This window comes from Salminus brasiliensis, chromosome 15 (assembly GCF_030463535.1).
Source record: "Salminus brasiliensis chromosome 15, fSalBra1.hap2, whole genome shotgun sequence".
Classification (NCBI taxonomy): Eukaryota; Metazoa; Chordata; class Actinopteri; order Characiformes; family Bryconidae; genus Salminus; species Salminus brasiliensis.
The window spans coordinates 20501246-20645424 of record NC_132892.1 but is presented as its reverse complement, the minus strand read 5'-3'; the positions used below and the strand labels follow the sequence as shown (position 1 = coordinate 20645424).

Sequence of the window (144179 nt, the reverse complement as noted above, 5' to 3'; positions counted from 1 at the left end):
TCTTGTATAGTGTTATACCTATAGTGTTGTAGAGTTGACCATGGTTGCCAGTTCACTGGGCCTTTCTTGGACCATGTTTGGTTGGTAATGATCACTGCATTCCAGGAACACCCCACAAGACCTGCCTGATGGTTTGGAGATGTTTTGTGTAGTTACTGAATAATACACCTTGGAGCATTATGGGCTTAAATAAGACCTATCCAGCTGCTTTTTAAAACATGCTTTATTTTATGAAATTTAGATTCGGGAGATGTTTTTATGTAGATGAGATTGGTGACAGTCTAAGTCCAGTGTTTTTTAGCAGTTAGCCTAATATCTCCCGTTGTAAACTAAAGAAGTACACTTTAGGTACAAAACATGTCTTGGCTGATTGACTGCATCTTAGGTCAAGGATAAATAAATTCTCTAATAAATTTTCTCCCAAACTACTCCTTTAATGTGATGTATTTCTGAGTGAAAAAGGACATAATTGTACACCAGTGTTTTTTTCACAGGCACTGTACTGTCACCATTATTTTTATCTATTTTACTGATCAATGATTAGTTACTTCAAAAACAGCTGTCTGTTATGGTCAAGGTGGTTGAAGAGCTACTCATCCAAGCGAAAACACACCATATGCTGGTAAGCTAGCTGGTTAACCAGCTCTTGACCAGTATAGTGTGTGTTGCATTTGATTTTAGTCATGCTTGGTCTTGCTGGTCATGCTGATCAACTGGTTTAGTCATGCTGATCAACTGGTTTAGTAGTGCTGGTTGACCATGCTGGCCATGGTGGTCAACCAGCTTGGTGATTCTGGGTCATACTGATGGTCTAGCTTGGTAAGGCTGATCATACTCGTAGGCCAGCTAAACCATTAACCAGCTAAGCTTAAATGAAAACATACCCTATGCTGAGCAAGAGCTAAGATGCATTCTGACCAAATTTTAGTCAGTTGAAGTTAATGAAAAATTTTAATGAATAAAAAAAATATAAAAAATATTTTTAAAATTAAATATGAATTTAAAAAATGATTTAACTTTAACTAAAATTATGTTGGCATGCACATCCCTGACCTCTACATTGTGTGGAGGCCATGCACTGTAGTCAAGCAGAAGTGGTTGTAAGAGTTTAACAAGGCCAGCGGACGGAGTCCAAAGAGTGTGAGGGTGCAGCAGTATGAGGTATCAACCGCCGTCCCATTCTCAATCCCAACCCCAATCCCATGCATGCCGTAATCCTACGTTTGGCTTCGCGTGCTTGACCTTCTTTTAGTCCGGAATGTCCTAATCTACGCACAGACTGTAAACTTTCGGATTCTGAGAAAGGTTTACAACTGCGGATTCAAAACACACACTGGATTGGCTTTGCTTGCTGTGCGTGAAGCTAGCATCAGCAGGAGTAACTTCCCGTTTACTTTCCTTCTAAAGCTCTGTTGATCCCTGACCTCCTGGCAGGGGGCAGAGACGCCTGTCACAGTGCCACACTGGCACGAGCCTCAATCTCATTACTGACTGAGGCACAGGGCCAGGCTAGAGCATCCTGCTCAACTGTAAACAAACAGGCAGAGAGAGAGAGAGAGAGAGAGAGAGAGAGAGCGAGAGAGAGAGAGAGAGAGAGAGAGAGAAGTGAATGAGGGATGCATAGAAAGAGTAGAGCAAGAGAGAAATACAGGCACTAGCGAGTGAGAGAGGAAGAGAGAAAGATGCATCGAGAGAGAGAGAGAGAGAGAGAGAGAGAGAGAGATACAGTCAATTGATCAAGGGTTGGAGGGATAGAGAGACACAAAGAGAGAGTAGAGAAATAAAGAGAGAATAATACAAATACAGACAGAAGTGTGTGTGTGAGAGAGTGTGTGTGTGCGAGAGAGAGAGAGAGAGAGAGAGACATACAGACATAAGTGAGAGAGAGAGAGAGGGAGAGAAAGAGAGAGAAATACAGACAGTAGTGTGAGAGAGATAGAGAGAGAGAGAGTGTGTGTGTGAGAGAGAGAAATACAGACAGTAGTGTGAGAGAGATAGAGAGAGAGAGAGAGAAAGAGAGTGTGTGTGTGAGAGAGAGAGAGAGAGGGAGAAAGAGAGAGATTGAGAGAGAGAGAGAGAAATACAGACAGTAGTGTGTGTGTGTGTGTGAGAGAGAGAGAGAGAGAGAGAGAGAAATACAGACAGTAGTGAGAGGTAGAGAGAGAAAGAGAGAGAGTGTGTGAGAGATAAATACAGACAGTAGTGAGAGAGAGAAAAAGAGAGAGATTCAGTCAGAAGTGTGTGTGTTTGTGTATGTGTGTGTGTGTGTGTGTGTGTGTGAGAGAGAGAGAGAGAGAGAGAGAGAGAGGGGGAGAGAGAGAGAGAGAGAGATAGTCAGACACGTGAGGGGACAGAGAGAGAGAGAAAACTAGAGAGAGAGAGAATGGGAGAGATGAAAAGTGAGAAGACAGAGCAAAAAGAGGTATAGAAACAGGAAGAGAGAGAGAGAGAGAGAGTCTGCTTGGCTGAGAGAGCCCTAGCGTGTGCACTGTCTGCTTGGCAGAGGTTGGTAATACAGTAAGCAGGGCATTAAAGTGACCGAGGCTTAATGAATCTCACTGAACTGACTGAGATGGACATATCTGCAGGGGCTTAGAGCCGAGCAGCACGCAAGCCTCAGCCCCGCCAATCGCCCCACTGAGAGACAGACAGACAGACAGAGGGAGAATATAATACATAACACAACATCATAATTGTACGTTGCTGATTTTCTGTGTTTATCTGTTTATTGACGTATTTCTGTATCCATTTATTCTGTGTCTGACATATGTTCTGAATTTCAGCTAAAGCAGCTTGTCTCAGGAGATCTGATCTGGAAATCATGTAACCAAATAAAATGTTGATCCTATCCACGAGTGCACGAATATACTCTTCTGTATTGTGGGGTTTGTGAATGCATTGTATCTTAAACTGCAGGAAAGAGCATCTTCCCTGCACTGTTTGCTACTGTAGAGGAACCTCTTCAAGAAAAGGTTTTAAGAAGAAAAAGGTTCCTTGAAGGTTCTTCAAAACCTCCAAAAGTTCCTCAAGGATCGTATTCTTTAATTACGTTTGACTTTTATTACAGAGTAGGGGGTCTCTAGATCCAGGAGAGCTCAAACACACATTTTATTACCAGGCTTAATGAGTGTAATCAGGGCAATCCCCAAACTGCGCTGGACTGTGGTCCTTCAGGATCAGTTCTGAAGAACCCTGGTCTAAGCTTTGGCCCTTAGCAATAACACAGCTACTCATGACTGGACGTCCAAGAGACCATAAATGGCAGCACTCACTCTGGAAGAGGATGGTCTTTCGCCTCCCTCACGTCTGTTAGCTAAAGTAAGATTATTGGTGGTAAGTGTTCCCCTTCCAGTGAGTTGAGCTGTCCAACGAGCAGCAATTTTTAAAGTATGTGCTTGGCTGCATTCTCGTAACTTGGGGGAAGCATATGCTAGCCTTCACGCTCCCATCTTGGCAGCATTACGTGATCAAGGGAGGCAAAGCAAGTGGAATTTATACATACAAATACTCTAAGGAGAACACTTAAGCTCCCCTTGATAAAACTGAGAGTGCTGGTGTCCTATTTGCACTTTACCATCAAAACACATCTATAATAATATTAACTCACGCTACTGGTTTATTCATCATGGTAATGAAGCAGAAAAAGTTTTTGGACAGCAATATTCTGCTTTAATGTACATTATCAACCAGTGTAACTGATTGGATCGCTTTGTCTAACCATGCAGCCTGAGTTCTAACTGTGGTTGAACTCTAATAGCCTATAGCTGACATGCTATAGCTAACTGACCTGACCTGCAAAAAGAGGCCTCCATGTTCCGAGGCCGTTATGTGTTTCAGCAAAGCCTTAAACCACAAGTTCCTGTTCCATTTCCCCTTTTTGAATTAGGCCACCTCGAAGAAGAAAAGGACTTTTCAGAACGCCCTCGTGAGTAGAGGTTAAAAAGAGGGGGATCTCTGAATTCTGCTTTCAACGGTAGTAGACTGAGTAGATATTATCAATGTGTCAGGCTGGTCTTTTCTTAAAAAAAGACTATAAAAGAAGATAATATTACATTATGAGTTTTGGATCATTCTCCGAAACCTCAGCTCCAGCAGTGTAGCTACGGTGGGTCCTCGATCCCACCGTAATTGAAATTAAGAGAAAATCAGTGCTACAAAATGTAGGGCAATGGGTAATTAGCTTTTACCTAGTTTATGGAAGTCACATTGAAGTAGGTTAGTTGGCTAGATGGTGGTTATTAATGTAACTATAGAGTTGTCTCATATTGGGACATAATGCTTCTTAGCTGCTCTGACCCCAATAGACATTCAGGCTATGCCTAAGCACAAGGCTTATTATTAAGTTATTAATCTTCTTACTTAGTGTTAGCTTAATAATAACGCCTCTGGTCCTTATAGGTCTTTTTCTTTTTTTTATGTTATTGCTCATGGCAACCAGGCCTCCCAACATCTACCATCTTATCTTATACTATTTACGTAGGTTTACACTCATGACTCATGGGTAGCTACGATAACTTCACCCATTAGCCTACATTGAAGCAAACTTGGATGAGTTGCTATAGAGAGTAAACAAGCCAGTCACATGGTCATTTTTTCACTCATCGATTCACTGAGGGTAATTTTTGTACAAAGCCATTAATTTTGTTTGTACTGGAGCCCATAAGAGCCATTACACCACTATCATTATGTATTATTATATTGTCTGAACAAGCCGTTCTCCAAACGAAAGCTGTAAGCTTTCTAGTAACGCTGTTTACCAGCCTGTGTGTATGTGTGTATGTGAGTGTAGGTCTGTTGAGGACGCACAGCATGATACCTGTATTCGAAGAACTGCAGGCTAATTTCCAGGGAGAGAGGAGAGAGATGCTCAGAAACATCTCTGCATCCCTCTGCTATGCACTGGATGAACCATGTCATCCATAATTCACACCCCCCACCCTTCTCTCTCTCTCTCTCTCTCTCTCTCTCTCTCTCTTCCTCTATCTCTGTCTATTCTGAGCTTAGAGAGAGAGGACAGGAACAAGGCTGGGGAACACAGTGTACCAAACCCCGGCACAGCATAATCAGCATCACAGACACACACGTACACACGTACACACATAAGCGTCTCTCCTTCATTCACCCACACACTCACATTCATACTCTCTCACAGACAAACCTGTAAACCAACAACACATTTATTTCCTGCATAAGTTGTTGTTCATTTCTATACGAGGCACAATGTTCTCATTTGTTCTCCAGAACATTCTAGATCTGACACCATCACACAGCGTATAGTCTGTACATATCTCAGTTCCGTTTGTGCTCTGGAACTTTGTGGATTTAGCCACTTAGCCCCATCAGATTTGCAAACATCTGACCCCCACTACATTTGTTTCACAGAACCTTCTGGATTTAGCACTTTTACATTAGCACATATCCTTGCACACATCTGAGCCCCACTACATTTGTTGTCTAGAACCTGTTGGATTTGGCACCATTAGCTTATAGGTTTGTGCACATCTCAGCTGCATCACATTTGTTGTCTAGAACCTTCTGGATTTAGCATTGTTATCTTATAGGCTTGTGCACATCTCAGCCCCATCACATTTGTTATCCAGAACCGTCTGGATTTAGGATTATTAGCTTATAGGTTTGTGCACATCTCAGCTGCATCACATTTGTTGTTAAAAACCTTCTGGATTTAGCATTGTTAGCTTATAGGCTTGTATGCATATCAGCACCATCACATTTGTTGTCTAGAACCTTCTGGATTAAGCATTGTTAGCTTATAGGCTTGTACGCATATCAGCATCATCACATTTGTTGTCTAGAACCTTCTGGATTTAGCATTGTTAGCTTATAGGCTTGTACGCATATCAGCACCATCACATTTGTTGTCTAGAACCTTTTGGATTTAGCATTGTTAGCTTATAGGCTTGTACGCATATCAGCACCATCACATTTGTTGTCTAGAACCTTCTGGATTTAGCATTGTTAGCTTATAGGGTTGTACGCATATTAGCACCATTACATTTGTTGTCTAGAACCTTCTGGATTTATGATTATTATTTTATAGGCTTGTGCACATCTCAGCTGCATCACATTTGTTGTCCAGAACCTTCTAGATTTAGCATTATTAGTTTATAGACTTGTGCACGTCTCAGCTGCATCACAATTGTTGTCTAGAACCGTCTGTATTTAGGAATATTATCTTATAGGCTTGTGCACATCTGAACCCCATCACATTTGTTGTCTAGCACCTGTTGGATATAGGATTATTAGTTTATAGACTTGTACACATCTCATGCCCATCATATTTGTTGTCTAAAACCTTCTTGATTTAGTATTGTTATCTTATAGGCTTGTGCACATCTCAGCCGTATCACATTAGTTGTCTAGAACCTTCTGAATTTAGGATTATTATCTTAAAGGCTTGTGCACATCTCAGCCCCATCACATTTGTTGTCTAGAACCTTCTGGATTTAGCATTGTTATCTTATAGGCTTGTACGCATCTCAGCCCCATCACATTTGTTATCCAGAACCGTCTGGATTTAGGATTGTTAGCTTATAGGCTTGTGCACATCTCAGCCCCATCACATTTGTTGTCTAGAACCTTCTGGATTTAGCATTGTGATCTTATAGGCTTGTACGCATCTCAGCCCCATCACATTTGTTATCCAGAACCGTCTGGATTTAGGATTATTAGCTTATAGGCTTGTGCACATCTCAGCCGCGTCACATTTGTTGTCTAGAACCTTCTTGATTTAGGATAATAAGCGTATATGCTTATATAGTTTACATGCTGGCACATTCCCTCAACTGAGCATGAAATGATTAAATCACTGGATGTGGAGTATTTTATTGGGTCAGGTTCTAGGTAATGTAGTCATCTACACTATGTCTGTTGCTCTATAAATGTAAAGCAAATGTTTAAGAGTCAGGATTTGGCCCCATTAGCTCATAGGTTTGCGGACATTTCAGACTAATCAAATGTAAGACTGCCTCCTGGAACTTTCTGGAGCAGTTGAACACACTTATTTTTTTATATAATGGCTATTTCTTAATTTGCAGTATTGTCCGGTCTTGTGTTTCCACGGACACACCATGACATCATCCCCCTAATTTTCCCACTCATTTTCAACAGCAATCAAGTATGCTTCAAGAATCTTGCTCTAACCAAAATACCGGGATGGATGTGTTGGTAACTCACAAATGATTGTTTTTTTATTTTTTGCTAATCACTGTTCCCTAAACTGCCAAACCATAAGCACTGTATGGAATATGATATAGGACACCAGACATTACATAGAGAAATACATTTATGATTCCTCCATTTACAAATATTTGCCCAAAGCATTGGTTCTATAAACAATGACAACAAATACAGGGAACAAATACAAGGAAAACCTCTTGTAGATGGTTCTTTATAAAATTATGGTTCTATAAAAGCTGGTTCTATGTAGCAAACACATCAAAAAGAGCTCCTTTTTGTTATCAAAGAAGAGTCAAAGAACCATTTTTCAATACTACAATACTACTCTTTTTAGGGCAGTGTAGGTCAGTAGGTCTTGAACTGGTCCTCAGAAACCCCATGGTGGTCCACATTTTCCTTCCATATCTATGTGTTGCAAGTTGTTTAGAAGGGGAAATCTCAACCATCAGGGAGTCCCTGAGGAGCCACTGCACTGCACTGTACATTCGAGGTACTCAACGGCTATGTCACCTTCAATCAAGTCCTTCAATCATCCACAATCCTGCAGAACAAAGCTATCTGTGAAATGGTGGAAACAGCTGTCAGTGGCAAGATGCTGTGGTATTAGAGTTTGTAATGAAATGTCAGTTTGACCGAAAGTAAATGTAAGACTAAATGTGTCATATTGCCCATGGCCTGTTCCTGGGGTATTCCTTCCTTGTGACCAAAGATTCCAGGTAGGCTCCAGACCCACCATGACCCTGACCTAGAAGAGAGCGGATAAGGAGATGGATGGACGGATACTGCCTATGTCAATAAATTGTGATGTGTTGGTAGAGCCTGCTCAGGCTATCTCGACTGAACCTGACTGTACACTTAAGACTGAAGAGGTGTCTTTGGCTGTGACCAAAACAGATCCCTACGCCCTCATAAGTAATGCACTACATAGGGAAGTAGCGGTAGAAACACAAGTTAATTTGGACACTTCCTCATCATTAACATTCTGCATTCGTTCTGCTGTCTGTTGCTTAGTAACAAAGAAACTTACGCTTCGCTGCTCACTAACAATCATAAGTGCATTGTGGGAGATTATAGTGCTGATTGGGACATACGCAATAGTACCCTAAAATGTAAATAGGGACCCATTTAGGTCACAGTCTTTGTGTACCAGTGCTAGCCAGGTCTCTCAAGGAGTGTTTTTTTAATCTCCAGGCATAAAAAGGCACCATCTAGGACCTCCATAAGCCAGGGGCTATTGCCACTGTAATGATTGCTTGCAGAAATGTCAATGCAACCTCATCCTCTGCCATAGTATTTTATTATTATTGTTGTGTGATGACATGACAACCATGTCAGAGCACACCTGTAAAAACAAGGCAATTAAGCAGTAAACATCTTCTGAGTGATTTACTGACCAATGTTGTTTGTGTAGACGGCTTTGCATGCCGTACATCTATAATAATAATAATATTTCTTATGATAGCACCACTTCTGAAACTCCAAAAGATGGTTGTGATGTTGATTAATGAAATTCTGCCACTGAATCCATCTAGACACTGGATGTGGAGTATTTGATTGGGTCAAGTTTTTGACTGAATCCATCTAGACACTGGATGTGGAGTGTTTGATTGGGTCAAGTTCTAGGTAATGTAGTCATCTACACTAAGTCTGTTGCTCTATAAATATAAAGCAAATGTTTAAGAGTCAGGTTAATGACAGGATATGAAAGGACCTAAATTATTCAATCTAAGGGTGCCACAGAAATCATTTATTGAGTATTATAGTTGATCTTTGATGTGCAAATAACCCAAAATGCTGGTTTATGTCACTGCAACACAGTTTAGCATACAGTCATGTGATAAAGTTAGGACATCCCCTGGAAATCTTTGTATTTGTTTTTAATATATCTAAACGAATGGACATTTGATCTGCATTTAAACAATATTACAAGATGAAGGTGATATAACTAAACCAATAAAACTGAAGAAATGTCTTTAAACATTAGTAATTGTCTAGAATATTAGGGCACCCTAATAGCTTCAGTTAGACATTTCCTACAAGGATCTGTCAGTCAATGACATCAACTGGGAGAAAGCGTTTCCCAATCCTCCATGCAGAATTCTTTCAGCTGATTGATTGTTAAGATTTAGATTTTAGACAGATGGTCTCACATTTTCCTCAAGCTCCCTCTGAGATAATAAAGAGGTCTCCTAATGTTGGAGAGGTCTCCAGACTCTACTGCAGACTGCATCTAATTTCAGATCACAGTTGATATGGATTCTTGTGCTCAAATGCTGTGCCTGGTTTACGTCAAACACACCCTCTGTTACTATGCCCATATAATTCAACATTGGATTCATTCTCTGAAAAACTTTAGTCTTGCTCTAATATTTTTTGACAGTAAGGGGTTTTCTCCTTGCATGTCTTGTGGTCGATGCTGTACTTTGACTTCAGCTGTAGCAAGTGCTAGCTGTAGATCCTGTGATGACATTTTAGAATTGCTGGGGACTTCTTTATGCTTTTTGACCTGCTGTTGCACTGAACTTGCTAGGACACTGTGACCTGGCCATGTTGGCAGTTGCAGCACCTCTATGTTATTTTGCAGACCGTGAAACGGCTGATTTCTAATTGTTCTGAGATCTTTTTAAATCCCTTCCCATCTGCATCTACAACCTTCTTTCTGAAGGCCTCTGAAAGATCTTAGGAACACACCAAGGAAATAACACCCACTTTGCCAATAAAGAACCAACCAAACTTCCATATTCTTCCATAGTCTTCCAAAGTAGTCATTGTGTAGCTTTAAATTGAGCCATGACTGTAACATAACAGGTTTGGGGTTTTGGAATTAGCCCATTTTACAGCTCTGTGAAACTTTGTGGAATCTTTTTTAAGAAGAGACAACAGTGTTTGAGGTTCAGGGTGTGTCAATTTAATGCATTAACTTTTAAAGCAACATTTATCATGGATACTCATTCTTGTTTTTTGCAACAATCACTACATTTTCCCTCTTTCTTACATTTTTTGGACACATTTACATGCAGCCTGACTGAAAGAGGTCAGTAATTCTTTAAATAAATTGTTTACTAGAAGAAAAATAGCCATGTAAACACCTGTATCCTATTACTTTCCCAATCGGAAAACATCTGTACATTCTGCACCTATACATCAGCTTGTGCAAGGCAACAGCAACACACAGTATACCTGGAATTACAGCATGTTCTGCAGGGGCGAGATCAAATCGCATAAATTTATCAATGACTACGGTATCATAGGGAAATTTAGCTTCCATTTTGAATATATGAATTCCTTTAGTACAACTCCTCCAGAGATTTTGCATCATAGGCCATGGGACTGGCATCCAGCTCACCGGTCTCAGAATGCTGCAGGACATGACCTCTTCCTCTTGACCCTTCCTTAATAAGGGAACGCGAAGATTTGTCCGCCAATATTTTGAAGCAATTAAAAAAACAAAACAAAACACAGCTGCTGAAAATTTAGGTGACGTACTGCTGCTCCCAAACTCTAACAGGACTCATATGATGCTTGTTGCCATAGTAACGTGTACACTAAGTGGTGCTCTACACATCTGTGTCATTCTGGATTTGCTCACTTGTAGCGTACATGTAAATTGAGGTTTTTGGATTGTCGAGCAGAGTGTACGTATAAACACCTCAGTCTTAATGTATAATCGGAGTGAAGTCACTAGGACTGGAGGAAATCTTTGCATGTATAGCCACTGTTATAGCAACATAAGAATGCACTGAACGGTCTCCACTGTTTTTAGACACCATTACAGAATGGCAGATCCAGCAAAATGTGATGGAAAACCGGAAGTGATTCAGACCCTTAATTGTGATTTGAGTTCTCTTATTTGACTTAAAAGTGCACCTTAGTCCATTTCTGAAAACCAAAACCGGGCATGCAGCTGTGCCCATTTGATACGAGCTTGGCCTACACATGAAAAGTTGTTCTGACTTAGGGTTGTAGCCGGCTCTTAGCAATAACATCTCAGACTTATATGGGTGGGTTCTTGTTGTTGTATTTTTGCGAGTCGGTTCTTGCAAGGAAACTTGGCAAGAATTGTCTTCCCATTAATGCAAGTCCATTCGTCATGTTTTTGGTATTAAGAAACGCCCGTACCTCCCATGACCCGTGACCCAAGAAGACACAAACAGCAGCCGGTCCTCTTTGTTTACAGACTGGTGGCCCTCCCAAAAGCCGTTCGCTTCAAATTGGATTCCGCTGCTGCGTGCCAACAGCATGAGAGCGAGGTGCGAGAGGAGATGTTAACGGCTTAGTAGGAAAAGAAGCTCAGGCTTCGTTTCCTTTAGTGTTTCCTAAACTTTGGGATTGGTGCTAATTTAGGAAGTTTTCTTAATTACCAGCAACGATTAGCTACAACCTCACAAGCTTCTTTTATTTTGGTGGAGATGTGATTCTTCACAGCAGCCGAAGCCTGAATGCTGTTTGAAGAGAAACAAACCTGTTGACCCTGCTGTTGGGATGGTGAGATTTTCTTTGAAGGCGCAGATGGCTAGGGAAGAAAGGATTTAGAGGTTGTGTGTGTGTGTTTGTTTGTTGGTGTTTGCAATGGTTGGGGGGGGAATTCCTAGATAGCTGATCCCTTTCATGGTTGGTCTTGAACTGTATTGTGGGAGGAGGAACATGCCTGAGGCCCCTCCTCCTCCTCCAAGTCTGAAGTCTTATAAATTCCATCTCTACCTTGTTTACATGTTCACAATAAAGTCCTCACAACCCAACTCTACTTAACTCTGCCATATCGCTCTTTCTTAGCTGACCTTCCACCACAAATCAGGAGCCACCCAAACGTCAGCCCAAAGTTTGCTGAGTTCTCCCCCATCTCTTACAGTCTCCTCCTCCAATAGTATCATATGCTGATGGCCTGGTCCGAACAAGAGCGATAGCAGTGCCACAAATAAGTAAAATGTTACATTACTTCTACAATCCTCAAGTCTGGCTGAGAGTTAAAAAGCTATAGCATTTATAAGGGAATAAAGGAGTCACTCCAAAGTGATTCAGTAACTGCAATAAATGATTCTGTTTCTGCTGTAAGTGATTCAGTAACTGCTGTAAATGATTCGGTTTCTACTGTAAGTGATTCAGTAACTGCTGTAAATGATTCGGTTTCTACTGTAAGTGATTCAGTAACTGCTATAAATGATTCCCTTTCTGCTGTAAGTGATTCAGTAACTGCAATAAATGATTCCGTTTCTGCTGTAAGTGATTCAGTAACTGCTGTAAATGATCCGGTTTCTACTGTAAGTGATTCAGTAACTGCTATAAATGATTTTGTTTCTGCTGTAAGTGATTCAGTAACTGCTATAAATGATTCAGTTTCTGCTGTAAGTGATTCAGTAACTGCTGTAAATGATTCGGTTACTATTGTAAGTGATTCAGTAACTGCTGTAAATGATTCGGTTACTATTGTAAGTGATTCAGTAACTGCTGTAAATGTTTCTGTTTTCTTCCATAAGTGATTCAGTAACTGTTGTACATTTTTCAGTAACTGCTATAAATGATTCATTAACTACTATAAATCTTATACAATACAATTATTGGCATTTAGGGCTAAAGGGGTTCATTGAGATCTCCTAAAGATCTTCAAATATCTGCTTCCACAGATTCTCCTCCAACATGGCCTTTATACAGACTAGAACCGGTGATCCAGAACTAAGTTTAACATTTTAGTTCAATCATTTCTGATGTGTTGAATTTTTTGTTGTAGTGTTTTTGTTTTTTAATAAAAAAAAGGATGTGCTCTTAAACTGAAGCAAACCAATCACAGAGCACCACAAGTCACTTTTCACTAAACTCTGCCCCCCTCCTAGGTCCTCCGACCCTATTTGTAAGTCTCCAGTGATGCCCCTGGTGTTTAAAGTTACTTGTTTATAATATTTCGATCTCCATTATGGCTATATGTTATTGTTTTTTTATTGTATTAGGCAGTAAGTAAGGTTTGGAAGAGCATAACTGCAAGAACCTGATTCTAAATGGATGCAGAATTGGATTTCATTTGTTATGTCACATCTCTCAAGTTTCCAGTTTCCATTTGATTTATTCGAACAGACTACTGCAGCACCCCCTACCAGAGGCACTACATGCAGACCACATACACACTCATTCACGTGTGCACACACACAAGCCCAAGGTCTTTTTAGAAGCTCTCTCTGAGGAGCCTTGTAGTCCTTTCACAGATTTTTCCTTCCTTTAATCACAGGCATTTCAAACTCTCTAACTATGTCTGGAAAGTTTCCATAGCTATCTGACACAGCTTACCCAAATGCTGTCAAACAACCAAGACAGGTTTGGTGTCTCATGTTTTTTTTGGACAATTTTAGGATTTCTATTTTCATATTTTACTATTTCTAAATAAAAAAAGGCCCCACAGCAAATGCTTCACCAAGTATCAAGTAGCAAAAACCAGAGCGTGTAAATGCTTTCAGTTCTTGTTTAGGGGAATTTGGCCTGTCCTTTTTTTTTTTTAAAAGATCTGTGTGATTCTTTGGCCTCTTGGGAATTCAACCAAGGTCAACTAATTGTATGGGCCATGGCAGAACATTCAGCTTGAGGTAGTTTTTCATTTTGTGGATTTTGAGGTGTGTTTAGGATCATTATCCTGCTGTAGAAGCCATTCCCTTTCCAGCTTCAGCTACAGATGATCTGATGTTGGATGATCTGATGGGATCCAAGGACCCTTTTCCTCCAAATATACCTTTCCCCATTGTAGCCAAATATTATAACTTCATCAGTCCTCTAGATTTGTTTCCAGTGCACATCAGGCTTGTTCAGATGCTCCTTTGAAAACCTCTTATCCTGAATTTTGAGGTGAGGACGCAGGATATTCTGTCAAATTTGTGGTGTCACTGCACAGTAGAACAGCGCCCACCACTCCAAAGTCTAGAATCTTCCTGAATGTCTTTGCAGTCAAACGGGGGTGTTGATTTGCAGTCCTACCAGAAACTCTCTCAGTAATCCACAACTCAGAAATTCCAGACCTCTAGAACAGCACTGTTGCTGTTAAATGGCATTTCTTAATCACGTTACAAACTAATAAGATGGTCTTCTCCTGCTTTGTGGGCATACTTTATCAAATTTTTCACAGTGCTAGGCAGCTTCTAAGGTGAGCCACTGGCTCATAACCTGGCCTTTCCTAACAATGACTGTGAACAAGCCATATCTCTACCTATCTTTTATGGGGTGCCCAAGTGTTTGCATGGTGCGTCTTTACATTTTGTCACTTTAAAACTGTAAAAAAACAAACTAATACGCTAATCTTTCTTAAAAATAATGTTTCAACTGTTTTTTTTTTATTCATTCATTCATTCAATCATTCTATAAAGCTTGCTCAACTTAGCATGGACAACGTTTATCTAATCAGAGGCCATTTGCCTTTGCTTTTGTTAGCAGCAGTAGCATTTCTGAGTAAACCATTCCTCCCAGTTTGACCATGATGAGGGAAACCTTCACCAACACCCACAGTCAACACAAGCTGGTCGTTAGTCTGGAGCTCCAACCGTACACCATATTTGGGGGCGAGTGTTTATCTGTGGAAATATCCAGGGCTAGAGCAGACTGTCATCGGGAAGCTCTGTGTGGAGTACAACATTCTGTCTTCTCGTCTGTGCTGTCATTGCATCTATAGGTGGTGTGTATGAGAGAGAGAATACAATCTTGTGGTCAAATCGCTTTCATAAAAACTCAGATGCAAAAAACATTTTCGTCTGTTTGACATTGTGCCCCTCATTAAATAAAAATCTATGGGATTACTGTAAAAGGATATCACTGTCTGAAAGCTGAGGAAAAAAGGTGTATTAGAGTGGTGCAGCTCTTTGTGGCACGGCTCTTCAGACATTTATTTCAAGCTAATATATGAAAAGTTAAAATGATCAAAATTTTTTTTCCTACTCCCAGAGGTGTCTGTGTTACCCTGAAAAGCACATGTGACTGCTCAGTTGCCCAGTTAGGATAAACAGAATTGAATAGATTAATAATAATGCCAATTTCCTTGCTACACTTGAGTATGTGTTTTACCTTCAGGTTGGCATGTCTATAAATACATTTACTCTGTACATAATAAGATATCAGGTAGTAGTAATCATTAGTTCTGCAATAGCCATTATAGTAGAGCTGGAGGAAGAAACCTTGGGAGGAACCAAGACTCACAAGAGGGACCCATCCTCCTCTGGTCAAAACTATTTAAACATTAACGATAAAAGTTACCATCTATACTGTTGAACTGCTCTGATCATAATCATAATATATTAATCATGGTGTAGATTAATAGTGGTGATATTAATAGTGGCAGATAGTTAAGAGTCCATTTAGGTTTTAACATGGTCATTAAACAGGTAGCAGTGTTAGGAGGGTGTGCCACTGGTCTGGTATGAGTGGTGGTGGGTGGGGGTCCTGCTGCTCGGACTGGTAGGTGGCAGCTGGTCTGACGCAGGTAGAGGGGACTTCAACGGGCAATCTTCCAGCAGGTCAGGCTGGGTGGCCATTTACTCGGAGAAGGTAAAAAGAGAAAGTTAGTTCTGAGAGAATTTTATAGAGAGCAGAGAATGTTGAGCAATATCAGAATGTGTCTGACGACTCCGGCAGGTCTGACTGTAACAGTCTCATTAAAAGGAGAGAGCCAGAAGGTAACACAGACATGGGAGCGCCCTGAAACGCTAGTGTCCATCTGCTCCACCGTCCACAAACCTGAGTGATCGTGTACTTGATGTTACTTTGTTGTCTTAAGGATCCAAAATGACCCACCACTACGTTTAAGCAGAGAAAATTTCAGCTTGAAATTGAAGACTTTTCCAACATTAGAGAAAGTAAAACATCACCATTCACACTTCCATGAAAGTTGGACACCATCAGGATATTTAGACCCTTTGGACAAAAATTGGAATATACTAAACTACTGGAAGTTGTTTGAGGCAGATGTGTGAGGACTGAAGGCTGACTTAGATCCAGTGTAAAACCAAAGATAAGTCTTGGCTCAATCACTGCATTTGAGATTGGGTGACTTTGTTTTTCTGCTCCATGATTTTCTATTTAAAGTTCATCTGGTCCATGGACTTGTTTGACAGCCGTACAACGTGGTTTATTAGGGTAGAGATGTTTAGGGTGGACCAGCATGTTCCCTCCGAGATGAACGATACATATTGCACCAGGTGTCTTGGTCTTTTTTGATCGTTTTTCTGTTTAGACAGCATTCAAAATAGGGTGCGACTGCAGTGATACAGCTCAAACTGTTCCCTCGAAACATTTGATGCCATAAATGATAGTATCCGATGTATGTCGATCTTGATGCGAGAGCTCATGACAGGATGTCTCCAATGTCATTTTAACACCTCATAACTCATACCAACCTGACTTGCCATGTTGTAGTAAGCATCCTCGTAAGTAAATCACGGGACTTAGCATGCTGTAGATAGTATTCCATAATGGCATGCCACCACATGAGCGGCATACAGTAGATGGTATTCCACAATGGTATGAGAATTGGAGATGGGCAGATGAGAACAGTGATCTGTGCCAAAGCCAGACTGCTTCGAATTGCTTGTGCCTTCTCTTCATGCTAGCCTCTTGACCCTACACCCTCTAACTCCCTCAGGAGGTCTGAGCTTTGTAGGTGCTGATGGAGTTAAGCTTGTGTGTTCACACGCCTGGCTCTATAATTACCGCTAACCTTACTTCACCTCAACCATTCTGCAGCGTTTACCTGCCTTTCTTTTTTGCAATTGAGAAAGGCTCTTAGCCTTGGTCGCCCCCGTCAGAACGGAGAATCCAGGACACCGGGTTAGAACAGCGGAAGCTGCTTAAGTCGGTCTGGGTAATTGTGCCAGAGAAGCACAGGCATTTTTTTTCCAGTTCAAAAATGACTAATATGCCGACAAAGACAACCACCCACGTTGGTGGTTATTTTAGCAGAGCAGGTCTAGTTTTGCATGATGTGATGTGTGTGTGTGTGTGTGTGTGTGTGTGTGTGTGTGTATGATTGGATTGTGAGGTGAGAGGCTAAATGAGGAGAATGTATCTGCATTAGGTTCTCACCACTCCATATTCCTGGTTCACAGAGACATAGAGCAGTTACTTATCTCTGCTCTTACCCTTATCACTCCACATTTAAAGAATTCATTTCTGAAGATATGACAATGAGGCTCAACCACTGGTCCAGGGGTGCAAAGGTTATGAGGAAACTGTACTACAGTATTGGTACTTTATCAAAATCCTACTCAAGTAAAAGTGGAAGCATGGACCTAAGGATATGCATCACAATGAAACATCCTCAAATATATAAGTGAAGTCAAATTAAGTGAAAGGTCTTTAGACTGTTTTAAAGTTTATTTTTTAGATCATTCACACTGACACATCATTCTTTATCAAGCCAAAAGTGGTTATTTTATGGCATTGCTCGAAGAACTCATTGTAGCATCTGTATTTGTAAGAGCAACTTACTGTGAACATGGTTCCTCCCCTGTTTCTACCAGTGCATCATACCCTGTCAAATATATGAAGAGATCCTTTAAAGCAGGCAGTGGTTCTTCAGCATGGGGACAATGAGTGAGAATGATTTCTGAATCATTAGTGAGAATCATTGGTGAATAATTTTTGCTTACGCACCTGTATGTGGATCTCAATGTTGCATTTCATTTACACTTGAGCTTTGACCTACCCTTATCTTGTTTGTATAGACTGGGATCCAGAAGATACCTATAAGCTTATATACTCCTAAACACAAAAGTCAGTGTGGAGACTACAGTACTCGACACTACACTTCACTCAAGTACTCTTGGAAGAGCAAGGTCTTCAGGCCGGGTTTGAAGACAGCAAGCGACTCTGCTGTTCGGACACCTAGGGGAAGTTCGCGCCACCACTTCGGTGCCAGGACAGAAAGAAGCCCTGGATTACCTATAAAAAACCTCAAGACATATATAGGTTCACTTATCACTCTAACAATGCAGGATCTGTGGTTTCTATTACCACCACTGGAAAAAATCAGTGTCTTCAATAAACCATTTTTTATCAGATGTTGAATTACACAGAAATGTAAAAAAATTATGTGGAATTTTCCTATAAGGATAGTAGTGAAGTACAGTTACTCAAGCTCGAGCTGTTCCAGGCTCTAACTTGAACCATTAAGCTTTCATAACATTTTATGCTAATATTTAGTTGTTACTTTTTGACATAATTTGATTCTGTATTACAAAATCCTGGTAAACATTACTATCTTACACTCTGTCAACAGTCTATTTTCACGCCTTCCGCCTGTGTCGTTTAAACAGCAACGGTGCTTGTGAATATATCTACGCTGACGGTCTCAAAATGGGGTGTGTTCAGGTACATTTCTGGCGTGTTGCTATCTTAGCAATGGAAAACACAGGTGCTCCACTAACTGAAAACAACCTAGGCAGACTTTAACAGTCAGAGGTTTATTGCTATCTTGGCAGTGACTTGTCAACACAGGCACGTGCAGCCCAACGCGCATACACCCCCGCTTTGTACCACTGAATTAGCAATCCGGCAAAGTCAGACCACACCTGGCTCTTAAAGGGAATGGCAAGTGACACACTGATAAGTTTATTGCACGTTACGCCCAAAACACAACCATGATTAATTAAGAGACTTAGTATATGCCTTTTGAACATTTCAAGCAGCAAAAGGCTCTAAATCAAGCTGCGTGCTGCACGTAAATAGAATGATCACCCCTTTCATCAGTACATGTCTTCAGGAAAGGCAGATCTAAATAGCTTCATAAAAATAGGCCCAAGCTCATAAACACTTCCTTTGTCTTAGGATTTATAGTAGGCACTGAACTAGAATTTTCCAATGCCCACTCAGAGCTGCATCTGCCCACTGCCTTCAATCCCTCCCTCCCCCCAGGTATCCTTCTCTCCATCCTACCATTTTTTTTTCAGAACAGCCTTGCACAACGTGCCATAACCTCGCGGCGGATTAGCGCTCCCGTGTTCATTAGTGTCTTACGTAAGGTTTTGTTTTCCAGCCACTGCTCTGTGTTTCTCTGAGGGCTCTGTGTGCTGGAGATAGAGACATAGAGATAAGAAAGAGCCGCCAGCAGAGCTGCCGCCGCTGCTGCTGTCACTCTGGCTGCTCGTAGCCTGAGTGGCTTGTGCGCTGACCTGGTTTCAGTGACAATGAAAGAGAAAGAGAGGGAGAGACAGAGAGAGAGAGGGCTTGTGATTTATAGGCCTACTTTCTGTACTGTAGTTATGCTGTTTTTAAGGTTTCTCCTCCGGCCATGCAGCACCCAGTAGCCGCAGGGCTCAGCACAGGCATGGCTTGGATTATTCAAATGAACCAAAGCAAGCACCAGCACGCACACTTGGCCCACTAACCCTTCCGAGTTTCCAGTGTGTTCCGGAGATCAAACTTCTCTGGTATTTCTCTTGTTTGAGGACAACATGACAACACTGTTTGGTCGTTAGTGCCATTTAAGCGGCCTTTACATTCAGTGTGAAAGCTAAGACTGAGCATTTTAGGCTAACCCAAGCTAATTCATTCAATCTACTTGACAGATGCCTTGATAATTAGACAGTGGCCATACCCCTGGTTACAGCATAACCTTTACAACCTTGACATGACTACAGTAATGTGTGATGACCAAAGTGTTGCTGAGAGCCTTGGTTGCTAAGAGGTACACTTTTCAAAGTAGCAATTATCATTTGTATAAGTAATAATCTGTGTAGCATGTTGTGATCAGCATGAAGTTCTTTTTCTGGCCAAAGGATGTAAAATTTAGGAAACACTAAATTACCTTTCCCTCTTTTCATTCTGCCCACCTGAATCCCAATTTTAGGTATGAGCTACATCTGCGCTACTTTTCTGAATCACTGCTAATACTGGCAAAGCACCTCAGTGAGCTAATGCACTATGGCCCGGGGGTCGTGAGTTCGAATCCCGAGCCATGCCGCTTTGCCATCAGCAGCCAGAGTCCAAGAGAGCACAATTGAACCCTGCACAGATGATGTTGGCCGGCACAGGCGTCTGTGATAATGGATCATACTTGCTTTGGGTTGGTAAGAAAGCTATTTCTCTCCAAGCCAGCTAGCCAGCTCCATTTGTTAGCTAATATGTAAAAATGATCAATTAGCATTCTCCTACAGGCATGTACCAGCGATCCAATGACGTTGTGTTAGCGGGTATTCAAAAAGATGAGGTGTCTAGGAGGAAACATGCTAGCTAGGCTAGTGTTTAGAGTTGGGAATTACGAATACTCTGGAACATTAACTGTGAGATGACTGCATAGTAATCTGTATGTGTTTGGATCACGCAATACTGAAGACTAGCTTTATCTTAGACCTCTCTGAGAAGATGCCTAGGTGTGCAGATCTAAGCATGCTTCCTCCACTGTGGAAACCAATGCCAATCACCCCATTGCCTTCACAGTAACATCAATATGGTGCCCCATGTGGCCCTAGCCAAGCCTGGTTATCTAGCAAATAGCAAAGTAATGGAGGAGGGTATTGGTTAAATCTGCCATTCTAAACTGACCCAAGGTCAGTTTCTCACTTTATAGTATAATGGCAAAGATTACGGCTTGAATGATGTGAGCTTGTAACAGATCTGAGTCAAAGGGCAACTGCATCTTGGAGTAGATGCCGGGCACTGGTAGTGCTGATATTAGAAGATGGATGGCTTCAGAGGAACGCATGGCTTCAACATGTGCCTGATGCTCTCTTGGTGGAGTCATTTCTATGGAAGATGGTTGAGGTGCTAAGGTGAGGCCATCTCCTTATTGAATTGCTAACGCTGTTCAAGGTTAATGCGTCTTTTTCCTTTTCATGCTTTGGTAAGCATGGTGAAGAGCAGAGTGGCCTGCAAGGTCATGCTGCTGGATTTTACACCTCTAAAGCTATGCTCTGTGTGCAGCAATATATAGATATAAATACATACATACATACACATCACTCAAACCACACTGCAGGTGGTCAGAGATGGATCTCGTCCACAGTTAATACACGTGTCAGTGGAAGGCCTTTTCTGTGATCAGATTCTGTCAGGCAAGCGGAAATACGTCTGTCCAAAAAAACATTTATATGAGTAATAATTACTGTGGATCTTGACTTCCCTCACTCTTTTAGTTGATGACTAATAGAGCTGTTACAGGAGTGTGAGAATCATCTATAGCTCCATGGCATTCCTCTAAAACTGATCACAGAATTGTTCAGATATTTTTACAGGATGTTTTGCAGTTGTTTACAGGAAGTACAACAGGACTGATCCAGGCGCCATACTATCTGGATATAAAAAGCCTTTTAATGCATTAGTGTGTTAAAATAACCCAAATTATAACATATAAAGCAACAGTGGGTGGCATCTGGCTTGAAATCCATACAGAAAAAGCTGGTCCTTCTAACGTCTTAAGCACAGAAGTGTTAATGTTAGAGCTGGGCAATATGCCGATATTTTATTGTATCGTGATCTTTTTTGTTATCGTGATACACAATATGCTTTTCCAAGTGCTTTCTATACTATAAGTGCTTAATAAACACTGATCAGCTGCAGGTTTCATTACTAACAGTGTAATTAGACTGGTTTAATTAGACAAAGAGCAGCAGATGTTGAATAAAAATCAGTGTACTCAGTACAGAGTCTCTGAAAAGTTTCTAAGAACTGATTCTTTTAGTCTGTGATTACATGTATTGTGATAAATATCAGGTATCATGAACAAAAATTCTTTACATATCGTGATATAGTATTATCACCCAGCCCAAGTTAAAGTTCTATTTCTAAGCCAACATTGCTAGCCTGGGCCAGCAAGGTTTTCCAAAAGCATCTGAGTGTTAAGATGATCTTAACTAGTAAAGTGATTGTAGAGTGCTGGCTCTACCATGTAAGAATGAACTGCTAAGATGCTCTTGAAAAACCTGTTTATTTTTTATGAAAACCAAGTCTTGAAAGTGATAGTTCAGCAAAAGTTTGCACAGTTTTCATCCTACTTGCTTATATGGTTTCCCACTCTGTATGATGTACTGCTATCCAATAGTTATGGTAGACACCTATATGCTAGTTCAGTCTCTTGTGACTTCAAGACTTGACTACTGCAACTCACTTCTGGCTGGTCTTCCTTTGCGCACCATCAGGCCACTGCAACTTATCCAGAATGCAGCGGAACAGGTCGTCTTCAACGCTTCAGTTATGTAACTGTAAAATGTTAAAATGTAAAGGTCAAAAGCTGGTCAGTACCAAGAGCCCTTCAAGCTTCAAGGATGTCTCGGCTTGATGGAAGAAAAGCATCCAGTCTTTTTTCTGTTCTGGCACCAAAGAGAAGTGGTGGAACGAATGTCCTCTGGGTGTTCGAACGGCAGAGTCGCTCGCTGTCTTCAAACGCAGACTGAAGACCCACCTCTTCCGAGAATACTTAGGTGAAGCGTAGTGTTGAGTATTATGGTCTCCATACTGACTTTCATACTGAGCATCTAAACTTAGGGGATCCTTATCTCTCTGAGGGTAATTCTTCTGAGTAAACAGCAAAGCACAAAGGATAAGAGCGTCTGCTAAATGCCTTAAATATAAATGTAAGTATCCTATAGTACACTTGTAGCCTGGGTTTTGTCAGTACTTGTGTCCATTACAGTGTTTGATTACATTGTCAGAAACCACATAAGCAAGTTTATTTGAGATTACTTAACAACTCAATGTAGCATGTGCTGGTTTAGGCATGCAGCTAGCACAATGCTAATTGGTTGGGCATAAGCTGCTATTACTATGGACACTAATCGTGTCTTGGCTTTATGACTACATTTGGGATAAGGGGGAAAACTGAGCACTTGATTGTTTGCCAAACTCAAATAGGAATCCCAGACAGACAGCAGATCCACTGTCTCTCTTTGTTGTTTACCAGTCCCAGGAGGGCAGCTGAGAGACGGCAGGGGGACAGGCTAAATTTAGGAAGGTCACTGTATGAGCGCATGTGTGTGTGTGAGTGTGTGTGTATGTGTGTATGTGTGTGTGTGTGTGTGTGAACACACATGGGCTACGTGAGCACATAGACAGGTTGTATAGTGTTACGCTGTTTACTGGATTGAAGGAGGCAGCATTTGGGAAGCATTGCTGAGCGCTGGGCCACACTCACCCCAAACTACACATCAAGTACTTTAACAGCTGCCTCTACTGCTACAATCACTGGATGGAAGTTTTATGTCTTAACAGTTGTTTACTGTTTCCACTTTTTTTTTTTTTGGTTTCTGTCTACTGTCTGTAGACTAACGTAACCCTTTCAGGAGTACAGTCTATATCCAATAGTCTGGCTAACATTGACCCAGGCTGCACCTTTTAAATGGGCTTATCAGACTATCGACAGTAGAATCATGCTCTTTACATGATCAGTTTCAGGTGAGACATAACTAGCTTTAACCAGCTTTAATTCTACTGATTTATTAACTCCGTCCACCGACTAGTCGTCCCACAACATACAGTGCATCCTGAAAATGCAGCCATTTTCTGTTCCACCTTAAATGGTGCAGAAGTTACAGAACTGCAAACTCACTCTGGATGGGCTGTTACAGGTAGCCAGAACTTGCTTGCGAAATGCTTAAGCTGTGTGATTGGTTAGACTTGTATACAGCGTCCTCCAATGCATATGAAGCCTGCCACTGCCTAGGTGACTTCTCTGAGCAGCTCATCTGAAAGCGCTGACTGTCCAAAACATGCCTGTATCAGAAACAGCGCTACACAACACAACTTGGACTCAAGCTTGGGGGCCAGTGGTGGGACTCATCTTCGCATTGCAGAAGTGGTGCTTTAACCAGATGGACCTCTTAGAATCTAGAAGTTGCCATGTCTTATTTTGAACAGCTTGACACGATAGAGAGGTAAGGACAACGACATAGCCTTTCTAATGATGGAATATAAAGATGATAGAGAGTGTTCTCCGCCTTGCCTCAGCCTCGCCCGATTCTGGTCTTGGTTTAGTTTTACTTGAACTCAAAGTACTAAAACTCTTGTTCTGAACTCCAGCTCGATGTGTCCAGGTCTCAGCCTTGACCTGGCCTCAGCTCTGCTGGTCTTGACTACATCAATAGAAACAGGGATCATCACCTATCATGTATCAGTGAGTAAGCATTTCCCATACTTGCTTGTTTATCAGGTCCCTGAAGTGTGCTTTGCCTCTGTCTTATTACAGGACGCTGACTCCCATCAGTCACGCCACTCCTGGATGTTCTGCTGTGCTCGCAGTGACCTCACAGTCCTCTAATAAACAGGGCATGGGTGCTGGGAACTGCTGCAAGCCTTTTGGGTCAATAATAGTGATCTCATGTGCCGTATAAAAACAGTGAGTGATCCTGTGAAGGCTAAAACAGCCAGGGGAGTGTGTTTGTGTGTGTGTGTGTGGGAGGTGATTGTGTGTGCTTAAGGGACATTATTGTGACATGAGCCCCCACTGACCCCAAATTTCAGTAACATCAGAGCATTGTCATGCTTAAACCTCCCCTCCACACACACACACACACACAACACTGGGCTCTGGTTAGAAGCGGACTTCATCACTGACGTCACTGATGTCACTTGTTTACCATCTTCCAGGTCAGCTCTCATTCTTTTCCTCAGCTTAAATCAGCTTCACCCTGCACTCTGCACTGTATCCCTCTCTCTCACACATTCACACACACACACACCTTACACGGGGTGTTATGTAACCCTTTTCTAGTTCTGTGACCCGCCTTGTAGTCAGGCGTTCAACTGTTATGATGGGACTTTGATGTGAGGGGAGCTGATGCCATGTCACTGGAGGAGCTCTTTAGGCCAGGTCCAGAGAGATGGAGGGATGGAGGGAGTAGAAGAGGAGAGGGGACGAGTGTGCATCCAGAGGTTTCGTTTCTGCTGCTGCAGAGCTGGTGTAAACAAGTCAGGCTTGCGTGTGACACAGTTTCTACTGTGCAGCTCTCTCTCTCTCTCTCTCACTGTCTCTCTATCTGTGCATCATTACTGTGCAACAGGGCTCTCCCTAGTGGTCAGACATGGGATCTGTCTCTGTTTCTAATGCCATGTTTAAAGGAATCCTCTACTCAAGAGGTTGGTATGGGAATATTCCAGCAATGTTCAACCTGCTCTCAATCTGCAACATCTGTAGTATAGCATGATGACCATTGAGAACCATTTTAATGCATCCCCTGTACTTTAAGAAAGGACAAAAAATCTATTGACATGAAACAGGGACACAACAAGCTCCTTCCAGACAGTAACCAGACAGAGGATTGAACCAATAACCTCAGGCCCTTGGATTTGTACAACACACACATTTCACGCAGCACCACTGTGCCGTCATTGATCTTACAACCATATTATGAAATAAGATCACCCTGTGAACCTAATTTGATAAAAATTGAGAGACTAAGGGAAGCCAGCAAGTGCTTTCTTCCATCTTGGTTGGCACCCATGAGTGGAAGAAAGCACACCAACTAAACCAATAAACCTGAAGAAATGTCTTTACAAATCTTTAAAAAAAATTCCTATGCCCTAATAGCTGGTATTTCCCAATTTGGCTGAAAAAGCCTCTGACATTGACTGGGAGAAAGTTTTTCCCACTCCTCCATGCAGAATTCTTTCAGCTGTGTGATGTTTCAGCTTTAGTTTTTAGACGCCCTCCGATACAATAAAGAATTTCTAGTAGATTCTATGTGCCCTGTTACCATGTCCAAATAATTCAACTTTGGGCTCTTTTGTCCAAAGTACATTGTTCCAGATGTCCTGGCCTTGGTTTAGGTGTTCCCGGGAAAACTTTAGTCTTGCTGTGATGTTTTTTTTTTTTTTTACAGTAAGGGTTTCCTCCTTGCACACATCCCATGGAAATCGAATGTGTGTGGGCTCTTTCTGGCGATAGGTGCTGTACATTGACTTCAGATCCCACAGCTGTGGAAACTACCTGTAGATCCCGTGATGGTTTTTGTAGGATTGTTGGAGACGCCTTTATGCATCTTGTGGTCTGCTTTGGGCTGAGCTGGCTGGGACGGCCTGACCTGGCCATTTTGGCAGTTGTTTTACTTAAATCAATTTATAGACAGTGGAACGGCTGATTTCGAAATGTTGGTGATGGTGATATGACTTATTTCAACAGTCAAGAGCAAACTAAACTGAATGTCTGAGGTTTAAATCTTCTGCAGCTGACAGGGTGCATCTGATTCTAATTTGAGGCATTTTAGGTAGTAATACATTTGGGTCCTTACCTTACAATACAACTGCATTCCTATTAATTCAATATTACAAATTATTTTTAAAGACATTTCTTCAGTTTTATTGGTTAGTTATATTATCTCTGTCTCTTAATATTGTTTACAAGAAGATCAAATGTCCATTTGTATAAATATATTAAAAAGTCAAAGGTCGTTATACGCTGTTAAAAGTATAAGAACCTTGAGGAACTATTGAAGGTTCTTCGATTTAAAACTGTGGCGAAACCTCTTAAGGTGCTTTAGGAAAAGTTTTTTTAGAAGAAAAAGGTTCCTAAAGTTTCATCTAGCTGAAGAACCTCCAAAAGGTCCTTTAAAATGTTATACCTTTAACAGTGCAGGGTATCCTTTTTTTTTACAGGTAGCTAATCCAATTTCCTATTAATAACAAACGGAAGATACACAGCAAATGTGCCAGTAGTAAATGGTGCCTGTGTCAAAAGGAGTAAGGATCGAACCTACAACCCCAGCAATTACAATTTTTGCTTGTAACAGTGAACTGTAGGTATCAGCAATTGGTTTGTTTACTAGTAAAAATGTAATAAAAGATAAGAGAGAATGAAATTCCATGTACATCGATAGTAACTTATGACTGGTCTAAATTCCATACAAGGATATGTCATCCTGACAGTATGGCTAGCCAGAAAGGCTTTATAGATCTGTAGATCTTATTATTGCTAATAAAGATGCTATAAGTGATACCTGGAATGACAATTTCTACTAGCAAGAACCACATTGCAGAGTACTTGAATCTGAGGATGTGCTAGTAAAAATTGATTTACGACTTGCATGGCTGGTGGTATTTTAGGCTAAAACAGCTTGCTATAAATTCCTCGGCACACCTGAGTGAGATACTTCACATAGGTTGATTTGCATAATAACAAAAGTAGCATTAGCCCAGTGCAAGGCAAGCCAAGCCACACTGATGTATATCTTTATTGCTGTCAAAAACGTTAAGTTTCAGGACACATTTATTGCCATGACTTGTCCCCACACATGCCAAAGTCATGCAGATATATACCTAAGTCATGAGCTAATAGAGTCAGGATAAATTCCTGCCTTTATGAAGAGCCCTGTAATGCTTCCATGTATATGAAGAGGGTCATAAAAACATGTTGGAAATTGAGTGAAAGTTTTAGAGCTGCCCACAAGTGTCACACAGGTGTCCATTTTAAGGCTGCCTAATGGTGTCCTGGAGGCCTGGACGAAGTCCAGCACAGTGTGGTGAATGTCCTGCTGAAACACACTCTATTTGACTCATTTTACTATTACAGTCAGAAGGTGTGTTGGTGTTGGAACAGTGGACTCCAATCTGTGCTGAATTGATGACCCCTGCTCTAATAGGATAAAATGGTTTGACTATATAGGCTTAATATCCAAACCACAGCTGATCTTGAGGACAATTAAAGGGGGCACATCCAATTTAATACAACCATATATATCTTTCTTGTAATTTATTATTATTATTATTATTAATGACCAATTATAGCTTGTGACTACATTTACATTTCCAGTCTCTCTTCATCTCTTGTTTAAGAGACAATAAACATGGTCTCTATAGCTAATCAAGCATAAAACATAATATTCTTAGCCAATCAGAACACACAGTTACTCTGTCTTTCATAAAATAAAAATGATAAAAAATCAAAATCATCACTTTAGCCATTTGGGCATCCTAAACGTTGCAAAGGCACCAATTTTTTTCTTGAACCTTGATTAGAAAATAGTGCCTGAGGCATGCCATGAATTGCAATTAGGACCTGTCTGCTGAATCAAATATCCAAGATTTATGAATTCTCTGACTTTTGAAACCTTGTTCAAACCCTTAGCAACCATTTGGCTCCTCTAAGCAACTGTCTAAAGATCAGAAAGGCCAGTGAAAGCTATAAAAAACTGTTATTACTGTTACTGTTATTAAGAAATTAAGAGCCTAATCCAAGTCAAAGCCAAGGACGGGGGACATCGAGTCCAAGTCCAGACCAAGACCAGGTCATAAAGTCATATTGAGACAAAAGAAAGCCATAGTAGCCATGCACATACACAGCAAATGCTAATGTTCTGGTACCTCATCTAACTTTAGCAGCCTGGTCATCTGAAACAACTCATAAACTCATACCAAATGTGTGTGTCTGATTGAACCTGGCATTTATCGGCGCTCTCGTCTCAACATATTCTGTCTAGTATAGACCTGCTTTGTGCTATATCAGCTATGTTATGCTACGTGATGCCAAACGGCATTGTGCATCCTACATAGTGTATGACGACTCTAATGGAAATAGTACTGGAGCTGTTCAGCATGTTGATTTGTACACCGTTAAATGTGACTATTATTCAATAACAGCTTCTAATTAACGTTACCACAGACAGACGCACTGGACTCGGCTGGTCTCTACAACAATTTTTGAGTCCAGAAAGAGACAGAGACGAGACCTTTTGGAAACTGGGAGACAAAAACTGAAACTTTGGAAATTCAAATACCCACAAACTCCTCTGACCTGAATATCATAGACTGTGGTCCAAGAATATCTACTAGGGTCTTTCAGAAAAGCTACAAAAACTATGAAAACTGAAAATAACAGTGTGTTAGGGCTGGATTCCAGTGTTGTGGTTATGATGATTAGCCACAGAGGCTGTGTTCACAACCTTTTAATAAAAAATAAACATGTTGGGATGAGTTGAAGATGATGTGGGGTGGTGATCATCCAACATCCTGAACGTGGTAACACTCTACAACACTCCAAAATCTAGTAGAAGGCCTTCCCTGGACAGTGACTCCAACAAAAATAGGAGAAACTTTTTGGACAAAACAATGGACAAAAAAATGAGCAGGCGTCTCCATACTTTTGGTGTCCCCACATAATATATATGGATATATATATGGATATATATGGATATATATATAGATAGATAGATAGATAGATAGATAATCTACTACTCATAAAAAAACAATGGCCACCAAGAAATTATATTGGTGTTTTTTATACTCTATGTTTCAAAAAGAACCTACTCAGTGTTCGGAAAATATCAATCATCTACTTTTTTAGATGAAAACATGGAACACTGCAGTCCGTGTCTTGGTAAAATGCGCAAACAGCCTTGGTTAATCAGCTACCCATTAAAGGACTGTTTATGTGCTGTAGCCTAACACATATACACCTGGGATGAACACAGTGTACCTAGTTGTGTATCGTCATCAAAAGAGAGGGAAAGGAGTTAAAAACAGGCTTATTTATTTTCAGGTTTATGTTCCTCGCTGTTTTCTGCTGACAAATATGTCTGTTTTCAGTTCTTCTGTCTGTGTGTGGTGTGAGTGGACTCTGGATGAGTGTACCCTGTTTTAATATGTTTTGGGAATCAAACAATTTCACCATTTGTAAACATTAAATCCAGCTTTTATTTGGGATCTAGGACTATATGTGCAAAACTTTCTGGACATCCCTTCTAAAAAAATGCATTTGACTACTTTAAGTTGTGCCCAATGTTGGCACAGATGTGCAAGATTGAGCTGTGGAGCAGTGAAACTGTGCTCTCTGGAATAATGGTTGGTGCTCCATCCAATACTTTTGGGATAAGTTGGGGAGTTGGATATGAGGTGAGGTGGTGATCATTTAACATCCTGACCACACGAATGCTCTTGTTGCTGAATGCAATCAAATCCTCACAGCAATGCTTTAAAATCTAGTAGACAGACAGTGGAGACAGTTACTCCAATAAAAGCAGTATCCACTTTTTGTTTAAGTACTTTTGATTTGGATGAAAAACAATGAATGAGCAGGTGTCCCAATACTTTTGTCCATTTATGCATATGTATATCTACCACACATCAAAGGGTAATGGTCAATTACTGATAAAAGGGATTTTTGTTAATACTTACAAAGTCCCTGTTCCCTAACATAATAGCAAGTATGTACTAGATTAGGTACTAGACTGTTCTGGTCCTAAGAAGAACAATTGCAATGTACCCTTTGTGTAATTTTAAAACATTAAAACCAACATTAACACCACTGACAATTTAATTGTATACCACTGATTATCTCAGTGCAGTGGCTTGTCAAGGGGTGCGATCTACATATTAGGCAGCAACCGGTGGACCGGCGACAAGGTCATGGGCCCCCAAGACCCCTAGGTGGTAAAGTCTTGGTACCAGATACCACGAAACGCCTTCAGGGGTCTTGTGAAGTCCATGCCTCAACTGGTCAGAGAGCTATTTAGGCGCCATGAGGGGGACCTAGACAATGTCAGGCAGGTAGCATTTAGCTATTGTTAGCTTCAAATGAGAAACATGTTCATTGAACTATTTAAACTTATGCAAGCGTTGTCAGGCATGGCTGTTTAGGGGTGGTGGGGCTGCTGCAAAGAAACCTGTAGCAGTATGAAAAGGCAGTCTGACTATGTCACTGCACTTGAGTCATCAGTCATCTCTTTTAATGAAATGTAGACACTGAACAAACACTCATGCTTCAATCAATCAATCAATCAATCAATCAATCAAGTGGTTCAAGCCAACCAATGGCCAGCCCACCTAGCCCATACACTAACCCAGCCTTTATGTTGACAGCCTTTTCCTAACTGTAAGTAAAAGCCTAGGCAAATATCGCTTACTTTTAACAAAACATCACATGTTGCAGTCCAAGACTAGACTTAATCCATGTCTGAAAAACACTGTAACACCCCCCAAAACACTGTAACACCCCCCCCCCCCCCCCCCCGCTGCTATTTGCAATAACACAATGCAATAGGAAACAACTGCAGATGCAGTCTAAACCAGATTTGCAGATGTGGGTCATTGTAGTGTCTGTATCTGTATGGAAACCCATTAACACTTCTGTTTTGGGTATAGGATACACCCCTGCCTGCTTCTACAAGCTTCTGCTACTCCTGCAAACAAAATAGCAGCCTTGTGTCTTAGGGATGTCATGTGTAGGTTCTTCAGTATGGACACTGATCAGGAGCATATTATGAACTTCTTTATTATTGTCACTAAATTATTTATGCATAAAATTAAACAAAGCAAAACCGTTCAGAAGTGTTTTTCTTTAAAAAAAAAAACCTCATTAATAATTATAAAAAATATTACATTCTTGAAACGTTACAAAAATGTGTATATACTCCATATATATTGTATTGTTTTGTTATTGTTTAAGTATGTGCAGCATGTACTATTTTATCATTCATATAATAGTTCAAAATAAATACATTTTTAATTATAATTATAATTATGAATTGTAATACATCTTTTTAAAATAAATATTTAATAATAACATTAGTTATTGTTATTATTATTATATATTTTATGAATTATAATACAGTACATGCTGTTTAGACGAGTTCAGACAAACGGGTTCATTGCGCCACCATCTGGGCTTCTCAGCTCAGTGGTCTTAAGCCCACTCGCAGCGACCACACGGAACGCTCAACCCGGGAGGGCTGATGTGCGCAGCTGCCCGTTCAGATGAGAAGAAGTGCTGGTTTGGTGAAATCAGAGCCGTGATCAGAGTGCGGAGTTCAGGCTGCTTCTGGACTTTGAGTGAAAACCTTGTCTTGCATGCTGTTACCTGTAACTGATCGACCTTTTAAAAAAGTGTACATTTAACTAGCGCATTCTTGCGAGTGAGTCTAACACGTCCAAGTCTGTACCTTATTTTTGCATTACACGATAAAACGTAGGTAAATATGACAATTTTTTAGTTTTAAATTTTTAAATAAATAAATACTCAGTTAGGAGACCATGCTGGACATTAACCCAAATATTAGAACTTTTATTTTGAAATCAGAGGCGCAACACAAGCGCCGTCGCTTCCGCCATCGCTTCAGTTTCCATCAAAACACGGAAGAGGTTCAGAAGATATCGAAGCAGTGTCCTGCTGACAAGTTCACAGCTCCAGACCCTCAGCTCCTTCACTCCTGACCCCGTCTCATAGCCTCAGGTCTGCTGATTTCGCTGCTTTTTTAAAACGTGGGGTTTAGGTCGATGCACGTCAACCCTTTACTCTCCCTCCCTCCTGTCTGACAGTCATTAGACTGTGATCAAACCTCATCTCTATTCGCTTTAGGCCATTATTTAATGACTTTCATACACAACTTTTCATAGATATAGCGACAAAAGTCAGTAAAGACATCTGCTGTGTGCAATGAGCCTAAGTCTTGTTTTCTTGCTGGTGATTGTGTGAACTACTAGTGTAAATTCTTTCTAATCCTTAACCATTATTATAAATAATTATTTAAAGAAATTGCACGATTTTGTAACCCTTTCTGGTAATATTTGACTAAATTCTGAAATTAAATACAGAAATAAAAAAGGAGATCAGATACATGTTTTTTTTTGTTGCTCTTCTCTGGTGGATGCATGCACCAGAAAAATAAGTACAGGTTTATAGCTGTGAAATTACGTATCTAAGTAGATACATAAATCCATAATAAAAGTCATATGCAAATTGTTATTTAATTTCTTTTTTGTGACTGGTCAAAGGGTCAATTTGTTAAAAAAATACCGAATTATTTCATGGTTCACGCTTTAATAGGTTAACCAGCATGAAGTCCTTTCAGTTTAAAAACAATTACAGAACATTTGGACAAAAACAGCCTAAAAATGCATCATCATAATAATCAGCTGAAATACGTTTGGTCTTCTTGTGAGTTTTATCCTGTGCACATTTGTAAGCTCTTTTCTCAAACACATCTGATTCATCATATGAGAAGTTTGTTGACTTATTCAATGAATGAGTTGAATCAGATGTTCCAGATGTGTAAAAGCACAAGGCTATAAAAGCAAAAGGCAATATTTTTTTTAGCTCATAGTTCAAATAGTTCACTACCACAAATAATCAAACACAGCTAACAGTATCACATCATACCGTGTAAGTGTGAGCTGTTTCAGCCTAGGCTATTTGGTTGTATCCAAACCAGCATTTCAGTCTAAAATAATATCGACACGATTCAATAATGATATACTTAAAAAGCTTAATGATGATGAAAATAATAATAAATCTTGTTTTTAATTGTCTAGATAAGGTCAATAATTCCACCACTCTTTATTAAATGCCCATGCCACATTCAGATCACCTGTCTCTTCTAGATAGTCATGAATTTGGGCGCACCACAGTCATGAGCAGTTTGCATTTATGTAGTTTCTTATAATGGTAATATTTATGGCATGTTATTGTTCACTTATTCATCCAACTGGATGTATATTGGCTACTTTACCTTTGGACACCACAAGTTTTTTAAACATTTAGTGGAGGAGTCCTGTCTGTACCTGTTTCTCTGTATCAGAGTCTGGTCTATACCTGTTACTATTGTGTACTAACTGTGTTATGCTGCTGGATGCTATTTTTTTCCTCTGGATCAATAAAAGATCTATCTATCTATCAACTGCAGCAGGACTGTAAAAAACATATTATATTTATAGTTTATATTTTGTTTACTTTTCAGCATCAATGGAAGGAACATCCAAAAGTGGTGCTACATCTCAAACCACCCAAAATGACACAACGTCTGTTGCTGCCCAAGTGCCGTTTCTTCACCTCTGCACAGTCCTCGAGAAGATACAAAAAGCCAAAGTTAGACCAGATAAAGCCAAATTTTTAAAAGAGTTCATGGATTCGTGGAGAAAATTTCATGCCGCTCTTCACAAGGACAGTCCCAACACTACAGACTCATTCTATCCAGCCATGCGTCTGATTGTGCCTCCGTTTGAAAGGGAAAGAATGGCCTATGGTATCAAAGAAAACATGCTAGCCAAACTCTACATTGAGGTTTTGGGGCTCCCGAAAAATGGCCCAGAAGCCAATAAACTTCTCAACTACAGAGCCCCCACTACATCCCAAGGAGAAGCAGGAGACTTCGCTCTTACAGCTTACTTTGTTATTAAAAAGAGATGCACTAGCCAGGGGACCCTAAGCATTAAAGATGTCAATGACTTTTTGGACACCGTAGCAATAAATAATGATAGCAAGCAGAAGGACCTTGTGAAGAAAAGCCTTTTGCATCTGATAACTCAGAGCTCAGCACTGGAACAGAAGTGGCTCATTCGTATGATCCTGAAAGATATGAAGCTTGGAGTTAGCAAGGAAACAGTGCTCCAGGTTTTCCACCCTGATGCTCCAGAACTCTACAACGTCACCACAGACTTGGATAAGGTGTGCAGACAGCTTCATAATCCCTCCGTTTCCTTAAACGAGGTGTCCATTGGGCTCTTCTCTGCTTTCAAACCCATGCTAGCAGCCGTCGCCAACATCCGCCAGATAGAAAAACAGATGGGGAACAAGCCCTTTTATATCGAGACCAAGCTAGATGGTGAGCGCATCCAACTTCATAAAGATGGGGACGTCTACAAGTATTACACGCGCAATTCTTATGAGTATACGCAGCAGTTTGGAGCCTCACCACTAGAGGGCTCCCTCACGCCATACATCCACAATGTCTTTAAGCCTCATGTGGTAAACTGCATCTTAGATGGGGAGATGATGGCTTATAATCCCACCACAGAGACCTTCATGCAAAAAGGCAGCAAGTTTGACATCAAGAGGCTAGTGGACGACTCTGATTTACAGACATGCTTTTGTGTGTTTGACGTTCTGCTCGTAAACGACCAGAAGTTTGGAAACGAGCCTCTCAAAAAGCGTTACGACACCTTGCAGACGGTGTTCACACCCATCAAAGGCCGGATCCAGCTGGTGCCTAACACTGAAGCCAAAACCATGCAGGAAGTGGTAAACGCTCTCAACGAAGCCATCGACAGTCGAGAAGAAGGGATCATGGTCAAAGACCCCATGTCCATCTACAAGCCAGACAAGCGTGGCGAAGGGTGGCTGAAGATCAAACCCGAGTACGTGGATGGTCTCATGGACGAACTGGATCTGCTAATAGTGGGTGGCTACTGGGGGAAAGGTAGACGGAGTGGGATGCTGTCCCACTTCCTTTGCGCTGTTGCAGAATCACCAAGTCCCGGAGAAAAGCCCACAGTGTTCCATACGATCTGTCGAATTGGGTCAGGCTACACTATGAAGGAGCTGTATGACCTAGGCCTAAAACTGGCCAAGCACTGGAAAGTTTACCGCAAGAATGACCCTCCCGCAGCCATTTTGTGTGGAACAGAGAAGCCTGAGGTTTACATCGAGCCACGGAACTCCGTGATCATCCAAGTCAAAGCGGCGGAGATCGTAGTTAGTGACATGTATAAGACAAACTGCACATTGCGTTTCCCACGGATCGAGAGGATCAGAGAGGACAAAGAGTGGCATCAGTGCATGACCTTGGATGAGCTCAGTCAGTTCCGTACTAAGGCTTCGGGTAAACTGGCGTCCAGGCACCTGCAAATCCAGGAAGACCAGTCGGACAGGAAGAAGCGTAAGCTTGGTCCCAAGCCCAAGAAGACCATTGGCGTAATCAACCACTTTAAGGCTCAAGACCTTTCTGCAGTTGCCAAGGAGACGGACATGTTTGAAGATGTAGAGTTCTGTGTGATGAATGGAAGTGACAGCCATTCCAAAGCGGAGCTGGAGAAGGCCGTGGCCCGTTGCGGAGGCATCGTGGTGCAGAACCCCGGAAAGGACACATACTGCGTCATTGCTGGCGTGGAGAACATGAGGGTGAAGAACCTCATCCATTCCGACCAACATGATGTGGTATGGGCTTCCTGGCTGCTGGAATGTCTGGAATGGAAACAGGTGCTACCATGGCAACCACGGCACATGATCCATATGTCACCGTCCACCCGGGAGCACTTTGCTAAAGAGTATGATTGCTATGGAGACAGTTACTACATTGGCACTGATGAGCAGCAGCTGAGGGACGTCTTCAAGAGGATTGGTCCTACTAATGAGGTAGAGCCGACCTTCGTGGCTTCAGTAGAGGAGGAGTTTGGCTGGGATGACTTGCCGACCAGCATGTTTAGGCCATGCTGTGCCTACTTTGACCGCTGTACTGACATCAATGACCCAAAAAGTGTCATTCAGGGCACATGTTTGGACATTCGGGCACTGGAATTCCGCTTTCACGGAGGCACAGTGGAGGAACAACTGCAGGAAGGCATCTCACATGTAGTTGTGGCAGAGCAGACGAGGGTCTTGGCCCTGAGGACACTACGACGTCTCTTTACGAAGAAGTTCAAGATTGTTCAGGAAACATGGGTGACTGATTCGATCAAAGCAGGACACTTACTGAATGATAATGATTACCTGGTGTAACAGACGTAATTGTAACTACTCTTCATGTCAGCCATCATTAATTCTTGAAGTCAGTTTTTAATCCACAGATTTTTAGAGTGATTCACTGATGAGCTTTTTAACCAGATTTGTTGTAGCAGAACATGCATTTTTTTAGTGTCATTTTAGTTCTACAAAATGTTCTCATATTTCATCCGATCTTTACGGAGATCTAGGACAGAAAAAAGATTACTTTCATATTTTTTTAATCAAATAAGATGTATTAATTTATTTCGATCCTTGAAGATTTTACAGAAGGCCTTATATCATGTTGCAGAACAATGAAACAATTGCAGCTGTTTTTGCCATTTATTTTTCTATATTTTAGAGAAGTTGTGTATACTGTTGATGTGCATGAAGATTGGAGATGTAAAGTGCTGAACATGTTAATAAAATTGTTATTAATATTTTATTATCAGCCATAACATTAATTTCACCTCCTTGTTTTCACACTTTCCACTTCACTTACCACTCAGCGTCTTGTGACCACTAATGAAGAACTAGAGGACGACCAACACCAATGACCAAACTGTGCAGCAACAGATGAGCTTCTGCCTCTGCCTTTACATCTACAAGTTGGAGCGACCAGGTAGGAGTGTCTAATAAAGTGAACAGTCAGGAGACACAGCGTTTAAACACTCCAGCAGCACTGCTGTGAGGTCCTGATCTTTGAAGAACAGGGTGAAAGGAGGCGAACCAAGTAGAGGTGCAGAGAAACAGATGGACTACACAATGCTTCTACGTGGTTACTGACTCACTGTGGCTCATTGGTGTAGAACTGATGCAGGGTTCTCATTCATAGTCACTCAAGAATCATTTAGGCTTACAAATGGTTCTTGGAGTTGTCATAGTTCTACATAGAAGAATTAAAGAAACTACTCTTTGGGGTGTAAGCTGAAATGAGGTACAACCCAAGAAATGTAGGTCTTTTCTCAAGCTTGAAAAGTTTAATTTCGGCATCTTGTCAAGCATGCATGAATTATAGATCACATGCTTTGACTTGCTGCTGCTCGTTTGACACAGATGTTTGAGAAAGAATATACAGTAATCCAGAAGCTGCCAGAAACGTGCTCGGTATCAGCCGTGCTAACAGCTAGCCTCCTGAATATGGGTTCTGCTAGTTTACATCACATTCCCTAAGAGGATTATGTTCACATGAAGTTATATTGAGCTGCTTTTGTTCTATCAGGCTGCATTGAAAATGCTGATGACATTTTTCCCTCTAAAAGCATCATTTTAGTGAACCTGAAAATGCATCTCTCTCTCTCTCTCTGTCACACACACACACACATTCACCCACATTGCTCAGAGGGGATGAGAGCAGCTTAAGAGCCCTTTATAAAGGTAATCCAAGGGGAATGAGGAAATACTGCTGCTAGAGGGACAGGAAAGCGAGGGCATAGCTGCCAGGTAGAAGGACAACAGGAGTCTGAGCTGAAATCGCTCCCTGAGTGCTGGCAGCAGGGGTGCACCCATCTTTGAAAGGTTCCTGTTTGGAAAAGGTCAGGGAAGTACTGAAGGACTGTGACCACCTGCGTTGTTGTGTTGGGTTTTTGTTTGTCTGTAATGGTCGATATTGCCCATAGCTGCCGTTCTGCTCACTCTGTGACCTGATTTGTGGCCTGTCTTATTAGAGTCAGGGTTAGACTATGGGAAATGAATGCTCATCCAAGATCAATGCAAGTCTTCCCTTTACCTGTTATGATGTTTTATTAGCTGGGCTCACTGCTTATGATCTATAGAGGGAGCACAATCCTGGTTCTTTCCCAGAACGAGCCTATTGTGAAATGTGAATCTTTGCTTTCTCCTAGGAGGCAGAGACAGGAGTAACGTTTAAAGAGGAGGGACATTGATCGGTCGCTGTTGCTCGGAAACTGATGGCTGAGTCCTCTGAAAAGTTGAAGTCTTAATCAGTTAGCAGTGGTAATTGGACTTATCTTCTGAGCACGGCAGGAGAAGGGGTTCTGTTGCTCCCGGTCTTGCCAGGAATAAATCGTTTGGAAGAGGCTGTGTGCCTTTGACAGAAATGAGGCACCCCGTGTGGAGAGCCAGCAGACGTTTACTAATAAAGGCTGGATTTGCCTTGCAAATGAACGTTCCTGGGCCCAAGGGACGTATTACCTTAGAGCTATGAGTCCACGGACTCCTTTTGGATAACTAACCCCTCCAAACATTTTTCCCTTACAATTACACAAAACAGGATGGAGAACAAAGCAAACAGGTACTTTTTGGTGTCGGCTCACGTTCTGTAATGTTTTTCTAATGAAGAACTGTGTACTTTCCAAAGAGGGCATCAAGGGGGTCCTGATGTTTGAGGGTTTATTCTTCAGTCCACAGGTGGTATGGACAACCCTGCCGATTATGTTTTACAGTGAATACTGGAAAAGCATAGAGAGTTGTTTAATGGATAGATTTGCCCAAATATGTTCTTAACTCTTGAGGAGAAGACCTTAAAAATGAAGGTTCCTCAATAGTTCTTGGACATATATGGTTCCAGGAACAATCTTGATTTTGTATTGAACTTTGACATGTGGAGGCTTTCATAAATTTAAACAGGTTCTTCAGACCACCATGTCTCGTATTGCCTTCAGGAATCATGTTCTTCTATGACAGGGGATTAATGCAGCCAGGGAATCCTTCGTGTCGGAAGAGATCTCTTTCTTGTCTTGAATTAACCTCTTTCAAGACACGATCATTTTTCTTTTTGAATGAGAAGGAAATACTCTTAATTAATGAAAAAGCCCAAATCATTCAGAAGGTAAGGCCTAAAGCTTTGTAACCCTAATTAAACACCTTCAGTTTATTAACACTTAACACAACAACTGTCCAATCAGCGCTGACTTTTATTTATCTTAAACAGAAATAATCAGATGAATAGTGTTTCTCCAGAATATCCTGTCCTCTATTTGTATCTTCAGGTTTATTAAAAGCCCATTCACAGTTCCTCTGTTAATATCCTTGCATCTTGTAGCTGGCCATCTACTTCCTCTTTTATCTTCAACTGCTTCAATACAAAGAGTCTTTCCCAATGATCTGGTTCTTCTTATAAGCTGTTCTGAATATGAAAGCTTCAGCTTGGTTATCTGCAATTCCAGTGAGAGATAAGAAATTTAAATGATCAAGAATCAAGAACACTATAAAATAAAAGGTGGTTTTATGTATTTGGTATATGTTCAGCTACACCATATTGCTAAAAGTATTCACTCACCCATCCAAATCATTGAATTCAGGTGTTCCAATCAATTCCATGGCCACAGGTGAATAAAACCAAGCACCTAGGCATGCAGACTGTTTCTACAAACATTTGTGAAAGAATGGGTCGCTCTCAGGAGCTCAGTGAATTCCAGCTTGGTACAGTGATAGGATGCCACCTGTGCAACAAGTCCAGTTGTGAAATTTCCTCACTACTAAATATTCCACAGTCAACTGTCAGTGGTATTATTACAAAGTGGAAGCGATTGGGAACGACAGCAACTTAGTCACAAAGTGGTAGGCAACGTAAAAAAATTACAGAGCATGGTCAGCGGATGCTGAGGCGCATTGAACGCAGAGGTCGCCAACTTTCTGCAGAGTTAATCGCTACAGACCTCCCTCCAAACTTCATGTGGCCTTCAGATTAGCTCAAGAACAGTGCGTAGAGAACAGAGAATGTCCTGAATGAGGAATGGTAGTGTTGAATGGTTCATATTAGTAGTGTTAGTATTAGATCTGAGCACAATGTGATAGTCGATCAAGATCTGCACTAAAAGTCAAGAGGAGACACATGAGATTACTATGGTCTTCATCTTAGGAGACACATTTGAGGAGCAGGACACTTCTAGACATGCTGACTAGGAGAAACTACAGAGATATTAAGGAGATCTCCTAAAAACATCATTCAAGGCAAGCACTGTCTTGCATTTCTTTGGGCTTGTGTCAAAGTGTATATTGGCTCAGACATGAAAATTGTGAGCCACCTGATCATACCTCACAGACCTCCATCATGGACTACACCATTGTTGCATGACCCTTTCCTGTACTTCTTTAGAGCAGATAACCTGTGGTGTAGGTGCACACTCCCTAGTTGTGAGAGTAGGCTGTTGTTCCAGCATCTGCACACTGTCCGTCCCTCATTATGTTTCATTCCTAATCTCTTTTAAATGAAGCCAAGTAAAGCAGCATACACGGCTGCAGATTGGCATATGGAATCTATGACACAGCTTTGGTCCAACTGGCTCCTTTCACTTCTGCCTCCTGCCAAATGCTGCTTTTATTGCCATCATTGCATCCAGCAGTGTCAGGCCATTGGACTTCCATTCAGGGGCGGCTTTGTAATGGTTCCATTATTGTGTGTGGATGGGGTGAATCCCTGGTGGCAGACATGTGGCCTGTTCTCAAAAGAATCTCAAAGGATGCTGAATGCGTATCAGCATCTCCTCTTATACATTGCACAGCTATGTCTTAAATGGGACAGCTGGATATTGGTCACTTATGCTGAGTTTGAGGCCTGGCAGATTCGCCATGTTCCATGGTAATGTCATGTATGGCAGCATGCTCTTCTCCATTCTTGGAATTAATGATGATTATGATTATTCCTTTAGAGATTAAACAATATATTGTGATATTGGATGGTCTGTTGCGTGTTAGTCATTTCGGAGGCCAAAGAAAACTGTACAGATACATACACCCTTAAAGTATATAGGTTATAGTATATAGGGTTTTTTGTCATACACTTTTAAAAAATAAAGGGATGCCAAATGGTTCTTTAAGTGATGCCATAGAATAACCACTTCTTGTGTGAAGAACCTTGGAAAAATGTGAAGAACCTCCAAAACTGTGCTCTATTCACTATCCCCTATATAATCCAGATCACTATATAGGGCACTATTAGAGGGAACGTAATTCAACAAGGTACTGAATGATTTCGGACACCTCATTATGTGTGTGTGAGGTCATCAGTGTGCGACATGTTGGTCTTCCTCAGAGCAATCTTCAAACAAAGCAATGAATTATGGGTACTCCATAGGGACTGTTACAGTGCACTACAAATTTGGCCAAATCCAGTGCACTTTATAGTGAATAGGGCGCAGCTCTTCACTTGATCTTTACCAATTGAAAGGTTCTTCACACTTACACCTCTCTATTACAAACATGGCTCTTCTACAGCACCACTCAGAGAACCACATGAATCACCTTTATTGTTAAGAGTATAGAAGAACCACTCATGGTTCCCCACAGAGCCATGGATTCTATAAATTACATGTTTCTGTAAATGTTACTTGTGTGGCTGATAGGAAGCTTTTTTTAAGCTTAACCCCTTAACACTCCAAGGCTTATTACACTCAGTAACTACAGGGCTATTCTTTGGTAATATAGGTTTGTAATGACCCTTTCGGCCCATCAGCTGTCCTTAGGCTTGTTAAAAGGCTTGTTAGGCTTGTAAAAAGGTTAAAGATATTTAAAGAAGGTTAAATATCTAGAATGTAAATACAATACTGCAATTCCTAAATTGGCCATATAATGAATTTAATCTTCTGTAACCATTTGCACATAAGTGTTAACACACTGCAAAAGTACATTTTGGACATACAGATTTGTATATAAAGATTAACAGCTGACATATAATGGAAACACATTTTTGTTTCTCTAATAAAGTGATACTACTAATAATATAACATTGATATTATAATTAGTTTGTCCAATTAAAAACAGTTTATTCCATGTAATTTAGAGCATTTCTATTGGTCCACTTATGCTGGATTATTTACTCAGTGTACAGAAGCAGTGACAGGGTTCAAACCATGGAGAAAACTAAGAATAGAGAGACAGCAGCAATTTGTAGTTCAAACCACATTTTGTTTGTGAACATTTGAGGGAACATACTCCCTCGGGCCTCATTTTACTATTTTGTATATAAAAAAGTCTTTATGCTAAGCAACATTACACAATGCATAAAACAATTGCATTGCATAACAAAAGAAAGCAATAAACATGGAATATTGAAGTGCTAATATGGCAATATAAAGAAAAACATACCAAATAACATATAAATAAAAATATAATTAAATATAAATGATTAAATATAATATAATATAATGTTCTGTGTGTTTTTTTGGTTATTTTTTGGAGTCAAAACAAAATAACAGCTATGTATTAGTAGGGTTCTCTGTGTTCTATGCGCTCTAGGCAACTGCTTATACTTCTTCTAATAAGAATCAGCCATGTGAATCTTAGATCCCTTCTCAGATGCAGGAGGAGACTGGTTGATGTTAGTTTTCCAGCTCTGACAGTGCGCACCAATTCTCACTGGATTTGCTCTCTCTCTCTCTCTCTCTCTCTACCCGCTATGACCCATTTCCCGAGTGAGGATAAACCCATATGCTGAGTGATTAAGTGTCATCTCCGACCTTCTTGCAAACCTTCCCTTTGAAGTGATAAAGCTTTTCCGAAAGAGTTTGTGGAGGAGATTTTGGAATTGCTGCAGTAGATTGAGCGAATGAGGACATTTTTTCTGTGGTTTGGGCGACTGTGAATTAAAATGCTCTGTAGTTAACATCACTGGAATGTTAAAGGCTTCTCTACAGGATTTTCCATGCTAACCACTAACTGAATATGAATCTAATCACTTTTTTTGTAAAGGGTAATTCCCTTGGCACCTAGTTGCTGCTTTTGCCTGTGCTGACAGAGGCTTCTTGATCTCTTCAAAGTTCTTAATTTTTGCTCCAAGCAGAAACTCTCTCTCATTAAACACTCTTTTAATTATGTAAGACATTTTTAATGGAGATTTAGGTTTAGATATTATGCGGCACCGCCTTGCATTAAGCTTTACTGCCTCTATCTACTTAAGATGACAGTTTATGTGTGTATTATTTTGATAATACAACACATAAAAGTATATATAAAGGTCAATATAAAAGCCACAACAACAACAAAATTAATAATAGTTTATAAAATGCTATTAATATACATATAATTTTTTTGTGAGGACAAGGTAGGACATCCCCACATTTATTTCTACAGGTGCAGCACGTCAGCTGCAGATGATTAGTAAATGGTTAGAGAAGATTTTGGAGGAATCTGCGGTATCACCAAGTTCTCGGAGGCCTTCAGAAGCAATGTTGTTCACTGTTAGAAGTATAGAATCTTTCAGGTACCCTTTGGAGGTTCTTTAACTTGAAGCTGTGGAGGAACCTCTTAAGTTGCTTTGAGGAACCTTCAAGGAACCTTGAAAATAACATTTTCTTAAAGCACCTTGACATAAAATGTAATTGCAAATAATGCTGATATTGTTCCAGTTTGTAAGCAAAACAACCTCAGTTTATCGTGTGGATGAATGTATGTAAAAAGGTATTTTATTTCCAGACGCTGATTACAGCCTGCCTCCTCTCGGCTGATATTTTCATCTTCCTGTGGATAAAGCCCCTGGTGGGGTTTCCTAAAGAATGCTCATGTCAGAAACGTATTGATTTTCTGCTTTGTTTGCGGATTGAGTGCTCCGCATTCTCCGCTGAGGAATGGAGAGATGGTGTTATCAGTGTGAATGGTCAGTCCAAGTCCACATCTGCTCACACTACATCTCTATTGGATGCCTATGTGTTTTTTTTCATTCATTTTTATTTTATTTTTTAAGCAAAAGTACGAATATGGAGTATTCAGTTGCATGGTTTCCTTTCACAGATTTCTAAATGCTACTGTTCTTTAAAATATTGTAACCAATTATTATGTGTGTATCTCTGTACAGGCATATATCATCTGCACTGGACACTTTATCAATGCCTCCTTCAAAAAAATTGTCTCCATAACCAAAACAGAGCTGTAAAAATGGGCCAATTCCAAAACACCAAAAGTGTTACATTGTTACAATGGCCTTAGCTAATTATAACCACGCCTTCAAAATTTGCATCCACCCAGACCACTAGCAAAAGCCTTTCAGGGCTAAACGCAAGGGTTTCTTAATTGCCAAGGTACCCTGCTGCGGAGGAACTGTGTCAGTAGTCGGGGGAGAGGCTAAAAAGCTAAAAGCTAATGCTAGACTGACCAAAGAAAGGAATAGGGCCAACTGAGTGCAGTTTCTTTATCTAGCTTACCGTACACCAAGCCAAGGGGACACAAAGAAGACAGCAATACTGTCTGTAAGATATAATTCATTTCATTAAATCATTTGTTAGTGCTACAGTGCTAAGCTAAGGTAGGCTAGGCTATGCTATGCTATGCAGCTGCAGGCCGTCACAGTGACACAAACCAGCCAATAAAAGCAGAGATCTGTCTTTTTTTCACAAGCCCACCATAAAATACAAAACAGCATGAGGCAAAATAACAGGGTTGTAAACAGGCTTGTAAAAATTGCATCTTATCATTTTTACCCCATCACTTACTATTTACATCAAATAACAACTTAACATACTCAATGAAAGCAGTGTACATATATAATAGCTTTAGCTCTGTTCTGATTGGCTGTCTTGTTTTGTACCTTATTCACAAAGCACTTAGAGCTCTGCAGTGTAAACAGGCGGGGCTAAACTGTGGTAGGATGAATAATTAGAAAATTAGTTCATGTGTTTTTGCAGCTTATTTTCAGTAAATGAACTGGATGGGAGGGGGGTGTTCTTATAGAGCAAGGGAAAATATATTTTTTATGATAAAACTAGAGAATTAAAAAAATAAAAATAAAAGAACCACAGATTTTTATTGACATCTAATAATGCTAATTATGCTAACATGTTAAACCCAAGAAAAAAAATGTATTATATATTTTTCAATTCAACTCAATCAGTGTCCACTCAGGTCAGCAGCGCTGGTAATTGGCAGCTATTAAAACACATAAATCATCTCACCTTCAAACACAGTGATCTTCAAAATGTTGAAACACAATTCGCCATGTGGCCATGATGAAAGAGCCGTGCAATCACCGTGTCATTTCCCTGTCAAGAAGGTAGGGGTGGCCAGGCCCTCTATGGCAGTTCTGTTGCTGCAGTTCTTTCTCTCTCTCTCTTTCTCTCTCTTCACTTTACAGTGTCTAATAAAGGTGGGCAGGGTGGTCCTCTTTGATGCTGGAAAAACGGACACAGCGGACCCTCTGGCTGGGTTTCACAAATCTAGGCCAAATGCTTCATGCCGATCTCCAAGGCAATGTATCTTCTGGGTGAAAGCAAGCAGGTGGCATTTTTTTTTGCTCTCTCTCTCTATTTCTCACTCTCACAAGGTCATTACTACACCCATCTAAAATAACAGCGTGAAACATGTGAATGTACATATATTTCGAATAATAATCATGCTTCGTTGGAGGTTATTTGAAGGTGACACTGTAAAAGGACTGAATTTGGTTCCTGTCATAAATTAATCACTTCTATGTCCTACATTTCCCACAGAGGAACCACCAAGTTCTCCATTTATCCAGACTGAAAGGTTCTTTAGGAAGGCACACATGGTTCTTTGATGACATAACTCAAAAAACCCTTCTTGTTCCCATACCTAATATAATTATTAGGTTAATAGTAATATTAAAAAGTCCAAATATTGGTCATTGGTTTCTTGTCTACCTACCAGAACTAATGTTAAAGGACACATTTACCCTAGAATGTTTCCATGCCAACCGATCAGTGGGCCAGTGGTTGCTTAGCGGTTAGAGCCCTGGGCTATTGCTGACAGATTGTGGGTTCGATACCCAGGCTCTGCAAGCTGCCACTGTTGGGCCCTTGAGCAAGGCCCTTTACCCAATAGCTGCCCGCTCCGGGCACGTGTGCTTACTGTCCACTGTGTGTGTTTTACTGGTGTGTGTGTGTGTTCACTCAAATCATCTTTCTAACTTTTAATAACACTAACAACACCTCCACTATCACCACCACACCAACACTACAAACAATGCCAGCACTTCCATCACCACTCCTATCACCACCATGACCACCACCACCAACAACACTTCCATCGCCACCAACAACACCACCATGACCACCATCACCACCACCACAAACAATGCCAGCGCCACCATCATATACTTGATTGATCGATCGATTGATAGTACTGTATGTATACGAAGCTGATAAGGAAGTATGAATACACAGCATGATTGCTTGTCTCTCTTTATTTTTATAAGCCTGTAGGTCTTTATGAATTGAAAGATTCTAATATGATCACATAAACTCAATTCCATGTACCCGATGCAGCTTGATATCTGTTATATTATTGGTACAGATTTTGTCACCTGTAAGTTACACACCACACGCCACTGATATGAAGAGCAATTTGGCAGACGATCCACAAGCTAAGGACACATATGTTGTTGATTAGCCACCTCTCATGTGTCAGGCTTCAGGTCAAAACACACCGTGCATGTTTGCCTGTGTCTGTGTGTGTGTGTGTGTGTGTGTGAATGCGACAGGTTCACACTATACCATATGGCTGTCCACTGTGAGACAAAATAGAAAAACAGGGACCACTGCAGAGAACCTGACCAGTGCTTTGGCTTGTCCTTCCCTAGACTTCTATGCAGGGCATGTAACCAAAAAATTGGTTAATAGATATCGTAATCCTGGCCTTTACAGTAGTGACCAGCCTCTCTGTGTCTGATATCAATGGTCAAAGCCTGAACCATTTCAAGAGCTCCTTGAGCTTCGAATACAGCATGGCTTAACTCACCATCCCTCGAGATGTCTGTTATATGGAGGACAAGCGTCTAGGCTTTTCTCTGTCCTGGCACCAGGGTGGTGGAACAGCAGAATCGCTTACTCTCTTCAAACTCCAACTGAAGACCAGTCTCTTTACTTACTACTTAAAGCAAGAGCAAAAATATTAAAGGCTTGTGATTGTCACTAGTGTCTTACTTCGATTTTTTTACCTTCAGGTAAAGGGTAGATTACGTTGAGCTTTGTGTATCTAGGTATCCATGTTGACTTTGTCTTTGGCAGCCTCTAAGCTTGAGGTATCTTTGGACTCTAGCCTATTCAACAGAAGCTAGGAATATTTTCCAAGAGAACAACAAAGCTCTTTTGTAAGTCGCTCAAGGAAATAATGTCTGCTGAATTCCTTAAATGTAGCTGTAGTCAACAAAGAATTGACCAAACTTATAAGTAGAGATATTTTATATGCTGTAAATATAAAAGTATATATATAATATATAATACAATAATATATATATATATATATATATATATATATATATATATATATATATATATATATATATATATATATACTGTGCAGTGTATATGTATATGTATATACTGTACAGTGACAAATACATGCACCTTTACCTTATATAAAATAACATGTATGTCATATATTACACCTGTGCAATTACATATTACATATATAATATATATATATATATATTATATATATATAAATAGTACATATATTCTAATATATATACTATATATATATATATATATATATATATATATATATATATATATATATATATATATATATAGACTCTTTTTACAACATTGTAACTACTGCATATCCACACTGTGTGCAATCAGTTCCTGGAAGCATTGAGATTTTGCTGACACAGATTGAATTCATATGGGAGAGACGTCACTGTCTAAATAGTTGCTATAAATAATGTCTAAATAGTGTTCATGGGCTGTCTGTCAGTGTGGAGCACGTTACATTCATTTGAACAACAGAATTAGTTTGACATGCTTTGACTTACACAAATAAACACTGCCAAATGAGGCCTTCTACACGCAGGACGCCACTGTTGCTGATTTCCTTATATTCATGAGCTTAATCGTGTTGCTGTGCTACTGTGTTTTTAAACGGACTGCCTGTTGAAAGCGCTTATTAAAAGCTTTCTCACCACAAAACAGGTTATTGAATAGAGCTGATTTAGATTGATAGTTGATTGTTTTCAAAAGAAACACAATCAGTCAATATGTAAGTCTCGTCCAGCGCGAGTGTTGTTCTGTAAATATTGATGTGTAATTATGGTGCTCCATGCAATGTTTTGTATCAATAATAAAATATTGATATAACTGAGTATTGCACTGTAAATGTCGATCTACAGATATCGGTCTGTAATTACTGAAATGTAAATAGTCTGTTGTTCTGGTGCTTATATGTGTATTTTTTTCTTTTGATGTTAATAAATATGGGTTTTGACAAGTTGTCAGTCAATAGCATTAGTCTGTTTCTATCAATATAGAAATATATCATATTATACACAGAGAGCAATTTCACATTTCAAAATAAAGGTTCCTTCAGGTAATTTTGGAGGTTCTTCAATTTGAAGCTTTGAGGAACCTTTAAGAAAAGGGTTTTAGAAGGTTCCTTGAAGGTTTTTCAAAGCACCTTTAGAGGTTTCCAGAAGTTCCTCAAGGATCCTTTACTTTTAACAGTGCAGTGCTTTCCTATCGTGAGTATTTTTCTGTAAGAATTGATATGTGGTTTTAATAAAGTGTCAATATATATGACTTTGTGTACTCAAGCAGGATATTGAGAATTGATCTGGTATTATCAGCATGTAAATATTATCATAATATCGTTGTGGACTTTTCTGTAAGTATCTAAAAGATCAATCCATAACATGATTATCAATATGTAAATCAGTCTATAAAGAACTGCTATTATCTATAGTAAATAATAGATACTGGTTTGTAGTTCCATACTGAGAGTGTCACTGTCATAATAAACACCGGACAACATGATAAGTTAAAAGGGAAAAGAACATTGTAACTACTGACCTGCTGATCTATACTTTTCTGTTATTGCTGATATGCAAAAATCAGTTTGTAGAATATTGGATTGCATTGTTTTTTAAGTACACTGTACAAAATGGTTGTATGTAAAATATATTTAATTTAAAATATACTTAATTTAACTGTTGATTCAACTCAAATCCATTGTACAATTAATCATACAGTCCCTCACTTCACATAATTGAGTATTTGTTGTTTATTAACAGCAAGAAAAGTATATAAAAAATTTTTTTTTTACTGTACATCATATTTTTGTACCACTCAAGGGTCAGTTTGTTACAATTTGTAGACAAATTTGTGAATTTAATGAGGTAATTTTCCCAATTTTTCAAATGTTTTGACTCAGTTTTATTAGTGTTTGTATGTTTTTCTTTAAATATTAGCCATATTTGTAGTAGTAACCAATTTAACCAGTAGCAGTAATCACTGTAAAATGTAAATATTTAGATATTGTTGTGTTGTGTAAATGATAACTACAAAATTTTAAGTAGCGTTTACTCAAGTGATGAAGAAAATATAACATTTATTTGCTGATTTACTTTGAAAACAAATGAGGCAATAATTGTTTTTTTACATTTACATTTAAGGTATTTAACAGACTCTCTTATCCAGAGCGACTTACAAAATGCTTCGTTATTTACTCAAGAAAAACCTCAGCTAGTCTGAATAGACTAAAAATTCAAAGATACCTCCTAGTTTAGACACTACTAAACACAAGTCGATAAGGAGACCATAGTCCTCTACTCTTATGTGCTTCTCTTTACGTGTCAGTTTGTTGTTGTAATGAGTAAATTAAATAGGGCAGTGGTGGCTCAGCGGTTAGAGGGCCGGGATATTGATATCGACAGGGTTGTGGGTTCGATTCCCGGGCTTGGCAAGCTGCCACTGTTGGGCCCTTTACCCTCTCTGCTCCCTGGGCGCTGGAGTTGGCTGCCCACCGCTCTGGGTGAGTGTGTGTTCACTACCGGATGGGTTAAATGCGGAGGACACATTTCGCTGTACAGTCCACTGTGCACCTTTACCTTAAATGAGATTATTAGTTGAATTTATTAGTTTATTAGATGAACCATATAAACAAAATATAATCTGTTTTAACTTAAAAAAGTCAAAGTAAAAAGTAAGAAAGCTTTAAAAACAGGTTTTAAATGAATCTGGTCTGTCTGCAGGACCTGTTTACAAAATCCCTCAGGCTTGTTAAGATGAACCTTTGAACATTTCTGGTGTTTTTGTGTTTGTGGTAAGGATGCAGGAACAGTTTCTTCTGATGACTCTTCCATGAGGGTCATATTTGTGCTGGCGTCGCTGCACAGTAGAACAGTGCACAACCACTCCAGGCCTGCTAAATCTTCCTGAAGGTCTTTTTGAAGGGTTTTGTTTCTAGTTCTTTCAGAAAGTCTGTCTTTCAGATCTCAACTTGACCTCCACCGTCCCCCTTTTGTTACTCTATATTTGTACAAATCAGAATAACACACTAATCTTGCTTAAAATGTTTAGACAGAACGATACAGCTTTAACTTTATAGCGTTTGAAGATCAGGTGATTTTTCTTACACATGTTTAACTATTCACAGAAACCCAAATTTAGACCAGGTATGTCCAAACGTCCAAACCACTGTGTAGCCTTTATAGCATACTCTATAAAGCAGCATGCAGTATGTTTTCCTCAGGGCTTGTGTGGAGCAGACTATGACCTATGGCATTATGTTTAGAGTATCGTTCTGTCAGTATCGATATCTATCGGCTCCCCTCGCGTTGAATCGGGCGCGCCGGGGCAGATCCCTCAAAGCGCCTCGGATGACGCAAACGCTGCTGCTCTCAATAAAGCGCTTTCAAAGACGAACATGGCGGCAACCCAACAGTAGAGCAAGATGACTGTGGCTGCTGATGTCGAGAGAACAGAGCCCAGCACTTCGGTCCACGGACGCGGAAGCGTAAAGAATCGGCGCGCCGAAAGCAGTCCCTGCGCTCGTGAGCAGAAACCCCGGAAACGGCAGCAGGAGCGGCGGCGGCGGAGGCTCGAGCGTGTAGTGGCGGCGGGGGCAGCAGCAGGGGAAGCAGGGACAGCTTGTGCGCGCGAAGGGCGAGAGGAGCGGACGCCGCGCTAAAAGACAAGACGGACCGGGCTGGGACGGGACGGGGCGGTACGGGACGGGACGGGACGGGACGCCGGGGTGGCACGCGCGCGGAGGAGGAGGTGGGGGGGTAAGGGAAGGGAAGGGTAGGGAAGGGTGGGGGGTGGGAGAAAAGAAGAGCCAGCCATGTCGCCGCAGCCTCGCGCCTGCTTCTTTTTCTCGGTAGAGTCGCGGCTCGCGGGCACGGGGGGTCGACGATGCGCGCTGTAAAACCCACCGCCCGCCCGGAATCGCTCGAGCACCAGCAATACCAGCAGCACCACCAGCAGCACCAGCACCAGCAGCAGCAGCAGCAGCAGCAGCAGGACTCCTCGGCGGTGGGGGGGAAGACAACGCAGGGCAGCGGCAGCGGCGGACCAACACGTCGATGACCATAGCGGCGGCGGAAGAGCCCCCACGGTGGAGTCGGCCCGTGCTGCTGCTGCTGCTGGTGCCGCCGTGCGCGCCCGAAATATGACCAGCGGCGCTCGCAAGGCTCGACATCGGCAGAGAGACGACGGCTCCAACTCGTGGACGCGCTGCTGGCGCTGGTGCTGGTGGTGGTGGTGGTGGTGGTGGTGCGCGCGCGGCCGGAGCTCCATCGTTAACGTTAACGACGACGAAGACGACGACGACGACGCACAGCTGCTTTCCACCGACTCTGAGAAGGCCTGGCGATGGCGCCGGTCACTGGCCTCCCTCCTCTTCCTCACCGCGCTGCTCTCTGACCGCCTGGGGCCGGCGTGCGCGAGCATGGGAACGGACATGGACACAGGAACGGGCTCGGGAATGGGAACGGGAACGGGCCACGAGCCCTGCAGCCTCAGGAGTAACGAAGATGTTATTTTTGTAGGGAACTCCTCTGAGAACTGCCTCACTTTCCTGGACGCCGACCACCTGTGCAAGGGTCTTTGGGGAGCTGTAGTTGGAGCGGGAGCAGAAGCAGGAGAGGGCGAGTGGAGCGCGAGCGCGGCCCGCTTGCGCCTCTCTTTCTGCGACTCGTACTCGCTCATGGATCTGCTGGAAGGCAGGTCGAGGCCGGACCTCCTGAACTGCAGCGTGGACGCCATGCGCGCCGGCGATGTGGACCGCTGCAGCATGTGCGTGCAGGCGTACCAGAGCTACGACGTGCACGCGCAGGAGAAATATGAGGAGTTTGAGCTCCTGACGGAGCGATACGTGACGGATGCCTACTCAGTAAGGACGTGCATGGAGGAGTGCAAGGTAGGGCTTGAAACGGGCACGTCGGGTCTGTTAAGTTTTTTTTTTTTTTGCTGTCCGAGAGGGCTAGAGTTGGGTCTTCCACTCGTGTCGTCATGGTAACTGCTGGCAGTTTTATTGAAATGTGTTTTACGCACACACAAAAAAAGTGCATTTTCATATCAGAGCGCTCGCTTCCTTTGTTGTTCACTGATGCGACGCCGCTCGAGTCGATGCATCAAGCCTACAGTCAAAGTGAGGACGTGTGTGTCCTTGTGAAGAAACACCCTTATCCAAAAATCAAGGAGTAGTTGAGTGTGTTCAGCTGCAGCGCTTCGGGGGCACAGCAGCTCTGTTCTATTGGGGCGGTCTATTGAGCGGTCAGGTTCAGCACCATGGACAGAGCGCACTCTCACAAACACCTGTTAGTCCCCGTCTCAGATGATGAGAACTGCACACTGCTGGTTCAGTACAGCTTTAAAAATATATGGCTTAACTCAACATTGATCTGTATGACTGTACAATATATATTTGTCATGTGTCTGCCCTATATAGTACTGTACTGTCCTGTAGTGAACTACAGTAGTTGTCTATACTATCACCATAATCTTCAGGATATACATTTGTGTAGTATTACTATACTATACTCTGTACACTGTACTGTCAAGACTTTACTATGCTTCATTATACTTATACTATATATTTACTCTATAGTATATTATACTATGATGTACTATGATATTGGGTCTATACTGTACTATCCACCCTATACTTTACTATACTACACTATACTATACTGCACCTATGCTGTACTATATTATGCTATACTCTATTATACTATACTGTATTAGAGTATCAACTGTACTCTAATCCACTCTATATGATGCTATAGCATAGTATACTACATGATATTATACTGCTATGCAGATCTATCCACGCTATACTATACTATACTACACCGTACTATCCATCTTACGCTATACTATATTATGCTATACTCTATTATACTATACTATGTTACTGAGTCTCTACTGTACTCTAATCCACTCTATATGATACTATAGCATAGTATACTACATGATATTATACTGGTATGCAGATCTATCCACGCTATACTATATCATACTATACTATACTACACCATACTATCCACCCTATGCCATACTATATTATGCTATACTCTATTATACTATACTATGTTACTGATTCTCTACTGTACTCTAATCCACTCTATATGATACTATAGCATAGTATACTACATGATATTATACTGGTATGCAGATCTATCCACGCTATACTATATCATACTATACTATACTACACCATACTATCCACCCTATGCCATACTATATTATGCTATACACTATTATACTATACTATGTTATTGAGTCTCTACTGTATTCTAATCCACTCTATATGATATATATACTATAGCATAGTATACTACATGATATTATACTGCTATGCAGATCTATCCACCCTATACTATACTATACTATACTATACTACACCATACTATCCATCCTACGCTGTACTGTATTATGCTATACTCTAATATACTATACTATGTTATTGAGCCTATACTGTACTATCCACCCTATACTTTACTATACTATACTACTCTATACTGCACCCTACATCCACCCTATGCTATACTATATTATGCTATTCTCTATTATACTATACTGGTTTTAAACTTATACTATACTATCCACCCTATATGATACTGTACCATACTGTACTATACATTAGTAAATTACTGAGCATAAATATTCCTTTTCAAAGAAAACCTGCACTATACTATCCACCATATATGATACTATATAGCCTATACTATACTATCCACTATATGAAATAATATAATATACTAGCCAATACTATACTATTCAGGGTGCAATACTAGGTACTAAACGCAATACTATGAAAGGTTACAGTGTCCGAACAGCTGCAAATCCTTATCTTTTAGTGTGTGTGTGTGGCTCATTATATATGGTACAGGTGCTGTAAGGGAAAAAAGATAAGGGGAGGGGATCTTTACAGGGCCTTAGGCTTACAGCAGCTCCGCCAGGTGTTCCTACGCGTCCGCCCCACTCCACACTGAGTACATTTCAATAACACTAATAGGGCACTGGTGCTTTCCCCGGCTAATCTGTCAGAAGAGCTTTTTCCCCCCTTGCTCATTTGCCCTTGTTTGCACATCACTCTACGTGACGCCGGAGCAGCGCGCCCTCTTCACTGCTGTAAACTTGACATTAAGGTTAATTTCGATGCCTCTGTTGTCGTCTTGAATGGATCTCTCCGTGATCAGTGAGGGAAAGCTAAAAGGAAAGGGGGAGCCTCCAAAATGGCTTGGCGTGCAGCTAGTTTCTGTGCTGATATGATAAGGAACATGCTTCTGCTGTACTCATTACTCTTTTCTATTATTTGTGGCGGAGTGTAATCAATGGTCAAACATTTACAGAGAACGCATGGAGTCAGGCAGAGAGAGTGTTGGCGATAAGCTGCTGAAAGAGTGGCTGTTGTGTTGTGCAGCTTCATCATGGCTTCATGTCTTTAGAGGTGGGGGGAGGGGAGGGGCTGAACTCCATACAATCACCAAACAGCTTAAAAAAGGAGGGGTCGATCAGTGCTTAGAATAGCCTGAAACATGGTTAATGATTCCTTTACACATACAGGCTTGTGTTTTGATGGTTCATCAAACATAAACACTGAATATTTGATACACGTTTATGATGTAATACGCCATTAAAGGGGAATTCCAACATTTGTTCAAAGACTGATTGTGTGCCTGATTATACTATGTTTATTTTCAGTTCATTAATACTATTTAAATACTCAATATATCAGTTTTCTAGTGCAGAGCATTTCAAAGCAATCCACTCAATTAGACTTTCTCTAAATATTAACCGTTTAATTCTGGTTTGCAGAATTAGAAAACGTGACACACTCACTGCAACTTAGGAAGGACTCGTTAATGAGCTGACCAGATGTGTTGGGAGCAGGGAATATGCAGTGGTTTCCTAAAACAGTGGTTTCCAAGCCAGTCCTAAGAAATCCTCATACGGTTTACATTGTTGCTCAGTCTCAATAGGTACAGCAAACCTTTTTTTTTTTTTTTTTTTTTTTTTTACTTTAGTAGCATGAATGAAATGCTTCTGCAACAGGTTGTAGTTTGTACAATACAAATTTATAAAAAACTACTTTAAATACTTTGAATACAGAATTTTCTGATTTGATTTAATGGTTGTTGTTTGGACATACACTGTATGTCCAAATATTTATAGAAACGCACACTCACAGCTTGTCTAGTCCCCATAGAGAAGTCTTGCTAATAGAATAGGACTGTCTGGAGCAGATAAAATGAATGAACCTATTGACAAAATGCCCAATGGCAGGTGTGGGATATATATAAAGCTTAAGGAGAGAAGTGAAAGCTGAGGTGAAGAAGTTGGTAAACTAATTGGTAGGCTAGCTTAAACCCTCTAAAGTCTATAGTAGTGGACAGTTACCTTTAGAATCAGAGTCAGCTTTAGAATAACAAAGTTAAATGCTAAACTCTGTATGCAAGAATTTACTTATCATTTAACAACACTAAGCATGGTAACCCCTGAGCACTAGGCTAATTTGAAGTAAAATCAATAGGATATAAGATCTAAATATATTTACTGCCTGTCTCACTCTTCAGACAAATCTATATGGCAGCCCAATTTTTTATTAATAATATAAATCATTTCTGTATGTATTTTTCATTCAGTTTTGGCAACTTAACCATTTAAATCCCTTTAAACATTGTATATAGGAACATACATATGTATTATTATAATTTCAGAGGCCCTAAAAGAGAACCCTGTGGCACTGTGGCAGAATCACATCAACTAAATGGCAACACAGAATCATTAACTTAGAGTTTAAGGCAAAAAAAAGCCTAATCATAGATATGCAAATTATATTTATTGATTGTGTTTTTGTGATAGCGTTTTTCTTTCGGATGAATGGGATTTTTCTCAACCTTCTGCAGAGCTTGTCCAGTCTAAGATTTGCTGTGAAAGAAGGCATTTGTTGAGGATGGATTGGACAATTAAGCTGACCTCTAATCATAAAGTCGATATTGTTGAAATGCTTTTTCTTTCAAGCTTTGATGGAATTTGAAGCGATGTGTCTCTCCTTGAAGGCTAGATAGCTTCAAGTTTTTTTTTTGTTCCATGGGGAGAGTGGCATGAAGGCTGAGTCCCTCCTGCAGGTGAGTTATGCTAGCGGGCAGAGAGGCCAGCACACGCTGCCACCTGTTATTCCATTCGCAATGTCTTGCAGAGCAAACAGCGGCGCAGCGGACGTGACAGAGGCAGACTTATAGTTCCAAGACCATCAGAACAGATAGGCTAATCTCCGCCACCAGATGTGAACAGAATATCGATTTTCTTATAGAGGAAATATAAAAATATAAATACGCCTCCAGCACCTCATATGAAGAGAGACATCATGAAAGCATATTGACAAACAGTCATATTGTGGTCCTTTGCCTGTGGCAGAATTGACACCGGCACAATTTTTCTCTTCATGCGGACCTATACTGTAGCCTACACCAGGGTTTTGACAAGTCATTACTGCCTGTGCTCAAGTCTGCCGAGTTTTTAAAAGCTTTGTCATAATATAATGTCATTCAGCTGAGGATTTGTAAAGTAGCAAATGCCAGTTTTGGCATTGACTGACCACATTTTGAAAAGGACAACTTAGCATTAGCATTGTAAAAAAAAATTGTGAACATTGCAAGCATCCGGTTTTTGTTTGTCTCCATGGATTCAGTCTGGCATTGCCCCAAGTAGAAGCCATTTTTGAGTTGGACCAGTCGGCATGTTCTGATATCAGCTATGGGAGCATTTAGTTGTTGTCATTAATTCACAAAGTGTGAATTCAAATCCACACTAAATTCGCAAAGGCCATCAGGGAAGTCAAATCAAAGAAGAAGTGGACATTGTTGTGGCCTACATGCACAAGTGCTTTGCTACTGGGGGAGTGCCAGAGCGAATCCATAGAGAGGACTGTGCTAAAAGCTTCTGAAATTCAGTGCACTTTGTACCAGTCTAACTCAGCATTGCGACTAATGGCAACAATGAGAAGAAAACAGCTGTAGTCTTGGATGTACATCTGCTCTACCTGGTGAAATCCACTTGGTTCACAATTCAATCCACAATACTGGGTTCATGGTTTAGTATTCTTACCATGTTTTGGGAGTGTATACTGCTAAAAGTATACGGTCCTTGAGGAACTTTTGGAGGTCCTTCTGTTTGAATCTGTGGAGGTCTTTCTTAAGGTGCTTTTCCTTCTAAAAAACATTTCCCTGAAGACTCCTCAAAGCACTGTAAGAGGTCCCTCCACAGTTTCAAACTGAAGAATCTCCAAAAGTTCATCAAGGATTGTATACATTTAGCAGTGTAAGGTATGTAAATGTATGTGATGATGAGGAGGTCAAACTTAAACTGACCTACCCATGCTCTGTCTTTAAGTGTGTTCTTTTACAGCATTGCTTGTGAAAATGGGCGAACTTCACATTAACATCAGGTTTGTAGTGATAAAAAAAGATTGATAAGCTTCATCCAGCATCCAGTCGTGGACTATAGTGTTAATATTTCATTTAATCTGCACTGCTGTGTGGTTTGCTTTTCCAAAATGTCCTCAATTCTCTTTTAAATAACATGATTGAAATAAATCTGGTTTGCTTAAGTGTAACTTCCCATTAAACCTGGACATTCTAGTTATATATCCAGTGAGAATTATATTTAGCTGCTTTGTTTTGCTGCGCTGTCCAGGGGGGCTATTTCTAGTGGTGATATGGTAAATATATCAAATCACAATTTTTAAAGACATTTTCTGAAACACGGACATTGATTTTTATCCAGTTAAACAGGACTAATTACACTGTTTGTGATGAAGCGTGCAGTTGATTAGTTTTCCTTAAGCACTAAAAAATTCTTGAGATGCTTGGAAAGGTTAAATTGTGTATCACAATAGCAAAATGTATCACAATATGACAAAATATCGCCATATTGCGCATATTCTCTATGCTCAATAATTCTGAGTAGGCTTCAGATCTGCTGCAAACCTGACCAGAAAGAAATGTGAAAGAAGATGGATGAAGAAATGCTTTGCATTGCAAAACCCTTCTGTTCTTATTCTTTTTTGATTATTTGTTGCATGATGGTTTCCACTATTAATGTAAACCATGTAACTGAGTTTTATATTTATTATCACTGCTGCGCTCCTTCTTTCTGCAGCTACTAGATTTCATGCTATAGCCAACACTGTAATTTATCTTAATAATCATTAATAACCGATTATTTACTGTTATTCTTGAGGCCAGGGAGCATGATTTAGGGGGGTTAAGATAAATAACTTGATAATAAATATAATAAATAGCTAATTTCCATTGATAACTAGGCCTCACAGCAATGTGCTACAGGATGTTGGGATGAGGAGGTGGACGGGAGGAGGGGAGGTTGACTTGGAGAATGTTTAAACAGAATAGACTGTCCGCAGCCATGTTCAAAATCCCAATAAGCGCACACTCAGCTGATTAACACATATTTTTAAGTGTCTATATTCTGAAGGTACCTTGTGGGGTACCTACATCACACTTGGACAGCAAACATACTGTAAATAGGGCAGTGAGGTTGGCTGCCTTGCTCACGGGCACCTCAGCTGTGAATGTTAAGGGAGGAGAAAGCACTGTTCCTTCAGTCCTCCAACTTTCATTTCTTGCTGGTCTAGGGGATAAAAACAAGCTATGATTCGATATATTGCGACACTATAAGTAAGACGATATAGTGCAATTTATCTAAGGAAAATGTCGTAGTATAGAAACACACCATAATACCCATAAAAACACACTCTGCCCACCAGTGGTTCATAGACTTTTTAGGGGTTTAAACACAACATAAAAAGAACTATTAAACTATTAATTCAAAATCAACACAGTATTGCAAAACATAACATCGATACTTCAATATATTGCTATTTTCTTACACCCTTAGTCCCAAGCGACCCTCTCTGACCTTTAGGTCACATCAACAGGTTAGCACCATGCTATATTAAGCACTTTTAGCAGTGTAAGGTATGTAAATGTATGTGATGATGAGGAGGTCAAACTTAAACTGACCTACCCATGCTCTGTCTTTAAGTGTGTTCTTTAACAGCATTGCTTGTGAAAATGGGCGAACTTCACGTTAGCATCAGGTTTGTAGTGATAAATAAAGATTGGTAAGCTTCATCCAGCATCCAGTCGTGGACTATAGTGTTAATATTTCATTTAATCTGCACTGCTGTGTGGTTTGCTTTTCCAAAATGTCCTCATTTCTCTTTTAAATAACATGATTGATATAAACCTGGTTTCCTTAAGTGTATCTTCCCTTTGGACATTCTAGTTATATATCCAGTGAGAATTATATTTAGCTGCTTTGTTTTGCTGCTTTGTTTTGCTGTGCTGTCCAGGGGGGCTATTTCTAGTGGTGATATGGTAAATATATCAAATCACGATATTTAAAGACATTTTCTGATACACAGACATTGATTTTAATCCAGTTAAACATTAAAAGTTGAAGATCCTTGATAAACATTTGGAGGAACCTCTTAAGGTGCTTTGAATAAACTTTGAGAAATGTTTTTTAGAAGAAAAAGGTTCCTCAAAGCACCTTAAGAGGTTTCTCTACAGTTTTAAACTGAAGAACCTCCAAAGGTTCCTCTAGAATCTTATACTTTTAACAGTGTGTAGCTCCACTGTTAGCATGGTGCTAACCTGTTGCTGTGGCCCAAAGATTAGAGAAGGTTGCTTGGGACTAGGGATGTGGCTTTTAACAGTGTAGGAGCTGAGAACTGATATATGAAGCGTATACCTTCTGGTAACAGACGTTCAGGTGTGATCTTATGTTCCACTAATGTTGTGGTTCTGTTGTAAAAATAATGTGATTGTCCTGTTAGCTTGCTATAGCTGTTAGCCACACAGAACCATTCCAACACTTAAGAGCAACCTGTAGCAAGCTAGCTAGATCCCAGTTCACCTCCCAGTTTCATTGCTGTGAAATACTAGGACCGGCCATCACTGGTTTCTTCAGCTATTCAGAATTTAGAAGGTGAACAGCGATGGTGGTAGTTCTGGGAAACATCAGTGATGTGTTTTGATGTCCTTTCCAATAAGGAATGGTGGGGGGAAAAAGTGCCGAGTTCATTTTCCACACACTGGAGCGACAATTTTCCCGAACGGACCTGAATGGAGTCACTGATGTGGAGGAAAGAGGCAGGAGTCAATCTGAGCTTCTGGCAGGCAGCTGCAAGAAAGAGCCAGTCGCAGCTGTGATTAAGCAGAGGACAGCGAGCAAGCGAGCGCGAAAGAGAGAGAGAGAGAGAGAGAGAGAGAGAGAGAGAAAGAGAGAGAGAGAGAATAGGTAATCACTGTGACAGCCGGATCAGCCCTCAGGTTGATTTAATCTGCCACTGTCTCTGCGCCATGACTGGCTAAGTGTGGCAGGAACTGTCGCCTGTGTGTATATGTGTGTGTGTGTGTGTGTGTGTGTGTGTTGTGTGTTTATGCTTTCGGGGGTGGGCTGGGGCGGGGAGGGGAGGGGGCTAAAAATAGTGAACAGACATGTGAACGTGCACTTCAGCAGGGGGGACAGCTTACAGCGAAAAACACAGCGAGTGTGGTGAGGATACAGGAGGACATGTTTTCATTCAATAGGGGCCTATTCTTAGCTAACACATTGAGTTCAGCGCAACCGTGGCAACAGCACCGCTGCTACTTTTAGCATTGCTCCGACCGCGCTAATGCTTTCTCGCTGTCTCCAGCCATTCCTTGAAAAGCTCGCAATAGTGCAGGTAGCACAACTGAGGTGGAAAAGGGCGCAGTCGATCAAGACGTGTTGTATCTCGCTCCTGCGTGCTAGGGCTAGTGGCCTAGCACACTGTCATTTCTTGAAGCAGATGAAGCATGGAGGCATGTAACTGGATGTGCTGTTCCTGATCTACTGTTTCTAACCCAGTCGTTTCATTTCATTCGATATTCCAGAATTCTGCAGACATCATGGGACTCTTCCAAATTGTGATCCTGGCTGTATCTCTGATTCTCTACAAGATCATCTTACAAGAAATGATCATCTAGAAATACGGACAGAGACATTTGACAAGCCCTTTATTTGGTAGATACTATACTATATGGACAAAAGTATTGGGACTATTAGTATTGGGCTTATTCATTGTTTCTTCCGAAATCAAGAGTATTAAAAAAGTGTTTATCCTGCTTCTTTGTTGGAGGAACTGTCTCTTCTGTCCAGGGAAGAGTAGAGTTTCTACTGGATGGTGGGTGATCGCCAACCTACCTCATCCCCAACTCCCCAACTCATCCCAAAAGTATTGGATGGAGCACTGCCTATCATTCCAGATAACACAGTTCTTCCACTGCTCCACATGGCAATGCTGGGGGCTTCATACCCCTATAGCCCACGCCTTGCATTAGACATGGCGCCAATAGGTTCATGTTTATCTGCTCCAGAGAGTCCTATTCTATTGGCAGTACTTCTCTACAGGGACTAGACAAGCTGTGTGTGTGCATTTGCACATCTGATTTGCACATCGGTGTTTCCTTTTTTAGAATGGACAATCAAATGACACTGTGTGAAAAAGAGTGATAACTGGTTTCATTTGACTGATTGTTTGATGGCCAGGGTGGTTGAAGGTTGGCCATCAAGGCTAAAACGTACCCTGTATTGATAATCAACTGAAATATAAAATATAAAATTTAATATTATATTTATTTATATGAAAAATAAAAGTAAATAAACCAAGGATATTTATATCTTGCACACTTTTAAAAAATGTTAAGTCAATGGCTGGTTTTACATTTTACAGAATATGAGCTAGCAATTCAATGGGCCTTTTAGAAATACTTAGAGCCAGCTTTTCAGTTGGGAAATTCTGGAACCATTTCAAGAGAAACTGTAATACAGATCTGTGAAGGACAGCTGCTAACAGGTGAACCAGGTGAAAAACAGAAGAAACTTTACAACAGACAAATCGCACTGGTGTATTGTCTACTATCAGGGATAGTAATAAGCCGTTGCAACTCAGTACCACTTAAAATTATTTACATTTGTCAAAATAGCACTAAATTCCCAGTTATTAGTACAGAGGAGTGCACCTGATTGGTTGTAATGTACCCATGTTTAATCATTTTTGCCATTTTATCAGCAATTAAGCACCTTTTTCATTGATACCATGGGACTCTTCCAAATTCTAATGTTGGCTGTATCACTGAAGCGCTTAATTACCACTATATTGTTGTTAAATTGCTGCTGTTACACTTACTGCTCTCCAATGAAAGAATCACTTCATTAAACTCATACCATAAAACTGTACGAAGAGTTCTGGTTGGTAAATGGCCATACAGTGCTGCTAGTGTTAGTCTCAGAGTGAAGGTGGATGTCCAACTGAGCTTTGTAATCAGGTCCAAAAATGGCAATGGTGGAACGCCTGTTTAACCCTTATGTAGTCTTAACAGTCTATACTCCCCTTGGCCTAAGTGTCAAAATGGCCCGGAAACTATGTACTCGGGAGTTATATAGTTTTCATGAAAGCATGCATGGTGATGTTTTAACTTTCTCTAATGTTGGGGTCATTCTAGGAAAAGTAAAAAAAAAAAATCAGCTGAAAAAATAACAATTGGGGGGTGGGGGGGGGGGTATGTTTATGTCTGCTGATAAACATAGTGGTGTGTCATTTCTGACCCTTAAGACAAACACAAGCATTAAGGGTAAAAAAAAGAAAAAGAAAAGCTTTGCATTGGCAAGCTTAGCAATGCCAAAAGGCCTGGAAGACCTTGGAGGACAACCAAAGTAAATAAATGCAGAATTGAATCCACTTTACAGCATGTAGTCAAGTCAGAAACACTCTCAAGGAGGTAGACGTATCATGGCCAAAGTCTACAATAAAGAGATAAGCGTTAACTTCAAGATGCAAACCACTGGTAACACTCAAAAAGTCCTGACCTCTACCTAAAATCAGACTTTCCATCATCATTTTGTGGCCTAGTACACTGAAAAATGCATTGTTGGGAATCTGTGTTGATAGGATCGATTCCGTCAAGTAGCAATGATGTACACCTTTGAATCAAGTAAATGCAATGTTCCTTTACTATAAAAAAGAGGTAAAAGGGTTTTTTGCATCAGTGCAACAGCAAACAAACAAAGAGTGTGAAAGAACTTTAAAGCCCCTCCATCCAATGTTGATGGTCTAAACTAAGCCAAGAACCATTTAGGAACGTGCATTATTAGGAGTGTGCTGAGACTTTCCAACTCATTAGTTTAAGCAAGCAGCTCATAAACATAGGGAGATGAAGCTAGCATAACACTGACACTCTGTGTAATTCAGATAGACCCTGCAATGCCACACTAGACAAAACAAGATGTCTATTATTAGCTCTAGCTTGGAATTCAATTTGCCTTTCACACTTATTCAGTGCCAGCTTTCTCCGTTCTAACTATAAAAAAAAAACTGTAAAGCAGATCTCACAAGGCCACCTTCTGACAATAAGGTAAAAAGAGCAAGGAGAGCAAGTTTTAGCAAACTTGTGGCTTCTGAGACTTTTTCACGGCTTCAAAATGTATAAATCTTCGCAAGTGAAATCCTCCTGAAGGTAGTCTTAATGTCTAAAATTTCTCATTTTTGTAATGCTGTGATAAAATTATATATATATATATATATACTGAAGAACTTTTGCTGACTTTTTGTTTCAATTAATTAATTAATGCTAAAAGTATTTTATTCCATTGGCAGATCTGCCCCTTTTAGAACATAAAATCACTTAAAACTGGTAAAATTAGCTATTAATTATCGTGATATTACTATAATAATCTCTAAATAAAAAATATTGGATATTTTTGATTACATGTAAGAGGTTTTTATCTTTCTGAAATAAAATTAAAACCAAACAGTTTATATATGGAAGTTTTATTTTTTATTTTATTTTTTTATTAATTGACATGAAGGTTGGAAGGCCTGTTTATAATAATAATAATAATAATAATAATAACAATAATAATAATAATAATACTGAAACACAAGAACAGTGTTGGATAGGGTCCCTTTAATGTTCATTTAACAGAACTACTATCTTTCATCTTAGTGAAAACACATTAGCAGCTGAAGAAGACAGACTTTGCTGTTCTTAATCATCAGAAGACGGACGCTTAATCTCTTAAACCGCAGGTGGTTTAAAGTCACATTATGTCATTTTCAAAGCCATTTGTTTTCCATTAACTAACAGTTATTATTTCTTAGCGTTAGCATTTCTTCTGGAAGACCGTTTCGTTTATATGCCTCAAAAGCTCCGAGCAATATTTCATACTTCAAATGAGGCAGTGTATGAAGCTTTCTCATTTCATTGTTCACAGCCTATAACAGCATGACCAGAGCTGCCTTGGAATTTTCTTTTCAGGATATGAACTGTTTATTCTTTAATGAAAAATCACTCATTTCATATTGTATTTCAAATCAAATCACAAGATTACCATTTCATTCCTGTGAAAGCACGATACATATTTTTGTAATATCGGTTTGTCAGTGGCACAGACCAGACGGACGTCAATTATTTGTTGACTCCTTGAGAACATAGAAGGTTCTTTAATGTTTCTTGGCATGAAACACTTTTAAAAGGTAAAGGTGCACGTATTTGTCACTGTACACTGTACAGCGAAATGTGTCCTCCACATTTAACCCATCTGGTAGTGAACACACACTCACACACACACATGTGTTAGGGGCAGTGAGTACAGACACACACCCAGAGCGGTGGGCAGCCAACTCCAGTGCCCGGGGAGCAGAGAGGGTAAAGGGCCTTGCTCAAGGGCCCAACAGTGGCAGCTTGCCGAGCCCGGGAATCGAACCCACAACCCTGTTATCGATATCCCGGCGCTCTAACCGCTGAGCCACCACTGCCCCACAACACCCCTACGTCCCAAGTCTCTGTTTACAACATACTTCCACACAGCCATTTTACAATTGAATTACTTGTTGTTTATGAAACGCAGGAAATCCATGAGGTGTCAGGGGTGTAGAATGGGTGTAGAATGTGAACATTAAGTGGAGCTTCTTCAAAGTCACATGTCTTATTTAGAAAAACACTTCTTTACAGATCAGTCCATTGAAAGATTCTTTAAGGAAGCAAAAGTGGTTCTTCTTCAATGGCAGGCTCCAGAGAACCATTTTGGCAGAGAGAGAGAGAGAGAGAGAGAGACTATAGGGGTTTGCCTTGTGGTCAAATTCAACCACTGTATTGAATAACTGACAAGTGATGGTTTGTTAGCGGTGGAATAATCTGGAGGGTTTTAATCATTTTAATGGGAGGTGTCCAGCTTAGCATGTGGGAGGTGGGGGTGTATTTATCCCCTGACACCTCATGGATTTCCTGCGTTTCATAAACAACAAGTAATTCAATTGTAAAATGGCTGTGTGGAAGTATGTTGTAAACAGAGACTTGGGACGTAGGGGTGTTGTGGGGCTCAATCAATATTATCATGTATGATAATATAACGCAGCCATAGCTTTATAGAAATAAAGTAACATTATTTCTTTCAATGTTTTAACCCTTTAAACAGCCTATGGACCGCCGGCCGTCCGGAAGTGTTATTACAAACCTCTTTTCAACAAATAGCAAAAGGCTGGTAGGTGGGCCTACACTTCAGTTCCTCACTCTGATAAATGCTGAGTATGGGGCAATAAAAATTCGATATTCGGTTCTATAATACAGCCATGTATATATATTATTTTTTACAATAACCATTTTTATAGTGTTGAATATCTTATAATCCTGCTCAACTGACCTTTCTCATCATTAAGCTCCTGTTTACTTTGTGGTCTGATTTTAGGTACTTCAGTGGCTCAGCAAGAGGTTGTGGAAAGGTTGTTCGTAAATATCTCAAATTAACAACAGGATGCACTTTTATGCCCAGATGACTAAATTCGGAAAGCTGTATCCTAACTGGACTCTCAGATGAAGGCTAATATAAATTAGCTAGAGGATCTAACCAGAGCCAAACAGATTTAGACAGTTAATTTGACATGTAGAGCAAAATATCATCTGTATAAAGTGAGATATGACTGAAGGAGCCTTTAACAGATATAGGCTTAATCAGGGAACTCTATCTCACCTTGTGAGCGAGAGGTTCTGACAAGAGAGCAAAGACAGCTTTGTCTGATGTAAAGGAAACAGTGCAGATACTAAGTAACCTGTGCTGATGTATGCTGAAAAATGTGTTTAAAGGGTTGGAATCGTGCATAAAAGCCGGGCAGACACAAAATGCTTTAATACAGCTTACAGGAAGAGCTATTTCATGCAATCCAAGGCCTTTTCGGCATCTGCTGAAAGCGCTGCAGAAGTAAGAATTGCTAAAAGGTGCAAAATCTAAAAAATGAAAAAGACAATGTAAAAGATAAAAGACCAAGCATGAACATATAAAGCCAGTTTGATCATAATGACTCTCTCCAGTCTTTTATCCAGACATCAGAAATAAAATTTAGGCTTGCATTTAGAAATGACAGAGGCCTTTAACCCTGGAGTCTAATAGCATTTATTTTCTTGATTTTCGCATCTTCATAAATTCACCTTTAAAGGCACTTGGATGTAAGATAATATTCACATGTATTATATCAAAATGTTCAGAACAATCTCAGCTGCCTCTTTCATGAGACCCACTGTAACTTAGAGCACTGAGTGAACAGAAACTCTGACTCTTGTGTTGTCATGCAGAGATCTGGAGACGTTCCTCCAAGTTCTTCCCAAGTTACCCAAGTGTTGTGTCTCGGTACATACAGCTTTATCGTTGGTTTACAGATTTAAGGAGGGGCAACAGTGTGTATTCCTTAAGTAGGCTATTGTCAGCCCCATTGTATCGCGCCCTCCCACGGGGGGATTCCGAGCCGCTGCCCACAGGCTCACAGAAGGACTTTTGTTGTGTTTCCATTCTGGTTTTGATTCTTGGTCATTTGTGTTCATGCTTGTGTTCGGTTCAGTGTCTTGATTCATGTTCATGTGTTCAATTCAGGTTTATCTTGTCGTGTTTAGGTAATGTGCTGCACCTGAGGCTGGGGGTACTTAAGGAGCTCGGTTACAGAGCTCCTCGCCGAGAACTGGATAAATGGTTTGGAACCTTGAGGTAGCCCGAGAGGTTCCTGTCTCTGACCACGGTGTAGTTAGGTCAGCTTTGGCTCGACTTCCTTGTTGACGAGCAAGCCACCCGGCGGATCAAGCAGGTTTGCTCGCTATCTGCTAAGTTATACACATGACTCTCCAGCTCCAGCTAGGTGACCCTCTGCCACGCAGCAGTTCCAGGTTGGGTCTGCCTAGCCGCTCTTGCCAAGTAGCTGGTTCCCCAGCTAAACCCCCGGTCTCAGGTCTGTTTGTTTTCGCCCTTTTGTTTGCCATGTTCTGGTTTTGTTGATCACTGTGTTCACGTTTATGCCCTGTAGTTGCTGCCTTTTTTGTCTCACCTGCCCCCTTTTGTGTGTTTTGTTTTGTTTAATAAATGACTTGCATTGGACCTATCTCTGCGGGTGTCTGACCTAACCCGCCATGACAGCTATCTGCATCTCCAGGACGTCACCATCAGATCATACTACACTTTCTCACATGTCAACCAATGTAATATTCAACACCTATTCTAAACCTAAGAAAATCTAAAACCTAAAAAAAAAAACTAAAGAAATTCTTCATTTTCCTGTAAAAACATACCTTTACTCATGTGGGCGAATTGTTCTGGTGTTTGAAATGGGTCTTACCAGAGTCTTAGCTTCACAAAGTAGTAGAATGTCTGAGCAAGGGAATGTTTGAACTATATTCCTGCACTGTATTAATATTCATAGAAAATACATTAATAAAGACATTAAATTTCATGCACTGGCTCGTTCGTAGACTCCTAGAGAGTTAACTAGAACAATATGTTGGATCTGTCCTTGTTTTCTCCTGAGTCTCTATCTCGATGAAGTTCTCCCTCCTGAAATGAATGCTCAGCTGGTGTGAAAAGGAAAAGTGGACCAATTAAATCCTGTGCCGCGACTAGTAGTGGAGTTCCATCCAAGCCTTTGTGTTTCTGCAGAGATATGGCTGTCACTGATTTCTCTAATGAAAGAGGAGCATCTAACTGATCAGCCAGATCAGACGGGGAAATTTAATGAATCCATAAAATTGTCAGTTTCCTTTTCCTTTCGAGCTCCACAGATAATTCAGGTGTGTATAATGTGAAGTAAAAGTCCCTAAAAGCATTGTTAATGTTTAATGACAGAGTAAGCGATGAGTTGTTAGAAACCCTTATAGCAATTATTGAAGCACAGCTTTCAGACTTTTTTCAGCTTTAAAGCTAAGAGGTATTCCTTGATTAGGTCTTCCTTAACAATAAGCATTCATATAGATTGCATTACACAAAGTGGGTGCAGTTATGCTTTATTATGCTTTATTTTATGTGACTTTGGTGTTTAGTAGCATTTGAGCTTAGAGGTATGTTTGTATCCCAGTCGATACAAACTAGCTAAGGGTAACTCTTCTAAGTAAATAGCTAAGCACTTTTGTAAGTCACTCTGCAAAAGAGCTTCTGCTAAATGCCTTAAATGTACATTTAAAAAAGCCAAGCTGACGCATGCATAATGCCTCTACATAAGCGGCCAGCCAGCCAGCCAGTCATTACCCTCCCATATTTATCTTTTTTATTTGAACCCCTTAAAAAGTGTTGTTGTAGTTACTGAATAATACACATTAGTGTGTAATAAGCCTTGGAGTGTTAAGGGGTTAATTGAATATTATATTGCATAAATAAAAGTACATTAATTAATATTAATGGCAGATTTTATTTTTCTATGGGTAATATATAGTTGATATATAGTGTAAATGGTCCGCCGGCGAACCGAAAGTGTTATTATAAGCCTTTACCAGTTTGTACATATGTCCCTGTAGTAGGGCCGGGCGATATGGTAAAAATACTATCACAATATTCCTAGACATTTTTCACAATACACAATATTTATCACAGACTAAAAACATCAGTAACGACAGATTCTTGTAAACTACCATTCAAATATTCAAATGATTTTTATTTGACATCTGCTGCATTTCATCTAATTAAACCAGTCCAATCACACTGTTTGTAATATAACCTGCAGCTGATCATTGTTTATTAAGCACTAACAGTGTCCTCGATATGCTTAGAAAAGCATATTTTTGTCACAATAACAAAATTTATAACGGTACAATAAAATATTGCCATATTGCCCAGCTCTATCCTGTAGTTACTGAGTAATACTCCTTAGTGTGTAATAAGCCTTGCTGCAATAAGGGGTTAACTTTAAGTGTTGATAAAAAAGCTCACTTCTCAGTTCTTCAAACTATTTTTTATGTTTTTGAATTCAGCCTTTCACCTGTGTCAAGTTTGAATGAGCATGTTCTGAGATATTGGTGACACGTGAAATACAACAGCCTCTTTATAAAACATCTGATTATTGCACATAATATCTGGGGTGAGATCTTAGGCGTTTAGAAAGTCTTCATTCTGAAGAAGGAATACATTAAATCTTTTGTAACAAAAAATAAATAAGGCCAAAAGAGGGATGTGGTGTTAAATATGCTTTATATACCAGCTGTTGTAGCATATTTGATAGTGGTAGATGAAATATTTGGGTTGTTTAGGCACCAAGTAGGCCTGTTGTGATTTTGTGGATGATATTGTCACATAAATAATTGTGATAAATGTTATTGTTGGGATTTTAAGACCATTTTATGCCACTGAACCGTGTAGCTGCTCTGAGCACTGTGAACAAAATTCTAGATAAATAGACCAATAAAATGATCTTAATTACTTGGATAAACTCTTAATTTACATTGACTTCCATTCAAAGTTCAGAACATTTTTGCCTTCTCCTGTAAAGTCACCATTTTGGAGATTGTATTTTCCATTGGACAGCGACAATATTCAGACCCCAGCTCAAGCCCCCCCTCCCCTTCCGACTCATCCCAAATGAGTCCCATCCCAAATGTTTTGGATAGAGCATCATCATTTCAGAGCAAACTTGGTATGCCTCTAGCCCATGCTTGGCATTAGGCATTCATTAGTAGAGGTGTCCACAAACATTTGGACATGTAGTGTATCTGCCTATTCAGCTCCTCCCAGTTAACACAGTGATGTTATTAGAGTGTTTCAGCCCAGATTACTTTATTGAACGAGGCACAGTGCAGGGCAACCAATCAGAAAAGAGTACAAAATAAAAAAAACACCTGTTTAACTGCTTAATTATAAAAGATGAAAAAGAAAAGGTTAAAAAATGGTACATGTAAAAAAAGAGAACTTTGATGCATAAAACCACATAACCACAAAACCACATACATTTGATGCATAAAAAATGCCAAATAATGAATAAGCTACACACAGACGCTAACAGTTTAGTATTGCATAACACACAGTGGGTGCAGTTTCCTATACGGAAAGCCATGTTTACACACGTACACTGGCCTCTACATAAGCTGCCAGCCAGCCAGCCAGCCAACCAGCCAGCCAACCAGCCTTTCCCCTCACATATTCATTAAGATGCGGATTTTCCATTGGCTGGGGTTTGGGGGCGTGGCCTGTGCTCACATCGCATTCCCTCTCCCCCTTGATTAAGGCCACGTTTTTCCAGTGGTTAGCTCTTGTATGAGGAGGCGGGGCGGTTTGCTGAGGCTGAGGCTGAGGCTGGGGTCAGATCTCCATGGCAGCATTAGAATGCGGAGCATGTTTGCTCATTCATAAAAGCCTCTGCCACTGGCTGCCGCTGCTGCAGCCTCGCAATGTGGAACACAAGCACGCCAAGGTCAATGTCCCTGAGCGCAGCTACTGCTGCTGCTGCAGAGAGCATCTGCAACAGTGACACACACACACACATACATACACATGCACTCATATAACAGTGCAGGCAGGCATATGCAAACCCACACGCCGACGTCCGTATGCCCACTCACTCAATGTCATTTCATTGTGATCTCAACATTTTCAACACTAAAGGCCCTAAGTCCATGGTTCTCAGTCCTGGTACTGGAGTTGCACTGCCTTGCACGTTGCAAGTTTTCCCCTGTTGCCGACACTCCGACTAATGAACTAATTAAAAAGGCCTTACTGAGGTGAACTGGGTGTGTAAGAGCAGGAAATGGGAAACAGGAGCACTGTTTCAGACTGTTCCAAGAAGTGAGGAACTGAATGGAAATCTAAATGTCAGGAAACTTCAGCTTCAAGATTTTAAAGCAGCATTATGGGAAAATTGGTATTGTTTGCTCCTGGGCTCCCCCTACAGTTGTGGAGTGTGAATCACTTTTAAACCACTGCCGTAAATACAAAATAAGCTATGAGCGCCCTCTTTAGGACATCTATAAAAGGTAAACGAAGCATGTGGACTGACTTGGCAGATTAATGCGGTCTTGTGCTGCTCATCTTGTTTGGCTTGATGCCACATTTTACCATTTTTTCTTAATTCAGTTTTGTTGTCTTCATTCCTGTTTTGCTTATTATTATCATCCAGTGTCAACCTGAGGAGGATGGGTTCCCCTTTTGAGTCTTGGTTCCTTTCAAGGAACTCGAGGGAGTTTTTCCTTGCCACTGTTGCCACTAGCCTGCTCAAAAGAGGCTCAGACCTGGATCTCTGTAAAGCTGCTTTGTGACAACATTTGTTGTAAAAACACTCATCAATCAATACATTTACATTGAACTGAATTTAATTGCTCCACCAGAATGGCAGTTATAGAGATGCCACTCTCCCAAATCCCAAAGCTGTTATTTGAAGGTGCAAGTGCTACATAGTGTTGCTTTAAGGGTGGCATTTTCAGCTGGTATTCACATGACAGTGACATTATACCACAAAACAGCTAGCATGGATTTTACCACAACATAAAATGCAATTGCAAATTGTATTTTCTATCTTAAAAAGGGGCACATGTGCTAAAATATTATTAAATATTTATACCTTGATGTAACTTCCACTGTCCCACTGTGATCGTGCCATGTGATTGCACTGTAACCAGCCCTATGTAATGTCTAAATACATAAGCCATTTGATGCCACAACAAAAATGGCAGCCTACTAGCAGAGAGGCTCAGTTTATTATTATTATTATTATTATTATTATTATTATTATTAATAATAATAATAATAATAATAATAATAATTAAAGTGTTTTGCTTGGTTCATGCAAAATATTGTAAATTCTCATTTATACGTCCCTTACATATGCAAGATTTAAATGATGTAACCATCAGTGTACACATACTTCTATGTGTCTTTTACATTGGCATGGATTTTAACACCTTTTAAATACCTGCAGTTACTGAGTACGAAGGTATTAATATACCTGTAGTAATATACCTGTAGTTACTGAGTGTGATAAGCCTTTCTGCGTTAAGGGATTAAGAAATACATCCACGAGAGGGCAGTGCAGAGCCAACAGTTAGCAATAGTTAATTCAGTAGACTTCAGGGTCAATCAATAAAATTGCTAACTAAGGTCGTCTCTCTTCAAAAACTGGTCTTTTCCATAAGCTTTCACAGAACGTGCACAAATGAATGAAACGGATGAAATTAATGCAGAGTATGAACAAAAGGCTCTGTCTGTATCTGTATTTGACGTCAAGAATAAATGGGCCTTAAAAGCACTGTACACCATCTTCAGACTTATATGTACTAAAGACAGCATTGCTTCAGGCCAAGGCAAGTTCATTTAACAGAAAAAGGCAATTCAAAATAGAAATAAAAGGCAGAATAAAAAAAAACAGATAAAAATACAGTTATTGAGAAAATATATAGAGATTATTTAGACGCAAAGTGCAGTAATAGTGTGAAAGACCTGGTAAACAGCTGTGTTGAGAAAATGGCTACAGTCAGTGCACATCTGACAGATTCTTGGAGTTTATTACAGCTGACTGCAGCATGGTGGCTGAAGGCTGGTTCTGGGCACTGTTAATCTGCCAGACTGTTCTGGTCTGAAGTCTCTAGTAGGGCTGTATTTTTCCAGCAGCATGTCAGCTGTGGAATTAGGTCGTAGTGCATTCAGTTATTTGTAGGCGAGTCGTAGTATTTTCCAATCTGTCCTGTAGCTCACCAGGAGCTAGAGTAAGCAGTACAGGTTGAATGCTGTTTTTTAGTGGGTGTGCTGTTCCGTAAGGCATCCGTCAGGTGATCATGTACACGATTCATTGGAAACAGAACGCTGGAGTGATTCCCTGCGTAGGAAGACACAGCATCAGCGTGGGTTCATTGCGGTTACTCGAGTTTTGTGGATGAAGGTCACCATGCCACTGCAATGGGTCAACGTTGCCTTTGAATTGCCGTGTCGCCAAGGAGACAGTACAGCAAATTAATCAGCCACGGGGAGTCTGACGTCAATCTTCATTCACCTTCTCCCGCTGCCAACAAAGGAGTGCGAGACACCTTGGGTTAGCGGGGCTTAGCGAGCCATACCTAGAGTGAATCCTAGCCTGTGCGCTTTCACACACAGTGGTCTGGTGACCAGAGTGAATTGCAGCATTAAATTAGGCTGAATAATATTCATAAAGGGGGCCTTTTAAGCTGACAGTTTAGTGAAAGGTCAAATTTACACAGTTTACAAATGTAGGCAAGATAATATTGGTCTCTGTTCTTTAACAAAATGGACAGATGTGCAGGCATCAGGTTTCAGCTACTGTTCTTAGCAATGTGATTTTATTTTGTCTTGTGTGTATAGACAACAGTATGTCATATAATACCAGAAATCGACTTGAGATTGCTTAACAACTTTACATGGTTTGAGGCAAAGGGCCAAGCAGTCAATTCCTTTGACATACTGCTGATTTCTCCTAGTTAAAAAAAAAAAAAAAGATTTACCAGCTTTATTAAAAGAATACTTTATCCAAATAATGGAACACACTGTTAAAAGTAAAGGGTTTTGGAGGTTCTTCAGTTTGAAACTGTGGAATAACCTCTTAAAGTGCTTTGAGGAACCTACAAGGAACCATATTTTTCTAAAAACCTTTCCTTGAATGTTCCAATTTCCTCCTGGAGTTCCTATACTTTTAACTTTATTTTGCCATTTTTTTTTCAAAATGCTAAAAATATTGATATGCAGTTGACTGGCAATGACTTGCCAGTTTTAGGCCCAGGTGTTATCCAGGGTAATCAATGAAAACCAATGCCATTATTAAAAGTTCATAAGTTTATCCCAAAGAACAAGACAATATTTATTGATGCTTTGTAATGCATTACAGTGTATCATAAGTGTTTAAGGCCTATAGTGCCACTATGTTTGCACTCACTCAGTTACCACATGAATGCTTTTAAAAGAGCGATAAAGGCTGAAATCTAAAAAAAATAAACACCTGGTTGCAACAACAAAAATGTGTAAAATCCATCCAGACCCCACCTTTAATATGTGAATAACATGATAACTCACAAATCTTTTTTTTAGCCCTATTCAGATGGAAATAAATTGACATGGGATCCTGAGGTAATTCCCGTCTCCGCTGTAATTATACTTCTGTCCGGATTACCTATGTTTGTGTTTTTCTCCGAGAAAATTACAGGCTGAATTACCTAGTGTTTTTCACTTCACTTAGCGGTGGTCTGATCATTTTAGTCCTGTCTGGATTCACACCTCTGTATTTTTCCAGGCAGATGCCACCTCTAATTGGAAAAAAAGGTTTTTGGCCGCTGCTACTTGCTGCATTTAGTTTCTGAGAGCATGTATCAGCAAGTCCTCCAGTATGTATTAAACACTTTTCTGAATTGTCCAATGAATATTTCCAGAAATAAAAATGAAATCAAATTTTTCTAGGAAATAAGAGGCAGCGTGTCTTCGACGAACATTTTAACACAACAGCAGACCTTCAGGCTAAATCTTTTTCATCCTCTGGTAATATTAGTGGTAGTTGTTTTATCACTGAGGAGATGTGTATATTTTTATCATAGACGACCCCCTGATCAACTAACCCAATAACAAGCAGTGGTGGCTTAACGGTTAGAGCACTCTGCTATTACTGACAGAGTTTTGGGTTAGATTCCTGGGCTCGGCGAGGCCCTTTACCCTCTTCGCTCTTAAGGTGCTGCAGTGATAACTGCCCACTGCTCTGGCCATGTGTGCTCACTATAAAACTGTGTGTGTTCACTGCATGGATAGGTCAGTGGCAGAGGCCAAATTCCGTCTGTGTCCAACACTAATGGTGAATAATTGCCTTGCCTAAGGGCCTTTGAAGAGAACTGATGAAAAATAAGAGCTAATCAAAAAATCTACAAAAATCAACACACCTGATAAGAATTCTGGGAAACTTTAGGAAAATTGACAACATCCTCAAGTGTTTTTTGAGTGGTTCCTACTGTAACCTAGTAAAACCTTTTGCGTACATACATACAGGTGTGATAATTGAGGCGTATAGTTGCACTATATGGTTGTAGGTAGTAGTTCATACTGTAACCTTACATCCCATATTAACCTTTGTAGCTAAATCAGCCGTGTAACTCTAAAACTACAGAACAGAACAAAACAAACAGACCAAAATATATAAAAGGCCATTTTTTAACGATCTTTTGGTGAGCCGTCAACCGTGCATCGCACAGCTTGATTTAGAAATGTACCTAAACACGCCTCATTTCAGGACCACCACGCCCATCAGCGTAGATAGCTATTTAAAAGACGCAGGCAGACGCCGTGAAAATCGACTGTTGGAAAGGTGTAAGATAGCAATAGCAGCATCGGGTCGCACCTTGCGCAGGGTGTAAGAAAGGGCCCAAAGTCTTAGATTAGATTATGTGTGGAATAAAAATAATCCAATTACGCTTCTTGTATAAGCACAACCATTTGATGTAGTGCCTAACATTTACAATGGCAGCTACTGTACCATAAGTCTTCAGCATAGCCTTAATGGCAGCAGTTCTTTCAGTGGCTGCCAGGAATTCAGCAGGGGACTTGCTTCTTGGATAAGGAATGATTTCACACCTTACTTCCACTCCTCACTGCTTAACAAGGTTACTCATACCCCTAACTGCACTGGGTAACAGTGAAGAGCCAGCAGAAACGTACGCTATTCATTCTGTCCAATGATTGTAATTGATTAAGCAGAACTTTACAGAACCATTTCAGAAGAGAAGAGCTTTATCTGAGTCCGGTTTTCGGTTTCACGTTTTCAGTGCAACCAGGCTAGAAACACTACATTCTTTTCAGGCTAAATTACAGTAATTCACTGCTAGCAAATTGTATTGCACCCGCAAGCTGTTGTGTATGTTTACAGCATTTTTCAACTGTCATGTGAAAACACAGGTCCTAAAAGAAGAAAAGAGTTAAGAGTGAAGAAATGTGACAGAAAAAACATATTGTACCAAAAAAGATAATATATATAGTGTTACTGTCATGCAAAAACCTTGCATGTCCACTTTTGGCAGTTGATCTTCACAATGTTTGTTACATTGAATTCCATTAAACGGTGAAAAGCCTGAATGAAAAGTTGCCATTTTGGAGATACAAGGTTTTTGTGTGACAGCGGTAATATTCAAGCACAGAAATCAAGCCTCTGGATCTTTTCAGTAAGGCTGAATGCCATTGTGTCTTTTAGTGCCTTACCTAGCACAGTTTTACCCAATCTAGTCAACAAAAGGTGGTCTAAGGTGTAGTACTCTGACTGTGTGAAGGTTGTAGTGCTGAGGCAGTGGGAAGCATGAGAGAGAGAGAGAGAGAGAGAGAGAGAGAGAGAGAAAGAGAGCAGGAAGCATGGCTGGAGCTACAGCTAATTCACCTGTCCATTACATGTCCGGTAAGTGGTGTTAATGATGGTAATCACTCCCCCGATGGCGCTGATGGTCGGTTTGGCCTACCCCAGACAAGCAAAGTGGAGCTAACCGCTGAGATTATGACCACAGCTCCCCACTGTGCAGGAAACTACCGGCTACTCATAGCTCTCTCTCTTACAGGGGTAATTTCGTCCCAGCTCGCTAAGTCAAATGTGTCATTTGAGCAAGGTGTAGGCTACATGATAGCTGGAGAAAAAAGCTGGAAAGCAACACCACTTAGGTCTACATTCAGCCATGCTCTGAGCAACAGATGCGAGGACTTCTATGGGGACCTTCACTTTGCTACAGAGGGTCTTTTGACACTCATGTCCCACTTGGGAGAGATTGATAGCCTTAATCCCAGGCAGTATGAAGAACAGTGTAGATTCACTATTGTCTCAGCCTCACCTGAGATGGTACATGGACCTGATCTGATGTGTAATAGTTTGTAAGGTTCTTTGCATCTGGATGGATTTCAAATACATAGGGAAAACACAGGTGCACCACTGACAGAAAACAACCTAGGCAGACATCAACAGTCAGGCGGTCATTGCTATCTTGGCAGTGAATTGTCAACCTAGGCACGTGCCCAACGTGCATACACCCCCGCTTTAGACTTGCACATTTCAAGCAGCGCAAGGTATACTTTTCCCGTTGTTACGATAGCAAAGACACACTGAAGCCCTAAATCAAGCTGAGCAGTGCACGGTTTACGACTTGCCAAAAGTTTGCTAAAATAGGGCCCATTCTCCTTGTAACATTAGGGTAAAACAAGTGAGTGCGCCCCAAGTGGTTGAAAATTCATTTATACTGTGTCAGTAACTCTATGATGAAATAGGGATGATTTTTCCTGCTTTGAATGAGAGCATAGCAGTGGGGTACTTTGCGTAATGCCCCCGCTCCTTTTGGGTGAAAACAGTCAAATTTCCAGGTCAATTTAGTTGCATAAAATAAGAATACCTGGATGATTTACAGCCATCAGGAGCCAGGCAACATTTAAATCAGGTCATTGCCGGTCAAAGACTGGCGTCGTTGTATAGACAATAACAGAAATAGGGGCTGATGAGTGTCCTTTCAGCATACCGCTGTCAGTGGACGAACAACCCTACCCAATGTTGCACTGAACAGTTACATTTATTGATTCATTTAATCAATGATGATTTCCTTTAGTTTTATTATCATGACAGCATTTAGACCCACTGTGCATTTGGATTATTATGAGGATAATCATGACATAAAAATCACTTCAGGGAACAGGCAGGAGAAGCTCTTTTGGTACCTACGTTTCAACAAATCGGGAGAAATCCAGCTGGCTGCAGCCAGTGCTGGTGAGCTAGATGTTAGCTAGCGGTGACAGGCTTACATTAAACTGGGATTTCCCTGCTATTGACAATGTTCTATGTTCTGCTCTTTCAGTGCAGCATCAACATTCAGTCCTCTGACTTATAACATCCTTAACTAACCTGTGATGATGTACACATATTGACTGGCTGGGCCCCGTAGTTTACCATTTTCATCCTCTCTACGGATGATCAGAAGCCACCGATCTCTGCTTTTGCTGTCCGTCGCTCTCTAGGGAAGGATAGTAAATCATAAACTTAGGCTTGTCTTAATGGTGGATGAGCAAAATGCCACGCAGCAGAGTTTAGGCATGGTGACACTGTTGTTTCCAGTTTGGCGGCAAAAATATGATTGGGATTTGTTTTCACCCAACAGGGGACATGGCTGTTGGGACAACAGGGGCGTGGCATGCGGTTCCTCTCTTCTAACCTGTAGCGGACTTACCCTGCCTGCACCTCACTCAGCCTCTGCATACTTGTCATCAACCCTCTAAAGCAGCACACCTGTGAATTTGAGGGCTGAAGAAAATACAGATATGAAAATAAAGATATCTAAAGGGGTGCCATAAAAGAATGTTTTTTGGTTTCCAAAAAAAAAACTTTCAATGGATTGTTCTGTCAGAGAACCGTTCCTTTAAATGAGATGGAAGTGCAGCAGCTCTTAAAATCGACTGAAACATTGACATGATCTTAAAACCTTTTTTACACACCTTATTTCTTTTAGTACTGGTCTATAAGGAATGAAATGGGGATTTCTCCAATGACATAAAGTCCCTTAAATGTGAAGTCCCTTAAATGTCCTATGAAAAGCAAATGCCAGCTGGTCTTCTAAGTTGTGGTAGTGATATGAGATGATGTACTGGCTGTTGATACAGCACAGCTATGTTCTAGAAACTAGACTTGAAGAACTGCTGAAAAATATGTGCGAAACACGGTCAATTTATACCTCTGGTTTATTGATTGTCCACCTGGTTTGATACTTAATACAGGAAACCACTGATCAATCAACTGAAGATCAGTTTGGGACACTGTATGTGTATCTGTATGGAGAGGATCAAGCATCTGTTGCTTTCTGGTGGCTTTGAAACTGACAATATATTATCGTATTGTGTTACATTTTTTTTTATCATGGTACACAATATGCTTTTATGAGTATATTGTGGATATCTTCAGTGCTTAAAAAACACTGATTAACTTTACATAAAGTGTAATCAGTCCTATTGAATTGAATGTAGCATATTTTGAGTACATTTACATTTATGGCATTTAGCTGATGCTCTTATCCAGAGCGACTTACAAGGTTACTTTTATTACAGAGGAGGGCCAATGGAGTGTTAGGAATCTTGCCCAAGGACTCTTATTGGTGTAGCGCAGCATAGTCACCCAGACCAGGAATCAAACCCCAGTCTCCAACATGGTGTGGTAGCTTAGTGGCAGGTAGTGGTGTTATCTGTTGCGCCACACCAAAGTGAGTAAAAATCGCAGTCAGTATAGGAGAGTATTGGGATAGCAGTTTTTAAAAAGTTTTTTGTCTACATGACAAAATATTGCGACAAATATTATATATCGTAAAAATCTCTTTAAATATTGTGATATAACATTTTTACTTTATCGCCCAGCTCTAACCTAAACCTCTGGTGGGCGTTCGGATGCTGAGATCATTGTAAGATGGATTTGTAAGATATGGCGTGTTTTCTCCCACAGAAAAGAGTCTCATCAAGGCTGGACTCTTTAAAGAGTCTCTTTAAGGCTGGATATCAGCATGTAAAGCGTAAAATCTTTGTCCAAACCTGAGGGCGCCTGAATGTTCATTTTAAGATCTGGGCTTCTTAACTTGAATGAATGGGCCTGCGTTCAAGCCTGCTTTATCATGTTCCCTACTTTAGTCTTCATCTTGGATTTTATTAGGCCTACCTTGAACAGTGCTTAATCTGGCACGCTGAATGCACTCGTGCTGTTGGCAGTGAGGTCCACAAAGCCAGCACAAGAAGAACGCTCTAAGGCTGGATTATATTTTCTTCATCAAGCTTGGCACAAACATAGACGTGAGGGTTGAGTGATCTCTGCAGGGCAAAGTGGTTTCTACTCACCTTCACAGCTTTTTTTTTTTTTTCATTTTGGTGTACTTTTACATACACTATATTTCCAAATGTTTGTGGACACTCCATTGAATGCATTCAGCTACTTTAAGTTGCACCCATTGCTGACACGGATGTGCCACTGCACGCACAGCTTAAATTTCCTTAAATGTAATGGAAAAATCTTTGGTTTATCAGTTTATTATAGTCCATTTAAGGTAAAGGTGCACGTATTTGTCACTGTACAGTGTACACAGTGTGTCCTCCGCATTTAACCCATCTGGTAGTGAACACACACTCACACGTGTGTTAGGGGCAGTGAGTACACACACACACCCAGAGCGGTGGGCAGCCAACTCCAGCGCCAGCAGAGAGGGTAAAGGGCCTTGCTCAAGGGCCCAACAGCGGCAGCTTGCCGAGCCCGGGAATCGAACCCACAACCCTGTTATCGATATCCCGGAGCTCTAACTGCTGAGCCACCAGAATAGGGTGCATTTTAACCTAGACAACCAGCTTTTTAACCACTCTGACCATCAGACACCAACTTCAATCAAAAAAAGATGGCCTTAGCTGGTCTTAGCAGTCAAACTGTGTCCTCTGGAATGATGGTTGGTGCTCCCTTCAATACTTTTGGGATGAGTTGGGGAGTTGGGGTTGAGGTGGGATGATGATCATCCAACATCCTGACCTCGCTAATGTTTTTGTCACTGAATGCAATCAGATGCTCACAGCTATGCTTCAAAATCTAGTTCAAAGCCGTCTTGCCTGGCCAGTAGAGACAGTTACTCCAACAAACGCAGCATAGACTCTTTTTTAATACCCTTGATTTTCAAAAGAGACAATGAATGAGCATGTGTCCCAATATTTTTGTCTGTATAGTGTACTTGCTAAAGCAGATGGAGCTCTTAACCCTTGTTATCCTTGCTCAAACCAGGTATAATCCTATGTAAATCTACAAACCTTTGAATGTTGCTTGAAGGCAAGTGGAATTTAAACTAGTCTAGTATCAAAGCAGTCCTTTTAGAAAATGTCTTTATGCATGCTAGGTGCTATTATTAGGACGTATTTGGACAGGTTGATTGTCAGGTGGAATTTTTGAGCTAAAATCACTTCAGATTCAAAATTTTGTGTTATGGCTTAAGTTGAAATTCTGCAGACTGTTCTCTGGGAGTTCTCTGTGGCACACCTGTCTAATAATTGGCTCTATCATTGTAAGGTCGATCCCTGGTAGCCCTTTCTCTTCTCATCATTCAGAGTGATGCTAGCCAACACGGTTGCCTGTTACCAGATGCAGTAGAAATGACCCGTTCTCCTTCAAGCATGTTAAGCTGTCCAGTGATGTTGTGTCAGTGGCAACTCAAAAAGATGATGCACTTCATGAGTCTCAGAAGCCTAGAGGTTCTAGCCATCAGCCCGTATTTCAACTTCACTGTATATCAGCACTTGAAATACTGTAGATTTCTAATAAGTCATCTGGGAAATCCTTCAACCACACTGTTCCTTCTCCAGTCAGTTTGCCTTTTTAGTCCTTTGGGACTGGTGTTCTTATGATATTGGCACTCAGCCTCTCTGAGGCTGGCAACTCCCGCAGTGGGAAGTATGGCACAGTGAAGCTTTAATGCCCCCCACTGGGGCAGTGGGAGAGACTGGAAGTGTGTAGAACTCTACTCTCCTCTAGTGCCTTATTGCCAGGGTCACTCTGGGGCACATTCAACAGGGCTTCACACTGTATACCACAGCACCCCAAAATGAACAACGTGTTGAGGTACTGGTAGGAACACTGCCGGGGATGTTGGGCCCCATGAATAGATATTAAACTGTGAAACACTTCGACCAGCAAACCACCAGCAAAACCAGCACATGTTATGTTTTGGATGCTGCTATGCTGAGTAACCAGCATAACCAGCGGTGGGCAGCCATTGCTGTGGCGCCTGGGGAGCAGAGAGGGTGAAGGCTCAAAGGCCCAACAGTGGCAGCTTACATGTGAAATGTAAGCTGTATATGAGGATATTCCAATCTTGATCCCTGATGAGATACAATGCTGTCCAAATACTTATGGCTTGACTTTGTTGTTTTTGCTCTTAAACATGATTGGATAAAAACAAAACTGTAATAGTGAAGTTAAAGTAACAGTGTCCGCTTTAATCCACAGCCATTCGGGACACGCCTTTTTATAAATAGTCATTTATGGACATTTGATGTCCAGTGTTTTTGCGAGTTCAGACTACAGTATATGTCTTCAACATATGGATGTGGTCATGAGATCTCCATGTTTTAGAGCAGTTTTTGGGCTAGAAGGCCTGACCCCCTCTTCATTATCAGTGGCAGGACTGAGAGATACGGAGTAACACAGAGGAAATAGGAAGAAGAGGTGGTGGGGTGGGAAAACTTTGTGGCAGAGATGGACATTTACAGGAGATCGATGGTAAAGAGGAGAATCTTCAGGCGTGATTCTCCTCCCAGACCTCCATTTAGTTTTATGCTGGAGCTACAAGGCTGAATGCTAGTTAGCCCTCTTCACACATAAAACTTGTAATGTTACCAGATTACTTTTATTTTCTTCTTTGGACAGGAGTAATAATTCAAGATTACCTTGAGCTTGTAAAAGGAAAGGAAAGCTTCTTGATATAAAGCAATGCCCCATAATCTGTCAAACATGGTGTAAGCACTATAATGGCCCGTATATGTAAGATTGCCAGTGGAACTGGTCACTGGTGTTTATTTACAATGTGACAGTTGGTAGATGTAGCAATATGAATTATGAAGTAAATAGAGCTCTACTCTCTGCTATACTCTAGGATAGAGAGTAGAGTACTCTCTAGTAGGATACTCTATAGGATGGTGCTTCAGAGTCCAGCATTGCATGATTGACATACACAGCACTAATACAGCATTTTCAGCTGTAGAGAGGTGAGCTGTGCTTTCATTTTTGAATCAGGTACGAACTCCCATAAACTCCCTGTAACTTTTTTTCCCTTTCAGTTCTCGATTTTTCAATTTTGCTTAGCCAGCAAGGCTGCATTGCTTTTGCAGAGAAGCAGGGCTGCTCTCTAGAATCATGGAGGGAATACGCTCCTGTGGTGGTTTCACTCATGAATCTAAACTAGGAAACTGAAGCACTGCAGAAACTTTCTGCTTCGTCAGCTGTATTTTAGACAGCACTGGATTTCCCGGTCGTGTAATAGATACTGTTTACAGTGAGCCCTCATTGTAATTACCTGGGAAGTTTCCTGCTGGCAAATTCCGGATTGTGACTCTTGTGACACGCATAACCCTTTCCTGTTTTATCATCTGTAAATTCCAGGGTAAAAGTGCTTGTGTAAGAGGGGCTTAGCAGTACCTGCTTATAGTTTTTGGCTTGTATATAACTAGGGATGTACCGTTACCACTTTTTCCTTTCCGATACCGATACCGTTACCAGATTTTCAGGTATCTGCGGATACAGAGTACCGATACTGATACAACTCTGACATAAATACTCGATAGATGGCTATAAATCCTGATACTCCTTAAAAAGAACAGCATGTACTGGTTAAGTAACTGCACATTTTAAATGGTTTCAGAGCTATGAAACAATGAAAATCGCCACAATGCAGTAAGTAAGTACAGAAGTGGTAGCAAGTAGATCTTGCTAAGCTCGACCAAACTGCTTTTTATTTGGTGTTTAAAATTCACATTTCTATGTAAATACACATCTCTATGTAAAAAGATACTAAACTTCAGTGTGTGGCCTTAAAACAAGCTGCTTAAACTCAGCTTTTGGTTTTAGAACCAAAAACACTGCATGGAAGGAAAAAGTGCTAAAGGTTCCATTAAACTATCGATTTAATGGTAATAACTATTTAAGACTGGCTGTTTACTGGTTGTTTAAACATTTGGTTTTATGAAGTATGCAAACCAAAATTGTCTATGTTAAAATAAAAAAATAAAAAGTAGGGCGTCAGTAAGCTTTATGGTATCGGTGCTCTCTATTGCCGATACCAATACTGTGTGTAAATGCCAGTATCAGCGCTTACCTTATCATGAATATAAGCATAATAGTTATATCTAGTGTTGCACCAGTAGTATATAACTATTATGCTTATATTCATGATAAGACCTGAATTTCCAGCTCTTTAGTTTCCACTATAGGAATGAAAAGAATCCGTAATTTTTGTGAATCACTGGACTGACCCTCACTTTGGCACGCTATTTTAAAAAAGCTGTGTTCTAGAAGATGAGAGATTTTCTTAAATAGCTCAGATCTTCTTATTAATGTGTGTGTGGCTATAGCTCGTAAAACTTTGCAGTTATTGGTAGGCCGTAATTCTTTTCCCTGAAACATTTAATTGTTTCTAAACTGGTCGCAGATTGGATTTGCTCATTTGAACTGAGAGATTATTAAAAACAGAGATGTCTCATGATGGCAAGTTGGCTACAGTTCAGAGCATTAGGGTGAGCTGGATATGGTCTGCAGAGAGTACTGTTCCAGCAGAACAGAGCCACACTCTTGCTCTCTGACTCTCTCTCCCTCTCTCGCTCGCTTTCTGACTTCCTGCTTCTGCTCATTAAGTCTCTTGGGGTGTTTTCAAGGTGCACAGCGTTCTCTTTAAGTTCTCCCTAGACACATGAATGCTTTATTCGTCAGTTTTTCAAACTGTAGAAAGAAAATAGTTCCGTTTTTACTGCAGAGGTGCCAAATTGTTCATAGCGATGCGGATAAGAACCAGTTTAGTGTCGGGCCTAATCCCATTTTTTTAAATACTGTAAGATCCATATGCATTTGGACAGTGACACATATTTTCACATCCACCACAATGGATATGAAGCAAGTGAAGCAACCAAGAAGTGTAGAGTTTCAGATTTAATTCAAGGGTTAATCATGAACCACTCTTTTGTCACAGGCCCAAAAGTAATTGGACAGTTGACTGATAAGCAGTTTCATGGGCAGGGGTGGTCTGTTCCCTTATTATTTCATGAGAAATTATAAACTGTTGATAAACAGTTAACTCTTTTCTTGGTGAAAATAAAACAAACCCTCACTATGCCTAGTCAAGTCAGGAACACTCTGGAGTAGGTAGGCGTATCATTGCCAAAATCTACAATCAAGAGTTAATGTCGTGAATTTACATACAGAGTGTTTACTTCCAGACGCAAACCACTGGTAACACTCAAGAACAGAAAGACCAGATTTGACTGCTAGGAACTAATCTAAGAAACCTGTCAAGCTAAATGAAAGGAAATACCCAAATATCTGTCAAACATGGTAGAAGCACTGTAATACAATAAATATGTAATATGATTGCCAATGGAACTGGATGGCTGCTGTTGATGATTGATGATGTGACTGTTGATAGATGTAGCAGGATGAATTATGAAGCGTATAGAGCTCTACTCTCTGCTATGCTCTAGGATAGAGAGTAGAGTACTCTCTAGTAGGATACTCTATAGGATGGTGCTTCACAGTCCAGATGGTTAATGGCCCAAAGCATACAGTGAAGGCAACCCAAGAGCTTTTTAAGGCAAATAAATGGAATGTTCCTAAAGGGCTGAGTCAGTCACCTGACCTCAGCTTAATGGAGCTTGCTTTTCACTTACTGAAGGCAGAAAAGCCCACAAACAAGCCAAGACTGAAGGCAGCTGCAGTAAAGGCCTGACAAAGCAACTCAGGGGAGGAAACTCAGCATTTGAGGATGTCCATGGGTTCTGGACCCCAGCTAGTCATTGGTTGCATAGGGTTTGCTTCTAAATAATAAAAATAATCAATTACAATACTATAATTCTGTTAGTTTGTCCAATTACTTTTGAGCCTGTAAAAAGCGAAAGACTATGTAAACAATAGGTGTCACTTCTAAATGGGTGCAATATTTGTGTTAAATTCCACTATAAACACATCTTGATTGCTTCATTTTAAGTCCATTGAGGTAGTGTACAGAGGCCAAATGCTTGTGGACCCGTCCTGTACGTTAATGTTGGAAACACACATGTAGGGTGTTGTGAGCCAAGGCAGCCCCCCCCCCCCCCCCCAGTCATAGACCATATGTCAGTCCTGTGCTGGACTCTGTAGTACATTCAGGGAGAGCAGTTTCATCAGAACAGAACTCACCTCGTGTACTTTCCTATTCATCCACAGCGCTCAGACTTCTCCCAGGCTTTCCAAAGATGGGCTGATAAAAGAATGTGATTATGTGTGGATATGTAAGTGTAAAACATTCACCCCAGGCTGAGCACTTCAGGCTAGTGCTTAGGTGCCTGCAAAAAGCCAAAGCAACAGAGCGAAACTTATCCGTGACTTTATGAAATCGCAAAGGCTGATAAGATCCCAAATCTGAGATGTGCATAACAAGATGCAAGAAAATGATACAGATGAAAACAAAGATAAATGGAAATCTCCCTCTTGATTTTCCCGAGGCAAAAAGCCTTTTAAGTCATTAATATCAGTGTATTGTTATTCTATTCAAAGGTAATTACATAATTACATTATTAAGTACGTAGTTGGTTACAGATTTAATGTCGTTTATATAGAGATTACATTTTTTAGATACAGAGACTTATAGATAGCTCAATACTATATAGAGCGCAATACATTTTTTAAATGTTTGTTTTTAAGGGTTTAGGGGTTTGTTCTCGATTTCTGTATATCTTCTTAACCCCATAGCACTTCAAGGCTTATCACACAGCTTATTATTTAGAACTACAGGGACTGAAAACTGGTGGGGCTATTGTTCGGTAATAGACGTTTGTCTCCGATGTCGACTGAATGAAGAATGAAGGGTTTCTGACGTGACGGGTAAGTCCTTACTGATTTCCTGAGTGTCCATTGGTCACAAATCCACTAGTTACAGATAAGAGAGACAGATGACAGACACATGAATCCTGCAGTTAGACATGGAGAGAGGTTCCTTCATGGTCTCATAACTCCAAGTGTGAGTCACGTACAATGCCATGAAAAGGGCTGATTCTTCCGATTCAAAAGATTTTGAACCATATTTCTCACACAGATATTAACCCCTAAATGCCACAAGGTTTATTACACACTAAGGTGTATTATTCAGTAACTTGAGGGACTTCTGTACAAACTGATGGAGCTATTCTTTGGTAATATCAGTCTGTAATAACACTTTCAGTCCACTGGTGGTCCCTAGGCTGTTTAAGGGTTTAATAGAAACATCAAGAAGCAAGGACCCCAGAGGGTTAATGGCAAAAATATAGCAGAAAGTTAACATATGTTTTTTCAACATAAAACAATGCAATCGTGGGTGCAGACTTGGGTTAAAAATGGTAGGGGTGCCATATATTCTTTTGACGTTATGTTCCAACTGAATGACAAACAATTGATTTGGGTGTGGGACATTGACATCAGAGCAGGAAACATCTGGGAATATATTAAGTTATTTTATGTTTTTTGTTTATTTCATAACATTATATATAGCATGCTATTCAGGTCATACTGTGAAGGTGCTGCTTACTGAATGGTTCAGCCCACACCCTAAAAATAAAGATGCCATACTTGGTTATTTGAGTGATGCCATAGAAGAACTAAAAGAGGTTGGAAATTGAGGTAATTGTAATAAATGTGTCAACACTGTGTCTGTCCACTCACTGTCCACTCTATTAGACACTCTTACTCGTTGGTCCACCTTGTAGATGTAAAGGCAGAGGCAGAAGCTCATCTCTTGATAAACAGCAGTGTCACTGCAGTGCTGAGAATGACCACCCCCCAATAATAGCTACTCTATAGTGGCCCTATGGGGTCCTATGGGCATGTGAAAGGAGGCTCTGCAATTCTAGAACTACACAGTGCTCCTGTATGGTAAGTTGAACTGATCTAATGGACAGTGAGTGTAAAAACAAGAAGGTGGTGTTAATGTTAGGGCTGACTGGTGTGTATGTATACTAAACTGTGCTTGGAAGCCTTGTGTTCTAGTCTGAAGCTGAAAGTATGTTTGACCTGAGATTGTCTCTGTGCACTCCTGCTCAACTCAGTGTGACTGTGCATGAATAGCAGAAAGAGAGCAGTTCAAATGCACTGCTTTCATTCGCTGGAGATGGGGGAATCCTGTAGACTTCAAAGGTTCTTCTTTTCTCCATGCTGGAAAAAGAGGTGGTACCCTGAATTTACATCATTTCCACATGAATAAAACATACATCGATCAGCCATAACATTAGCACCACTGATGGGTGAAATGAAAAATATCGATCATCTTTATCTGCAGTGGCATCCATCAGGGGTGTGGGATCCATATATTAGGCAGCAGGTGATCCGTCGGTTAAAAGCAGGAAAACTGTGGATTGGGTCACCTGGATGAACACCTAAGGCTCATTGATGTGATCCATGGAGGCCCCACCTCACTGAGCTTAAAGGGCTTAAAGGATCCGCTGTTAACGTCTCGGTGCCTAATACCACAGCACACCTTCAGAGGTCTTGTGGAGCCCATGCCTAATCTAAAATGGTCAGATGTGTTGTGGTGGCACAAGGGGGACCCACTCATTATTAGGCTGGTGATATTAATGTTATGGCTGATCTGTGCATAAGATTTATTTGCCATTGTCATTCATGAGCTAAAAAAACACACTAACATCAGGCATCATTTACATTCCTTCCCCCGTTACTCAGTGCGATTCTTGCCAGCGTGGGTTTTGTAATGTAACGTAACTGAATCTGTTAGTGCTCTTCTCCAGGCGATAGAACCATGTCTGCCATTAAGATGTGAGAGGCAAGTAAATAGATAAAGAACCTTTACATTAATATGGTTCTTCTGTGGCATTGGTTAAAGGACTATATGTGGCGCCATGATTATAAGGAATGTATTTAGTGATGTCTTCGCAGCAATTAGAAAAGATGTGGTTGGCTGCCTTCATGGGACTTGGAGGAAGGACATGCTAGCTTTCATCCCTGGTGGCATCGTGTGATGGGGGAGTCCTAGCTGTTGGGTGGGAATTGGAAATGACTAAATTGGATATAAAACTATAGAGAAAAGAATACCCTTAGTCTCAGCCATTACCTCTTCCTCACAAAGCAGATCTCAGACTTGCTCTGAAAAGCTACCTTTCACCAGCGCTTTTCTCAGCACGGGAGGACTAAGAAAGAGGCTTTGTGATTGCTTGGAGCTAATGTTTGCGACGGTGAGGAAATTGAATCAGGAAGGACTGAAGTGGAGTGGGTATGCCCTGATTGATGGATTGATATGTGGATCACAGTACACAGGAGAGTGCAGGGAAGCTGCTTGCCGCATAGAGAAAGACCCGTTTCTCCATTTTAGAGAGAGAGAGAGAATGCAGGAAATGCGTTTACTGTGACTGCATGATGTATGAGCTTTTATGAAAATGAAATACACTGTGATAGCTGCCAGTTTATTAGGTACCCCCACACTGTGCCTGTAGCCACTGGCCATTTTGTGTGCGAAACACCTACCATATACCGCACTGTGCAATGTCAAAGGGCTTATTTTTTCATTTATCGAATTTGCAGTCAAAACAGCCATTATGTACAAGTAATGCATTTTTTGCTGGAAATATTTGTGAGGAGAGAAACACTGAAATACCTGGTAGACCACCAAAACCGCCTCCATCAGATACACAGCAGTTTAATCTTTTTCATCTTCAGCGTTCGGAGAGGACAAAATCGGGCTCCACTCTTGCTTTAGATCTGAATCTGAATCCACAGGTGTTTAGTTAGATGTCTACTCAACAGTGTCGGCATAAAAGGATGTGAAGCTGATCAAGACGTTCTTACTTCATTGACACCATCATGGGATTTCTGGGATCATGACAAGCAGGCAATGCTCCAACTTGAATGGTCCACCACCCAAATAATACCTGGGGTTCAGCTGTTCCTTTGCCGGTTCCTTTCCAGTGATGGACAGAGTGGATGTAGGTGATAGGTGTTTCTGATAGAATGGTCAGTGAGTAGATATAGGTGTATGGGAGAGTGAGGCTCAAACACCAAACAGGAAGTGCTTTCGGTCATCATATTTTCAGAGCAATGCCATCTGTACATTTTGACTATATTTAGACAGGTATATATCTAGATCATTCTGACTCAAGTGTTTTTTGGAATTATTCAGTTGTGTGCAGTCTTATTGGCTCTAACACAGTGCTGTTTTGAAGCATATAAGTAACTCAGAGTGAGAGCTAGCCAGGTAAAGGTACAGCCTCCACACATGGGGGTTAGTTTTAATACATTGTTAGAAATTAGCCATCCAAAGTAAACAATGGGAGAAATCCAAATAATATCAAAATAGGGTTTTTGCACAGATTGATCAGAAATATACTATAGATATGTTGTAATATATAAAACAGCTTTCAGTTTTATGGTACATCTATTTGCTGTTCTACTTTGTGGTCAGGCACACATCTTATCCAGAGCAATTTACAAAAGTGCTTCGCTATTTACTCAAGAAAAACCTCGGCTAGTTTGAATAGACTAATAGTTCAAATATACCTCTAAGCTTAGACATTACTAAACACAAGTTAACATAGAGACCATAGTACTCTCTGAAGAGGTGGGTCTTCAGTCTGTTTGAAGACAGCGAGCGACTCGGCCATTCGGACACCCAGGGGAGGCTCGTTCCACCACTTTCATGCCAGGACAGAATAAAGCCTGGACGCTTGTCTTCCGTGGGTTTTGAGGGATGGCGGGTCGAGCCGAGCCGTACTTGAAGCTCGAAGGGCTCCTGGTGCAGATCGGCTTTTGACCATTGCCATCAAGTTACTGAACATATTTTTTGGATGCAGATATCTGGTATGTATTTAGGTTAAAATGCCCATTTGGCCGAAAAGCAGAATTATGTTAAATGATTTGTGCTTGTTTTAGGTTAGCAGGCTTCTTTAGCATTTGGTACAACCAACCCCTCCATCTTTTACAGTTAACTACCTATGAGGTACAGTCATGCCCGAAAGTATTCATACCCCTGTCAAAGTTTGACTTAAATTTACTTTTATTTAACCAGAAATTATATTTTTGCCTGGAAATGACACAGGCATCTCCCAGGAGATAACACGATGATGTACAAGAGGCATCATTGTGGGAAAAAATATTTCTCAGCTTTTATACACATTTGAACAAAAAGTGGCATGTCCAAAATTATTCATACCCTTCTCAATAATTAATAGAAAAGCCTTTATTGGCTATTACAGCAATCAAACGCTTCCTGTAATTGCTGACCAGCTTTTTGCATGTCTCCACTGGTATTTTTGCCCATGCATCTTTAGTGATGAGCTCCAACTCTTTGAGGTTCGAGGGTCTCCTTGCCATCACCCTGATCTTTAGCTCCCTCCACAGATTCTCAATTGGATTCAAGTCAGGACTCTGGCTGGGCCACTGCAAAACATTAATGTTTTTGTCTGCTAACCATTTCTTCACCACTTTGGCTGTGTGTTTTGGGTCGTTGTCGTGCTGAAATGTCCACCGGTTCCCAAGGCCAAGTTTCTCTGCAGACTGCCTGATGTTGTTGAGAATCTTGATGTATTGCTCTTTTTTCATGGTGCCATTTACTGCGATCAAGTTCCCTGGTCCATTGGCTGAAAAACACCCCCAAAACATTAGGTTCCCACCACCATGTTTGACAGTGGGGACAGTGGTGTTCTTAGGGTTGAAGGCTTCTCCTTTTTTACGCCAAATGGTGCACACATCATTGTGGCCAAACAATTCAATTTTTGTTTCATCTGACCATAAAACAGAACACCAGAAGTCTTCTTCTTTGTCCAGATGAGCATTTGCAAAGGTCAAGCGGGCTTTTGTGTGCCTTTTCTGGAGAAGTGGTGTCCTCCTTGGCCTGCGTCCGTGGAACCCAGCAGTGTGCAGTGTCCGTTGAACTGTCTGCCTTGAGATGTCGCCACCAGCAGAGTCCAGATTCACCAGGATGGCCTTGGTGGTGATCCTTGGATTTTTCTTCACCTCTCTCACTATTCTCCTGGCCAGCACAGGTGTCACTTTTGGCTTCCGACCACATCTTCTGAGATTTTCCACAGTGCGGAACTTCTTGTATTTTTTAATAATACTTTGCACTGTAGCCACTGGAACTTGAAAACATTTTGATATGGCTTTATAGCCCTTTCCTGACTTGTGAGCGGCCACAATGCACAGCCGCAGGTCCTTAGTGAGCTCCTTTGTCTTAGCCATGACTGTCCACAAACCAACTGCAGAGAGCTGCTGTTTTTCTCCTGTTGAGTTGATTAAAACAGCTGTTCCCAAAGAATCAGGGTAATTAGGATGCTTTAAAACAGCTTGGACTATTTGGAATGGTATAGAACTTTGGATTTTCCCATATACTGTGACAGTTTTCAAAGGGTATGAATAATTTTGGACATGCCACTTTTTGTTCAAATGTGTATAAAAGCTGAGAAATACTTTTTCCCACAATGATGCCTCTTGTACATCATCGTGTTATCTCCTGGGAGATGCCTGTGTCGTTTCAAGGCAAAAATATAACTTCTGGTTAAATAAAAGTAAATTTAAGTCAAACTTTGCCAGGGGTATGAATACTTTCGGGCATGACTGTATGTCAGGGTGTTTTCACACACACTTTGCTTACTTATGGATTGTTCATAAACCATTAATATTGGAAAGTTCATTCACATTTTCATTAGCATCACTGTATCACAAAATGGCAATGCTCATTTTTTTAATTTGTTGACATATATATATATATATATATATATATATATATATATGTGTGTGTGTGTGTGTGTGTGTGTGTATATATATGTACATAATATGAATCTGCCAGTGCCCAAATTTCATGACGAATCAACTAATAGAAATGCTCCAAAATAGGTTGGAATCAAATCTTTTTACATAGACTTTCATTAAAAATTCAGAGGGTTTTTTTTCTCCTGTAAATTTACCATTTTGGAGATACAAGTTTTCACGTGACAGTGACAATATGCTAAACCACCATTAACAACCACAAAAAGTTCCCCTTTCTACCCAATAAACTGGTAATGCAATGCATCAGGTAGTATATATTTTTTCATTCTGATTTTATGGGATCTCCTCGGTTTGAAAAGGAGGAAGTCTCTGTGACATAACAGATGGCTACTGAAAGCTAGGTGATTTCTCATTGGCCGTGGAGCTCACAGGCACAAAGTAATTACCTGTTTCCAGCTTTTTCAGTCAGGCAGCTTTCTGGCTTTGGGTTACAATTAGTGTAGCTCCACACACACACACACATTGCCTCATCACTTAATTTCCTGGCTACTTGCGTCAAAGTCTTAATGAAGCAGCCTGGGCGAACGAAATGGGCATCTACACCATGTTTGATTTGATATCTTTTGTCACAGCAGAAGAAAAGAGGCACAGCAGGCGAGTCACTAAGCCTCTCTGGATCACCAGGCCTGTGCTCGCAATCAAGAAACTGGGAGGATAAATGAATGTTTGGTATTTGGAAGTAAAAAATTGCCTGTATGGTGAAGAGAGAAGAAAAGAGGCTGCAATGGAGAAGCTGTAAAGACGTTTATGTGAAGAAAACCTAATGTCTGTTACATTGATATAATGTGTGTCTCAGCTTCTGTGTGGCGGCTCAGATTACATGTTTTTTTTGGATGGTGTAAAGGTCCCTGTATATCAAAATGATCAAAACTTAACATTCTTTTAATTTCAAATACTATTAGCAAAGTACATTTAGCATCATTATACATATTGCTGCTGTCAGGCAAAAACCTTGTCTCTCCAAAATGGCAACTTTACAGAGTAAGGATAAAACCTTTTTAACTTTCAATGGTTAATGTCAAAAGAGTTCAGTTAAAGTCATTTTGGAGCATTTCTACTGGTCCATTTGTCATCAAATTGTGACACAATATGAATAATAACTACCAGATTCAAAAATATAAATATCAAGGTGAGAAACCAAAAAAATTGAGATACATGTGACAACAATATACACTTCTATAGTTCTTTTTATATACACCGTATACTTCTTTGGTTTTGTTATATACTTCTATAGTTTTTGTCATATACACAACATATACCTCTATGGTTTTGTTATATACACAGAATACATGCATATAGTTTTGAGATAAACACAATATACACGTCTATAGTTTTTGTGATATATACAATATACACTTCTATAGTTTTTATCATATACACAACATATACCTCCATGGTTTTGTTATATACAAACACAATATACACATCTATAGTTTTTGTAGTGTACACAAAATACACTTCTATAGTTTTGAGATATACACAAAATACACTTCTATAGTTTTGAGATATACACAATATACACTTTTATATTTTTTGTGATATACACCATATACACATTTACAGTTTTTGTGATATATATACAATATACACTTCTATAGTTTTTGTTATATACACCATATACACTTCTATAGTTGTTGTCATATACACAACATATACCTTCATGGTTTTGTTATATAGACAGTACATACTTCTATAGTTTTGAGATATATATGACATACACTTTTATAGTTTTGAGATATACACAATATACACTTCTATAGGTTTTGTGATATACATCATATACACTTCTATAGGTTTTGTTATATACACAACATACACTTCAAAATTTTGTCCATTTCCCAGCTTAGAAAACTAGGATCCAAGTGCAGGGTCAGCAATGATGTGGCACCGCTGGAACAGAGAGGGTTAAGAGCCTTGCTAAAGAGCCCAACAGTAGGAGCTTAGTGGGCCTGGGTATTAAACCTACAACCTTGTGATTAGTATTTCAGCACTCTAACCACTGAGCAACCACTGCCCCAATTAGACTTATAAGGAAAGTTGTCATTTTCTTGCCTAGTCACAGTTTTGGACAAACATTTCTATTGGTCTGCTTGTCATTTTATCACTGAGTAGTTGCTCTTTGTTAACAGTCTATTAAAAAGTTTGATATTTAAAAAGTAATGTAATGTAAGTAGGAGTAACGAAGCTGTTTGCGAGTTAATCAGAATGCTAATTTAACAAAAACCTTTTTCACAGTTTACACTGCTTATATACACTCACAGTATATACAGTGTAGGCTCAATGCAGCCTACTTATAGCAACTATTCTGCAGCAGTACATCACGTATATCAGTGTTTATGCCATTACTGCCCCCTTTTGACACTCTTTGATTATAAGGTCTTTGTGATTGCGAGCACTCCAGCACTGTGTTTTTCATAATCCCCCACAGTCCTCTTTGGCACATTTGCATAAAGCAGAGAGGGGGGGGGGGGGGGGTACAGTTGAGAGTGTGTTGTATCTCTGTGCTCTGCTGGTATTAATAACAAATACAAAATGTCAACAGTTGACTTGCAGCTGACCTTGACTGTCAGACTGTGCCTGCTTGAGTAGCTCTTTTCCAGTGCTGCTGTTTTGTTCACTTTTGCAGATGGTTATCAAATGTGTAGGGCAGTCGGTGTGTGTTTATGTATGTAGTTTGAGTCAGTTTGGTGCTGTGTACTAGTGAATGTAGGCCTGGGTGTTTGAAGCTTAAGGTTGTGTCGACATCTTTCCTTCTCAGATACTTTTGTTTTGGATTAAACAGTAAAGAAACTCATTTGGTATATGTTTGAAAGGTCACACTCTTTGAATCGATCTAGTGTATTAGTACTTTTCTCCGCTTCTTGGAATGAACATCTCATTTATGGGCTGTTGTCATTTTAACATTGCTAGCTAGGTCACCCGACACTAGCAGCTGCTGCAGTGTGGCTGTACATGCTGTTAGGAATTTGCTGACAGAAAACACTGATATGTTGTTGAGTTGAGAGTATTCTCTCGGTTCACTCAATTATTTTTTTTCTCTTAGAAGCTCTTGGGTTACTTTTACTGTATGTTTTTTTTTAATATATTTTTATGGGTTTTTCAAAAACAAGACATTGAATATACAAACACATTTACGCACCACAATAAGACTGAGAGAAGAAAAAAATGAATAAAAAAGCCGGGGGAAAAGTAAGAAAAAAAATATATAAATAACTATTTAATTTACAATACATAATACCAATACTAATACTATATTGGTATCATTATATACATTGATATAACCATATCAACATATATGGTATTATTAACACCACACACAGCTTCATGTCTGATTAGACAAATCCCAACAAAGTCAACAGCCTCGGACCACAGTTGAACCGTGGTTGCCGTGGCATGATGTAATCTGGCAGTGATTCGCTCTAGTATAACAACATCCAAAAAATAATGTATAAACAAAGGTTTTACAAGAACACCCTGCTCAATCCTGAATTTTAAGATTTTTTATCGTATGTTTTGAGTCGGTAGCCATCTGCACAGTGAAGCTCCATCCTACAATGTTAAAAGCATAAGATTCTCAAGGAATGTTTTTAGGTTTCTCATTTTGAGGAGAAAACCTCTTAAGGAGCTTTGAGGAACCTTTAAGGAACATTTTTCTTCTTGAAGGTTCCTCAAAGCAATTTAAGAGGTTCCTCCACAGTTTTCAAATTGAAGATCATCCTACTTCTATCAACAGTCCACTGGCAGCCATATATGCCCATGCCATCACAATGCTTCCACCATGTTTGCCAAATGATGTGAAATGCTTTGGATCGCGAACCCTTCCTTTCCTTTTCCATACTTTCTGCTCTTGAGTGTTACTGATGGTTTGCATTTTGAAGTCATCTCCTTATTGTAAACCTACACAATGAAACATTCCTGACTGGAATAGATGTTGTGAAGTGTTTTTTTCCCTCCAGTATAATAAATTCTGCATTTATTTACTTTGGTTGTGCTCCAAGGTCTTCCAGGCCTGAGCTTTCCAGTGCATTCTTTTTTACCCTTAATCCTTGTGTTGTCTTAAGGGTCAAAAATGACCTGCCAGTATGTTTAACAGCAGAGAATCCCCACTAAAGGATATTTTTCAGCTTGAAATGTTTTACCTTTCCTCAAGTGACTCAACATTAGAGAAAGTAAAACATCAGCTCTGTTCCTACCTCTATGAAAGCTATACACCACCATAGATTGTCCTCGGGTCAGAAAGGACCCTTAGTACAAGTAGTACAAGTATACAGAAAGTACAGAAAGACTACACGCCACATCTTACTCCATGCTTCTGAATATATCCATGCCGATGGGCGTGGTGGTCTTGAAATGAGGTGTGTTCAGGTACATTTCTGGCGTATTGCTATCTTGGCAATAATTGGCTGTCTTGGAAAACAGAGGTGCGCCACTGACTGGCTTCTTTTCTAGGTTTCCTTGAGAGAGCTTTGAGAGTTCGCAATAATTCATAGGCAAATAAAACAGTGTACTGTAAGAGTGCTGACGTGATCTCTGTCTCAGAATAGAAACCTGTAAGTGAGCTCACACTACTTAAAGTAGGACGCGGTACGTCTCCTGTTGTGTGTGAAAAGAATCTTATAATTAAACACACCTGATTTCGCTCTAACGTGGTGATGTTGACTCATCGGCCTTTAGTTAAACCCAAGCCTTGTTCCCTAACACAGGTGCGCATGGGTGGAATAGGCAGCCAAATGGAATAAAATCCATTATTACACTAGGGAACTTTAAAAGGCAGATTGAAAGCTGGATATTGAGCTAAATGCAGGAGGAAGGATCTTTCTGGGCTTTGAGGTGCGCAAAGGTACAACCATTTGAAATGTCTGAATGATGTAGATGGTATCGTTGTTTATACAGTAGATGCATTTTGCGAACACAATTTTAGCCCATGCCCACCCGATTTGGTCCAAGATTAATGCATGTATGTTTAATGTAATTATAAGCTCCTTTGTTTTAAAAGGGGTCCAAGCACTAAGCGCTGGTTTTAAAAGTTGTTATCCATCCTGGTGCACTATATTTGTTGCATATTAATGGAAATCTGTATTCAAGGCTGGATAATTTACAATGAGCAGGGCTGGATGGCACAAGGCAATTATTTTTTGCTGTTGTTTGGAAGCAGCTGTCAGATACCACACAAGAAAATAAAGACTAGTGCAACTAATCCATATTGAGTATTGCTGTGCATCAGGTTGAAGATCTATGAAAACAGGATGCTGTATAGCTACTTGTTTGCCCTGAAGGCCCCCACAATGTAAATTTACTCCCTGATATCTAAACCAATTTTCAACTGTGTACCTGGATGAGTTTTAAACATGCATTATCTAGGCACCAGTCCAAGCTCAAGAAAACTCCTGATAGTAAAAACATGGAAGAGTCTGAAAACAGCCATTATGGAGAAGACAGTAGAAATTTTAAGCGGCAGGGGTGCTATGGCAATTAGACACACTGTGCTATTTTCCGCATGATCATGCTTGACTTGCTTTCTCTGCTTTTACAGAGTTGCTAGATTTGTGATTTTCCAGCACTGGGCTAGAATAAAAAATGACCAAAAAAATGTTGGTCTACTTTTTTCAATGTATCAGTTTATTATTAGTGTATTAATTCTGGTGCATCTGGCAACCTAAGCAGCGAAAGAAGAGGTAAAAGAGAGTAAGGCCAAAAACAGTGAGTTTAAGGCAGCATCCTGTCCGTTTTCCATTTGAAGGAAGGACAAACAAAAAAGAGAAGCACTGGAACTAGACATACTGTTTTTACAGGCTAATACGATTATTTATAGATGATTTTTTATTACCCACCCATACATCAAACCTCTGTCATTGGATTAGGACAACCAATCACTGTAAAACCCTCAACCTCACCCACAAGAAAACAAAAAAAATGGTTTTATAAATTCATAAAAATGAATTCTAAAACAACTGGAATGTAATGAGTATTTTCCTTAACCAAAGGTACTACAGATGTACCATATAAGTCACCACCCAAGCAACATTGTCTATACAGTAATTATTATTATTATTATTATTTTTTTTTTTTACAAAGGTTGATGTTGACTGCTTTTATCATAATAACCCCTTTTCCCCCTTTTGGCAAAGTCTCAGAAACCTGCTAGGAGCGTTAAATACTGCCATTTGTTATGCAGCAGATTCAACCTATTGAATAATTAAGCAACTTTCTTATTACACCACCTTTATATAAGAAATTTGAGCAGCGGAAAGAGCCGGGCTGTAGACACACTATCCAGTTCATTATTTCCTTATTTATTAAGTATGTATAATATATTTTTCACTAGTTGTTTCTAGTAATTAGTTATTTTCACCCGTACCCCCAAACTCCAAACCTCTGTCTGCTGTATTCTCACTCCAGCTCTTTTTTCAGGCACGTGACAGATGCTGTGTGAAAAAGGCAAAAAAAAAAAGAAAAAAAAGGAAAGGGCAAAAACAGAATGAACGTGTAAAACAGAATTGGAAAGGAGTCGGTTTTGAAGAAGCAGATCTGTGAAAGGAGCTTAGATCTCCGGGTTGTCAGTTGCCCAAAGTGGAGGCCCTTTGAAGTGGGTTGTGCAAGACTGGGGTGAGGCCCTGATGTGTTTGTTCATATGGAGGTATCCCCTCTGTCTGAGGGGGTGTACTGGTGTTCTGGTGGAAAGACCTTACGCATCTCTTTTGGATAGTGCAGTTCTCTGCGTAAAAATGTAGGGCCTGCAAGTGTGTGGTATGTATGGTGTGTGTATATTACGTATATATGTGATTATTATTTAATACTAGATACTATATTAAAATATAATATAATATTAAATAATACTAGACTCCATGGCAAACATAAACTCACTATTTATGAATGTTATTTGATTATTAGTGTTTTACTGCAATTAGTATGCCTAAGTATTAAGACACCTGCTCATTCTGCGTTTCTTTCTAAATCAAGGGTATTAAAAATTTTGTTGTCATTTTGGAGCATTTGCTATGAGGATTTGATTGCATTCAGTGACAAGAACATTAGTGAGGTCAGGATTTTGGATGATTACCACCCCACCTCATCCCCACCTTGCCAATTCATCCCAAAGTATTGGATAGAGCACCATCATTTCAGAGAACACAGGTCCACTGCTCCACATTTCAGTACTGCGGGGCTTAATGCCACCCTAGCCCACACCTGGCATAAGGTATGGTGCCAATAGGTTCATGTTTATCTGCTCCAGAAAGTTCTGTTCTGTTGGTAGTACTTCTCTACTGGGACTAGATAAGCTGTTTATGTGCATTTGCACATCTCGGTAAACAATTGGTGCAATTTAAAGTAGCTGAATGCATTCATTAGAAGGACATTTGGGCCTAAATAGCTATTTTATATAATCCAGTCACTACATAACTGTACCTGCCAAAGTTAATAATATCAAAAGGATCAAAAAAGGAAAGCAAAGAAGAAGAAGAGTACTTGAGTGTAGTGTAGTGTTGAGTGTTGTGGTCTCCATACTGACTTTTGTATTTAGTTGAGTCTAAGCTTAGAGGTATCTTTTGGATCCTAATCCTTACAAACTAGCTATTTTTTTTTTTGGTGGTGTATTTTTGCTGAACTTTTGTAAGTCACTCTGGATTGGAGCGTCTGCTAAATGCCTTAAGTGCAAATGTTAATTTAAGAGCATTATTGATAGTCACTTCAACAAGCTAGTAAGCATTAGTCTGAAGCACAGCCTCGGAATGAGCGCTGAAGCATATTCATGTCCTTCACCCAGTCTGTGATGCAGATATTCATACAGAGCCGCCATATGGAAACTGTCTATAACCAAAGGCGATGCTCAAAAACAACCTGGTGCTGTGAGAACAAAGCCTTGCCACAGTTTAACACAGGAGTGTGGTCTGATGAGTCATTGTTTACTTTTTTCTTTCTACATCTGGACAGATAGTGTTTAGAAAAAAGTCAGATAAAGCCCTTTAGTCTGCACTGCCTGTTCCTGACTTCTAAATGTAATGTTTTTCTCTTTTGAAAGACCTGCTCTCCTAACCTGTCAGAAATGATTTTGTATTATTTGATTAGTTTCCATTATTTTGTCTTTCTCAGGCTTTCTGTAAATCATTATTGCAGTCTCTGAAAAATGATTTGCGGCTAACAAGCTAATGATAAACAACTTTGGAATGATTTGGTCTAATGATATCATGATTTAACAGTGCCGTGACTAGTTTGGTCCAATGCTACAGTATAGTATCTAGTTTGGTCCAGTGTTACAGTGTAGTGTTTGGTTTTATTTGGTCCAGTGCTAAAACTGTGTTGGGTTTGATGTGATTTGGTTCAGTGCTAAAACTGTGTTGGGTTTGATGTGATTTGGTTCAGTGCTAAAACTGTGTTGGCTTTAGTTTTATTTGTAGCTAACAAGCTAGTGATAAACAACTTTGGAATGATTTGATCTAATGCTATGATACTTTAACTGTGCCGTGGCTAGTTTGGTCCAATGCTACAGTATAGTATTTAGTTTGGTCCAGTGTTACAGTGTAGTGTTTGGTTTTATTTGGTCCAGTGCTAAAACTGAGCTGGGTTTGGTGTGATTTGGTCCAGTGCTGAAACTATGTTGGGTTTGGTGTCATTTGGTCCAGTGCTAAAACTGTGTTGGGTTTAGTTTACTTGGTCCAGTGCTAAAACTGTCTTGGGTTTGGTGTGATTTGGTCCAGTGCTAAAACTGTCTTGGGTTTGGTATGATTTGGTCCAGTGCTAAAACTGTGTTGGGTTTAGTTTTATTTGGTCCAGTGCTGAAACTGTGTTGGATTTAGTTTTATTTGGTCCAGTGCTAAAACTGTCTTGGGTTTGGTATGATTTGGTCCAGTGCTAAAACTGTGTTGGGTTTAGTTTTATTTGGTCCAGTGCTGAAACTGTGTTGGGTTTAGTTTTATTTGGTTCAGTGCTAAAACTGTGTTGGGTTTAGTTTTATTTGGTTCAGTGCTAAAACTGTGTTGGATCAAAAACTGTGAGTATTTGATGTGACGTGTTAATGCTTTGGGCCAATGTCAAATGAACTGTGACAGGTGTTAAGACTTACATTTTTAATGGCTTAACACCATACTACTAAAAGTGTTTGCCTTTGACTGAATTTCTAAATTGTTACACTTTTCTTTTGTTTTTGTTACTATAGTATTGTATATAATCTGACAGAACACATTTTTGTGGGCAAGGTATCAATCCTGCCGTCTTCAGGTGTGAAAAGGTGGTTGCAAACCCAACTGAAGGATCAGTGATCATTAACCAGTGTGAGCACTTCAGTTAATGGCCACCCCTAATTTAGGACTAATCCAATAAGTCTAACCTTAGACCTTTAAAGTAAAGTGAATTTGGCAGCTTGCAGGTTGTCCAGTCAGGCACATCATGCCACAGAGAAGAGAGATTTCTGAAGAAAAATAGAGTAGTGTAAAATAGAATAAAAAAGGCTGTTGGGATCTATTAGCCTGGAAAAGGTCAGAAAGCTATTAAAGGTAGTCAATTCAAAGGGTCCCAGGAATGGACATCCTCCCAAAATCTCTGCAAGAGCAAAGTGTAAAATCATCCAGGATGTGACAAAGAACCAAACAACTATATCTAAATGACTGTGTTCCTCACTCCATGAAAACCATAGAAAAAACACGGGGCAAGAAAATGATCTATGGCAGAACAGCACAGCAGAGTACTAGAACAATGTGTTTTAGACAGATAAATCTAAAGTGAAGAATTGTGGCTGACATGGGCCCTGTTACGTCTAAAATATAAAAATTGGTTGGTTTGGGATGCAGCAAAGCAGTCCCAACCACCACCCCCATGCTTAACAGCTGGGATTTTATGTGAGGTTTTCATGTTCAAAAGAAGTGTAGGCAGCCTTGGATTAAGGTTTGGATTGAAGTTCACACAGGTGGGAAGTAGGCTAGGTGGGTTCCAGGTGGGAACGGGTTTTAAGTGGATTTGTTCATGTGTTGTTACTTGGACCCAGTTGAAGTCTGGATGCTTGTCTTCCGTGGATCTTAAGGGATGGTGGGTCAAGCCGAGCTATACTTGAAGCTCGAAGGGCTCTTGGTACAGATCAGCTTTTGACCATTGCCATCAAGTACGGAGAGGCTGGTCCATACTTGGCTTTGTAAGCCAGTGAAGATAACATGTGTACAGCCATTCTAATGTTTGGTAAAAATAAAACAATGTACACAATTAAAACAATTGTACTTAATAGGCTGCATAAATTGACCTTTTTTAATAGGAAAAGGATAATGCTAATATTTCATGAAGGTGAGAACACATCCAGGGCCTCTTGCATTGACTAATCTTAAGCCAAATAACATGCCTATGTGCGGCCTGTATGATTAGCCCCACTGCGAACCAGGACGTTTTGTCCACGGGTTCCATGTTGGCCCCACATATGGATGGCAGGAAGGCATCTTCACTGGCCTACAAAGCCAAGTATGGACAAGCCCCTCTGTACTGGCCATGGTCAAAAGCTGATCTGTACCAAGAGCCCTTCGAGCTTTAAGTACAGCTCGGCTTGACCCGCCATCCCTTAAGATCCACGGAGGACAAGCATCCAGACTTTATACTGTCCTGGCATTGAAGAGGTGGAACGAACTTCCTCTGTATGTCTGAACAGCAGAGCCGCTTGCAGCCTGAAGACCCACCTCTTCCAAGACTTCTTAAGCAAAGTGTTGTGCATGTTAAGTTGAGTTGTGGTATTCATGCTGACTTCTGTATTTAGTAGTGTCTAAGCTTAGAGGTATCTTTTGGATCCTAGTCTCTACAAACTAGCTAAGGGTATTTTCTGAGTAAACAGTGAAGCACTTTTGTAAGTTGTTCTGGATAAGAGCGTCTGCTAAATGTCTTCAATGTAAATGCAATGGTTAAATGAAGCAAAAGCATGTGAATGAAAGAACAAAAAATGGCATAATATTGACACAAACAAATATTATAACAACCCAAGGCTAGTGCACTGTTAAGATTTTTGATTCAATGCATCTACAACAATAACCAGGCCTGAAACCCTTATTATTGAGCAGATATTAAAATGATAAGAATGTACAGTAGAGCACAGCACTGTGTTTGTAATGACATCAAAGGTAAACAGGTTTGTTGCCTATTTCTGAACCAGTCACATGTTTCTGAGGCTGAGGTAATGTTCGGTTTGATTTGGTCCTGGATTGGCACAGCAGTGTGTGATTGTGTGTGTGAGTGTGTGTGTATGTGTTCTGTCACTTCATTAGGGGAAGCAGTGACTCAACTCAGGGCTCGAGGGGGCGGAGAAGTCATTTGTGGCGCCCGTTTTCCCCGTCCCCGTAATTAGTGTTTGTGTGTGTGTGTGTTTTGTTTAGGGATGTTGCCCACCAAAAGGCATAATCACAACCAAGTTTAGAGATCACTGGCTCAGAAAATGTAACCAACAGTGTGTCTGCAGTGTTTCACACACAAACGCCTTCTTTGCACTGTGGGGTTCTATTATTTAATGCTGGCAGGCCTGTATAGAATTGTGTGGTGCACTATTCTAGTGCACCATTCTGGGTGTTGGCCGTATTAATGGATGATTGCCCATAGAATTCACCACAATTAACCATAATGCACATTAATTTAAAGGGATCATATCCTATGTCTTTCTTCTATAATTTTTTTTATTGTCCACTTTTAACAAAAGTACTACTATTACTATTACTATTTGTAGGCAATGTGTTTAGGGAAATTAACATTTGTTTTGTATTTCATAAATCATGGACAACATTTCCCCTAAATTCCAAATAAAAAAATTGCTATTTAGAGCATTTATCTGCAGAAATGGCAACTGCTCAAAAACAACTGCCTTAAATAATGAAAATAATTTACTATAATAATTATAGTTCTTTAGTTTAAAATGGGCCAAATTTTAAACTATTTTATTTAAAAAATATATGTCAAAAAATCTACGCTTTAAAATGGATTTAGTACTATATGGACATTTAAACATTTAGGCAAAAATTCATTATATATGCATAATGCACATTTCACTTTGTAGTGCTATTCTGATTTCAAACTGGATGCTGTCAAACAATGCGTAAAATGATACCACATACTGTGCTGAGTTTATTTTAGTTTTATGATAATCATAAATGCTCCAAAATGACTTTTAATAAAATAATCTTTACACTGATTTCCATTGAATGTTAAGAAGGTGTCATACTACTCATGTAAAGTTATGTAGAGTTATAAGGTTTTTGTGTGACAGTGATAATATGCTGTAGTGAGAGTATAATTTGATAATATGGTTGTGATCATATTTTTTGTGCAGTGTTATTTAAAAAACTATATTTCCATATTTTCATCCATTTGAATTAATTAGTGCATTATCAAGGCACATAGTACTGTAAAAATGATAAAGTGATATGCAGAGCTGTTCATCTGAGCAATACATCTGAACAATTATTATTTTTAATTATTATTTATTTTAATTATTATTTGTAATAATTATTATTATTTACGGAAATATAAAAAAAATAGCATAAACACAATATTGTGATTTGAAGAGCGTTAGTTTTAACTGTTGCCAAAGCGCTCATCTAAGAAGCCCAGTATTTACACTTACCATTCAATCACTAGTTTATCTAATCAATCCTTCATTAAAGTAAATGAGGTGAGCTGTTGAACTGAACAAATTCATACATTGACTGGAGTTCACAGACTCTGCTTGTAGGTTGAATGCATTTGGATGGACAGTTAAAGAATTTTGTAGGTGCTTTTGTAGTTAATTTTAGTATAAATGAACAGTGTATAATTAAATTACATATATAATTAACAATACAATTTCATTGTAAAGTATATATCATACTTAATGATAAATGGTAAAAAAGTTTACCACAATTAACCACAATGCACTTTGACATATAGTGTAGAGGTGGTGCATGTACATTATTTTAGCATTTATTTAGCAATGTATTACATGTTCTCCGACTGGAAAGTAGTTGTCTTGGCCTTGGTGTTAGTGTTGTTTTTCTGTTGTATTTATAATAATATGTTTAGTAGCCAGTAATCCTTAAACTCTGAAAATGGTTAGAATGCACAGGATTAGTAATATTTCCCCAGGTGATATATCCCAAAAATCATTGCTATTACTTATAGTGGTTTTCCAAGTATAAACCCTACAGTGTTTAACTGAACTTTACTACTTCATTGGATAATATACACCATATCTTCTGGTCAGAATTAGCAAAATCATGTGGTTATGAGGTCATGTGACAGTGAGTCATCCAGTGCTTCTAGACATTAGTGCTTGCAGTCAAGTCTGGACAAGATCGACCTTGTTTACTGCATAAATAATTAGCTCTCTGTAATTATTCCCTTAGCCTGGTGCTCCACGGTTACTGCGCCAGTCAGCTCTCTCATCTTAGCTGGAGGTCTAGATTCAAGAGCTCCACAATTCTCATCCCGACTTGAGTCCTCCGTAGTTTTTTCCCTGTGCTTTTGTCAAATGCAGTGAACACAGTGGGCGTTACATAAGAAACAATGTTTGTCCTCGCTCTGCTGATGTTGCTCTTTGAAGACCGCGAGATCTGGCTTTTGTGGGTAGCAGTAATCATGGGGCTAGCAGTACAGGTGTTGATCAGATTGAAGATGAGGTGTATATTATGCATGAAGTATGGCCCTCTTTGCCAGTGTAATCACTGCATGGGAAATTATGATGTGTGAGATGGAGAGCTGCAGTGCAGAACCCTCCGTTAAATTGAATACTAGAGCGCTTTTCAAGCTAATATCTATCGGCTGCATGTGTAATGTACTGTTGATTACCGCAGACAGTCATTTCAAACCTGTTCTTACAAAAGAATAGAAAACCTGTTGACCCGAAACATGCTTAGAATAGGAGCCATGGATACCAGCAAACCTTAGAGAATCTGAAGTTAACTGGAGCTGCTTGTTGACTGTGTGTTCTACCATTGTCTGAAAGTATAAGCTGTCGTTTTTCAAAGGTTTATACCTTCAAGATGAAAAGACTTGAAGAGTAGCGGGGCACTGCTGTGGGAAGATTATTGCAACTGGTTGTTGCAGTGAAGGTTCCACAAAAAATAAAAATAAAAATAAAAATAATAAAACAACACCATCAATCCTTTTCTTGGTAACCTTATTTAAAGCTAGCCATGCTAACAGCATGAAATTAGCGTTAAAATTGCTTTCTCAGCAGAACAGTGGTTGACAAATGATCATTTTCTCTTGCTGAAAAAGACAACTGGCTCATTTACTGGCTGTCTAAGGGCTCATTTATGCTCAACTTTAAATATGGATGCAGACGTGGCCTTCTGTCCGTACTCAGCATTCATTTCGCTCGTATTTGTGCACATTCTTATGGATACAGTTGGAACAAAACAGTACCATTGGGAATCATGAGAGCAGTGTAGCCAGTAGTTCAAGCGAAACACGAGCACTGCCATATGGACATGCCGTGTTTTTTGTAGGAAGTATAATATCACGACCTCCTCCACTGTCACCATTTTTGCCCTCTAGTTGATGTATTGCTTAACATCTATGCCTGCGGAAAAAGGATGTGTAGAAATATGTGGGCTGGGACCATTGTTCCATTCTGTACTTTTAAGGGGTCATTAAGTTTTATTCGTCGACAGGAGACGCCCTTCCTCGCCTTGCTAGGCCTTTCCATTTTTCCATATATTTGATTGATTGTATACTGTCCTCCTGAAACCGTTTCGGTTTAGGGTGAATTAGCCAATAGTGGCATATTTCTGAATTGGGGGTGCTTCCTTTTTGAAGATTGCTCCACCCTAATCAAAGATTTCGCTCACATGCCACCACAGCTTGCGTTAACCCATAGCAGTGCTGGCTCAGTGGTTACAGCTCTGAGCTATTGATGTTAGGATTGTGGGTTCAAGAGCTGGGCTCGGCAAGCTGCCACTGTTGGACCCTTGAGCAAGGCCCTTCACCTCTACTCTGGTGTGCCGTAGCAATGGCTGCCCACCGTCACTGTGTGTGTCCAGTGCATGGATGTGTTAAAGGTGGAGGCCAAATTCCATCTGTGTACCAACACTAATGATGAATATGGTTGTCTTGCCTTCACCTACACCAAATAGAGCTTAGCTGTCCCACATTAAGGCAGTTCCCCCTATATCCCCACTCACCCCCCATCTCAACACGACTTTTTGTGAGTGTGCCTTTTTGCTAGATGAAGCTACCTGTTTCTGTGGTGTGGAGAAAGAGTAAAAAGTTCTTGTTTGAAGAGAAGCTTAACTGTGATATTACTCGACGACCCGTTTTCTTGGATTATAACTCGTTCCAGCCCAGACATGTCATCTCCCCTGTCTCTCTCTCTCTAACAGGCGCTGGCATTTCTTTAATTAATATGCTTTTTGTGTGTGTGTGTGTGTGTGTGTGTGTGTGTGTGTGTGTGTGTGGTGAAGCGCGTTTCAGGAGAACTGTTGGACCAAACAGTAACCCTCTAAATGAGCTTTGGGTAACCATGGTAATTGGACATGTACTTGATTGCTCTCTCTCTCGCCTCACGGCTGTTGCTTGCTTGTGTGTGTATGTATGTGTGTATGTGTGTATGTGTGTGTGTGTGTGTGTGTGTGTGCACATGCACTCAGAGATCTCCTGTCAAGTCAAATCGAGTCAATACAGTATTAGTCTCCATTTTCAGACGATTCCGCCCAGGGCAACACTGCCTGGAAATGACTAGTACTGTGATATAATGCTGGAAACGCGCACAACCAACAGGAAGTAACCCAGGGAACGTCATTCTGACTGGCACTTAAAAGGAAATAGCCTGGCATTTTCCAACTAACCCCCTGTCCACTGAACTTGTAGCACAGGGTTATTTTGGGGTAATTTCCTTTGCCTGAAACTCACTCATAATAGAAGCCAATGAATAGGCAGGTGCATCAGCAGCTTCCCATTGGGCTCCATTATTAGTGTGTTCTAAGGACAGGAAAATGTCCTTAAAACACAAATGTCCAAAGTTCTGCCTTTTGGCCATCTCCCAGTGCCTTAGCTTAGCCACTGCTAGCTCCAGTCTCTCCTCCCCAGACCTTTCGGTCTGCTCCTTGTCCTCTGAGTCGTCTTGGGTGGGATGAATGGGCCTGCCGTTGCAGCGGATACGCTCTCGCATTACTGAGATTTAAGCGTGTTTTAAGGACAGGGAAATGTTTCAAAATGACCATCTATGGCAATATTTCTCAAACGGATCTTCAGGAAGTCCTAGACGGTACAGATTTTTGCCCACAACGCACTGAGATCTCAAACCTGCCGACCTGCCGAGAACCACTGTCCTTTCCTTTCCGTCTGATTAGTTTATGGTGCTACATTTCCACAAAGCCGTCTTTATTGTGGCAGTTATGGCTGCTATAGTGTGGGAGAAAAGCTTGGTGAATTCAGCAGGTAATTATCAAGCCCTTCACGAGCTGACTCATATGTGTCAAAGGCAGGGAGCACAGAAAAAAAAGAAGAAGAAGTGAAGAGCATGTGATTAGGCCTGAGCAGCACAGCTATTTACCGTTGTGTACTACTGTTTACTGGATATGTGTCGTCTGCCGATGCCAGTGTGGTCTCAGTGTGGGTCTGCAACGAAGGAGACGTGATTGTTTCTCCTAAATAGCCATGACTGATCCACCAGCAGGAGACAGTCTGCTTTTTGGCCGTCTCCCAGTGCCTTAGCTTAGCCATTGCTAGCTCCAGTCTTTCCTCCCTTGTCCTCCGAGTCGTCTTGGGTGGGATGAATGGACCTGTCGTCGTAGTGGATACGCTCTTGCGTTACTGAGATGTAATTACCAGTGCTGTGCACTCTGCCAAGACCAGAGCTAGGCTAGTCTCAAGCGGATGTTAGCTAGCTAGCACAGGGGAAAGAGATTTAAGCCATTTAGGCCTGCTTTGCTTTCCTACTCTCATATGTTTACCTAGATACACAATATGCTGTACTTTGAGTACTTTAAAATCTTATAACCATGTTTTATGTCCTTTACATTGTGTGACCATTTAATAGTGAGTAGTGCCTGTGGTTAACATGCAGCATGGCTGTAGTCAAGATAAGGACAATTGTAGTACCATAGGCTAAATCAAATGGAAATGGACTTGTTTCTTTCATAATCATAAACAGTAGCAATAGCAAGCTACAAAGCTAACAAGCAAGCTACTCATCAGCTTTCAAGACTAAACATTATTGTTGCTTCTGTTTAGACTCATCTTGACTTTTACACTGTAGTTGCTGTAGTCTATATTGTGTTTGATATGTGTAATATGTTGAAATATTTTAGACTGGGCTTACCTGTTTATGTCAGTAGAGGCTCAGTGGTGATCTTGGGACCATACTTAAACCATACTTAACACTCCAAGGCTTATCACACACTAAGGTGTATTACTCAGTAACTACAGGGACTTCTGTATTAACTAGCTGGGCTATTCATAAGCTTATTAATGGGTTAACTGCATCCATTAAGTAGCCGTCATGAACATCATGATGACAAACATTCTTTTGTAAAAAGCCTAAGAATTTAAATTTGTGGCACTGCTGAGTAAAGAAAAGATAATTATTTGAATTATATAATAATGTAGGTTTATGTGGAGACTAAAGGCCCCCTAAACCTGGACGAGCATCGGGTTAAACTTCTACATCTCTCCATTTTCTATTTGTTTGTACAGACAGTTTGCTTGTAGTTGACATATGTATGTATGACAAGAAACATGATGCTGCTGAGATACCACAGGTTGTTTGGACCACATTTCCACTTTAAAAAATAGACCCTTCTCACATGTTCTGATTCAGTGTGGCCACAGTACTCATATTGTTGAAAACATCACAGCAAAAATGCCATTTAAGAACAAGATTACAGAAGACATGCAAATTTTTACACCATAATTATGGTATTGACCTCATTTTTTATTATTAAACCTGCGTGTGTTTGGTGGAGCCTTTTTCATTTTGCAGTAAGCTTTACAAGGACTACACGGTAAAGGTTTAAGGTCATGTAGTGTTAACTTAGCTGTGTAAAGCTTTTTACTAGCGTCATGCAGGTTTGGAAAAAAAGGTAACATATCGCCACCGTTATGCAGTTTGAATCTGGCAGTTTTTAACCAATACAATTGCTTCAATATGGCTGGAATTGATAGCTTTTTCTACCGTGACCTCCATTGAGAGTAAAGAAGTTTTGTTCCTTGTTGCTGTTCTTGGAGATGCAATGTTTTTGTCCAACAGCGAGAGTGACAGTGAGATTTAGCCGGCGGAGATTGAAGGTACTGTACAGATTAATGATTTGTCCTGCAGCCATACATCCAAGCAAAGTGCTATTTAGGAATAAGAAGTATTTATGGAATGGTTGGCAGTTTTTGTAGGCAGTCAGAAATGGTTAGAAAACGACTTATCCCGGTCAGGGTCGGGGCAGGCCTAGAGCTTACTCTGAATCCAGGCAGCAGTCCATCACAGGGTACCACAAATACACTTCCTCACACCTAGAGGCAATTTAACACTGCCAGTTCACATACCATGCTTGTTTATGGGAGGTGGGAGGAAACCGAAGTACCTGGAGGAAACCCACGCACACAGGGAACCGTCATGCTGCCCCTAGAGTAGTCCTAAATTGTAATCATGGAAAATACATTTGGTAAGAAGTCTTTAGCAGTTTTTGAACATTGGAAATGGTCATATTTTTAGGACGTAGGCCTTTGACTGGATGTAGTTCCATTCTGTGTCTCGTGGGACAGCTGGTTGCTTTATGAACTGACTAAATATAACCTTAGTCATCATCATAAGTATCTGGGGTGAGTAACACCATGCTATTACAGCTAGAAATACAATATCTATCTATTTCAGGGCTTTTCAGTAATCCACAGTTAATCAGTGAGCAGTTCAATCTGCAAGGCTTGTGTAAAGGGGGTCATATCACAAAAATACAAGAGCTAAAAGTAGTATGTGAATGCTGTTAGCATGACTAACCGCCTCCTATTGAATCCCTCATGGCTGTGACATCACATATGTCTGTCCATTCATCTTACAGCCACTGCAGACAGTGTTTTTGCCAATGTTACTGGAGTGGAAGATCTGGTGGATGCTGATCCGCAGTTGCATCACTGCAGCCTTCCACAGGATTCCGATATCTGAACAGAGTGGCTGAAAGGTTGGATTTTGTTTTTGGTTTGTTTCCCACAGCCCTGAGGATTTCTGCCTGTACTGAACAGTTTGTTCTGCACATTTCATCCAAGACTGCTTGTTGAACGAGGCACAAAACAGAACAGCCAATCAGAACAGAGGTCATTTGTTTAGTCTTAAAGGCACAGGACCTTAAAAATAACCTCACAAAAAAGTGGACTTGGATATGACCCCAAGTTATTATTATTTGTTTGTGTCAGACGCTGAAGTGAAGCATCTGAGCCTAATTTAGCTCATTCTGCCACAGCCTCATTTGTCACAGTCATCCAGTTAAAACGGCAGCTTAGCTACAGCTAGGCACCACTACAGCTGTTCTCAAAGGAAGTTAACGTACTTCCGGTTCCGTATGGTTGGAGAGAGAGAGAGAGAGAGAGAGAGAGAGAGAGAGAGAGAGAATGGGGAGAATGTGTGTATTTCTGTGTGTGTGTGTTTGTGTGAGGCTTAGCAATGTGCGCATGAGCTCATTCCTGGAAGAAAGCTCTCAAGGGAAGCAACGGGTGCGAGCATGCCTGGGACCGAGCGAGTGAAGCACTTTCTCCCTCTTTCTCTCTCTTTTTCACACACACACATACATCCTTAAACACACACACACACACACATGGGGAATCATTGGTTCTGCTTTTCAATCTAAATGCAAATGCGTGGAACGGCGAGCTCATGAACAAAAGAGGCGAATGCAACAGACAAAAGCAAAACAAAGGGCGAGATTTGAGAACACTTGTTTCATGTATGTTCAAGTGTTTGTGTGCATATGTGCAACTGAGTGCTTGCTTGTCTGTGTGTGTGTGTGTGTATGAGTGTGAATAATTTAAATGTGGGGTTAGCACTCGGCTGGTGATCTCGAGCTCTGTGTTAGGCTTTATCTGCGCATGCAAGATATGTGACTAATTTTCCCCTTAACAAGCTGCCCATGTCATCAGTGTAATACGTAAGCCTTTTTGCTGTGCGAGTGATTGGCTGCGACCACGCTGACGAGCCAACCTACACTCTGGATTGCCTGAGTCGAGCATATGGTGAGGCGTTTGCATCATGGCAGACATGAACTGAGATGAACCGACGCATACAACGTGCTACAGTTGGTTTAGCACATCTATACTTAACTAGCTTGTATCATCTGTCGTCAAAAAATCAAGGCCCAGTTGGAATTAGGAACCGTCAGCTGAATCAAATTTCCCAGACCTTTAAACCTTGGTTGATTCTCAGTCTGCGTTGTTGTCTGTACTTATGGACTCGTGGACTCATCAGTTGCTGCTCTAGATCTGTCCCCCCCCCCCCCCCCCCAGAAAACATGAGTTCCTATACGCAGCTGTCTAAATATCTCAAAATGCCCACAAGCCACTTGTTATTAAGGAACTTCTGTAGGTAGGTTTCTACAGTGTGGAATTTTATGACGAAATGGCAGTTCAGGGGAGCTGTGGAGGTCAAAGACCAAGAAAAACCCTTTGAGAGAACTGCTTGTATGTTGGAAACAATGGCAAATCAAACACCCATATGATTACCCAGAACCTGCTGTATGGGTTGGCTATGTTAGGAATGGTGGTACACTGTTCCACTGTGCAGCATTGCTTGCACAAACATAATCTTCAGGGATGTGTCAAGTGACCCTCAACATAAAACTCAAGCTTTGAAGGTACAAGGCTGCAGGTTTGAAGTAAAAAAATATGTGAAAAGAACTCCTTGCTATCTCTGATGCGTGGGGATGGATCGATGGGGTTGAGTTGTCGCTTGTGGCACTGGCGATATTGCAAGGGTGGTATAAAAGAAGAACGTTCACACAATGCCAGCAAGTCCTGGATGCAGATCCATCTGCTACAAGGCTGAAGCTGAACCAGTGATGGCTTCCACAAAAGGATAGTGCTTCAAAGAATACCTCAAATACCTCTTTCCTCAAAGAAACAAGAAGAGACACACACTGTAGCTTTTGGACTGGCCCTCAGAGTCTCCTGACTGAAACATCAAAGGGAAATTATGGATAGACCTTAAACAAGCTGTGCATATGCAAGGCGACCAAAGAATACCTTAGAACTAGACACACTAGAGGTCTTCTGCAGAGAAAAGTGGGAAGAAATTCTAACTACAAGAACTGGAAAAACTTTTAGGCTAAGGTGGTCTTACATCAGAAAGTCTGAGTAACTGTGAATTAGGATGTACTATGTACTAAAGTAAAGAACTACTGTGTATTATATATGATAACAGAGGCCACAGAGGCTGTGTTTTGTACTTCACAATTACATTATCCTTTCTCCCTGTTCATCAAATAGTCTGGACATACACAGAGCAGGTAGAACATATTACCTCACAGAAGAATCACATCATCGTGTACAATGCACTTTTAAGGTGTTACCACAGATTCAGAGAGCAACAATATATGTTTGTGTCTAAAACAAAAAAGTGTAACATTAGAAACATTTGATATATCAACAGTTTATCCATAATTCAGGACTATTTCTGTTCCTCCATATTGTCATAAAACACACACACAGTAAATTTCCGCTGGTACCTCAGTACCTCTGATGAGAATTTCTAGAATTTTTTATTTATTTATTTATTTATTTTTTTTAGATGAACAAACATATATACATACTGACAGACTACAGCATTCATCAGCTGCACATTGGCTTCTGTAAAAAAATGTGTTTTGAGTCAACTACTAAAAAATGATTTTATACATGGCAGATACACATATACACACAATATTTTCCATGATATATGTGATCATGGGCTAAATACATCAATAGCGACAGAGTCTTTAAAAAAAACTACTATTCAGTACAGTGACTAATTAGATTTACAGTCTAAGTAGACCATTTGTAATGAAACCTGCAGGTGATCAGTGTTTATTGAGCACTAACAATATCCTCAATATGCTCACAAAAACATACTGTATATCAGAATAACAACATTTAACACAATACAATAACATTTCATCGTATTGCCCAGCTGTACTAGAGTGTTGCCTGAAAGGCTTTCTTCACAGCCAACACAGCGGAACAGAGTCTATCAGAGGGGTTTAGCCTGTTCTGCTTCAGTCAGGAACACATGTAAAGCCATGTAATGCACTTTGCTCTCAAGGCCAGGCATGGGAGTAGCTGTTGAGTAGCTGTTGACTTTGTGCCACCGTCCTCTCGATGTTTGTTCTTGGCGAGAGGGTTTGAAGCACCGTACAAACAGAAAACAGCATCACCAGGGGTATTACGTAAATGAAGACTGCAGACCTTTAACAGAATTTCAGGTGTAGTCTCTCTCACTCATTCCCACAAACTCTATCTCTCTCTCTCTCTCTCTCACACACACACACACACACACACACACACATTTCAGATCACCCAAGCAAAGGGAAGACAATATTCGGAGAGCCCCCAAACTTGGCGTCTGTGCTTGTGTGTGCGTAGGGAGAAATGCTCGTTGGCGGAGACCCCATCTTTCTCCCCTCCTGTCGTGAGCCTTGCGACACACATAAGCAGTTGCCAGATTAATAAATAAACAGGCGAATAATTGCCGCCAATTAAATATTGAAATGCAGCAGTTGTTTACAGAGAAATGCTGGAGCTACAAATTGAGGTATTAAGCTCCAGTATGAAACAGCATGTGATCTCATTTGAGGGATTTTCAGGAGCACTTGCCAAGTTCCACTAGTCCTTTTCGGGTGGCTTGCTGTGATGGATAGACCTTGCACTCTGGGTCATAAATAAAGGTAATCTATTTTAAAGTGTTTTAGTAGCTAAAGGCTAGCGAGTTATCTGCGGTGTGATTAGACGATCTATAACTTGAAATAAGCAGTGCCACTTAAACCAGGAATAACATCTATCTACAGCACTTAGAGAACAACAGTTTAGCCGCTCCCATTATAGCCGGCTCACTATAACTACACTTTACCTTGAAATATGATCATTAAAACATGCAGAAGTTATTTTTGCATTAACATGTGAACTCTTTTAACATCTCATAACCTTTTTGGGGTGTCTCTCAACCCTTTTAAATGTATTTGGACTGTTCCACAGCAGTCATGACTTTTCATGAGACTTCCCAGACTTTTCATGAAGATGAAAAGATATGAAGTAAGTTCACTCATACTTTCTTTTCAATGCTGTTGTGCTATTAAAATCCCTTAAACAGCCAAAAGTGTTAGAATAGCCCCTCCAGTTTGTACAAAAGTCCCTGTCATTGCTGAGTAATATGCCTGTTTGTAATAAGCCTTGGAGTATTAAGGGGTTAATCAGCGTATATGGAGGTTTATTGCATGTTCTATTTTTGCTAATTCTATGTTAAAAACTTACCATAGTTTAGGAAGTCTTGCTGAAAATGTTTGTTTGATGAAAAAAAAAGAGTTACAAGGTCTACATAGTACTGGAATCACCAAGCTACCAAGCTGCATGTTGCACAGTTAGCAACAATACAGGTAAATAGATAACCCTGTATCCACTGCCAAACAAAGCAATACCACATTCACAATTTAAGGTATCAAAGTTCATACAAAAGTATGTTTGCCCTGTATTTGTGCTTAATCTATTGCACTAGATATACTTCAAATCGTATAACTACATGTATACATAAAGCTATAATATATTTAGCTTGTGGATTTGGGTGGAATAGCTTAAAGAATCCAGTACACCAACCAACAGTGAAACTAAACCTGAACCTGAACCTGATCCTGAATTCTGAGGGTATTGTTGCAGACGTTATTCATACTTCGTCTTATATTATTATATGTTATATAATATATATAATATATTTGAATATTTTATTATTATGTATATTAGGTCTGCATGATATTGGAAGAATATGATATTGCTATATTTTACTTATTATTCTATTTTTTTTTTTTTTGTTTGTTTTTTTCTGCAATATATAATCCACAATGTTGTGATATTAACAATGCCCTCTGTGTATATTGCAATAAAATGAAATTAAATTAGGCAGGTATAATCTGGTAGATATTTAATTTTTGTATCAAGCAGTTAAAATATGTAATTTAACATTGCATAAGACACTGCATGTCCTGCAAAGTGACGACTGTGCATGCCAATATTGCCATGACTATGCCTGAAACGCAGTACCTATAATTTACTTTTAGTAGTTAATAAACTCGTTGGTTACCCAAGGATTCCTGCTCTTACACCTAAAGTATACATACTGGTATGCTATTATACACTAAAATGTTTGGCCAGTTTAATCCCAAGAAGTGCACTTACAAATATTCTGCTAGTATATTGATATTAGTATACATACTGCATAAAGTGTACTTGGGAAACTTTACACAAGTATACATATACTTAAGTACACAGTATATATATATATATATATATATATATATATATATATATATATATATATATATATATATATATATATATTTAATTATGTATGTATGTTTTTATTTCTTTATTTTTTAAGGCTTGCCAATGGCCAATGTTTCCTTTTCCCCTTGTTTTGCATGTAGCCACAGGAAATGGAAAATGTAATGAAGCCTCTGAGTTGTGAAGCTGGCGAGGGTAACGTTTTTTGTGCAGCATATTTGTGTTAGAACATCACTTGAGTCATCATTGAGCTAAGCTGGCGCAGTATGCCGACTGACGTAACGATCACAGTCTGAGACTGTCTGAGGGGGATCAGGTGTGGTCTAAAATAGCTTCATGTGAATACGCTTTATGGTCAACGTATTCTCCTAAACGGACCAACAGGATTGATACCTACAACCCCGTGAGACACTCGGCAGAGTGTAGAAGGAAATATCATAGTGATCTGTGGTCTAGTTTTTTGCCTTGGCCTTGTGTTGAAGAGAATATTGACCGAAATAATTGAATGACTTGAAATACCTGAATAAGACTAAGACCTGAATAAGACTCAATATCGACTGCTTTCCCCCTATGCATATGTTGTGCATTGTGGGCAAAGCGCAGATCCATGAAATGCCCACAAGCTTTAAACACCTGACATTTAGCTCATTATTCTTTTCCACAAACCCTGGCGCTGAATGCCGATGCTCTATACTTCAGCGCTAAGAACATTGGCTTCCTGGTCTGTGGCCTCCCTCTTTAGTTTTCTATTCAAAAAGGGAGGCCTGAGTGCTTTGTTCATGCAAGTTAAACAGTGGCATTGAGGAGCCGTAAGTGCCAGTCAGTCCACCTGAGTCCACTTAATGAGTGTGGGGTTGTACATGGCTGAGTGACTTGAAGGAACACTTCAGCCAAAAATGCTAATGCCACTAATAATGAATGAATGCTAGGAAAGCTAGCTAGTTAGCATTATGCTAATGTATGTCCGTGTTAGCTGCATTAGCATTTTTGGGTCAAATCTACGCACAGCTATTGCAGGTCATATTCCAACCCCCCCATACAATACATCATCCGGTAGGTCAATGTTTCACATTCTACGATTTTGAAGGATGGTCTGCTGGTTAGACGGTTGTTTTCCTTTTTCAATTTGCATAGACGAGTAGTTCAAAAGAATTCCCTAGATGTGTAGATCGAACATTAATCAGAAACCGACAGTTAGGGCCTTTAATCTTATAATCATAATCAATATTACAGTTCTGTTGATACTTTATTTTTAATGAACATGTACTGTTCATGTACTGTCCCCTTAAAAGCATGCTGCAAAAGATGGGAATCTGCCCTGTCCACTCTACAATATGTAAGCAACATGGAAGAGGACACCAAGCCAACTGAGCAACCCAAGCGGCTTCTGTAATCGTTCATTAATCATAATCGAGGCAAAATGTTCAGATAATCTTGATATTGATCTGAGGTCATATCGCCCAGCAGAAACATTTTTCGGTGTTTATTAGTGATCCTTACAAAACAAAACAAAACTAAAATAGCATGAGCAGTGTGTTCATGACTACCATTATATATTTACAGATTGCATATTAATAGTTACAGTGGGGGTGGGAATGGGGGGTCTTTCTTGGTCGTTTCGAAGGGTTGTTCATTGATAAACAGTCAGTGAATTCATCATTAGCAGGTCTTCTCTTTGAGGAGAAGTGAAACCTGGCATGTCTTTTTGCTCGCTCAGTCATATTCCATCAACTACCAGCTGCTGTGCTGGGAATTAGTGTAACCCAATCAGGATTACGCATTGTATATCGCTGCTGTCCAATGAAAACCATGTACTGTATCTTCATTTTTGTCCATTTTTGTCTGTTTTACTCATCATTTAAACCCTGTAGCTGCTCAGTGCTGGACGAATGGACCAATAAAATGCTCCAAAAAGATCGGCTTCCATTAAAAGTTGCTGTTTTGGAGATGTACATGTTTTTATTGGACAGCGACAACATACACTAGTAATTTGATCGGAAAGCTAGTAAAGACATAGAAACACAACCGTACTGACTGGAGGGTTGGCCATGTAAAAAAGGTCACTGTAGTCTTCTCTACAATTCCAATAATACCGACCCAACAGATTAGCTGTTGCTAACAAACCATAAATAATTCTGTTACTAATTCAGTTGCACTCTGCTACAAAGCCTACTCACCTACCGTCCGGGTTCCTCTAAAAATGCCTGAGTGTGTTGCATTAATCAAATTAAGGTTAGAGATCATACAGGGATTATATTTTGTTGTTTTTTCTCATCCCCTAATATGAATGCCTGGCTGTGCCACTGGGTACAAGCCTGATTTTAAGCCTGCTAACAGTCATTACCATACTAAAGCACAGTGATTGCAGGATATATCACAGGGCATTTGTTTTTGAGGCTTTTTGACTGGTCTGTTGATGTTCAGCACTCTTGTTTTCCACGTAGCAGGTAATGCAAGTTCATGATCAAAGCGCAGAGCAGGAGTTGTACCTCATGAAAGTTGCCTTTGTTTTTTTGTTGCCCTTCTAGTGTTGTATGAGCATTAACCAGTCTGTATTACATTGTTAAAATGGATCTTCCTTCACTCTGAAAAAAAATTGAGTCATACAAGCATCCAGAATTTTTTCTATCCTGGCACCGAAGTAGTGGAGTGAACTTCCCCTGGGTGTCAGAACGGTAGAGTCGCTTGCTGTCTTCAAACCCAGCCTAAAGACACACCTCTTCCAAAAGGACTTGGGAGAAGTGTAGTGTCGAGTACTGTGGTCTCCATACTGACTTCTGTATTCATTAGTTACCTTTGGATCCTAGTCAATACAAACTAGCTAAGGGTATTTAGCTAGTCCTGTAAGTAGCTCTGGAGAAGAGCATCTGCTAAATGCCGTAAATGTAAATATAAAGGTGCACGTATTTGTCACTGTACAGTGAAATGGGTCCTCTGCATTTTACCCATCTGTGGTAGTGAACACACACTCACAGTAGTGAGCTAGGGGCAGTGAGGACACACACACACCCAGAGCGGTGGGCAGCCAACTCCAGCACCCGGGGAGCAGAGAGGGTAAAGGGCCTTGCTCAAGGGCCCAACAGTGGCAGCTTGCCAAGCCCGGGAATCGAACCCACAACCCTGTTATTGAAAACCCAGCGCTCTAACCGCTGAACCACCACTGCCCCTACCATAGTACCTTTACATAATATGTAGGTTCTTCACACTCACACATCTCATGTACCTAAATATGTCTCAGTAAAACCATTTACTCTTTAGGGGACTAATAGTGGTTCTTCTATGGCATGGCTCCAAGAAGCCTTCCTGGCACCCCTTCCTTTCTTGAGTGTAAATCGTCCTTGGCTCACAATACTTGAAGTGTTTCTTTCTAAGAAGCATCTATAGAAAGGTTCCTTAGGGAACCGAACATGGTTATTTATTTTATGTCATAGCTTTAATGAAGAAGGAGCCATGAGGAAAAAGATGTCCATTCAGAGGCCATTTGCAACTGAGCCATGGTCTTGGCGGTGGAAACTGTGTGCAATGAGCATAACACAGGCATGTTTATGTGTATTTGTGCGGTTCTCTAAAGAACCAAACATTGAAAGTGGTTCTTCTATAACATTACACAAAGAATCCTTTTGGAAAGGTGTTTTTTTAAAGGTGTGAACGGTTCTTGGCTTGAGGATGTTGAACAGGTATGGAGCCTTACATTATGTGGAGGTTCTTTACACTGTAGAAAGGATAGTCATATATCTCACATATACAAAAATGGTGCCTTAAAGACTCTTTAGGGGACTTATAGTGGTTCTTCTATGGCATAGCTCCAAAGAAGCCATTTGCCACCTTTGTTTTTAAAGAGTGTACCTCCAGCAGTGTGCCTGCAACCTCCTCCTTTACCCTTGACCAATATTTGACAGCATTATGCGAGGCTAGAAATGTAATTAGAATTCAGATTAATACAGCATTATTCAAACTGTTGAATATTCCATGGACGTGAGAGGAGAGAGGGGGGGGGGAGAGATAGGATCTTCTCGGCTTAAGCTACGGTGTTGAAACAAGGGAGGGAAGGGGCGCTTTGATCTTCTGTATTAATTATGGCCTAATTGAGGGAATTCTCTCTTGCACACCTCTCTAAGCTCTTTGAAGCTCGCCACCATTCAGTTCTTTGAATTCCTATTATGCCTTTCTCCCTGCACCCCCCACCCCCCACCCCCACTCCCCAACTTGTAGTATACTAGCACAATGCTTGGAGGTAGATGTAGCCTGATTTCTATCTTTCCATAAACCATAAACAGCTTCTAGAGAAACGCCAACAGGTCATCTGCGATGTCTTTTGGGTCTTTGGGGAAAGATATTGGATGTGACATTTGGGCGACCTCCACGTAAGTCCTGTTTGCGTTAGAGCGAGCAGAGAGAGGCGCCCGGTGCAAGGACGTGCTTTTTTTTTTCACTTACAGTCGCTATTTTCAGAAAACTTTGCCTCGGAGCGCTGAATATTCAGCAGGAGGAGAGGGATGCATGTTTGGCAGGCAATATTTGATGGCATCCAGAGATGACAAGTCGAGTGTGCAGTGCAGATGTCTGCTGCTAGCTCGGCTCCCATCTGGAGAGGCAAGGGCTCAGAACAAGCGCGATCAACATTCGGCTTCTTCTGGCTCTGAGGTGGCGAAGGGAAGAAGCAAAAGGGATGTGGAAACAATAGTGGGATGCTGAGACAGGCATTCAAGCTTTTGGTAGCTTTGCTACCAAGCTAACTTTTCTTTTTTTGTTAGTTTTTTTTTATTTTTTATGAGAAGCATGTTTCAAATTGTGCCATTCAATCCCATTATAAGGCAAATGAACTGTTTTAAATTCAGCAGCCATAAACATTACATATGACCACTCATTATTTCAGTGTGTTTTTTTTAGTGTTGAAGTGATTTGTGTTGTTAGTATTGCTACTAGATTTTGGAGAATGTGGAGAAATCATTTTAGCAAGGCTAACTAAACATGGTAAGGAACTATAGTGAATAGAAAAGGAACTGTTTGTATCAACATAGAAAGGGGACTAAACCAAATGTAAGGAAATTGTGTTTAAGGACCTAGAAATTGTAAGGGACTGCGGTGAATTCTTTCCCAATCGGTATAATCCCTTACCATTTTTAGACCCATGAAACAGTTCATTAGTCTTTGGTATAATCCCCTCCTATTTTGGTTCTGTGAAACAGTAGTTCTTTATCATTTTTAGGTCCATGGATCAGTTCCTTACCTTTCGGTATAGTCCCGTGCAATTTTTAGGCCCATGAAAAAACTACATTGCCATTTCTAGGTCAATTTACATAACATCATAATGAATGGTAAATAACTGTGTACATGGAGTCAGAGTTGCTAGAAAATTATATCAGATAGTATTAAAACTGTTTTTCTAGACCAAGAAAAGGTAAGGAATTGTTTTTATGAACCTAGAAATGGTAAAATACTATGCAGAATGGTAAAGAATTGTGTTTACAGACCTAGAGTTAGTAATACATGGTTTGATGGACCTAGAAACAGTAAGGCAAGATACTAAATGAAAGGAAATTGTGTTAATGGATCTATAAATGACAAATGAATTGTTTATGGGCCTAGAAGTGGTAAGAGACTATACAGAATGGTGAAGAATTGTGCTTATAGGCCGGAAAACTTAAGGCACAGTTAGTAAGGAATTGTGTTTATGGACCTTAAAATGGCAAGGGACTGTACTGAATGGTATGGAATTGTGTTCAGGAAATGAGAGCTGGCAAGAAATTGTACTGAAACAATGGTAAGTGACTGTGTTCATAGACCCAGAATTGTTAAGAAATGACATCAAAGAGTATTAGAACTGTGTTTATGAAAGTAGAAACAAAAAGGAAGGGTACAAGGGACGGTCTGTGAAACTAGAAAGTTTACTGTGCAGATGTTCAGTGTTTTTTATACTGCATAGTAATTATTAAAGTAAAACGAGTTACTGGACCAGTGTATTTGGGAAGGGCCTCCTGAAAAATGTGTAAAAACGTGGTAAACACATTAGCCGATGCCCTTAGAACATAGGGAACAGTGATTGCTCCAGTCTGTAACTCAGCCCTAAATGCTGTTATGCACTCCAGCACCCTGTAGTTGATAGTTAAGTCCAACTGCCTCCAATGTGGCATTTGTCCACCGGGGCATGTACTCATTGGCACACAATTACAGTCAACATTGCACAAACTCCAGGTTTCTTAATCTAATCGTGTTTCGTTATAATGTGGCAAGTCTTTTTTCATGTAATTACTTACCATTGATGCATTGTAATGATCCTCGGAAGCAGTATAATTAGATTTGAATCATTAATGAGAAACTTATGGTTAATGAAGTTATATTGAGCATGTGAGATATGTTCACAGGGCACACACACACATGTACACACACACATACATATACTCTGAGGTATCTAAGACAAACTACAAAACTCAGCTAATATTGTAGAGGATGATGTCTGTGTTATGTAATGCTTGTTGATAAGAGATGGAATTGTGTGTGTGTGTGCTAGACTGTGTGCACTGTAGGCTGTATGCATTTCAACTGCAATAAATATATCAGTAGTTTTGGCAGAAATCCAAAGAGTCCTGTTTTTGCACATAATCTCTTCCTATCCATCCATCTGTCACCAGCCCTCAGCCTTGTTACTCCTCAGTGGCCATTGAGTGTTTTCTTTGTTGCATCATTGGCCATTAGAGAGAGCATGTTGCTTATTGATCAAGAGTAGGCTGTGTCCACTTGTGACCTTGCTTATCTAACGCATCAATGTCAGTCCCTAGAAAGCACTACGGATACAGTGTTAAACTACTCAAGTAGCAAAGTAAGACGTCTCTGAAGCAAGCCACCCATGCGCTCCTAGAAGAAACGTTACCAACATGGAACTCTCTTCATGGAAGAACCACTTATGGTTACTTTGGGAACCTTTTAGTGGATGGTTTGTTAATACAGCACTATGCAAGAATTGGTGTTTCTTGCTACTGGGCTTTACCTACAGTGGGGAAGTGTAATTCACACGTTGTGCCACAACCAAAGAATGTGCTCTAAACATGCATTTCTGGACAAGCTGAGAGATACAGAACCGTCACTGAAAGTGAAAGAAGCGTGTGGACCAACGTGACAATGTAAATATGGTTAATAAGAGTTGTCCTGCCTGCTTCGCCAAAGTAAGATTAGCCATTAGCCAGTGTGCTGAGCACGCCGAACCCAGAGTCCATGAAGTTGCTATAAAGGACCATTCTCATAAATGGAATGTGCTACCTTTTTAACAAGCCTGCACCAGGTGCTGCACTCAAAGCATCCTCAGTAGCACCACATAAAAGTATTCATAGGTTTTTTTTCATATTTTATGCACATCAATGTCGCTAGGCTGCCAATTACTGTTATTCTGTGTACATGCGTTTCTGTACTCACTGCTGATACACGATCAGTCCTGTTTTAGCCTCTTCTCAATCAAAACATCAACTGATGCCCTAAAACACTGGATTATCTGTGGGTAGCGGTTTAGGCATTACCCACGTTATTCTTTTATACTTGTGCTGAACATGGTCAAGATGTTGACACATCTCCCAATGTGCTTTGTTACGATTGTAATCCTAACAGTTAAGATAACCAGCTGTATGTCAGTGTGTCTCTGCATTAGAGACAGGGCCCGTGTTCAATGCCTACAAGTGCATTTATATGCTATGCTATGCTAAAGACTTCTCAACACCATGAACTAGTCTGCTAAAGGCACTGTTGGTCATGGCACCCAGTATCCAAACACAGCTAATTTCAGCCTGTCTGAGAACTGGTGTTAAAGCTCTGGTGCCTGAGAGCATCTAGAGAGCACAGCTGTTTGCTTTCATCACTGCTAAGCAAAGTCTGCTATGTGGGGGTTTGTCGCTAAAATTCTGCTGCTGTTTAGGTCTTTGTTCACAAGCTACCTCAGGTGTGTGTTAAATGACACTCAGAATATATATATATTTTTAATATAAATACAGAGATATCAGCTCTGAGACCAGTCCTCTGACTCAGGACTGCCCCCCACCTCAATTGTTAAAGCCCTGGTTTGCTGACTGTAATTGTCTCATAGATTGGATAGAGGTGAATATGGAGTTGGCTTCTTATTCAAATTTCCCGTTCTTACTCTAAGGTCCCAAAGATATAGAGGTGTTCCTAATGCAAAGTACTGCGTGTTTGGACTGGTGTACTTGGTAGAACTGACTTGGCAAGTTCGACTCGCAAGTACAAACCCCGGAGGACGGCAGGACCCTGTACGGTAATTCTGCAATTGGAACAGCAGCGTGGTGCGAAATGCATTCTGCATGCCAAGTCCACGCAAGTCATGTCCTGATACATCCTCGAAAACATGAGCGGAACACGAACACACCCGGGCACTCAGACTGTACTTGGCTAGATGTGAACTTTTAAATAGAGCAAAACTTGGGGTGCAACTGCTGACGTTTCACAAGCAAAGGTGTGAAAAGTATTCACATTCATTACTCAGGTAGAAGTGTAGATACTAGAGTTTAAAAGACTTTTTCCTCCAGTAAAAGTGTAAAAGTACTGGTTTCAAAACTACTTAAATTATAAAAGTAAAAGTAATGTAAGGAAAACAAAGGCCAAAAGCTTAGGCCGTGCCTATAGTGCACTACCCCACCTCCCCAAAAAACTATAATGACTATTGAATAATGAATGTTATATTAAAAATGTTGGGATGCACTAGGCTGCCTGTTTTAGCTGCATATCTGCCTATAAGTATTGTAATGGTGCAAAAAGTCAAACTTCAGAGGCGTGTGATCAATAAGCTTTACTGGAATGTAAATGTGGAGCTTAGTCAGAGTGTTTCATTCGAGTTCTCTTGAGTCTCTGCCAGGACGTTTTCATACTAGGCTACATATGTCTGCTATGTCCTTGCTGGAGTGTGACGTGACGTGCAGATGCGATGGATCGCTTACAAACCAGTAGGGTGTCAGAATGGTATGTTTATACTTCTCATCCAATCACAATCTAATTCACACTTTCCAGATGGCACGATTTCTCTGGATTTTTTTAACGATGACAAGCCGGAATAAAAACAACCCGGATTGAATTGGGAGTAACAGGGCTATTTTTAAAATGTAAGAAGTAGAAAGTACAGATTAAAGATAGCTGAACCCCCCCCCCCCCCCATTGCTTCCTGTAGTGTACTGCAGTCTGTCAGAAAGACTATGGGTTCATCCCAATTTTAATACTAATTAGTTATACTAGGTTTTTGAGTATGTAGTGCATAATATTGATAAAAGTGTCAAAGTGTAGTAATCTCAAAAATCCTGGTCAGTTTTTGCAGTGAACACTATTCGGTGGCAAGGCAACACTGTACGTTGTCATAGCAGTGTGCCATCACTTCCTTTTAGTAAATGGGGTTAGCATGTTATTATTTTGTGGACTAATCTGCCAAACCTTCACTATTAGGATTAATACCTAGTATATGTAGACCTTATAGTATTAGTATCTATTATGCAATTGGAAAGCACCTACCAACCCCCCTCCTCCTCTCCTCTGTGACCTGGGAACTGACTGCATGACGCCATCTTGATGCCACATGCGTACGCTACTCAAGAAGTCTTTTAGAGGGATGTCACTGCAAACATGCCCAAAGGGAATGGACGACAAGGATGAGGCCGGCTACTTTCCTGATTTTGTGTTTGCAGGTTTGTACTGATGGCTGCCAGCAGTGCAGGGAAGTCAAGCAAATGTCAAGCAAATATTGTGATTGGCCAAGTTTGTCAATGATACATGTTAATGTGAGGTGCAAATAAGCTCCTAGGTTGAAAAAAAGCTAGGTTGACCTCATCTGTCTTGGTTCCTCTACATTCTCCTGGACCACCATTTCCCCCTTATTTCCTTATCACGCTGCTTTCCTCTCTCGACCCTTTCCTGTCCATATCTGACTGATGCTGTCGGCATCACGCGTGTCCGTGCTTGGTGCCGAAAAATGTTTCCATAACCTTTGACCATGGCTCCAGGCCACACAATCATGAGCAATCCCAAGAGGCCCTGCAGTTGATAATCGTGGCGCTCTCTGGCATTTCACTGCTTCATTTGCACTCCTATTCCCAGAAGGCATCCCAAGCTTTAACCTCTTGACCTTCCTCTACCACTGTGTGGGACGTGGAGGGATTCATAGCTGTATTCATAGAACTTGCAGGCCTTTTTAGAGATCTAGTTATGCAATATAGCGCTCGTCGGATATCCAAAGCAGAAGCACGTTTCTCGACACGTGAACGAGCTACCAAATCTTTAGGCGGTTCACTATGTTCGTTCGCCAGTCCGAACTTTGAACCTCATAGAGAGCTCTGCCTGAGGAATTGTACATCAGAAAAAAAAGAAAAAACGACAGGCCCATATTCCAATCAAATCAGACTTTTCCCAATCCACCAGTTTCCTTCGGGGTTGGCGATTGGTAGATGAGAGGGCACTCCCCTTCTGGTGAGCTGCTTCTTGTTCCTGGTCTGTGCCAGCTCGTTTCCTGAGGTATTTTGAGGAAAGTGTGCGTGAAAGAGAGAGAGAAAGAGAGAGAGAGGCAGAAAGATAGAGAGAGGCCAAGAGATAGAGAGAAAAGGACGAGAAACGGAGCCCCACAAATGAGTCTACATCTCCGGATTCTCTGACAGCCAGACAGTGCTAATGATGACCTGCTTTTCTGCGTCTCCTGTTCTCTTTTTTTGCACACACACACACACACACACACACACACACACACTGCAATTTGTGGATGCGCTGCCTTCTTTCCCTTTCCTCAACAGCGGCCTGTGCTGGGTACACTATGTAGGGCAAAATAAATGAGCTAGAGCTATTCTTACAGTGCTGTCACCCTCGCTGGCGACCCCATCCACTGCCCACTCCGCTCTCATCATATATGCAGCCGAGTGCAAAGAAAAAAAAGAACGGACCATGGGAAATGAAATGTGCTAATGTAATGCATGTTCATGGTTTGGTGGGAGGGTGTGGGGGGGTGATGGTGGAGGGGTGTGAGGTTAGGGACTGATTGGGGATCTAATGCTGTAATGATGCAGCAACAGGAGGAGAGATCATGAACTAAAAGCAGCTGTTTTTCGTGCCGCGGCTACGACCTTAATAGCCCTCTGTGACTCGCAATGAGGTGACAAAAGCAACAGCGCTGTCCTGAGTAAGATTGATGCAATGAGGGAAACAGCTTGTGCATAAGCCGGATTTTGTTATAAAAAAAAACAATGCGCCGCCGTCTGTTCATACTGAGTACTGCATATTGACAGAGCTGTGAGTCTGGTTAATCTATTTTATACTTCATTTTGGTTTTATATTTGATATTATATAGATATATATTTGGTGATTTTGCTGTCTGTTTTTAGTTTTGTTCATGATTTGAACCCTGTAGCTGCTCTATATGCTGTGGAAGTAATACTGGATGAATGGACCAATAGAAATGCTCTAAATTACTTGGAGTAAGCTCTTATTTTTACCTCAACTTCCATTCAAAATGAATAGCATTTTTGCAACTTGGAGATACATGTTTTGTTTGTTTTTTATTGGTTCAATTTCGAAAAAACAACTTTTTAAACATTCAATAGAACTACTAGAACATGACTAGAAACACAAGGTTTTGTACTGTGCAGAAGTTTTAGACACCTAAGCAGATTATTAAAAACATTTGTCTATGCAGTAGGAGCTTGTAAAAAACGCCATATCACATTAGAACAGAATAGTGTTCAAAATAACAGGAACAGGAATAACAGGAATTTCACAATTTTTGAAGAATGTAGTTGATGTATCTTCTGAGCTACTTTGAAGAGCAAAGCTTGGTGCCAGCTCACCTGATTTAACATAATTAAACACGGATTTGGCAAACCAGGTGTTGGAAGATAACTACAAATAATATTAGACTTCTATGAGCCTTGGAATTTTTTTCACTGTAACATAAAACCACAACTTTCTATATTTATATTATTTGCCTTTATTCCAATAGTGTTTTACTGAGCAAATATGGATCTTTAAACAAATAAACTGCAGTTGTATATATCAGAGTCTTCACTGGTCACTTACTGTTTATTCACTTCATTTAGACATGGTAGAAAATACACAAATAAAATATGATGTGTTCGAAGGTTATGGCATGTAATGTTTTGTTTAAGTTTTCAGTAGGTTAAATACAGCTGTTAAAAAAACTGTTCTATACAATTCTGATGTATTTATTTTTAGCGCTTTTCACAGCGAATGCTTACAGAGATTCCGGTCCAAGCATCTTTTGAGCAAGCCAAAGGCGACACTGGCAAGAAAAACTCCCTTAGATCGAGAGGAACCAAACCTCAAAAGGGGAACCTATCCTCCTCTGGTCGACACCAGATAGCACAATAGTGCATGAAAGAAACAATAGTGCATGAAGAGCTTTGACAAATATGACATTAAGCCATAAAAGATGCAAATGTGAGTGAAATGCGAAAGTCCATGCAAGGCGAGAATGAATCAATGTGAGTACCCAGAGCGGAATTCCATATTTAAGTGGTTTCCAAACTTTTGCATATGACTGTATAAATCCAATGAATCTGTAATGAAATGAAAGGGATCTTTACATCATTCTGCTTTCTTAATTTACAAAAATCTATTTTTCTATCAATTCTGTGATTCATGACTTTCACACAAATGATAAAACAACAGTAATAATGGGGTCCCTGGGGGGCAGCTGCTAATAGGTTTTGATATGATGATGTAAGGGTTACTGAGTAATATGATGAAGTGAGTTCCATAGCTGAAACTATCTGCTTATTATCAACAAAGTAGCCAAAATGCTAGAAAAGAAAAAAACAGTTAATTTGTGGGTATTTTAGCATGTTTTGCTGACCGTGTTGTGCTTGTGCTCTTTCTGCAGATGGTATACAAGCCTTGGCTCTGCGCTCAGTTCTTCCAGAGCAATCAGTCCAGCTGTAGCCGCAAGGTCCCCTGTGAGCAGTACTGTCTCGAGGTCCAGCAGCGATGTCCGTTCATATTGCCTGACAATGACGATCTTATACATGGAGGCACTCCCAGTTTTATATGTACAGGTAGGTACTGTTTCTGGTGGCTCATCGGGTTTAGCAGCTGATCAGCCAAGATAAATGTTGCTTCTTATGTTCCACTCTTATTAGTGGCAATAAACAAAATGAAGTTTTTTACTTATGCAACATGCTTTTGTCCATTTTAATAGATGATTTGGTAAAAATATTATATCACAATAGTTAAAGGCAATTTCACAATACACAGTATTTATTGTGTTATATTATCTGTTGCACCTAATTAAACAGCACTAATTTCACTCTCTGTAATAAAATGTGTCATTGGTCAGTGTTCTTTAAGCACTGATGATATGCATGATATACTCGCTTGTGTGACGATAACCAAATGTATCACGATTTTAATCAAATATCATCATATTGCACATTGGCATGACATGTATGAGGTGTTAGATGTCTGTTCTGCATCGTTGGGAGCTCAGTGATTGGTAGTGATACATGCTGAAAACAGATGGAGGGGGAAAAAAGTTCAGCGGCAAGTTCAGCAAACTTAATAAATAAATAAATAAATAAATAAATAACTTCAGCTCAGATAATTCCTAATAAAAGAGCGAACAAAAAAAAAAAAACACTGGATGAACCAATCTGATAAATATGCCTGAAAACGGTCGTAGCAAGACAGGGAAACGCATGAAGCGCATAGTTCTGTTACATGCCACGGATCAGCAACGACCAGAACATGTTTAATATTGGCTGTTAAATCTTGTGCATATAAATACAAGACTGTGACATGTGTGTGATATTGAACCTCAGTTAGCTGGAACGTGATCTTCTAGCCAACATATTTAAGCCTAGTTGGCCAGCTATGCATTCAAATGCATCCAAATGGGGCTTACCTCACACACACCTCATGCACACTTCTATAGAAATTCTCAATACATATCAGTTAGAAAGCAGATAAAATGATATTGTCAATGTTGACATGGGAATATGAGCTGATACCAGCCCTAGTGTATCCCTAGTGCAAAACTAAAGGGTTGTACACCCTGTAAAACCCTGTATTATTATCTAAGGTTTTTAAATAGCAAAGCACTTTTGTAAGTCGCTCTGGATAAGAGTGTCTGCTAAATGCCTTAAATGTAAATGTAAAGGCAGAGGCAGCTATAGGCAACTCTGGTCAACTCCAGCCTGTCTTAGCTGATGAACTGGAAAGTGGAAAATGCGTGTCAGTGGGAACTGTTTGGATGAGCCATTATTTTAATCTAGAAATGAATCTGTATTGCTCCAGTGAGTCTGAACAGGCTGGTCTTGTGTCTGATAAATGAGTTACTTTAATCAAGATTCAGAGCGCAGTCTGAACAGCCAGTGCTCCAGTCTGCCTCCAGTCTACTACATAATAACCGCTTATCCACATCTCATATGTACTGAATCTGATTTAATTACATAACATTAATATTCCACTAAGAATTATACTCATTCTGGGCTGCATTGCCAAACACCTATTTTCCATAAACTGACCATGCTAAATTAGACTCAGTTGAACTGAAGCTCAAACAAAAGAAGATTCTAGGACACCAGCTGAATTAAATTCAGGGCCCCATATGTGTCATTCATCTCGGAGTAAGATTTCTTTTAGCTTGGATGAGCTCCACCTGAACATATAAGCTGTTTTTACAGATGCAAAATGGCAGAAATGATCCTACGCTAGCACATCCATAAGGATAAGCTGGTTGTTCTCCAGTGCAATGATTCAGAGAGATGTTTTACTGGGGTTACAATAGGGCTGCACAATACATGGTTTCAGCATCATCATCATGACATGCACATGTCATGCAAGTAAAGCAAATTGAACTAAATTCCCAGTGTCGTCATTTTCCATGACATTTACCAGAGGCCCAATATTGATTATTTTACTCAAATCTTTATCCTGATCTCACTGCAGGACTAGGCTTCTGACTGTTTACCTATATGGACATTATCATTCTCACTCACATCTTCATCTTGTATGACTTGATGCCACATTTACCGTTTTTTGTTTTGATTTTTATTATGATCTGGTGTCAATCTGAGGAGGATGGGTTCCCCTTTTGAGTCTTGGTTCCTCTCAAGGTTTCTTCCTAGGGAGTTTTTCTTTGCCACTGTTGCCACTAGCTTGCTTAAAAGAGGCTCTGACCCGGATCTCTGTAAAGCTGCTTTGTGACAACATTTGTAAAAAGCGCAATATAAATAAAACTGAATTGAATTGAATTGAATTATTGACATGTTGGATCATTGACTTTTAGGCAAATCAAGTGAGAAATCCTGTATTGTGTATACAGTATATAACAGTATACAGTATACATTATATACAGAATACAGTGTATTCTGTATGTAAAAACCTGTATTATTAATATTGTGGAGCAACCAAATCATGCAATATCATGCAGCCCTAGCAAAAAGAAAAACAAATGTACCTAGGACACCACAGTCTGCTTAGTATGTTGTAGATATTAATGATATTACCTACAAGGCCACACAAGTTCATCAGGACGAACCTAAAATTGTGTTTTTTTTTGTTTTGTTTTTTTTGTTTGTTTTTTGAAAGGTGAAGTGAACCAGGCTGGAAGACAACAGTTTGCTTATATTTAAAGGAGACATAGCACTTTTTCTTTCCAATACTGACTCTGATATTGAAAAAAGTATATATATATATATAAGCTTAGAGGTATCCTTTGAATTATTGGTCTATTCTAACTAGCTAAAGTTTTTCTTGGGTAAATAGCAAAGCACTTTGTAAGTCGCTCTGGATAAGCGTCTGCTAAATGTCGTAAATGTAAATGTAAATATATATATATAGCCACAAATATCACCATGTATATTGTATGTTACAAAAATGCAGATTTTATTTGTACACAAGCACTCTCTTTGTACTCCAACCTCTCTTTACCCATTTCTCATAATGTTTTAGAGTTAAACTGTCTGTTTCTGTTACTGCGATTTTTAGTACAACGTGTCAAAGTTTAATGCAACTATTACATTATTTAGTAACTGCATATAACCATTAGTGCACAGTCACACTCGGTTTAACATTGCTTGGGTTGAAAATAACCTTACTGTATTTTAAACTGTAGGAATCAATACTGATCATTCATGACATTCTTTGTCCTGCACTTCTAATTATCCACTTTTCCTCATATAAGAAAGTATTTAGTGATTCAGTTTGGGGAAAAAATGCCTTTTTTTAAATTTATTAACAGCAGCGAATCCGAATGCTACTTGGGCTTAAAAGCAGGCATTTTAAATCTCTGCAATGACCTTTTATTACCTACTATCTGAGCATGAACTATTTTTTTCTTGCTTTATATTACATCTTAATCTGTAAGATGTAAGTGTCATGCTAATGTCAACATTGTGGGGGAAGTTAATGCGCCACCGCATTTCATAGATTTACATAATGTTGAAGGTTTGTGAGGTGCTACTTTAGACTGAGAGCCATGAAAGAAAGAACATCTGCATATAAAAGACTGAAATATCAAAGTTTTAGAAGCAGTTTTCAGACACATAGAGGCGGACTTGCATTGAACAGATGCATATCTTGCTGTATGTTTCTACGATTCTATCTAGAATCTCTTTTAGACTGTCGATTTACAGGGTATGGCCATTTCATGCTGAATGAACTTATAGAAATAATACAAAACAACTTGGAATAAAATCAGTTTGCATGAATGTCCATTTCAAATGAGTTTTATCAGAACAGTGAAGAAATGCATCTACAACAGAGCCCCTTAATAGACAGGGGTGGGATACATCGTTGGCATACTTTCACCTATGCAAAACGAGAATGACATTACCGTGGTAGATCTGTTGATTTTAGGGACCAAGTACTGTATATACCTCAGCTTTCTCACTCTCTGCTGCCCAGAGATGTCACATGGTTGCTCCTAGAGTAGGTGTTTGGCGGTCAGCGCTAACATTGCTAACATTAGCAATATCATTAGCAATATCAATTAGCAATCAATAATCATTATCAGTGTTATAATGTAGTGTCAAATAATGTTTATGATTGCTTAATTATCAAATAAAAATAATCAATATCATAACCTTCCAATAAGCGATGATTACTTGGCACTTTTTATGATGATAATGCAGGTTTCATGCATTTTCTAAAATGATCCTACTGGTTTCTCTTACAGTAGGAAACAGCCCCTGACAGACACCCATGCACAATACTAATACTAAGGGAACTAATTTGGTTCTATGTAGAAGTTTTTTAAAAGGTTCTTAAGAACCATATAAACAGGATTTCCTTTTTAGAGTATAACCATTTGACCCTGCATAGAGCCATTTCAGCATTCCGATGGTTCTTCGAGTGTTCCTGAACCAATAGTTCACCATTTATTGATTTCATGTTCGGGCAGTAGTTGCTCGGCGGTTAGAGCTCTGGGCTGTTGATGATAGGGCTGTGGGTTTGACACCCAGGCTCGGCAAGTTGCCACTGTTGGGCCCTTGAGCAAGCCCCTTCATCCTCTCTGCTCCCCGGGTGTGTGTGCTCATTGCCCCTTGTTCATTAGTGTGTGTGTGTTCACTACCACAGATGGGTAAAATGCGGAGGACACATTTCACAGTACAGTGACAGATACTTGCCCATTTACCTTTTTTTTTTAACTTTTTTAATGTAGCTTTTGTTTGTAGTAAAGATTTGCGAGTGAACCTTCGAAAGGTTCTTCACACTCCACACATCTCCATTACAAACATGGTTCTTTATGGATCTAAAAGTGTATCTTTAATAGCACCGCTTGAAGGACCTTTATTTTTCAGAGTGGAGCATTCGCTCCAAGTATTTTTGAAGGCAGATTTGCCTTTATTTCAGATGTCTCAGCGCACCGTTTGCTTACAGTCTGGGTGTAAAGAAGTGCAAGTACAACTTCTACCAGTTGGGAAACTCATTATGAACATATATTTGACAGCTTGGTAACTTTTTTCAGCTGATATCTGTGCCTTACTGGAAACTTTCCCTAGGTGATGTTTGAACTTGTTGGAGAACTTGGAGGAAAAGATATAGATTTTAATGTGTATATCATTTTCACACCAATTCATCTATATATATGGCAGTAACAGTAAGATCTACACTTAACAAATCATACAGAATCATAAAATACACTTCCTTGTGATTTGAGAGAGCTGACAACTACACATTTAAAGGAGTTCTTTAATAGTTATTTTGTAGAGGCAGTGGTTATATCTACTCTACAACTTCAGCTTTATTGTGCTGATATTGTATCTACTTTGAGGTCAAAAACAAATATACTTATATATACTATAAATAATATTTATGATATTCCTATTAAGCATAATATTTAAGAATGTATGCTTGTAGGAAGGCTCATCTATTTCAACCAGTATTGTATTGAATGAATTGAATTTGCATTGATTTCTCTTATTTCTAGTATTTCTAGTGGATTTTTTTTAAGCAAAGATGTGTAGTGAGATTATGTCCCAATTTCCCTTATTGACCCCCTAATTATACAGATAGGAGAAAGTTACAGGCAGTTACAACTTTTGTACACCACCACAATATTATTCACGTAGTCTCTCAATTTTCAAAGGCTCAAACGTAGCTAAACAATTGACTGATAATCAGTTTATTGACCAGTTATGGTCTGTTTTTTCATGAAATACTAAGCCATCAATGATACACCACAGAGCTTGATTTAGGGCGTGTCAGTGTGTCTTTGCTATTGTAACAACAGAAAAGTACACCTTGCGTGGCTAGAAATGTGAAAAAGGCATGTACTAAGTCTCTTAATTAATCATGGGTGTGTTTACTGCGTAACGTGCAATAAACCAATCAGCGTGTCACTTGCCATTCCCTATCATAGCCAGGTGCGTCTGACTTTGGCAGATTGCTGTTTCAATGGCAGATGGCCTGGGAAGGCTTGCTGAAGTGGTGGAGCGCTTATTTTGGATCCTGTTTATTGTTGATGTAAAAGTTTGCGTAGCTGCCAACGTAGCTGTTGTATGCCCATGTGTGTGTAGCTAGTGGGGGTGTCACGCCTGTGACATTTCACTGCCAAGATAGCAATGAACACCTGACTGTTGAAGTCTGCCTAGGTTATTTTCAGTCAGTGGTGCATCTGTGTTTTCCGTTGCCAAGACAGCAATACGCCAGAAATGTACCTGAACACACCTCATTTTGAGACCACCACGCCCATCAGCATAGATATATTCACAAGTGAAAACGATAGCAAAAGATAGCAATGAGTATTGCAACGCGCCTTATGCAGGGTGTAAGAAAGGGTCCTTGGAATTTGCAATTGGTAGATGTTTTGAGATCTCCAAAGGAAAGCATTAGAAATTACTAAGTCAGCTGTTTAATACATTTGAAAAAGAATGAATGCACTAGCAACTCAGCAACACCAAAGGTCTCAAAGAAAAAACAAGAAAAAATCTACAACATCTAGTCAAGTCAAAACACTCTCAGTGAGGTTGGGCCTAGTTATGGAACAGGGTTTTTGGGGAGGCGTATGGAGAAGGAAAGAAAGGGTTCATGATCCCGAGCATATAGCATCACCTGTCAAGCATGGTGGAGGTACTATTATGGCATGGGCTTGTATAACTGCTGTTTACTGATGATGTGACTGCTGATAGGCAGGTGAATTCTATGAATTCTGAAGTGTATAGAGTTGTACTTTCTGCTCAGTGTTAGTCAAATGCTGCAAGACTAATACAATAGCATTACACTGTGCAGATGGATAAGGATGGTCAGTCCCCTGAACTCAACCTAATTGAGCATGCATTTCACTTACTGAAGACAAAACTAAAGGCAGAAAGACCCACAAACATGCAGCAACTGAAGGCGGCTCCAGCAAAGGCCTTGCTAAACATTTCAACAAAGGAAACTCAGCATTTAGTGATGTCCATGGTTTCCAGGCTTTAGGCAGTCACTGATTACACTGAGGATTTGCATCCACATATTACAAATACTCAAAATATTGAATAAATACAGTCGTTTTAGTTTTTTGGAGCCTTTACAAATGGAGGGAGTATAGAAAAAAAGCTGTGCATTACTTTTGTTAATCTCCTGAAGCTGAAATCGATCAATGTGTAAACCATGTCTCTTCTTTCTTGCGTACCCCCCAGGGCTTTCGGAGAAGGGGAATGCTGAGCAGGAGCCACAGTGCTGTGACGTGCGGTGGGATCTGAAATCCAGCAATCGTTCACGTGGCACTTTCAAAAGGACTCACCCCTCGTGCCAGCATGGCTCCTCCGTCACCACCGGCGCAGCAGCCTCCTCGGGGGCGCCACGGCTAGGCCAGGGCAGGCTCAAGCTTTGTCTCCTGGTCCTGGTCCTCCTCCACACGGTGGCCACCATGACGGCCAGCCAGAACTCCACCTGCTTGGCTGGGCTCTTTCCACTGGAAGACAACAACGCCCCCAGGGAGGAGTGATTTGGACAACGGTGGTTGGGAGGGCTAGCGCTAGTAAATTAGCATGCTCCAAAACCCATCTCCCGCCAAAAAAAGGAGGCGCCCCCTCCTCCGGCGAGGAGCCAGCGGGGTCAAACTGGGTCGGAACCGGGCGCACCAGGCGGTGGCGGTTCACGCCCAGCCAGCCCCTAGCTGTGCTTTTAATGTTCAGTGCTCTTTAGGCCCCAGCATTGTAGGAGGAACAACAGGATTGAAGAGAAGCACGAGAGGAGGAGAGCAGGGATGGTCCAGGAGAAGGCCCAGGCCATGTCCTGTCGAAGACGTCACACTGTTCTGGGACACACGCATTCTGAAAACCACACACAGACAAACACACACATCTATGTTTTGATTTCTCTTTGCACTAGGAAATGATCTGACTTTTTTATTTTTGAGCTTCAGCTGACAAAACATGGGTTTTCTCTGCATACTTCACTTGTTTCAGATCAAAATGGAAAGTTGCATAGGGGGAAAAGCGCAAGCGTTGTGTGTATCCATGTCCTGGTTGAGGTTCTCCATGTTTGTGCCCCGTTCTATATATTACTATATTTTGAGAGCTAGCATGAATAGCCTCTCTACTCGCTGCTACCATAGCCGCAAAGACATGAATGGTTGGCTGGTGTTGGGCCCGATGACCCTCCGTACCCGTTACTTGTTACCTCCTTTCTTGCTTTCTCAGACGTATTCCGTTCTTGCCTTCTGGCCAAAAAGAAATTGTCACCGATGTAGGCAGAGCAATATGTCAACAGAGCCTCAAAAAACACAAACAGAGCCTAGTAGCATGTGCTATTGGTAAGATATGGTCAATCAAATGGGGGCCTCAAACTACAAATTAAATTGCCTATATAACACCTTCATAGTCATTTTCATAGTTCTAACATTCAGCTTCTATTTAGCCTCAGACTCGCAGTTTGGTGGATTCCAATACATCCCTGTTGTCCCCTCATGACATCAAGACAAAAAGGTGAACGTACCAGTGGTGGAACGGTGACACCTACTGGAAGGATAGACATTTCTTTGTGATTTCTTTGTGAAAAGGAAGGAAAACATCCGGCATTCTCAGGATGTAAACAAGTCATTGAGATTGGTTTGGTGTGAAGAAGTCTGTTCTAGAGAAACATACAAAGTCAGATTTGTTCAGTGTTCACAGTGTTGATGTGTGAAGAGACTGTTGAAAGATTCTACATGAAATGACATGAAATAGTGACAAATATGGAGACAGATGCCCAAAACATTGATTTCTGATCATTTTGAGGAAGTTCTGGTTTTAAATATCTATATTTTTCCTCTCAAGCCATTTATGGTGGATAGGTGCATGCAGACATAGGTGCATGTGCACCCTCACTTTCAGTAGAAGGGGGGAAGAAAATGCTCTTTTTTATTCATTTCTTTTTTTATTTTATCACCCTCCACTAAAATGTTTATGTTTTCGCAAGCAGAGTGTCAAAAATACAAATTTATGAATTCTTTATTTTTACAATTAATAAAAGAAAATAATTGACTTTTTATTATTGACCTTTAGCTTAAAGAAAAATGACCAAATGTTTTTTTTTGCCAATTTGTTACAATAATGACTCATTTTTTCATGATTTTGACTAATCAATTTCAGCTTCAATGTCTTTTCAGAGATCATTCTCACCTAATTTATCAAAAATAATTAAATAATAGTAAAATAATAATGGCTCTGTCCAGAACCCCCTATTACTACCACTGTTATGAATTCCAGACTTTCTACACAAATGAACCCTTTCACACCAAACCACTCTGGATGACTTTGTTTACATTTCAGCGTCAGAATTTTGCGTTTCAGCGTTTTTCCGAAAATTCATGGAATGAACCCAAGCGGGACGATGCTTTTTTAGGTGACACCTTACTCTGAGGGTCAGTAATCCACATGTCATGGAGCAAAGCTTGGAAGACCAGATACCGCCTGTGGCTCTTTGCATGAATAAGCTTATGGCTCATTTTGTTGCACTCAGTTTGCACTAGATTCTCATCAAGCAGATGTATTTTTGAGATCTGAATTAGGCCCGTAGCGTGACAAGCCATTACACTGTCCCCTAGCTTGCTATTCTGCTACAGCGGAATCTGTATAACATCGCCAGGCTGCAATAACACGATAACAGTGCCTGGACTAGTCAAACCTCACAAAAACAGAGTGTTGCAGACGGCATGTCAAAACACCAAGCAGGCCGCTGCAGGTAACGTGGTTCTTACACCACCTACAGCAGTTTCAAAATGAGTATTCACACACTTTGGGTGTCACGAAGACAAGCTATTTAAAATGCTACCGTTGTTTTGACAAGCTCCTCAATAGTTGCTACTACTGCGCCTCTCATCAGCTTCCAGTGATGATGATCTCTGCAGCTAGCTAGCTGACGGACGTGAACAACGACCTACACAGTAATTATTTGTAATTATGCCGCAAGTTTGTCATCGGTTTTCGTCCTTAAATTGTCCTGAATCATCACGAAAAGGGCTTAGCAGACAGTGTGCGAGAGAAGAAGTTCTCAAGGGCTCATTCTATACTCCTCCTTCTGTGTGTAGGACTGTTGTCTTTGGTGTCCGAACATATGGGCCGCTAGCTGCTGATGTGCGTTTTCGCAGTCTGTTTTACCTGGTGTTTCATGATTGGGCCCACTTAGTTCACGAAGGCTTATTTTTAGGCTCAGCATTTGCTTGTACTTTTTCCTGTCTTTGTAACCCAAATTTGGCTGGAGCACATCGTGTGCACGTTTTACCTTGTGTAGCTAGCGCTACGTCTTACACAGAGAGTCCTCTGGCCTTTTTCTTTCTTTTCTTCTTTTTTTTTTTTTAATCTGGAAGCCCCAGGGAAGGCCCATCCTCCACTTTGTTCAGTGTTCGCTCTCTCTCTCAAAAAAAAATACAGAAATAAATACAAAAAAATGACAGTGTATAATCTGAGAAATGGCAGCAGTGACAGTTGGTTACACTACGAATGTAATAGTGGTAAGACTAGTAACGTACTGTAGCTTTGTGATGGATCTATTAAGTGAACATGAGGAAATTATGCTTTAACCTGTAGCCTTGTCGTATGTCGTATGAAACGCTCAATTAAGCTGCTAAAAGCAGCTGGCCGAGGTCTTACAGTTCGAAGGCGACAATCATTCCTTGTTTCATTGTTTGGCCATGTTTTTTTGAGTGCTGGCTCCTTTCTTACTTCAGTAAGAGTGCAAGGACTAGCGTAGCAAACGCCAGCAGTTACGGATGCAGCACTCGTACTGTTACGATAATGAGGACGCCCCATACATTTTGATAAATCAAGCATTTACATACAAAACACAGTATTTACAGAATTAAAATGAATTTCAAAATAATAACAGAGTTCTATATTTTATTTCGTGATATAATTTTATTTTTGACAAAAAGTGAAGTACATCTGTCATGTCTTTTTGGTTTGGGATTTAAGTTGGAGAATACTGGAGACAGGAAACTACTGAAAGCCAATAGCCTCCACGCCAACCCTCAAGAACAAAAAAAATTACATTTGTGATCTACCTTTGCTGCCGACATGCCGCACCCATTGAGTACTTGGCTTGAGCGTTCCAGTTGAAGTAGAACAACATATGGACCTGCTTGAGGTCCTTGAGAACTGGTCCCAAGACTTCATTTGGCCTCCTGCAATATTCAGTATTTCAGAACCTGTATTTGTCTAATTAAATCAGTGACAGCAGCAGTGCAGATAGAAGCTAAATGTACAGTATAATGTACAGTGCACTACAGTACACTTTTCATGCTAATAAAGGTTTTGAAAAGGTTCTGTTGAAGGAACCCTAAGCAATCTTTCCATTTGTGGTTCCTGAAAAACGAACACATTTAAACTTACCTAATGGTTCTCAAACTGGTCCTAAGTGACCCCACAGAAAGTCCATGGTTGTGCATTTTTCACCCTTTGCAAGTTGGGTTTAAGCAGAAGTCTGGACCATCTAGGAGTCAGTAAGGACCGGTTATATTTGGGACAAACTAGCTGGGCCCTGCATGTGCTGTACCCAGCAAGATTTTATTAATAATTCAATTAATTGATTCTCTTCAAATGTATTAACGAAATGATAAAAATAGTCACTCTAAGAACCCTTTTAACACCTTTATTTTTAAGAGTGCACATTGCTGAAGATCTTGTCACTGTTTAGATGTTTAAATTTTGTTTTCCAACCAGCTGATAAACTAGAAATTCTCTGGAACTGCTCTCCTCTATATGTCTACCTTATAAATACAGGTCTGATTTCTGCTGATGCCTGAATATTTCCTCAGCCCCCGTTTGCCCATTTCACGCCAGCAGTGTTCTACGCAAACCTCTTATGTCGAATGTCCCACAGCTCTACCTTTATTATTCTCACCTCCCGTTTAAACCGCTGATCTTCTAAAATCCTGTTGATCTATGCAGATGTGCCTCTTGTCATTATATTGTAGATCTGTGGTAATGAAGTCTCACTGTTGCCTGTCTTTCTTTGAGATTTCGGTGTGTGCCCCCCCAATCCTGATCCCTTGTTTTCTGCTCTGTTATCCTTTGTTTTTATTTTGTTTGGGTTTGGTTTTGGTTTTTTGTCATGTGAGATGTTTCGGCTGCATTTGTTCAACATGTGTCAAAAAGAAGCGTGAACTGCTTACAGTGAATGTTCTCCTCTTCTGGGATGGTTGAAAATGTGGTTTGGCGGAGGTCAAAACACTGGTGAGGAAACGGACAGACATCTATGGATATTACAGTTATTATTACAGTGTCATATTGTCATACAATAGATGCTTTAGTTCGCTGATACTCTTTTGATTTTTTTTACACAAAGACTTTGATTAAATATTTCTAAATTGGTCTCACAGGTCATGACCTTTTTTGAACGTAAGATGAAAATACAGCTACATTTATGAAAGTTCTGTTCTAAGGAGAAATAAATAGAGATATGTTAACTATTACAGGTCTATTGGTCTGAATTCTTTGTCGAAAGGTGTGTTATTCTCCAAAATAGTATATATATATTTGATTCAATTTGCCAAGAAAACATGTATCTCCAAAACAGCAACTCTTTTCAACTCTTCTTAACTTTCAACTGAAATAAATGCAAAAAGATTTCATTCCAAGGCAATTTGGAGCATTTCTATTGGTCCCTTCATCCAGAATTATTTACACAGGGCAGCCACAGGATTCAAAGGATTGCTGAAAACAAAAAACAAACAAAAATGGAGATACATGTGCATATATATATATATATATATATATATATATATATATATATATATACAAAGGTGATGTATTTGCAAGGTCATGGTCTCATGTTTTTCTCAAGCTTCCTCTTATAAAATAAAGAATTCATAGTGGATTCTGCCATGTACAGCTAGGCAGACCCTGTTTTAGCAAAGCATGACATTTCCACATTCAGTTTGGTTTGTGCAAACCATGTCCTCTGTTATCATCCACACTGTGTGGATCAAAACATCATCCACACTAAAAAAGAGAGGGAAAAAAGGTGAACACATTATAAAATATACTGGCGAACACATTTTACATTAATTCAGTGGAAAATTCTTTTCATCATTTAACAGAATTAGCAGTTAAAGCATATACAGGACAGTGGTCTTATTGTATATATGGAATATTTCATTTCTATATTATCCCTGTAAAAATCAAGTTTATCCAGTGAAAATAAATCCATGCATATTTTACATGTCATATTACACATCTACACATTTTTGACAGATATATTTATGCTGTAACTATGGACTGTTCTCCCACACACACATACATACATACATAGCAGCTAACAGAATGCTAGCTAGGTACCTTAGCTGGCTATC

The 144179-nt window shown here is 40.2% G+C and overlaps 2 protein-coding genes across 2 annotated transcripts; both read left to right on the top strand.

Annotated features, from left to right (window-relative positions):
- The first annotated feature begins 32210 nt into the window (after window positions 1–32210).
- On the top strand, window positions 32211–39056 carry lig4 (ligase IV, DNA, ATP-dependent). Its single transcript, XM_072657047.1, has 3 exons — window positions 32211–32305; window positions 33810–37172; window positions 38395–39056. Exon 2 carries the CDS (start codon window positions 33815–33817, stop codon window positions 36563–36565), a length of 2751 nt encoding a protein of 916 aa, XP_072513148.1. The 5' UTR covers window positions 32211–32305; window positions 33810–33814; the 3' UTR covers window positions 36566–37172; window positions 38395–39056.
- A 12455-nt stretch (window positions 39057–51511) lies between these two features.
- On the top strand, window positions 51512–143300 carry nalf1a (NALCN channel auxiliary factor 1a). The gene is made up of 3 exons (XM_072657766.1): window positions 51512–52594; window positions 130806–130977; window positions 138046–143300. Exons 1-3 carry the CDS (start codon window positions 51845–51847, stop codon window positions 138351–138353), a joined length of 1230 nt encoding a protein of 409 aa, XP_072513867.1. The 5' UTR covers window positions 51512–51844; the 3' UTR covers window positions 138354–143300.
- The last annotated feature ends 879 nt before the right edge of the window (window positions 143301–144179 follow it).

What these genes read in the sequence shown, in the direction of transcription:
- nalf1a (XM_072657766.1), top strand. Translation starts at nt 51,845, where the DNA reads ATGACCAGCGGCGCTCGCAAGGCTCGACATCGGCAGAGAGACGACGGC. An exon ending in CGTGCATGGAGGAGTGCAAG is followed by an intron (nt 52,595 to 130,805) that starts GTAGGGCTTGAA and finishes CTCTTTCTGCAG; the next exon opens with ATGGTATACAAGCCTTGGCT. An exon ending in TCCCAGTTTTATATGTACAG is followed by an intron (nt 130,978 to 138,045) that starts GTAGGTACTGTT and finishes CGTACCCCCCAG; the next exon opens with GGCTTTCGGAGAAGGGGAAT.
- lig4 (XM_072657047.1), top strand. Translation starts at nt 33,815, where the DNA reads ATGGAAGGAACATCCAAAAGTGGTGCTACATCTCAAACCACCCAAAAT.